Consider the following 144,179-nt stretch of genomic DNA (forward strand, 5'->3'; position numbering starts at 1 on the left):
AAACAAAATCCTATAAATATAACAGTGTCCAAAAAATTTTCTCCGGCATTGTGATACATTCACACATTTACACACATTTCATAACTCTTAAAGTACGATTCTTGGTTTCCAACATCCTTTTTCACAAGTCAGAGTCCCTAACCACTACTAATTATTCCTTACCTTATTACACATACACATATTCATCAACACGTCTTCAATATTTCATCATAATAAATACATAGCATAATCAGATTCCTCATATAGCATCATCTCATTGATAATAAACATACCTCAACAACATAATACACATCGTCATCGTAATAATATCATTAAACCTCAGTCAAATCTCAAAAACGTCGTAGCTTTCTGCAATAATGTCAAAACCTGAAAAAAATTCTCTGCTCATTTAAATAGTGTCATCTACCTCAAACGTACTACAAAAATCATGATCCCATATCAAATATATCATTCAAAGCTCTCATAGTATCACAATGGTTCTGAAAAAATATGAACAGTTCACAAAGTACAGACAAAATACAATTTCATAAGTATGAAATTATCCAAATGTGTAATTGAGTAAACATGTGTCAGTGATGTAGAAAAAATATGTTTGTTTCTCTGTTAAATAATCAGGTACCTGTGTAATTCTGTGTTGGAGAAATATGGTACCGATGTGTAAAGTTGTATAAGCAAATACCATATTAGCTAGGGCTCCTTGTGCTTGCCACACACATGGTACACAAAGTAAGCGTGTACCCCCCTGAGGATTAATGTAATTATACCCTCAGGTGTTACAGATTATTGCAATGGAATGAAATGTATCACGGAAAACTTTCTTTGTAATTCAAAAATCTTTAAAAATAAATGTTTTAAGTATAAAATTAATCACTCAAATACGTGTACTGTAGCGCTAAACTGTGCGTCTTGTTGTAAGATAATCTCTGTGGAAGTGTCGTAGTTATCGTCCTCTGAAAGCTAAATTCTGCAGAAGTCAATGTACTTACCTCATGATAAACAAAAGTGAAATGCTTTGCGTATACATATCTTAGTTATTACGCTTATTGCCATGATGAAGAAAGTACTGTGCTGTAACGTATTGTTGTGCTACGGAAAAGGCAGTCTCATTGTAGCTATACCACAAAAGTTACTACTAAAACATGTTTTACTTTCCAGAATAATACAGAAAAACTGTGCAGATATAAAACAGAAACACTGAAAAAGCAACATTGTAAATTGTCACTCATTAGTGGCGTCGTGATAAAATCATGTAGCTGTCACATGAACTAACCACTGTGTCATCTGGTATCTCACTGAAAGTACTTTAAATCCAGAATTTATTTTCAAGTAAACCAAAATGTTGCATTAAAATCTCATTAGCAGTACCGGTATATGTTCTAAGTATGTAAGCCTTATAGTCGTTACGTAATCGTGCAACTAACAAGCAAGAATGTACACACACAATAACACTGTGTCGTCTGTTCACAATGCATTCGTAATTATTGTCTAAATATGTTCCCTAGGTTCTAGACTGAATAGTTAATTTTAAAACATAGTTGCATGTGAAGTTTCTAAGTGTGACAAAGAGTACTAGTAACATGAAGTGAAAAAATTCTATAGCAAAGACTAAGTTAAAAAGCAGATTATCTCTCAATAAATGGTTTTACATGTGAAATGTGGTGTAAACCTTTACTCTTCCTATTACGCAGAGTTTTAGCTTCAACGGAATCATCGTGTGGTATATGTGGGTAAAGAATACTGGAATTTTTCTCGAGGTTAGCATCTATGTTATTTTTCTCTGAGCCAGCCGGCGCACGTGGCTGCCTGCAGTGCGAGTCATTGCCTGCTATCTCTTTGTTGGCGTGCGTCGTTATAGGGATTAGGAGACCTAACTTCTACAAATTTACCTTGCCCAGAGGGCCCAGCCCTGTTTAAATCCCGCCAGTTCTGATGAAATTCAGGTCTGTCGTTATGATTATATCGTCTGTCGTCATGTCGGTAGATTCCATAGTTACTTTCTTGTCGGTCACGTGGTGGAGAACTTCTCCCTGAATTGTAACTGCGCGCTGGTCCGTTGCGTCTAAAGTTATTCTGTCTCCCTTGATAATATTTGTTTTTGTTCCCATATTGTCTGTTTCTCTGATTGTCTCTGAGATAGTCATTACCGCGGAGAGGTGATCTTTCTCTGTAACTATTATTCTGCCAACGGTTGTCATACGGGTGGTGTCTGTTTTGGTCACGATTTACGTTGTAAGAATAGCCTTGTCATGTATTATTTCTGTCATCGCGGAATTGTAACAGATGTGACCTGTAATTGTTGTGCTCCTGTTTTCGCGTTCCGCGATTGTCAGTGTCAATTTCCAGTTCTTGTAACAGTCCCTGAAAAGCTTTAATGTCGTCTTTGCAACGTCCTGCTAAAATAATATGTCGTAAATGTTCAGGCAGTTTGATTAAGCAAATGCGGATGAGTTCTGAGCGGCTGTATGGGTTTGACAGGTACTGATTCTTGTGCAACATGTCTTCAAAATATTTCACAAGACTGGAGAATTCAGATTGTTCGTAATGTTTCATCATTATGATGCTATGTTTTACTCGGTCTTGTGTAGCTTGAGACCAATATGCTGAGAGGAAGGCATGATAAAATTCTCCTTCACTGTGACAATCGTGAATGACCGATCGCATTCTTACAGCTGGTTCATTCTCTAAGTAGCCACACATAAATTCTAATCTGTGTTCTAACGACCAGTCGGGAGGAAAACAATGAGAGAATTGATGGAGCCATGCTTGTGGATGAATGTCGTTGTCAGAATTCTTAAATGTTTTGAATTTACGTGTAGTAATGGTTCAAATGGCTCTGAGCACTATGGGACTCAACTGCTGAGGTCATTAGTCGCCTAGAACTTAGAACTAGTTAAACTTAACTAACCTAAGGACATCACAAACATCCATGCCCGAGGCAGGATTCGAACCTGCGACCGCTGCGGTCTTGCGGTTCCAGACTGCAGCGCCTTTAACCGCACGGCCACTTCGGCCGGCCCGTGTAGTAATGAACAGCTTATAGTCAAAATCATCATGTCGGCGAGTCGCACATCGCACATTGTTACTTCGTTTCGGCGGTTCCATCTCAAAATTCAATGCGCCTTGCCAATTTCTATCACAATTTCCGAAGTTTCCTGTGTTATTATTTTCTGGTTGCTCCGCATTTCTATGTCCCTCTTCCCGTACTGGAGCGCGAGTGTCCTCTGAAATATGTAATTCCTGTATTACTTGTGCCAACTGATCTTGTACTTCCCGGATTTCTCTTTTGTACTGTGTATTGATTTGATTTTGATTTTGTTTGAATTTTCTAATTTGTTCATACTCTTCAGGGTCAGTGAAGGCTACAGGTCTTGTGTCATTCAGATCATCATCTACCTTTGTAGATAAGTTAGTGAACTGATCTGAAAGTTCGGCTACTTTATCCGATAGTGAAATTATTTCCTCTGTGTGTTTTTCTGAACCAAGTTTCAGAGTGTCCATTTGTGTTGAAATCGTATCTACTGTGTCTTTTAAGTTTTCCTGAGTTTTTGCAAGTTGCGTAACCAAATTGGTAGATGCAACTGAGTCAGTTTTAGCTTGCAAGGTCTCACGATTTTCATGAACAACAGTTTGCAGTTCTTTTATGGCTGCTTCGTGATTCTGTAATGCATTTTCATGACGCGAAAAAAAGGTTGGAAATGCTCACAAATTTGTGTTTTTACGTCGTTACAGACTTTCTGACATTTCGATTCGATTTTATGTAACTCAGTAGTTAAATCTTCATGTGTTTGTTCAAGAGTTTGTTCCAATGAGTCTAACTTTTGAAGCTGTTGCTGTGTTTGTCTCTGGTGTTGTTCCATTGTGTCTAACTTTTGAAGATTTTGTTCCATTGTGTCTAACTGTTGCTGTGTTTGTCTCTGATTTTGTTTCATTTGCTGCATTAATTGCAATAATAATGTATTAGTGTCTGGAATGTGTTTCTCTATGCTTTTTGGCAGTGCATTTTCACCGGCAACATTCTCGTTTTGACAAGCAGAAAATGTGTCTTGACTCATTTGAGAAAACGGTGAGGACCCAAAACCTGAGTCTACAGTATTTGCAATATTGTGTTCTGTCATTTCGGATTCCTGAGACGAGCTGTAGCCGACCGATCGATCGATAATGCTTCCCTGTTCCCTAATTGTTTCACTGCCTACACCATTATTTGCAGTCCGCTCCATTTCCATATGCACAATTACCAAATTACTACTTCGAATGTCTGTTAATTCATTACACAGTGGTGCTGATAAGCTACGCTCGTCGTCACTATTATTTATCACTTTACTTTGGAGCCTAGTGTTACGTTTTTCACACGCCATTATTGTCACAATATTTCACACGATAACACAGAATAGCACAATTTGAAGAGCAAAAATAAGAGAACACATTAACATAGCACTGAAAAAAAAATATCTAGTTAATTACAACCGCAGCTGCGAAATACTTGGTGCAAATTTACATGCATGCCACAACTGTTTTACTGTACAACAATGAAAGACTGCAACTACAAAGGAGATTCTCTCTACAATTACGCGCTGGCAATAAACTAAAGCTACACTAATTACACAAACTACAAGAAAAAATCAGAAGATTCCAGTGAGGTATCCTCGGCTGAGGGTCGACATATAAAACGTCCCCTTTGAAAAATTATACGTGACTGTGCTTACACTGACACACAATATTTTTTAGCGCAACGCAACCTGACGTTCAAAAATCTCTACAAAAGAATGGCCCTGACTAACATTAACCTATACCTTTCACAAATCACTTACCTCACCAAAAATCTTCGTTACTCGAACTACTGCAATACAGCGAGCGCCACTACTGCCAGCTAAATAAAAGATTCAAATTACTGAAGGCACTAACTACTGATAGGCATAGTTAGCAAATGAAAGATTTTAATAGAGAACAAACAATGTATTTACCTTAATAGTCGTAATATATATAGCAGTTCATGACATCCACTGTTACAAATTTCAAAACTCCGCCATCTCTCTCCCCACATCCACCACTAGTGGCGGCTCACCTCCAACTGCGCAACGCTACGCGCTGTTAACATCCAGCTGCCCAACGCTACAATGGCGAGTATTACAACAATGCAAAGCAGCCACAGACTGCACACAGCACAGCCAGTGATTTTCATACAGAGCGCTACGTTTCGTTACCAATAAGAAAACCTAAACAGCCTACTTACACATACAATAAAATATCTTTACGAAGTCTTGGAACAAAAGAACTGGATAGTTACGCAGTGCATTTGCAATTATAGATAACGTGTCCATCTCTTTTTATAGATGAGTGACACTACTGCATATTTTCCAGTAAATAATACTTTACTTTTGAACTGATTGCAAAGACAGCTCAACAGTGGTGCTGACAAGGGAACCTCCCCATCGCACCCCCCTCAGATTTAGTTATAAGTTGGCACAGTGAATAGGCCTTGATAAACTGAACACAGATCAATTGAGAAAACACGAAGAAGTTATGTGGAACAGTGAAAAAATAAGCAAAATATACAAACTGAGTAGTCCATGGGCAACATAATGGACGATCTGAGCACAGGAGCGGTGTGGTCCCGTGGTAACGCGAACTGCTGCGGAACGAGAGGTCCTTGATTCAAGTCTTCCCTCGAGTGAAAATTTTACTTTCTTTATTTTTGCATAGTTATTATCTGTCCGTTAGTTCATTGACGTCTCTGTTCACTGTAATAAGTTTAGTGTCTGTGTTTTGCGACCGCATCTCAAAACCGTGCGATTAGTAGACGAAAGGACGTGCCTCTCCAATGGGAACCGAAAACATTTGATCGCAAGGTCATACGTCAACCGATTCCTCCACAGGAAAATAATCTGATATATTCTATACGACACTGGTGATGACATGTACGTCACATGACAGGAATATGTTGTCGACCCACCTACCTTGTACACTTGGCGAGTGGGTAAAAAGATTCTTCTACCTTGCCCGATTTAGGTTTTCTTGTGGATGTGATAATCACTCCCAAAAAGTGATGAAAACATAATAGTTTGTCACATAAACTGAAAATAAAAAATTAAACTTTCACTCGATGGAAGATTTGAGCCAAGGACCTTTCCTTGCGCAGCTGCTCGCGTTACCACGAGACCACGGCGCTCCTGCGATCCCAATATTCTTGATATTGCCTATCGTCCCATGAACTACTCAGTTTGTATATTTTACTTATTTTTTCACAGTTCCACACAACTTCTTCCTGTTTTCTCAATTGATCTGTGTTCAGTTTTTCAAGGCCTATCCACTGTGCCAACTTATAACTAAATCTGAAGGGGGTGCGATGGGGAGGTTCCCTTGTAAGAACCAACACGAGAATTTTTTACTTGCTTAGAAGCACCAATACAATAGGAGAACTTGCCATTTATTATGGGATAATAGTTTTTGTAACCCTGTTAACCCTTTGAGTACCAGTCATTTCTGTCTGAAATCACCATTTTACTTTTTTTTATTAGTACCATTACATTTCGCATGAAGACACTGATGCTACTGCAAAACGTAGACACGTTGTATTACAATGAGTTTCTTTTACGAATGTAGTGCATTGTAGCAGCCACTTACAACGTTCAAAGCACCAGTCGGCGTAGGGATAGTGCTACGTGATTGTTGGAGGTTGTGACACATGGTTTCTTTACAGTGACCATATTGAGTAGCTCATTGGCAATGAAAGCAAGTATATCTACAGTTATTCTGACGTAAACATGAGTCTGTACTAATATTTCTATGACAGGTTTATGTACTTTTGACATGAATAAACTAAATTTTAGGACTATTTTTGTCTATTATTCGGGGCTACAATTTGTTTTATGCTTTATTAGTTCATGGAAGTTTCGAGATGTGGGACTGTGTTCTAAACATTCTGCGTGGTGTCTGTTCTATGTCGTGTCTCCCTACCACTTTCGCGCAACGGCGCTCTGAGCGTGTTTTTTAGGGAATTGACTAGTTTGAACCTGGGACCTGTTGCTGGTAAGGAGACGTCAGACCACACATGACATGTAGAATTCAGAACAGTTCAGTGAGACTAGCGATGATATAACCAAATACTTAATGATTTCAGCGTCAGCTCCACTGCACTCCCTCTAAAAGAATCTTAATACTAACTAAATTTAGTGGAAGGGGTTCAAGGTTTTCCTATTTTTAGTTAGCTGGTAAAATAACGTCGAAAAAGCAAATAAGTTTACCACTGGAAATTTTATTCTACTCACAAAACATCGTTTATAAATTGCACTATTGATAAAAGGAAATGTTTTAATACAGGATGGTAAAAACCAACTGCGTTCAACAAAAACGTGAGCGAATATTCCCTGAATGGGTTTCCAAGTTCTACAATGGATCGAAGGATGACTTATGCCGTATCACATCTATAATCTAGGTTTAAATTAAGTTTCACAAAAGAGAAAACCATCAAAATGGTCTACAGTGACCCTCAATTATTTTTAATTACCTATCTAACTTGTCGTAAATTACAGTGGCTGATGTGGCTTCTCAATAATTATATAACAGAAAAATCATCGCGTTTCAGATTTTAACTAACGTAGCAAATGTGAATACCATGAGCTTCAATTGACGATCGACACTAGTATTACGTAAAAAGGGGATGTAACAGATGAGACGTCTGCAGTTCTGAGTGAAGCCTTATGCACTCAAAAATGCGGCATCGCGTGCGTTCATTACCTTGTCGTTGGTTAGGCAGTGTCAGGGGGCGTCGGGCGACGCAGCTCCTCCCGGCTCGCCGTCTCCAAAGCAACTCCTTCCTAACTTCTCGTTACTACAATTTACCGAAGTTGGTTTGAAAAAAAAAAACTATCTGGCTGTGTTTTCATCTGACCAATCAGGGTCTCAATGTTAACCTTAAGCTCCGCCTACAAAAATTCTGTCTATCCAATGGGAAACGTTATACTTTTCGTGGTGGGGCATATGTTTTTTAAAGTTTGCAACGTAACAGAGACGCGAAAAAGTCTCACGCTAAAACTTGCGGGTGGTGTCGTCCTAGAGGTTAGCTGGCGACGTGGGTGTCCGTCCGTCCCTTATCGTAGGGGCCTTCTCGCTTAACACGGTTCTGCTCTCGGCTTCTGTTCTCGTTTCTCCCCTCGGAACTGCGTCTGTCTCACGGTGGGAAGGTATGACATGCATTTAGGCATTCTTGTGTTAGTCTGTGGTATTCCATTTGCTCACTCGTTACTCGTATTACTTTGGTTAATTTAATGTCACGATTTATTCGGAGCTATGTGACATACTACTGGAATTGCTTCTCATTTCAGGGTTTTCATGGAAGGTGTTGGATTTGCCTGACACCTTACAGCGTCTAAGATAAATACGAAATTGCTTTCAAGTATATCTCATGAAATGATGGGTGGTAGGAAACTGTATGTTCCAGTATTTCCAAAGTGTAACCACCTCCTTAAAACAATTGAATGTAATTTTTGAAGGTAACGTCAGAAAGTGGTGAAAATGGTATGTGAAGACTAAATGTAATGTATTTTTATTTGTTTCTTCGTCAACAATGGCAGTGATTGCTACGACTGCAAGTAGTACTATTTCAATATGTACTCAAAAACGCTCCTGACTGTTGTTTTTTATTCATGAAGTGTTTCATTTTCCGAATGTAGTACGTTACTCTTCCATTGTACCTGCTTCCGTTTAACTTTACCCCGTTTGTTAAGCGAAAAAAGGAAACAAAAAGTTAAGAAATAGTGATTGAAACTATAAACTTTACAAGTCTCTTGTCAACATTCTTCCCTTATGTCATCCCTAAATATCATGACAATGATTTATTTATTTATTTATCCGGTTTCATGTGATTATGCGTACAAAAGTTACTTGGTCATATGCCGAATCAGTACATAGTTCATGCAATGCTGACTAGAACAGTTACAAAGAAAGAATTAAAGAATTAATAAAACACGAGAAACGAGTGTCTGTGTATGAAGAATACATTACATAAAACTAAAACTACAGTGAGGAACTGTTGTACAAATTCGATGGAATGAGCTGGAAGGAAACCTTTCAACTTGGACTTGAGTACTTCAGGTTTGTCTCTCACTTTTTTCACTTCTGCAGGAGGTCTACTGAGAATGAAACCTGTCGAATAGTGCACACAGCGCTTCCCCCAGGATACGGGAAAAGAGAGTACAAGTAAGCAATGTAGACAATCCTTCATTGGAAATCCATATGTTCACCTTTACTTTTATTTTACGCTTGGATCATAAATGCTTGGCATATTTTTCGTCCACATTTGGCCACCGTGGTCAGACATTTTTTGAGACTCTCCAGTCTTTTGACTGGTCTGACAAAGACCGCCAAGGTTTCCTCTTCGGTGCAAACCTCATCGCCTCAGAGTACCATTTACACCCGTCGTCCTTTTTCCGTTTATTACTTTCCTTTCTGATTCTACAAAGTGTGGAATATCAAAAAATATCCTTTGATATTTTGTCGAGTACGCGCACGCTGCGAGCCAGAGATAACTATTCGCATCCACTGCCTGCGAGCGTACGGTATGTCTTGAGTTCCGAGATCTGCGCCCATTCTTTTACGCCATCGCTCTTGCGTTAAAGAAAAGAATTTTATCTCGATTGTTAGCCGTCTTGTGAGAGAGAAGAAAAAGTGATGTTCTCTTTTGTAATATTAAGAAAAAGGAGTTGTGATCATTCTAAACTATTCGTATTGCGGACGACACTAATATTATCTACAATAATATTATCTACAATAGCACTAGGCGAGGGAATAGGTGTATTGTATTTTCTGTAAAATAAACCTCAAGTTTATATCTCTATTTCGAAGACTTCTTAGTACGCTTACTTTGACTCATCTTCACACGAATATGCGGTTTGACGGTCGTAGAGATCACAGGGAAGTGATGTGGTTTCCATTTCGCGGCCTGTATTGCTAACTCTGTGCTCAGAATGGACCCTACTGACAATTATCCATGCAACTACTGCCAAGTGTCCCGATAAAGAAAATAGTGTTTATCATGCGAACGAGTGGGACGCGTTGCGTTAGTAAAACCTATGTATGAACCTCCGCCTTTAGTCAAGGAATCCGTTAGCTACTACGTATTGTATATATCAATTAAACCAGGTTCTTTTAGTTTTAAGAGGTCAACGCTCGTATGTAAAAGTCAGGTTATAATGACGTGCTATGTAACAAAATGTAAGAATATTTGCGGAGCATTCATTCTTGAATGATCTTCAAAATAAAGAAATGTAAAGTATCGCAAATAAATATGGGATGAATTGTTAGTGTGCGACTACACGATCGACAAACAATCACTGAAAGCGGATCTATCCCTTAAAAAACTGAAAGTACGTGTAGGAATGATTAGAAGTGGACCGGTTACATTAAACTAATTCTAGGAAAGTCAGATACCAGACTAAGATTCAGAGGGAAGCACCCTCGGGCAGTGTTATCGATCTAGGAAATAGGTAGCCTAGAAAACGTACGAATGACCGAATGTCAAGAACTGTGTAGTATTCTGGGACTTTTACCAGACAGGATTGATAGATGAAGTAGAGAAGATCCAAGGAAAAGCAGCACATTTCGTCACAGGTTCGTGCATTGGCGTGTAAGCATCACGGAGGTGCTACCCAACTGCAGCGGCAGACGCTAAAAGAGAGGCGTTATGCATCATGGTATGATTTACTGTTAAAATTCCACGAAGGCAAAATTATATTGCAGGTCACGTGGAGGCTTAACAAAAATTTTTCTACATCAGTATTCGCGAAAGGCTCTGCACAAGGGGGAGAGGATGGGAGTGACAGTGGCAAATGAAGTACCCTCTGCCACACCCCACGTGGTGGCTAGTCGACTACAGATGTTGATGCAATAAATGTAATAATCAATTAGGAGTTTATTTTGCACCTAGTATGCTGCCCATTAAAAGTAATACATAAAAATTCAGTCGGAAGCAGTTTCAAGCATTCAGAGCGTCGAGTCCGCACAGAATACCACGGCCGGTAGATGCGCAGTCGGCAGGAAACGCGTGGGGTGAGCAGTAGTGATGGGGGTTACGGGCAGACGCTGCAGGGGAAAAGCCGAGAGCTGGAGGGCAAGTGCCATTCTAAACCGATGCCTACACTCACATTTTTTGTAAATATTGAGTGCAGCCCCTCCACGCCCACATTTTCATGGTGACCGTTCAACAAGATCTGTCACCTCTGCTGTAGTTAGTATCTAAAAAGAATTCCACTGAAAATGCAGCGATTTATTTTCACTTGGCTTGTTAACCATTTGGAACTTACAGAATAGCGTGATAAGTGGTGAATTTTGAGTAAAACCTACACATTTCTCTTGTTGCCACGTTAAAATTTGCTGCTTTTGCCAAAACACAGCGGAATTTATGCAGTGTCACCTCACTAACGTGTTGAGAAGAAGCAATTGCGACAGTAACTTGAAACAGTGGTTAATTAAGTCTATTAAGTGAGGAACTGAGGGAAAGTAGGGACAGTAGCTTCTGGAAAAGTACATCATTGGCACAAAATAAACGTTTAATGTCTTCAGTTATGTTGTTCTCAAACCTACAGCATTTCTCATTTCACCAGCTAACGATGGACCTTAAAAATTAAATTCATTCATTAGAAAGGTACTGAAATAACACGGCTGATAATGAAGTTTTGCATAATAAACACGTGGCAAAATACTGTACTTTTCATGTGCTAACATTCGCCAAAATCTCTTTTCATTATCTCAAATCGTTTACGAATTATGAGGAATGGTGTGGATGTTTCACTCTGGTTTTATCGCTGGTGCGGTGCGAAATTGTGTGTGCTACATTGGATCAATTTGCTCGAGGCTGGTGACAGATTGATACCGCCAGCCAAGTGTAAAGAAAAATCCGATATGTTAGCTAAATTTCATACGCAGCAATATTTTATGTAATATCCACCAAACGCAAAATAATCCCGACCCCTGTTTTTCATTGCAAATTTCTTCGAATTTCGTTCAGTGTCTGACGTCCATGCAAATATCACAACAACTATGACTGTTAACGAAATGATGGTCACATCATCACGAACCTGACACATAAAGGTATAGGTAGCGCAAAATCGATATTTTTGCCGAATATTTTCTGTAAACGGTCAACAGTAAATCACATCTTCAGTCTCCGGCAGCTCACTGAAAAACTGGGTGAATATGGTAAAGATTTGCATATTTTATTCGTTGATTTTAAGAAGGCCTATGATTGCATACATCGCAAGAGCCTGCTCAACTGTTTAAGGGAGTTTGGCATAGCAGAGAAACTCATAAATCTGATAAAGATCTGTCTGAACGAAACACGTGCAAAGGTGAAGATGGGAAATCGCGTATCTGAGGAGTTTGAAATTGTGACAGGACTCAGGCAAGGTGATGGGTTGTCCCCTAACCTGTTCAACTTTGCCCTCGAGAAGATCGTACGCGAGACCTTCCAAGAGAACGAAGGGATTGAAATTGAAGGAAAGAGGCTGGCATACTTAGCCTATGCAGACGACATGTTTACTCTCTAGGTCGGAAGAGAAGTTGGAGCAAATGACCAAAGCACTAAAGGAGGCTGCCAGCAAATTTGGGCTAAACATAACGAAGCCAAGACAGAGTACCTCGTTATGACGCGTGGTCATTGTCAGACTGCTGATCATCTACAATCACTGCAGGTTGGGGACCATTCCTGCAAGAGAGTAAAGAATTCAAATACCTAGGGGCACTTTTCACTGAGAACTCGTCATGTGAAGCAGAGATCAATGCCAGAATACAAGCAAGAAACCGATCTTACCACAGCCTAGCACAACTGCTTCGGTCCAGATATCTCTCCAGACAGTTCAAGATCCGACTGTACAAAACCCTGATCCAGCCTGTTGTTCTATATGGCTGTGAGACATGGAGTATCCGGAAACAGGACTTCCATAAGCCCCTTGTTTTTGATAGAAAAGTGCTTCGGAAGCTCTTCGGTCCGGTTCTGGATGCAGATACAGGGGAATGGAGGATTAGATACAACCAAGAGCTTGAGGAACTATACCAGCAGCCCAACATAGCAGGAACTGTCAAAGCCAAACGAATGCAGTGGGCCGACCATGTTGCCCGGATGGAGGATCACAGATGGCCTCGGAAGCTCCTGGATTTCACACCTACAGGAAAGAGACCGCCAGGGAGACCCAAGAAGCGTTGGAGGGATGGACTCCATGAAGATTTAAACCAAGTGTCAATAGATGGGAAAGGATAGCGGATAGCAGCAATGGACAGAATACAGTGGAGGAGGAAACTTGTAGATGCGTGCGGTCCACTGGGCCTGATCACGTAGTAGTAGTAGTAGTTTCTGTAAAATCGTTTGAGAAGTAATACAGGGCGTACGCCTCGATTCTGTCGTCGCCGGCCGACCGAACGTTGGCAAAACACTGTCAACCTCCCCTTCCGCACAAACGAATAAATCACACAGCGCTTTGGGCGAAAAGTGATCCTGCTCGGACTCTACTAGCAACAAAAGCTAAGGAAATACTTGAATACAGAGCTTAAAATCGGGTGCCTGTTTCCTGGAAGACTGCGCCCCGTGTACTTTGCATACAGACGCGGGGAGCTGCAGGTGTTTAAGGCTGCCGCCGCAGAGCAGTGCTGGGCGGTGTAGCGGGCGGGCTTAGTGCGCCTGCATCTCTGCTGTGTTCTGCGGCTGCTTTATGGCTCCCACAGGCCACATTAGGCCGGCGGTGGGACCTCGGATGCAGCGCCGGGTGCCGGCGGCGGCGGCGGGCGCAGTTACTCGTAGCCGCTGCCGCTTACACCGAGCAGTCGCCCGCTGACTCTTCAATCTCTGCTGTGGCATCGCTTTAGGGCTGCACTCCGAATTTAGCAGAGACGCCTTTGTCGATACATAGGGACATCTACAGCTCTGCCTGCAGACTGACATCGAGAAATACTGATTATCCACTATGACATGAGTGAGTGCGCCTGACAATGCTATCATCCTCATACATACACCGCAAGCGACTGCACAGTGCATGGCGGATGGACTATCGATTTTGTCTCCGATTGCAGTCATACGAGGTTTATAAATTTATCAATAAGTTTTCGCAAGATTTACTTCGTCTCCTTCCAAGGTATTAAATTCCTCGTTCATCTCCGTCACACTTCAGTATGGCCTATACCGACCTGTTACGACCGTGATAGTGCGTCTCTGAATTCGTAAGATGTCTGTTATCATGTCTACCTCGTAAGAATGCCAAATACTGGACCAATACTCGAGAAATGCTCACACTAGCGTTTTGTGTGCAACGTCTTTTACAGACACGTTCTTTTTTTTTTTACAGAAAACAGCAAATCTAAGCCATCCATTCGCCTACCCTAATAATTATTTTACACAATCCAAAAATCAGATTAGTTGGTTTCAGTTTTGTTACTGGTGTCCGTAACATCATGTGGGACATTACTATATGCCTTCTCTGGAAACTGCCTGGTGCAGATTATTCGGAACCCAATCATGATTAAAATATATTACAATTAATGCAATGAATGGACTTGACCTGTTTGAGAATGTCCGCATCGATGTCGTTATTCTTGACCATGAGCAGTTGTAGCAAGAGCAACGAAAACAAGCAGAAAGACATCTATGTTCTGTAAACTAGACAGAGAATCAGTAGTGTCATACCTCAATGAGGAACTAGAAAGTTTTTAACTCAGTACACAAGCCTCTAGAGGAACTACGACTCAAATTTGAAAGAATAATTGACTATCCACAGGATACATACGTTCGCAGTAGACCAGTTCATGACAGGAGGCACCCTCCTAAAAAAAGAGAGACTACTGCGTAATATCTGTAAAACAAAGCAGGGTTATAGATGGAGAGATGTTGAAGGAAACGCGTTTGGCTGTCAAGAGAGCATTACGAAAAGACTTCAGCGACGACCGTCATAGAGTATTGTCTAGAGATCTTTAACAAAACCCGAAGCAATTCTGGTATGACGTAAAAGCTGTCAGTAGCGCGAAAGTTAGCATCCAGACACCCATGAACGAGACAGAAACTGAAAGTGAGGGTAGCAAAGGATATGCAGAAATCCGTTACTCCGTTTTCAAATGTTCCTTTACAAAGGAAAACCGAGGAGTGTTGCTCCAATTTAATTCTCGTGCCACTGAACAGTGTTATTGTCAGTGGTGTTGAGAAACAGGTGAAATCATTAAAACTGAACAAAGGTCTAGGGCCCGATAAATTCCTATCAGATTCTATACTCATTTTGTAACTGAGCTAGACTGTATTTTAACTACACTCCTGGAAATGGAAAAAAGAACACATTGACACCGGTGTGTCAGACCCACCATACTTGCTCCGGACACTGCGAGAGGGCTGTACAAGCAATGATCACACGCACGGCACAGCGGACACACCAGGAACTGCGGTGTTGGCCGTCGAATGGCGCTAGCTGCGCAGCATTTGTGCACCGCCGCCGTCAGTGTCAGCCAGTTTGCAGTGGCATACGGAGCTCCATCGCAGTCTTTAACACTGGTAGCATGCCGCGACAGCGTGGACGTGAACCGTATGTGCAGTTGACGGACTTTGAGCGAGGGCGTATAGTGGGCATGCGGGAGGCCGGGTGGACGTACCGCCGAATTGCTCAACACGTGGGGCGTGAGGTCTCCACAGTACATCGATGTTGTCGCCAGTGGTCGGCGGAAGGTGCACGTGCCCGTCGACCTGGGACCGGACCGCAGCGACGCACGGATGCACGCCAAGACCGTAGGATCCTACGCAGTGCCGTAGGGGACCGCACCGCCACTTCCCAGCAAATTAGGGACACTGTTGCTCCTGGGGTATCGGCGAGGACCATTCGCAACCATGAAGCTGGGCTACGGTCCCGCACACCGTTAGGCCGTCTTCCGCTCACGCCCCAACATCGTGCAGCCCGCCTCCAGTGGTGTCGCGACAGGCGTGAATGGAGGGACGAATGGAGACGTGTCGTCTTCAGCGATGAGAGTCGCTTCTGCCTTGGTGCCAGTGATGGTCGTATGCGTGTTTGGCGCCGTGCAGGTGAGCGCCACAATCAGGACTGCATACGACCGAGGCACACAGGGCCAACACCCGGCATCATGGTGTGGGGAGCGATCTCCTACACTGGCCGTACACCACTGGTGATCGTCGAGGGGACACTGAATAGTGCACGGTACATCCAAACCGTCATCGAACCCATCGTTCTACCATTCCTAGACCGGCAAGGGAACTTGCTGTTCCAACAGGACAATGCACGTCCGCATGTATCCCGTGCCACCCAACGTGCTCTAGAAGGTGTAAGTCAACTACCCTGGCCAGCAAGATCCCCGGATCTGTCCCCCATTGAGCATGTTTGGGACTGGATGAAGCGTCGTCTCACGCGGTCTGCACGTCCAGCACGAACGCTGGTCCAACTGAGGCGCCAGGTGGAAATGGCATGGCAAGCCGTTCCACAGGACTACATCCAGCATCTCTACGATCGTCTCCATGGGAGAATAGCAGCCTGCATTGCTGCGAAAGGTGGATATACACTGTACTAGTGCCGACATTGTGCATGCTCTGTTGCCTGAGTCTATGTGCCTGTGGTTCTGTCAGTGTGATCATGTGATGTATCTGACCCCAGGAATGTGTCAATAAAGTTTCCCCTTCCTGGGACAATGAATTCACGGTGTTCTTATTTCAATTTCCAGGAGTGTATAATCTGCCGTAGATCCCTCAAACAAATTATCGTGCCCAGTAGGTGAAAGTAAGCACCGGTGACATCTGTCTACAAGAAGGATAGCAGGAATGATCCACAAAACTACCGTCCAATATTCTTGACATAAATATTTTGTAGAATCTTAAAAGATAGCCGTATCTCCAGAGTAATGAGCTGTTTTGAACAGAATACCGCTCTCCATGCCAACTAGCATGTACTTCGTAAACATGGATCATGTGAAACCCAACCCACAATTTAGTCAGATGATATACGGAAAGCCATGGATCAAGGCAGTGAGCCAAATGGTTCAAATGGCTCTGAGCACTATGGGACTTAACATCTGAGGTTATCAGACCCCTAGAACTTAGAACTACTTAAACCTAACTAACTAAGGACATCACACACATCCATGCCGGAGGCAGGATTCTAACCTGCGACCGTAGCGGTCGCGCGGTTTCAGACTGAAGCGCCTAGAACCGCTCGGCCACTCCGGCCAGCGGTATTATCAAAAGGACAGTCGTATGGGTTATCAAGCGAAACAGCAGAGTCGTCGACAGATGTAGAAGTAACTTCGGCTGTGCCCCAGGGAAGGGTGTCGTTACCTTTGCTGTTCATATTACATGCTCGTGTCACTGACGCAGCAGACAATATGAAGAGTAGCCTCAGGGTTTCCGCAGACGTCGTAGTTACCTATAATACCTATAAAGAAGTACTATCTGAAACTACTGTGCAAATATTCAGTCAACTATTGACAAGATTTCGACATGGTGGCCAAATTATGAACTTGCTTTAATAGTTCAGAAATGTAAAATTGTTCACTTTACAAACTGAAAAAAAACATTGCATCCGGTGACCATAATGTAAATGAGTCTCAGGTAGAATCTGTACATCAAAGAATACACTTTGAAGTTTCCGACCGTTTTTAGTATGCTAAAGCATCGTCACGTCGACAGGACGGTTGTTGTGTTCCAGACTGCTGGCTTACACCTGCATGGCGCGGGATCTGTTCCCATCCCTGCCAAAATTTTAAATAAAAGTGCATGTTTTATGAACATTTCCGTGAAGAGTAAAATACATAACGATGAAAAAGAATTTAATGTGTATCTTTTTATTGCTACAATTCTTTATGTACGACTATTAATCAAGAATTAAGTATTTCCATTGAAAACTAGATTTTTGTGTGCGTAGGTATTCGAACTACATGAAAAAGCGAAAAAAATAAGGACAGAAACGAGATTCGAACGAGCGACTGCCAGTCCTAACCGCTATTGTTGTTTTCATTTTCATGTATTTTAAACTTCATGGATTGACAGTAAAATATGTAGCTCTGTTTCAAATTTGCATCAGCCAGGAACTGAACCTAAAACCTCTACATGGTAGACGAACATTCTGGCACACGGCCTGTGAAAAATTACACTTCGCTTCAGCATATTAACGACTTCCGGAAAACTTAAAATCGACTTTGTCTATAATTTTTGAGAGTCGCATCGAAAAATTTTGGAAGATGTGTTCAAATGTGTGTGAATTCCTAAGGGACCAAACTGCTGAGGTCATCGGTCCCTAGACTTACAAACTACTTAAACTAACTTACGCTAAGAACAACACACACACCTATGCCCGAGGGAGGACTCGAACCTCTGGCGGGAGGAGCCGCGCAGTCCGTGACATGGTGCCTCAAACCACGTGACCACTCAGCGCGTCAATTTTGTAAGATTAATATTTGAGTTCTGAGCTTTACGTATCATAAATATAAAAAATTACCAAAAACCGAGTGACGTGTGCTCAGATCGTAAGCTTGTAATCAAATACTATCGGGTTTGTTCTGTTTGTTATATAGGCTTTGTCTTATATGTGTCCAAAACTATATAGGGCTGTCATTCAGTACACGAACAGGAAATTTTGTCCCAGCATTTCTACAACTCCTTGTGAATTTCAGAAGGCGATACTTTTCTGTGTACAATGCCCATCGTCAGCGAACAACCTGATAGCTATCGATAGTGATAAATCGCCGGCCGTTGTGGCCGAGTGGTTCTAGGCGCTTAAGTCTGGAACCGCGCGACCGCTACGGTCGCAGGTTCGAATCCTGCCTCGGGCATGGATGTGTGTGATGTCCTTAGGTTAGTTAGGTTTAAGTAGTTCTAAGTTCTATGGGGCTGATGACCTCCAATGTTAAGTCCCATGGTGCTCAGAGCCATTTGATAGTGATAAATCGATTATGTATACTGACACCACTAGAAGTCCATTTACTACTGCTGAGGGTACAGCCGATAATTATTTTATTTCTGGGGAACATTCGCCTGCCTGTGTAATTTAATGGATTCTGTCAGTGGAACATTCTTGGAGCCAAGAACGTATTTGCAGTGATACTCCGTACAGTCGCGTACTAAACAACGTCGTACACCCTTGCGATATTTAACAAAACAGAATCTACCTATTCACGAGCAAGATATAGTGTATGTATAAGACAACCTGTGTTTCACACGGCTGAGTTTTCCGTCATGTTTACTCCAGAGAAGGAAGCAGATCAGTGTTCAGACATATCCCTACAAGCGGCATGCTGTTACGTGCTACGGCTACATACTTACGACCTCGCTGTACCGCTGGGCCCTCTCGCCATCTTCTGGCATATGACGTAATGCGGACGCGACGCGATGGGGTATGGAGTCACCACGTAGTTCTGTACGTTCGACTGGGCATCGTCGGCTTTTCAGAGCTTCGAGCTGCTACATCAGTTGGTCTCACGGCTCTGTTTGTAACCCATTCCAGTCCTCACACCAAGGAAAAATCCTTGACAGTACCATAAAACTGAACACGGGTCCTCGACAAGGCAGTCACTCATGTACAACGCTTAGCTGTGGCAACTGACTGTAAGTATGAAAGCCCTTATAATTTACTATCTATTGGGAGTATGAATGGAAACGGTATGTAGACATATCATCCACGGCTGATCCCCAGCAGCAGCCAGAGAACCATGTTTTACGCGTGATGTCTCTATATTGTTCAACCCGTCGTCTGTTGTTTCATCGAGGAAGATGATTTCGCATCTGTGCTTCAACGCATGCGGGATGAAACTATACGCCCTCCGTCCAAAAATTCCGGAGTCTTATGTTATTCCTGGCTTATGAGCGACGTCAGAGCATTAACTACCGTAGCAGCTTAAGCTGACAACCATAAACAACAGATGTGCTTTGGACTTGTCTGCGGTGAGAAGACAGTAAGTGGACGTGTGGCCGTTGGATGACAACGTTGCTGAGTCACAATTCGCAATGGAACAACATCTCAAAATTAAGTGCATAATATATCTTCCAGAACGTTTTGAAGAAGAGAAAAGTATGTGCAAAGTTTGCCGGCTGCGGTGGTCTCGCGGTTCTAGGCGCGCAGTCCGGAACCGTGCGACTGCTACGGTCGCAGGTTCGAATCCTGCCTCGGGCATGGATGTGTGTGATGTCCTTAGGTTAGTTAGGTTTAAGTAGTTCTAAGTTCTAGGGGACTTACGACCACAGCAGTTGAGTCCCATAGTGCTCAGAGCCATTTGAACCATTTGTGTGCCAAGTTTTTCCAGCACATCTTGACTCCCGAATAAAAACAAAGCCTCTTTGAAGTCTGCTACAAATTCATAGAAATGCAAAACGCGGACAATACTTTAAAACTACAATAGAACGACAAAGTGCAGAAATTCACATAAAGCTTCAACGCTTTGACTACATGATCAACATGTAAGTCAGTGTGATTCGCCATTTAAATAACATCCCAAAGAAGGATTTTCCAAGAGTTTCACATGTTTGAACGAAGGTTCTGTGCGTTGTTCAAAATGGTTCAAATGGCTCTGACCACTATGGGACTTAACTGCCGAGGTCTACAGTCCCCTAGAACTACTTAAACCTAACTAACCTAAGGACATCACACACATCCATGCCCAAGGCAGGATACGAACCAGCGACCGTAGCGGTCCCGTGGTTCCAGACTGTAGCACCTAGAACCGCTCGGCCACTCTGGCCGTCTCTGTGCGTTGTAATCAAGCGGAAGGAAACAATGTAGAACATCTGGAGCATTAAAACCACGACGTTAGCTTTCACCTATTTTTTATTAATCCAGTCTTCAAACCTTTTGGACTGACGGGTTCTTTTAAATTTTCTCCTCCATCAACATATCTCTCCTCCACAACTCATAACATTTATTTTTATTTTTTTTATTTTTATTATTATTATTATTATTATTATTATTATTATTTTACTTGGCTTACGGCCTTTCTCTATTTGTGTAATATCAGATAGAGAGAACCGGCGCCACGGTTGGAGCAAAGGGCTAGCATCCGAGAGATTTAGTTCCTTCATGGTTTCCTCATATCGATTAAGGCTATTGTCAGGATATCTTATTTCAAAAAGACGTAGTCAATTTCTTTTCCTATCGTTATACAATACTAGCCTGCGTTCTTCCTTTAATGATCTTGACGTCAGCAGAACATGAACCTTTGTGTTCCTTCGTTTTACTTTCCTAAAATCGGAGAAACTAAATGTACCCTTTTTATCTTCCAGGAACAAATTGACTTTTACGACTGTGCATCTTAGTCCTTGCAAGACTTCAGATCAATTTCATTAAATTTTCGTATTCAGGGCTTTTGTATATCATATTCCAAAATTCATAACCCATTTTCGTTTTTAGCGTCGTCTCCTGTTAAATCCAGCCAGCTTATTGGGACGTATCAGGAGTTTTAGTTTTTCCATAGATTGGGGGATTAGTCAATTGCTGCAACCGCCTATTAAGAGGATCAGATAAATTTCCTTCAGAGTATTCTTCTTCTAGCTGTTGATGAACCTGTACCATGCACTGCAATCAGCATCGCTTCTTTTCTTCCTCGATGGCTGTTCAGTTTCGCCTTCCTCTTCCACTCAAAAAGCCTTTAGAGTTCGTCTTAGTCTCGGCACCCACACTGAAGAACAGACGCTGGTTTCTGCTTTGCACACTATTAATAGATTCCCCTCACCTCCATATAAATTATTAGCTAGGTATCTAATTAGAAATAACGGAACATGTGGTAAATGGATGAGTTAATCAGTACGTGATGTTTGGTTTTGGGACAGGTCTGTGGACACTCATAAATATTTGAGAGTCATTATTAGCAAACGTGGATCCATAAAAGCGAAATTAAAAACCACCCTGTCCAAGGTAGACAAGCAAGGAAACAGGTAAGTGAAGCTTTAAGGAGGACAGATATTAGATCATAAACGGACATTAGAATATTTAAAAGCGTTGTGGAATGTTTGGCGACATATGAAGCAGACTCACGGGTAATAACTGAAAGAATGAAGAAGAGTTTATTGTCAATGGAGGTGGATTTTTTTGGTGTTGTTGCTGTAGGTTGACTCTAACGGGTAGAATTAAAAATGAAGGCATACTTAAGAAAATGAACCTGGGCATTACTGTCAAGGACACAATTGAAGCAAAACGAATAAGATAGTATAAAGCTGTGTGTCATCCGGGTGAGGAAGGTGGCCTAAGACAATGATTGAGTGGATTCTAAATAACAGAAGATGAGAAGGGCGTCCGAAAATAACGATAGACGGGGGAGTCAGAAGATCTATGTCAGAGAGGAATTTACAGGCACAAGACTGTATTAAAATGGCTCTGAGCACTATGGGACTTAACAGCTGTGGTCATCAGTCCCCTAGAACTTAGAACTACATAAACCTAACTAAGGACATCACACACATCCATGGCCGAGGCAGGATTCGAACCTGCGACCGTAGCAGTCGCGCGGTTCCGGACTGAGCGCCTAGAACCGCGAGACCACCGCGGCCGGCCAAGACTGTATTATTCGCGCATGATTAAACTTTTAGTCTGGTTAACTATCAGACCAAATCTCTTAGATAAAACTATATTTTTTAGAATTTTCTTTCTATCTTCGAAGGTTTTCCTCATAGCGCTCATAATATTGCAGAAACTCCTGCCAAATGGTAGACTGATCCGTACTGTCAGCGAAATATTTTCTCTTAGCACTGTACTTCTACTTCTCTGCGGCAGATACTTCAATTCCTCTCGCCCTGCCACCTTATCTTTTCGTTCGATGGGCCTGTAATTCTTAGATCCAGTGCGCCCCAATCATTTTCAATTAGATTTAAGACCTCAGTAGAGATCTATTGTCAGCATGCTGCAGCTTCTCGACAGTGATGGAAACGACATGTGGTCAGCTATTACTAACCATCAGGTGCAGAGCTGGTCGATACATACAGTGGAAATCACATGTCATGTTGCAGTGTCTCACTCCTGTAGACAACAGCAACCATGGTAACCCTAACATGACGCTGACTCAGATATGTATGGAGTGGAGCCCATATTGATCCCTTCTCAGATATTGCTGGGGTCATAACGTATCCCACGGGAGCGCCAGATGTCTCCACGCTGAGCAGCGGCTCATCCGTAAACAGGACACATCCCCATTGTCGCTGGTACCAGACACGGTCGACCAGACACTACATTCGTTGACCGTTGACGCACTTAGAGACTTTGTGTGGCTGAACTGCATTAAGCGGATCGCAGCGCATATAGAGCAGATTTTCAGTGCCCTCTGTTTAAAAAAAGTTGTGGCGCTAGAAAATCCCATCTAGGTACAGTAGTTATCGGATGAATAGGCAAGATTATTATTTAAAAATTACCTTATCTATTATGCCTACTGAATGCCGACCACAAATTCAGATTCTTAATTTGTAATTTTCAATAAACGTGTGCGTCCGTTGAGCTGATAATTAGCGTTAATCCTCGTTCGAAACGGTAACAAACGGCGCTTGATATGGAAAGTGCCCAAAAGAGGGCCCGCAAATTGTTTTTGATGTTTTGAAAACTGAAAATAGCAAAAAAAATTATTTTAAAAGCGTGTGATATTTACTTTATAACGTTATGCACCGTTTACATTTTTCTCTTAGATAATGTCGTTAAAAAGTACTACCAGTAAATTATTTTGGAGGACCTTACACTTGCCAAGTTTGAGAAATAGTTGACAAAATAGGACCCTTTCTAAAAATAAACAAGATAGCGTTAACTAATATTGTACAAAGATTCTAAATTAGAGAAAATATAATCCGATTTCAACGTAGGTGTGGTATAACTTTTCTCAGAAGGTTATAGACTTCCTCTGCAATCAAGAGTCTTGCTATAAGACGTTTCTGTAGGCTTGCTTTCTGACAGTTTGGTCTTGTGACGTTTAAGAAAAAGACTAACCCTCTTCCTCCCCCCCCCCCCCTTCTCAATTTCGTCTTTGGAAGGGTGTCCAATACTTACTAGCCTTTTTCATTTTTCACGAGTCATTAAGAGCAAGCCCAAACAAGGAAGCGTCCACAGCAAGACAATACCAAACCAACTCTTCTTCAAGATCTTTAACCCAAACTTGTAGGTCGGACTACTTTTACTGCTTCCTCTGATGTACCGTACTTCCTATTAGACAACCTCATAAGTGTTGTTCTTGGAACATTAACCCGTTTACTAGCCTTTTTTCTAACGCATATTCCTTTTTTGAACTGCGTCAGTAACTTTACTCATTTCAGGAGGACTCCAATTTCTTTGATCAACCGTCCCCATTGCCCTTCTCGAATCTGAAATAAAACTGCGAGAGAATAAGAATTTGTACTAATACAGGCAGACATTAAACATGAAAAGTTAAGGGGAGCTGTTTAATCAACTGAAGGAGGACCAATTTAGGCAACTATAGCTCACATATAGCTAACCAAATAAATTTTGGCCATAAACAGTACCCTTGAACCTTGATATTCAAGAACATGCGTGGGTGGAAATGCGTGACAGTCATTATATGGGAGAAACAACTAAAAAGGAGCACAATGCAAAAAAATTCCATTGTCAGAACGTGCAAGGAGATGTGATGAATTACGAGAAAAATGAGCGACTTGAGCACCCCGATATCCAATGGTAGGAGCCTAAACGTCTCTTTACACATGGTTGGTTTCACTAGAGTTCAGGAGAATGCAGAGGCAAAAAGCAGGCGGTCCGCTTTGTGGTGAGGGAGGCGGAGAGATGATCCAGTTAAGGGCACTTCCACTACTATTCGACGGAAACAGTGATTGGTAATAGGAAGTTTCTTGTGTTACCCATTTTCAGAGCAGCTGTGTATAAATTACAGTATTTCAAAAGAAAAACGCCTTTTGCACGGTGCACATTAATTTTTTTTATTTATGTCGAACACCCAGACACGTTTCGTCTCAGTTATAAGGCATCTTCAGCTGTTGTCCTGAAATATTAAATGAATTTTTAGTTTGCTCACACAGGTTACCCTGTTCATATATACGTTATAGATTTAGAACAGTTCGTTGAGGCTTTTATAATAAAATGGAAAAGTATTTACAGATCAGCGACTAATTCTTTATTGTTAAACCGACCAGCTTTCTCTCAGGTGGGAAACTGTTGGAAGTTTGCACTATTTCTTTGGTCATTATTTTTAACGTATAGCCATCTAACTACCATTTCCTGTGAGGGGAGCGTCATTTGTCTCCATGAGTGTTCGAAACTATTTTAGGCTTTGCTTTCAAGTGCTTTTCTACGACTGTATGTGTTCTGATGTAAGTTCTGTGTGTGTGTACTTTTGTTTTATTTTCTTTTTCTTTCTTACATACATTTATATTCTTGGGACAGACAAGGGATTTGTACTCATCTATTGGGATTACTGTCTATTACGTTATCGGTCAATGCAAACAGCGCGCAACTTAACATATTGACTTGGTCATTCATTAGTATCTTCCCTTCTGCTTTAGTTTTGTATATGTGGTAATTTTCTTGTAAGGTTAGAAGGTGGCTTTCATTGTTTATCCTATTTTCATGTCTTTCTATCTTGTAGAAGGTTTGTGATTATTTTCTCTTAAATTTTATACGAATGTAGAGTGTCTTGTCCCATATTTCCATGCTCTGATATGTTCTTTGTACCGGGTGTCGAATGTTCTTCTGATTTGCCCTACATATCTTCTCTGTGCGGCTGGTCCCGGCGGAGGTTCGAGTCCTCCCTCGGGCATGGGTGTGTGTGTTTGTCCTTAGGATAGTTTAGGTTAAGTAGTGTGTAAGCGTAGGGACTGTTGACCTTAGCAGTTAAGTCCCATAAGATTTCACACATTTGAACATTTTTTCCTACATATCTTCCACCACATGTGTTGTATTGCAGTTGGTATATTCTTGCTTCCTGCAAGATGTCTGTGTCCTATGTTATTTTTGGGAACTACTTTTGCACTCGCTGATAAGACAAGATTTATGGAGAACTGTTGATGTCAGATTTGCTTAGAGTGCCGGATGGTGAGGAGAGTCCGATTTGAACTCTGGACTGCGGGTACTTGTTGCCGCCTTGCCCGCCGCGTGTCCAATCAAACAGAGCCGCAGCCGGCCTTTGTGGGCGGCCCGCCCAGTGGTGGTCACGACGCGTGCACCGGCTGCGGCTTTGACGGCGTCGCTTTCATCTCGCGCCGCCATTAATTAAGGAAATATGTTCAGGGCGGCGCCCGTTTAGAGGGCGTGCAGCTGAAAGGCAATTCGGCTGCCGCTGGCCCCTGCGCGTAAACTGTGCCGCGGAACTGTGCTGCGTGCGGCCTTCTATTAGGAGCTTCACTCGGAAAACCCCCGAGCCGCTCAGAGAATATGGGCTCTGACGCGTTCCTCGGACGTGGCCGTCTTCAGGTGCTGAGAAAGGGAAAATCATGCCGCAAGTGCGCTACTGGGTGTCTGATCAACATCTATTTCCTATTTCAGGAAGTCTGGAGAATCTATAAAGCTTCTCTCTCTCTCTCTCTCTCTCTCTCACTCCTCCTCCTCCTCCTCCTCCTCCTCCTCTCCCTCTCCCTCTCCCTCTTCCTCTCCCTCTCCATCTGCCTTTACTGACCAGTCCTCTTGTTGGTATGCTGCAGTACTTCGCTCTCCTTCTTCACTACACATGTTCGGCACAGACTAAACCTCTAGTAACATGCTGCCTGTATGGTGTCCTAGCACCTCTCCTGCAAATGCTTTGAGCTCCTTCACTTAGTTCTCAAATTTTGTTGTTCATTATCATAATTATAGTTACCATAGAGGATTCTTGTATACCAAGGGAGTTTTCCTTCATCCTTTTTTCAACGGCTGTTAATATTACCGAACCAACCGTTAGATGAACGACGTCTGAAAAATACTGTCTAATTATTTACAGAAGAATGGAAAAATTAGTAGATGCTGACCTCAGAGAAGCTCGGTTTCCGTTCAACAGAAATCTAGGAAACAACGAGGCAATACCAGATCTACATGATTATTCCGCAGTTCACAATTAAATGCCTGACAGAGGGTTCATCGAACCATCATCAAGCTGTTTCTCTACCGTTTCACTCACGAACAGGACGCGGGAAAAACGAATACTTAAATCTTTCCATTCGAGTTCTGATTTGTCTTATTTTATTATGATGATCATTTCTCCCAGTGTAGGTTGGCGCCAAAATATGTTGGTGAGTGAAATTTCATGATAAGCTCCTGCCCCAACGAAAAACTTCCTTGTTTTCATTTTAACGATTGCCACCCCAATCCGCCTATCATATCGGCGGCACCGTGTCCTATATTTCTCGATACTGCGAAACTAGTGTCCTCCTTTGAAATTTTTGATATCCTCCTTCAGCCCTACCTGATGCTGACCTCACACTGCATAGATATATTTCAGGAGAATCTGGACAAGTGCAGTGCAAGCAGTCTCCAATTTAAGTTATTCCTAATTCTAATTCTTACTGACCTAACACTTTTAGAAGATAAGTTGTAGAGTGGCAAACCTACTTTAATAGCAGAGCAAATTTAGAGAAAGCTTATGACACTGCTGACTGGAAGGCACTCTCTGAAATTACGAAGGTAGGAGGGAGAAAATACAGAGAGCGAATAGTCTACTACGATGTCATTATGAGATTCAGGAAGCACGAAATAGGAACATTAGCTGAGAAGCGAGTGGGAAGTGTGTTTTAGCCTATCCCCGATGTCAATGAATCCCTGCAATGAGCAAGCTGCGAAGGAAACTAAGGAAAATTCTGGAAAGGCGATTAATTTTCAGACAGAAGATACAGAAACTCTGTAGTTAGCTGATGACATTATATTTCTGTGAGATACGGCCAAGGACTTGAAAGACACGTTGAATCGGTAGTTTCATGAGAAGCTGCTGTAAAATGAATAACAAAAAATTAAATCAGGAGTAAAGGAAAAGGCATGAAAGCATACATGATTCCAATTGGCATTCAGAATTTTATAGCGGAATTATGAACCGTATTCAACGTGATAGCGTTATCTGGATAAATTGATCTATAGCGCCTTAGTTTACTGGCGTTTTTTTTTTTTCAGTTGAGTGACCACACTGCCTTTATCTCGTCTTTTGTTACGAAACATGAAATGAAGGACCTGCATTTTGTTACGGTTACAATGTGCTCGATGTTCTCAGTACACTGGTTGTTATTACAATTGTACCAATATGAAGGTGGCAGGCAACGAACGTAAAACTGTTACATAGAGTAGTACGTACTTGTATATTTGCCGATGATAAGCCTTTAGGCGCAGTCACACAAGATGGGTGGGAATAATGCCATTTAAATTCTGTATGTAAAAAGAGAAACGTATGCGCAGTGGATTTCTCATTCAGTAAAAGCATTTGAGAGAAGATCACGTTATCGATCGTGCGATAAGAAGAAACGATGTGTCTGAATTTGACAGCACAGGTTCGTGGCGTATTTATCGTTCCATGATACTGCCGCACGCGTTGGTCGGGATCCCACGATTCTTTTGCAAATATAGTATCTAGGGGCTCAGGAGCATCATACTCAGCGGCAAGCAGGATCGCAACGACTCGAGGCGACTAGGGCTCGAGAGGACAGATGTATTTTTCGCTCCGTTTTGCAGGTTAGTACGGCCACGTCACATACCTTGGGCCAGGAAATGTGTTTCTTACAGCGAGGTATGTATCCACGTAAACAACGTGATGACACGGTCTGTCAGCATGATTACTACGGTTGTGACTTCTCTCGATGATGATGATGATGTTTGATTTGTGGGGCGCTCAACTGCGCGGTCATCAGCTCCCGTACAAAGTTCCAGTTTTTGCACAGTCCAATGCTTTTACACTATCCAATCTACGCACTGTCACGAATGATGATGACGATGACGAAATGATGAGGACAACACAGACACCCAGTTGCCGGGCAGAGAAAATACCCAACCCAGCCGGGAATCGAACCCGGGACCCCGTGAACTTCCCTCGAGGAGGTAGCACAAGTAGTCTCGCAGACTGTGGTGCGCCCAGCCGCAACAATGGGCACAGAAATGACTATACGTCGTTTTTAGGATTCTGTAAAAATGGAACCGTTATAGCGTTCTTTTCTTGTCCATCCGTCAGTCTGTCTGTGCCAGTTAAGGCCCATTTTTCTCAAGAACTGATAGAGCTACCGAGATGAAACCTACGTCCTTTGGTGGTGTGGGAAATATTAGATCAAAAGTTACGTCACATATTTCGGTACTTGCACTCCTCAGAACCTAGAGGGTTTGATAAGAAGAAAGTAAAGCAAAAGTCCTGACATTTTTATTACGAGTATTATATCACTTTTAGTCCGTCTGTCTGTCGGTCTGCCCAACTGTTAAGAAGGTCGTTTTTAAGGAACGGGCAGAGATATCAAGTTGAAATTTATGTCAAATACGTTGGTCTATGGCCCCGAAACGGTTTGAAACCTTCTAGCTTATAAGTGAATGCAATCAAAAGATGTAGCCGTTTATGTCAGATATTCTGATATTGGCAAACACACTCACAAAACCTATAGATGAATCATTTATGTACACTGATCAGCCAGAACATTATGACCACCTACTAGAGAACCGGCATGACACCTGCACACACAAGTCATCTAATTCTCATAAATTCTGGTGAGAGGGGTAAAGAGCTCTGAAGCTACGTTCAATTACATCCCAGATGTGTTCGATCGGGTTCAGATTTGGCGAGTCGGGGAACCAGCACACCAACTTGAAAACGCCACTGTGTTTCTCCAATCACTCCATCACTCTCCTGGCCTTGTGACATGGTGTATTATCTTGTTGAAAAATGCCACTGCCGTCGGGAAACATAATCGTCATGAAGGAGTTTACATAGTCTGCAACCAGTGTATAATACTCCTTGGCTGTCATGGTAACCTGCACGATATCCACTGGACGCATGATGGATGCCTACGTGAATGTTCTCCAGAGCATAATGGAACCGCCCCCAGCTTGTTTGCGACCCACAGTACAGGTGTCAAGGTGCTGTTCCCCTGGAAAAAGACTGATTCGCGCCCTCCCATCGGCATGATGAACAAGGTATCGGGATTAATCAGACAATGGAACTCCCTGTCACTGTACTGTTGAGTGGTACTTAAGACAGGTAAATAAATTAGTGAAATCAATGTGAAGTGAGTAGAAATTAGAAAATAAATGAGAAACTTAGTTTAGTTTAAAAGAGTTACACACTGGCAAACAGTGGGCAGAGCAGCAGGGGCAACGGCCAGCACTTGCAAGTCAGCACGTTCAGAAGAAGCCATCGCCCTCCCCACATAAGCGGAAGCTGTCGATTCAGCCACCAGGGCATCGCCCGACTGGCTCATGTGTTTCTCAGTTGTCACATGTGATAAAAGGCCCTCGCCTGCATTCCAAGAGCCAATGACCGACGTTAAGAAGATTCTTCAAGAAGCTTTTCAACGTGACAGAAGAGGCAATGACCGTGAAGTCGTTCACCTTGAGTGAACTGAAGTAAATAAATACGCGAGACGCAGTGGGCCTGACAGTAGTTTTCAGTTCAGTTTTGGTTCAAGTTCAGTTCAGGAAGAAACTACATCGTACACAGAAGCACCAAGTCCGCCGCTGTAATGGAATAGCAAGCAGCAGCCTCGCCGCCAGAAGTTAGGAGGTATTAGAAGACTGATTTTTACGTACCCAGGTGCCTTGTAAGGATGGGAATGAGACGACCTCAAATCAGCAGTCACCTGTGAACTGGTGATGAAGATCTGACAGCCAAAAACTGACAAGCTGGAGTCCTTTATTCAAGTCACTGGCCTACCCACACCACGCCGCGCCGCTGGCCGACACACAACACTGACACACGTGGCCCCACAGAGAAGAGAAACACTGGGATGCCACATCCAAGATATCACCATCCGATTCACGGCTTCGTTCTCAATAATTAAACGGGCCACCTCACGATGTGCGTCTCCAGTCAACTGGGCGAAACAGCGATACGAGATACACACCGCCAGGCATAATCAGACGCTGCCGCTCATGCAGCAGAAGGCTTCGCAAACGACACAGCTGCCGCTCCCCAGCCAGAACAATCCAGTAAGGAAACCACTGTACAAATCTTTCAATAAAAGTTATCTTATGTAAAAATGCTGTTTCATTCTACCTCATACCCGAGCCAAAGAAGAACCCACCCTGCCCACATGGTGTTAAGAGAGAAAAAGTAATTTATTTAGTGTTTTTCACCCTGACATAATGCTTTAGAATCAAATTCCCTTTGCAGTAACGCTCATCCTGACAATTGACTAGCATCAAAGAGGTTACCCAATTACAGTGCCAATGGTCTAGTGCCCATTTCAGTCAGAGTTGCCAATGTCGTGGGTGTTAACATTGCCACGTGCATGGGTTGTCGGCTGTGGAGTCCCATCATTAGAATTGTTGGGTGCGCTCTGTGTTCAGACACACATGTACTCTGCCTAGCATTAAAGTCTAATGTTAGATCTGCCACAGTTCGCCGCCTGTCCTGTTTTACCAGCCTGTCCAGCCAACAACGTCCGACATCTGTAATGAGGGGTGGATGTCCTACCCCACGACGCCCGGACGTGCTTATTACATTGGTTTCTCCATGTGCTGAAGACACGGAATTGTTTAATCCTGCGTCGTTCCCAGTGTACAGCATATGCAAGATAAGAAAGAATGCGGTGTATGATAGCCTTCCCTCTTGGTGTTGACATTTTATTGTCGGGCAGTGTGTGTGTGTTTAGCTGGAGGTGATACTGGAGAGAGATGGAGGACTTGAAGACCTGGCCAGTCGGCAGAGACTGTCATAACTGTATCGGGGATGCAGGCGCGCGATGCGTCGTCAGCGGCGCGGTGTCCGGCCTCTGCCAATAAGGGGACCGTCTGCGGCGCCGGCAGGACACGAGAAGACAAATATCGGCGGCGCGGCCAGCATGCATAATGCAGCGGCGGCCTAACTGAAAAACGTGACCTGGTCGCAGAGGGGCAGCGCCGCAGCCTGCAGCGCACTGGCCATTTATAAGGCGGCCGCTGGCAACGCTGCTCCTCGCTGACACACTGCCACCTCCTGAACATGCGCGCCACGAAGTATCGGAAACGTATACACCTACCGCACGCCAGGCCGCACCGTGTCCAGCATTAAAAACACAGCGCAGGATGCACTATCGGTCGCCTCTGCGTCCGGCCAAAAGTCGATCGTGAGGGCTTCTCGTCCTTTCAGGTAGCATACGGAGAAAGAATACCAGATCGTCGCCGTCGCGGTCAAGATGTAGTTCCTCTAGTCCAGGGACTTAGCGCAAGCAGAAATAACAGACATCCTATTCGTTACTGAACGTGACGAGTGGCCAAAAGACTTCTTGACGCCATTACAGTACCAATGCAAGAAAACGCCAAACTGCGAAAAATTATAGACTATCATCTTGGGTATTAATAATCGCTTCAGCTGTTTTCTGGTCGTTTATTACTGTACCACTACCGGTTTCGTGGCGTTAATGCCACATCTTCAGGTGACATACACTGTGTGATCAAAAGTATCCGGACACCTGGTTGAAAATGCCTTACAAGTTCGTGGCGCCCTCAATCGGTAATGCTGGAATTCAGTATGGTGTTGGCCCACACTTAGCCTTGATGACGGCTTCCACTCTCGCAGGCATACTTTCAATCAAAGGCTGGAAGATTTCATGGGGAATGGCAGCCAATTCTTCACAGAGTGCTGCACTGAGGAGAGGAATCGATGTCGGTTGGTGAGGCCTGGTACAAAGTAGGCGTTCCAAAACATACCAAAGGTGTTGTATAGGTTTCAGGTTAGGACTCTGTTCAAGCCAGTCAATTACAGGAATTGATTGGCGACTCCATGTTGTCTTGTGCACAACGACCAGATAACAGATATACTTGAAAAAAGATACAGCATTGGTTGTATATTTTTTACTATTGCAAAATCGATTTTCTGTCACTGAGTGACCATCTTCAGTGCTATATTGTATAACTTAAATTGGGATGCACTGTTGTCACTATGCTTACGGCGATCACATATGTGATCGCCGTAAGACGTACCTCCAAAGACGTTACCTCCAAAATCTTATTTATTTTATATTTCTTTCGTCACCATTTTTCCAACGCCGTAATTACAAAACCACAGACGGACACAAAACTTCTAATTCAAAAAATAAAAATAAAAATAATACAAAAACACAATTCAAACGACCATAGCTGGATACTTATAAAATTAGCCTTTTCAGATGGCGGAAACTAACCCATGTGGAGTTAATCTCAGTTTGACAACTAGTGTTCACTGCATCCCTTACACAATAATATTTATACAAAACCTTCATTAATTATAGTATTAAATTCATTTTTCCTTAAATTTATTTTGTGATTTTTTAAGTATTACTTATGGCCAGTTTACTTTATGGCAATTAAGTACCCTCATATCTCATGCGACCTCTGTCATTTCGAGTATTACTTATGGCCAGTTTACTTTATGGCAATTAAGTACCCTCATATCTCATGCGACCTCTGTCATTTCCCGAAATTTGGCAGAAAGAACTGCAAGGTTACGTCATCACGTAAAAAGAAAGAAAACTTAATGCCTGCAAAAAATCAAGTGCTCTAATGAGATTGGAATGTTTTATAAAGAATTGTACACAATCGACGACCATTAAAAACAAAGTATCTCCATTTAAGGAAAAAAAAGATGTTACAGCACAGCATAGGAAAATACGGACTCCTTTGGCGTAGTATCTGTTGTTGAAGTACTTTGATATCGCGAACACTCTATAATGTATGGAAGGTAGGAGACGAGGTACTGGCAGAAGTAAAGTTGTGAGTACCGGGCGTGAGTCGTGCTTCGGTAGCTCAGTTGGTAGAGCACTTGCCCGCGAAAGGCAAAGGTCCCGAGTTCGAGTCTCGGTCGGGCACACAGTTTTAATCTGCCAGGAAGTTTCACTCTATAAGGTGTTAAGATATTAGAGAGGTACATTTCATATTGTACATACTGTTGTTTTGTATAACATCTACAGGATACAGTAGTTTAAGGTAGAAGATAACTTACAATGAATTACGTTCGTTGAACATACCGAGGTGATTATTAGAGATTTTCTGTCGACAGCCATTCGTAAGAAAGTCATTGATGTCAGAGAACACAGAACAACGATAATTAATTATTATCGAGCACCTCAAATTATTGGAAAGTAAAGCAATTGTTTTAAAGTTAGATAACCTATTTTAGACTATCTTTGTGGTGTAGGGCGGATGTTCATACGGGTACATCTTAATATTTTTACTAATTGAGCCATTTTTATGATGTGAGTTATGTGCGTTCGTTCACGATCCCCAAATAAATAGTTTCCTCCACTTACGTTACTTAAAACCCACAGTTATTGACTGTGATAGCGAATTCCCTGTAAAATTGTTTCAATGACATGTATGACTATTGTATAATAACTGGTGGACAAAAACGTATCTCTTATTGGTCGTTCCATAGCTTGTCTACCTTCAAGCATATTATGACGATGGCCTATCGTGAAATTACCGCGAAAATATATGCACGTTTCCGTACACAGTGAGTAAGACTTCCTCAGCGTTGCTGGCTTTGCCAACAACTAAACGCGGAACACGATTTCAGACGAAAATGAAGTCCCTTCCGGCAGATTTACAGTCGGCTGCGACCAACTCCGACCGCGGCCTTTAATCGATAGACTACGAGCGCCGTGTTAAACGCTGCCGCCTCGCCGAAATTAAACAGAAAGCAAACGGTGAGAGGGAAATAAGTTTCCAGTGGGCACGCTGTTTACGCGGAAGCTCACGGCAGTGGCGGCCATATTTTCTGCTTTGCGGAGAGGCGGCCGCCGGCACTGAAATATGAGGCTCGTAACTCAAAAAGTTTTTCAGCTTTGACTTTGCCGCGAACTTGGCAAATATACAAGTCTCGGCCACATGGCGCTCCAGAGTCGGGAACAGCCATTTGTTCGGCGGATCCCGCCGAAGCCCCCTGTCGGCGCGTCGGCTCGGCGCCACGATTAATACGGGCCGTCCGCGCAGCTGCGCCGCTGCCTACAGGTAGCTTAGGAAGAAACGCATCTCGTTAGCATCTGCACTGACGTGGATATTATCCACACAGTTATCTTTTCTTCGTGTTATACACACTAGAAACTCCCATTATCTTCCCTTACATGTCCTGCGACTGTTACGTTCTTGTAATGCAAGTAACATTTACGAACTGTTTCGTAATTACCTTTCCATCCTCTATGAGTACGGCCTATATTTGCGCTAGACGCGTGAAACCTAATTCAGAATCGTAGACTAGACCTTTAGTTGCCGAACTATTAAAGTTGTAAACTTGATGTGACAGATTGGTATCGAAATGACTTTGAAACCCACAATGGGAAAATGAGATAGGTACCCTTTACTGACAAAATCATTCCATGCCACATTTTGTTGCTTGATATCTGTATATTACCGTCCAAAAGATTTTTCTTGTTCTCCTCTTGTGTTCTAATCATAAAATATACTTTCAGTTTAACTATGTTTCTCGTTGTATAGGGAGCAATGTAGTTTAGTCTTTAGTCTCGTGGAGCAGCACTCTTCTTCTATTTCTTTCCCCCTGCAAGATGCTGGAGGAAGACAGTTTAACTATTATGTTGAAATACATACATTTAAAAATTGTGCTCAAAACAAAGCACATAGAAAGTTAAGACATGCAGAGATGATGCCCAGGGGACAGTCATATGAGAAAGATAAATTCTGCAGCTGCAAGTTGACCTGCTGTAACAGTATTCAGATACCAGAGAGATTTCAATACTTCTGCTACCACGAAGTCTAAGACTACTACTCCTCACTATTGCGTGAGTGATATATTCTCCTAATTATCAAATGAGAAAATTTTTGCTACTTTTGAAACCTTATATGTTATGGAATTTACAATAACAAAAAATTAATTTTTTCCGTCCTTTGTTGACTTTGAAAGGCGGAGAATGAATAAAATATATTTTGGTATTACCTCTTTTGCTCCTGGATATATTCATTGCACACTAGTTTCCAATTTGATTTCTATTTGTTCCAATACTCGTAACGTAGCTTAAGTATTTACAGTTATTCCCATGTATATGTACTAATAAAAATAAAGGAAAGCTTCAGCGAAAGATAGTGGCGTATCAATCATTATGTTAAATTATTGAAATAGTTCTTTTACAAAATTTAATCACTTGCCCCCTTTTTCCCCACTGGTCGTCATTTCTGTATGTAGAATGTCTCACATGTCAAAAAGTCGTTTAAAATAAAAGAGAAGTGTGAACTGCAAGATTAAACTGTAAACAGGCATATGCGGAACTCTTGAAACTCTGGGTTACACACCTACAAAAATGCCCAGTTTATATTTGATGTAAATGCTCAGCTGAGAACAAACAGAGTCAAGATTTTCCGTCATCTTCTGCATGAGTTTTCTGAGATATGAAAGAAGTAAAGCAAAGTGTAAGATCGAAATGTTAAATTATTTCATGAGAATAGTGGATTCTTCGCACCGAGTTTTTGTTCTTTAAAGCTGATAGATTTAGTCGTCCCAAAAAAATGATACTATATAAGGTTGTTTGGAGGAAAAGACCAAACAGCGAGGTCATCGGTCTCATCGGATTAGGGAAGGACGGGGAAGGAAGTCGGCCGTGCCCTTTCAAAGGAACCATCCCGGCATTTGCCTGGAGCGATTTAGGGAAATCACGGAAAACCTAAATCCGGATGGCCGGACTCGGGATTGAACCGTCGTCCTTCCGAGTGCGAGTCCAGTATGCTAACCACTGCGCCACCTCGCTCGGTAATACTATATAATTTTGGGTACAACTGTAGTAAATGTGACTGTAACTGTGAACACAATCCTGCTTAGATGTAATGTATAAGTTCAATTTCAGTAAATAATAGCTAACTTTTTTATCTTGATGTAGAAAATTCAGCGGTCTCGGAGTTTTCGTATCAACAGTGTGGTAGAACGACCGTTGATATCATGTTTGAATTTGCGATAGCGCTACAAAAACAGGCGGTGCAATGGTTAGCCGAGTGGACTCTAATTTGCGAGGATGTCGGTTCAAATCCCCGTCTGAACATCCAGATTTAGTTTTTCCGTGGTTTCCCTGTATCACTTAAGGCAAATTCCGGAATGGTTCCTTTCAAAGTGCACTGCCGATTTCCTTCAGCATCTACTACTATTACGAGCTTGTGCTCCTCATTTTAGACGGAACATTAAATTCTAATCTCCCTTCCTTCCTTTCAAGAAACCAGTTTACGCTGCTGTTACCAAATTGAAGTGCGTTCACCTTAATTATTGAATATCTTTAAGCTGAATAAAATACTTTTACCGCACAAACAGTTACCTGGGCATACTAGCAATGCTTTTTACTCGTACACTAATTTTCCCAGAGCTTGTATTGACACATAATGTATCTTCTGAATTACAGCAGTCGTTATCGAAAAATCTCATGCCATGTTTGACAGTTTATAAATACTCCTACGTTATTTGAGGAACACATATTTTCCATTTTATAAAATTTTATTTGGTGCTTTTCAGTTAGGAAATGTAGCAATTTAAATAACGGGCCGACTGAATATTAATAGTACAATGAAAACTTTATTGTCTGATTTGAGCACTCAAAACAAAAAGAAAGTCTTTCCACGTCGTAATCATTGCACATAGGAATCCGACTTACGTTGCTCCCTTCAAGTAAAAATTTTTATAACTTCATTAATTGACGCTTCGGTTATTACATTTCCAATGAACACAGTGTGCCCGTCTTGTGTGGCAAATAATTTACAGCTGGAATCTGATTTTAAATATAGCGTCATGAATTTATTGTAAATCTGGCGTGGAGTAAGAGAAATTATAGGATGACGAGTCTCAAAATTGCAACAAAACTCATGCAACTACGACTGACTGAAATTAAGATATTTGACGATGGTGTCAATTTCATAAATATTTTCCGATCCGATTCTACACATGATCATGGTTAGACATTTATTTCTTTGAGAAATTACGTAGTCTAACAACTCCTTTCTTTTTTACACCAATTCCTCGATAAAATAAACAGGCGAAAATTTAAATAAGTGTGATCATCAAATTGTCAGGCTGCAGTTGAAACTATGTGTTACATGTGTGATCCTTATTCTGTTTTTTTAAACGCGGTGCACACTTACTGATGTGGAAGAGTGAGCGATAGTAAAACTGCACTCCTGTTCAGGACAATCTGAGGTTCAGGTACACAAGCAGACACTCTGTTTTAGAATGTCGCGGTTCCACTGAATCACTTTAAGTGTACCTTCAGATGTTTCTCTCACTAAAAGTAGAGTTCATCCTTTGTGATCGCACTGTCTGCTAAAGTATTGTTTCGATAGTAGTGAACCAGTCCAAAAGAGGCAGAAGGTTTAATAAATCTAACAAACGTCGAATCTAAACCGTCTGCTATAGCTGTCGCCTATGGTACAATCAAAGAAAATTGGAAGTTGTGAAATTTTAACATAAATGTAAATTAAACTGTACTATTACTCACAAGCATACTTACTCAAATTTCGATTAAGCCATATATTGTACTTAAGGTTAAGAAACAAAGAAAACCGCGGTTTTGGTCTACTAATATTTGTTAATTTCAAAAATGGTTTACGGATAATACGGCACTGTTAAGAAACAACTGACTAGAGGCAGTGCTTCCTGACGATTGACTTATATAAAAAAAATAAAAAAAAAGGTTTGAGAAAAATGTTACGGAAAAATCCGTACGTATAATAAAATTTTTCCACATAAATTTTTGGATTTTCTTCCTCCAGAAGTCCATTTTCTCTTCCGTTCTCGTGTGCCTGAGACACTGTTTCTCACTCCGATGTTTACATACGAAAGAGAGGATCTTTCTTTGAGGATCCTCAAAGCGAAACTGATCTTTCTTACAGTACGTTGCTATGGACGCTACAGTCAAAGTAGACGTTCCGGTTTTCTCTCTATGTGGACTGTAATGGCTGGTCTCAGTACGCATTACGTTGGCCGCGCGCAGGCAAGGGATAGGGGATGGAAAAACGATATGGTCCACTAATTAAGCCTCGCTGCGGAAGTAGATAAGGCGATTATGTCCCGCACAGGAGTGACCAGGGAGAAAAGACTGGCGACGCCGAAGCCATATTTGTGCAAAATCCTCGCGTCAGGGGGACGCAGAAACAAAAGGCGCTAGCCAGAAAGCCATCCAAGCTGAGCGCGCACCGCATGTTGCCTACCCCACAGGGGCCTGCTGCTCCGCTGCGAGGAGTAAGAGGACGCAGCGGGTAGCTCGCCTCCGAGAACCCGCCTCGTCAATGCCACCCAGCGACAGCACAAAGCCGGAGCCCGCCAGAAAGAGAATACGTGAATGAGTCGGTGCGATACCGCCTCGTTAAAGCTGGCTTCACTAACCTGGCGGAGGAGCAACCCAACCACAGAGGATTCGTCTGCGTATCCTTCAAAAGGGATGCTGAGTGCTAGAAAGGCGAACTGAGCTGTATTTCGCCTCACTTTGCCTTTCCTGTAACCGAGGTTTCTCTAGCACAGAATGACTGAATACCGTCGGTGTCTTCAAGCACTTTGATTCCGTAGTATTGTATTTGTTCGGCGACTGTCTGAGGTCTGACAATTTAATAAGAGACTTCTTTTGCAAGCTTTGCATCTGATGAATGAATCCTTCGTAAGTGGCCTGATATGATATTCATCTTGATACCACAGCATCTTTTCATTATGAGGAGCGGATTGTCGTGTAGGCGTAGGTATGCGATTTGTTCTGATCGCTTTTGGACTGGGAGGACGTTTCTCGACGGCATTGGTACTAGTGATATTTTTATTTCTAATGTATGTAATAAATGTATAACGAAATTTTGGGGGAAACTTGATCACCAGCTTTTTTACGAACGTGAAGAAACCATTGAGTTTTGTTCAAATATACGAGGCATCTTTCTCACTTACCAAATAATAGTACAAAATATACAGTGATCTCATTTTTCAAATTATTCACCCTTTTTTGTAATATTCTTGGCCCTCAGCATAAAAGTGAGCCACGCATTCACCGCTTCCTTCACCTCTCGATCGGAGGTGAATTGACGGCCTCTTAATCAATCTTTAAGTGGACGAAACAAATGGAAAGCCGACGCGAAGACCAGATGTGTTTGTAGGCTGCTCGAAAACTTTGATATTCATACTATGAACAGTATGAGTGCTGCAATCTGTGATATGCGAATGCACTTTGTAATAGAAAGAGCGCCATTTGACAACAGATATTGGCATTTGTTTCCGACTGCAAGCTGTAACTCATTACAAAGTTCTGTAACGTTGAAGATTTAGTTTGACCTGTTTTAATTGGCCCTTTCACGTCCCAAAAGAACTGTGAGCATCGCTTTTCCTGTACAAGGTCGATTCTTGAATTTATTTTTGGCTGGAGATCTGGTTGTTATCATTCTGATCTCTGTGGTCTGCTCTGCGGTTCAAAGTGATGAATTCTATTTTATCTCCAATGATGACGCTTTTCCGAAACGTTTCATTAAGATGACGGTTCACTAGGTACTGGAAGATTCTCACACGATTGTGCCTAAACACTTCATTGACTTGTTTTCGGACGCCTCTTAACCGACTTTAAGAATCCTGTTCCGGGTGATTCCTTAGGCAGAACCATGACTGATGCACATTTGGACTGCCTCTTCACTGAACCAATGCCATCTCATTTATTACACAAAATCAGGTCACAGATATGATCAGTATTAGGTTCAGCTGTGAGTGGACCTCCTGCCCTTATCCCATTCTTCACACGTGATGGGCAGTTTTTGAATTGTTCAGTCATATGGTAAGCTATTCTTTGTGGTTACACATTGTCCCTGTATTGTGTTGAAGATCTTCTATGTATTGCATCTCCTAGTACATCTTCAGGCCACAACATACGGATTACAAAAGGCTGTTGTATACTGTTGCGAATCTACAGAGGCGCAGCGATTTCTGCTTTGCACGACCGTGAGGCACACTGATATGACAATGCTGAAATCTGGCACATGCGGAGGTAAATGTTCCATCTAGCAGCAGATCATTACAACGAACATGCCCTCGCATAGACTGGACTACAATGTAACCGTCAAATATATTCCTTTAGAGTGTTTTCACTTAATGTTTGTAATAGTTAGTACATGGACTGCGCTTTCATTTTCAAATGGTTCAAATGGCTCTGAGCACTATGGGACTCAACTGCTGAGGTCATTAGTCCCCTAGAACTTAGAACTAGTTAAACCTAACTAACCTAAGGACAACACAAACATCCATGCCGGAGGCAGGATTCGAACCTGCGACCGTAGCGGTCTTGCGGTTCCAGACTGCAGCGCCTTTAACCGCACGGCCACTTCGGCCGGCGCGCTTTCATTTTAAATATTTACAAAAAAGGACATTTTAAACGAAGCCACTCATCTCTTGTAGACGGTCCAAGTGGAGTACTTCTGAAAAAAGGGAGAAACGACAGAGTAAGGTATGGACAGTTGATGATAAAATGCTTATGGAATAGTGGACAGTGTAGAGAAATCTCGTGATATATTTTGTTCGTGAAACTGAATACTGGAAAGATGGGTGCCGAGTAGGTGACTGTTAACCAAATACAATTGCAGAAACAAAAATCTCGCAAGTATATGAACTATTTTAAAATAAGTCCAGTATAGATGAAGCACAATCCACAACTACACAGAAAAGAAACGAAACCGGAGAATACTGCACGAGAGGTAACAATTAACTAAATGAATGGATAAACTACGAAATAATTGCCGCCAACTTAAATCAGGACAAAGCACCTGCCTACTAACTTGACTTTGCAATGGGGAAATTGAAAGATCTGAGGTAAATACTGTAGGAGAATCCATGTCATCCACGTATTCACATATGTAAGTAAATTTGGGTCTGGAAGGAGTTATAACCGCATATGTGGACAGGTATATTCCATTCCTCCCAGAATCTGATACGACGAATGGAATCTACTAATGGAGAAACGTTGGTCAAAACGTAAAAGAAACTACACAAAAAAAGAAATTCAAATCTGATGTAATAAACTAAATTATAGCGAAAAGGCTTGAAATGTATTCCACTACCAATATTTTTGAACCGAAATCTGAAAGTGACCTATACCAATATTTTAGTAACCCTCTTCAAACTTGAAAACCTCCTGTAGTAATATATAATGTTAGTAAATCCTATGATTGTTATAACTTCAATAAGAAACTGTAATATAAATAAAATTACAAACATTATGCGGACTTAAGACGCTTTATTTTTAGCTAGTCAATAAATCTCTGTTACTCCCACTCTTTTCTCTCACACCTGCACAAAAAAAAGAAAAAAAGGCGATTCACGATGTTCATCAGATTAATCCTCGCTCGTGATAAATGTGGCTTTTGTCTCTGTTTACAGACGGACTTTTTCTTTCTGGACGCCACATCATCATCTTAATATAGAGGGTAGAATGTGTAGTAGGCCTTCTTTGATCCATTTAAACGGTATTGTGCAGGTACAGAACTGTGTAACAAATCAAACATCGAATCAGACACATGTCTACGAAAGGCAGAGGGCTGGAGTGAAGCATCACATACAGTTTAAACCTCTCACAGATCAATAATTTCATCTGCACCTTTTGACACACGTAAACAGAAATACTGCTTATTATACTTCACACCAAGGATAAGGGATGGGTAACATATGATATATTCAAATAAGAAGCCTTGTGGTCAGCAGTAATTGCTTTGAACCCGACTGTCCAGACTTGTTAAACACTGCGTTGCCTCTGTGGAACATAATAAAATAAAGCAAAATAAATACCTATACCTATAATAATCACTCAGAACACTCGAAGGTAACAGTGTACTTTCATGTTAAAAATTAATTGAGACATTGTAGCCTTTTATTACTATTAACAAAAATCAAACAGTTGTATAAATCATATGGTACTACCATACTATTCGTCGAAACACTAATTAGTTTCACTAAAATTCTCGTTGAATACCGAATTACGCAGTCTATAACGATACATGTACTTCATTACAGTGTGTTAATCACTTCGTTTAATGACAATCATCGTGGTCTAATATCCTAACAAAGATAAAAATGGAAAACACACCACCGAATGTCCTAACAAAGATAAAAATGGAATAATGGAATACACACGAAGTGCATGTATAGCCCTTCCTTTCTCAAGATGATGGTAATTAACAATACTGTTTCAGGCAACAGAAGTTGCCTCACTGAAAGATACTGATTCAGTAAAAAAAAAAAGAAAAGGAGCAAATTTATCTGATTTCTGTATAACATTAACCAGCGATATATTAATATACATTATTAACGTTGATTTCTATATTGTAAAGCAACCATCATTAGATGAATGCTTTCTGATAAATCCGTCAGTTTTACACAACTACTGGAGGTGACAGTATGGAGCTACCGAATAGTCTCAAGTGCTGTAGTTTCCCACAGAAGGTCGTAAATGAAACAATAGGTAATCATCAATTAAATGCTTTCTGTAAAATCTGTAGACCGCGATGTGCTTTACTGACTGTGAGGAAAATACTATTGTCTGTTATAAAGAATTACGGAAAAATCTCAAATGCTGTGGATCCACAAGTTGTTGTTTTAGTTGTGACTGTTGTTGCAATCTGTCTGAAGACAGTTTTTATGCACCTTCACATGACAGTCTATCCTAATAAGTCTTAGCTCCAAATAACTACAGGAAGCGACATCCATTTGAATCTAATTACGGTATTCATCCAGATATCTCTATACAGAATTTATGACCCGCTCCATCCTACGTTTCCTTCTATTACAGGACTGACTATTCCTTCACTCTTCAGCATGTGTAGCATCAACCGATTCCTTCTTTCAGTGATTTTGTGCCATAAATTACGTTATTTCCCAAATCGGTTCAGTACCTCTTAAGATTATTACTTATTCCTTTTACCCATGTAAACCAGTATTCTTCTATAATACCACATTTTAAAAGTGTTTATGCTATCCTTATCTTTCCTGCCTATTGTGCACGTTCGTTACACTCATTACAAATACGTTCAGAAAAACCTACAATGTAAACTTTCACGGCCGGTATTGACTTCACTTAAAACTTCCGGGCTGATAGGCCGTGGTCGAACTATAAAACTGTCTCCTAACGTTTCGTCTCCGACTGCGGGAGACATCATCGGAGGTAAAGCGGCGAACTGCGAAGAGGACTCGAGGAGGCGTTGATTATATAGGCAGTACAGAGGGCGCCACTGTCGATCACGTGGCGTCGGCTATGAGATTGTCTCTGGTAATGCCAACATTCACGATTGAAAGTAATCGATCGTCACGCTTGCGGTGCAACGCTGACATCCAAATTTTATCCAGTTTAACACCTTCGTCTTTCCTGTTAAAACAGGATAGACGAAGGTGTTAAACTGGATAAAATTTGGATGTCAGCGTTGCACCGCAAGCGTGACGATCGATTACTTTCAATCGTGAATGTTGGCATTACCAGAGTAAATCTCATAGCCGACGCCACGTGATCGACAGTGGCGCCCTCTGTACTGCCTATATAATCAACGCCTCCTCGAGTCCTCTTCGCAGTTCGCCGCTTTACCTCCGATGATGTCTCCCGCAGTCGGAGACGAAACGTTAGGAGACAGTTTTATAGTTCGACCACGGCCTATCAGCCCGGAAGTTTTAAGTGAAGACGTTCAGAAAAAGCTTACAAACAATTTCATTTATATTAAATGTTGAATAAAATTCAGATATAATTTTCTAGTCATATCCAGTACGTATTTTATATTCTCTCTGTTGCGAGCACTATCGGTTAATTTGTTACCAAAACTGTAAAACTCAGTGACTACTTTTAGTTGCTCATTTCCTAACATAATTCAGTCAGCATTGCCTGTTTCAATCTGACTATATTCCATTACCGTTGTTTTACTTGTGTCGATGTTCACCTTAAAACCTATTTTCAAAGCACTATTAATGCCGCTGAACTGCTCTTCCAAGTCCTTTGCTGTCTATGACAGCAATACGTCAGCCGAAAACCTTGACTTTTTTATTTATTCTCTCTCAACTTTTATTTCCTTTCTAAATTTCTGCTTGATTTCCTTTCTCCTTGCTCATTGTATAGATTGAATAACGCCGAAGACAGGCTGCAAACCTATCTCACATCCATCTAAACCAAATTTCACGTCTTTCGATTCTTATAACAGCATTCTGGTTTTGTACAAACTGGAAATAACCATTCGATTACTATTTTCCACCAAGCTACGTTCAGAATTTCCAAGGGTATATTCCAGTCATCATTGTTAGAACTTCCTCTAAATCAACATATGCTATAAACTTCCTCTAAGAAGTCGTAGGGTGGGTATTGATTATAGTTCCCTACATTTATTCAGAGCCAAACCAGTAGATAAGAAGTTACTCGTTTTTGCAGACCTATGTTGTTTCAGTTTAATTCAAATCTCAAACCAAAATATGGAATATCAACTGCGGAGGTATCAGCATTTTGAACCATTCCTAAAACGATTTTACACACTATAGTAGGAAGACAAGATACAGAAGTATACTGAACTTTTGGGAACAAAGCATAGAAGATGCGAAGGTAATGCACGTAAATACGATATGGCTCCAAGAAAAATTCGAAGTTTCGTTTACATTCCATGATTTCTCAACAGCATAGGTCCCAATAGACTCGCTAATAGAAAAAAAAAAAAAAAAAAAAAAAACATGTGCGTATTTTCTCGCATATATTGGAAATTGGGTTGGTCATATATGCATAATTAGATTATTCCATACACAGGAATGTGTCAAAACATTCTTTATTTAGCTATACATTACATAACTAAAAATGGAGGCAGACGCCGGATGATTGGGGACGAAGAAATTCATCGGTGTAATACAGATACCTTCAATGTGCATTATTTAATCTCATTTACATACTAGAGAGTTATTTTACGTTACACTGAATAATTTAATGGATCTCCATCCGGGCTTTAATACTGTCGCATCCGCCACGCTGCACAGCTCCACAGGGAGGGTACAGTCATATCTAGATCCCTGCGAAGGGCGTGGGCTGCCATTGCCCCTGTGCGTACCTGAAAGCACAAACATTTTGCGCGTTTCTTATTAATTTATTTTCTGAATAACGATCCTTTACTTCTAAGTATGTCTACTGCGTGTTTCTGACAGCGCATGAAGAAATGTCCTCAATATCATCATAGCCATCTACATTTATTTCGTTTTAAATTACTTATATTATTAATCGACAGTTACAACTACAATCCGTAGTATATAGTCATTACTTCTACGTCTACATCTATATTCGGGAAGCCACCTTGGTGTCCGGGAAGAAAGATTGTAGGCAATTCCCGGCGCCAGCTCGAATCTCTCTAATTTTGCCTTCATAGTCCTCTCACGAAATATACATAGAATGAGGCTCAATATTGGTTGATCCTTCTAAGAACGGAATTTTAACAGTACACCACACCATGAAGCACAACACCTCTCTTGCAGCGTCTGCCACTAGTGTTCGTAACGCTTTCGCGCTTGCTAAGTGAACCTGTCACAAAATTCGCTGCTCTTCTATGGATCATCTCCGTTTCATCTATCAGACCTTTCTGGTACGTGTCGAAATTAGCCAAGCAATATTTATAAATGCGGCGACCTAGGGCTATGTGAATTATTTTCCTCGTGAGTGTTCCACACTTCATCCAATGAATCTCAATCTTCTATTTGTCTTTCTTCTGATTTCTTTTATGTGATGGTTCCATTTTAAGTGTATCTGTATGCGTAATCCGAGAAATTTAGTGGGCTAGACTGCTTCCCGTGATCCTATGGTGACCGTTCTTTCCGTTTACTTACGCACAGTACATTACATTTGTTTACGTTCAGAGTAAACTGCCAGTACCTCCCCAAACTCAGACCCTCTACAGGTCCCTCTGAATTTCCCTACAATTTTCTAACGTTGTGATTTCTCCAAATAAAACAGTGTTACCCGTAAACCAGTTCAGGGGGCTTCCAACATTAGAGACATTAGACACACAGTTTTAAGTGGGAATGACTTGAGAGCCATGAGTTTGGTCAACAACGGGTCTAGTAAAGAAATAATTATAATCACAACAGTAACAGTTACACGTATTTGTGATGGCTGTGCCACTGCCCCGTGAGGTTGTCAGAAGCTGAGTTTCCAATTTTGTGCTAGATATTTCTTCAGGAGGTGCTGAGGGTGATGGTCTCATACAAGCTCGCTGCCTAGGCTGCAAACTGAGTATGTGATTTTGTTGGTAGTGCCGAATAAATCTTATAACACGCATTTGGTTTGTGATAACGCCCCTTTTCATTCATTATTTGATTCATGCTTTGTGTTCCAAAAATTCAGTAGTGAGGGGGAACATTCAGGTTTGTGGTATAAGCTGTATGCTAACTGGCAGAAGTAACCTTTGCCGGGACACTACAAATTTTGATTAGAGTTAATCTTCTCAAACTGATAATTGTGATGTTGACTTCGTATATGTATATTACAAAAAAGCCGCTAATTGTTTAAAAAATGGGTTTGATCCTCCTATATAACTCAGTGGCTGTTGTCATCTAATACTTCAAAGAAAGTTTCTATAAACCCTTTACTGGAAAGGTCAGTATCTCTCACCTACAACTACCAGAATTAGGCAGAATTTACGTTCTTGAGTGAAAGTGTTCTGATAAATTCTACAACGAGAGATTAATGAGATATTCTCTTACATCGTTTTCTGAGTATATGGTGACTTTCAATTTTCTATCTTCAGCACCATAATATAAAATTTCTTTCTGAGCTTAGAGAAATATACATGCCCTATGTGGAAATTATTTCTACTGTTAGTGATGTGGCTGTGAATTACTGAGCTCTTCTTAAATTCAGTTATGTTGTTTATCACAAGAAGGATGGAGGGGTGTACTTTTTGATGTGTAAGTTTAAGGATCCCCAGGTCAATGACGAGGTTTCCGTATAATGTTCGGTTATCAGATTCTAGCAACGTTATTATTAGACGCTTCCGTTAAATAAATACTTTCTCGCCTTGGAGGAAGGGCCTCTGGGAGGCTAGGCTATAGGACAGAACTGTGTGAAAGTTTACAAACTATGCTAACAGCCATATCCATAGGTCACCTCAAGGCGGAGGATATCTAAATGCACGGTATTTGTTTAGCCTAACAAGATGCCAGTGCCATCTCAGTCTTCGTTGTGTTTTCTGTGTTTTACATGTCTAGCCACATCCACGGGAAGAAAGGTTATAAATATGAAAATTTTTGCTATCTTACTTTTATTCGCCGGCCGTGATGGCCAAGCGGTTAAAGGCGCTACAGTCTGGAACCGCACGGCCGCTACGGTCGCAGGTTCGAATCCTGCCTCGGGCATGGATGTGTGTGATGTCCTTACGTTAGTTAGGTTTAAGTAGTTCTAAGTTCTAGGGGACTGATGACCTTAGAAGTTAAGTCCCATAGTGCTCAGAGCCATTTGAACCACTTTACTTTTATTCTGAATTTCACGTTATAACTATAACAAAGGATATAAGACGATTTCGGCTGCATGAAGAGCAACATGGCGCAACGGCTGAGAGCAGTTTCATATAATGAGAAGACAGTATGTTTAAAGACAATCGAGAGCACTCCCTTGAGCTTTCGCGTTTCTATTTTACATCATTTCACTTGACTGAAGATTAACCTACATGTTTCTAAGTTTTTCCTTCCGATAGACTTCTATCTCAAAGGGAGCGTCATCGTTGACTGCTAACATTGGTTAGTTCTTCGAGGCGAAGTACCTGAAGTAACGAACGTTCGTGGACTAGAGGAGGATATATGATACTTGTTCGCCCGTCCTGCATACGAAAAGCTGACGTCGGGAATCATTTAGACAATATATAAGCTCTGAGGTAGAAGGACAACATATGATGCGGCACTATATCTGATGATGATGTCGCTTTCATATTACAGTACGAATTCACAACAGACAAACAAATTAAATCGTGTATTAGTTATGATTTGCTTACGCTGACACTTACACGACCTTTCCTGTTAAACGTTGGGGGATGTTTGCTTCAGACGAAATTTTCCTTCATAGAGAAATAGACTCGCGATTTGTAAATTCAAAGCAAAGAGTGACCTCTACCGTAGAAGTGCAACGAGGAAAGTAGAGGAAGAAACAAAAAGCTCAAGATGCAGTATCTTAAAAATTGGTAATCTACTCTTAGTTAGTCGTTCCTTGCAGAAATAGTTGTTTGCTTGAAGGAACCCATTTTTCAGCGTAAGCTCCACTCTAATTTGGAAATCGCTACTGGTTCATTTTTCTTACTTCTGCTTATGAAATATGGAGTCAGAGTTCATATATCAGTGTGATAATCTGATTACAGCATTCTCTTTCCTGGGAAGTACATAATTACAATACACACGTTTAAAGGTCATGGATCGATGTAATAATTTCAACTCAAAATTCTGTTTACTGAATAATGCATAATTAAAAGCGATATTTATATACAGGGAATTTGTAAGACGAACTTCCGTCAGTCGTTTAATGTTGAAGTAGTCTGTAACTAACGAGCCGGCCGGAGTGGTCGAGCGGTTCTAAGCGCTACAATCTGGAACCGCGAGACCGCTACGGTCGCAGGTTCGAATCCTGCCTCGGGCATGGATGTGTGTGATGTCCTTAGGTTAGTTAGGTTTGAGTAGTTCTAAGTTCTAGGGGACTGATGACCATAGCAGTTAAGTTCCATAGTGCTCAGAGCCATTTGAACCACTTTTTGTAACTAATAAGATGTTCTTCCCTCATACAGTGTCAACAATATGACTATGGACCGTGTGAGAAGAAATATGGTTTTACTGTATGAATGGACAATACCGCTTTCCTGCTTAACAAATACCTCGTGTTGGTAGATGTCTCATTCATGATGTCTTCTGTGGAATACATGATTACAGTGCACTGTACTCTTACGAAGCAGGACTTTCTACACTTTCACTGTAGGACTGTATCGAAATGACGGTACTCATACCGAACTACATGGTATTTTACTGAGTCACGGTTGTGTGAAATTTTGCGTTCTGGACCTGCAAACAAAGCTGAGTACTACGTTGTACAGCAGACGTCCAGTAAACCTACCTCTTCTGCTCTATACATGAAACATATTGTACATCGGTTCCCTGTTTTTGGGACGTACTCCATTTACCACGCGAGTAATTAAATGCTGTGTCTGTGGTTCGATGAATTGCCTGGTTTCAATTATCGTTTTTATTTGTTTTGTTACTTTTTTTGTTAACTGCGTTTCCTTTTCCCACTAGCAGCCTGCAACATAGTCTATCTCCACGCAGTTCTCTAGCCCTCAAATTTTATTCCTATATGTATTTCGTTTGCTCTGAACTTGCTAGTCCTTATTTCTGATATGTTGTTTCTTTCCATAAACTACCTCAAGGCTTCACATGTGAGTCTCTGCTGACAACACAAAGACACGAAGCAGCATTTCTCATGTCACAACGGCTAGAATTTTAAAATTTATATTTCATTTGAAGTGTCTCAAACGGCTATGTGTGTCACCTGAAAACAGAAATAGCAGTGAGTTTGTTTACAGAGCGAAGTTTTACTGAACACGACATTCGAGCAAGATAGAATAGGACAGAGATTGGTCGTAATACAGTGTGTGGCAAATAAAAGTGGCCCGCAGAATAAAGTTCCAGGGAACAAAGGAACACATCAGAGGAAACAAAATACCGTACTAACTTGATTATAGCAGACGTTGGAAGTGACCACCATTCATCTCTTGACACTTTTGAGTTTTGGTCAGCGAGTTACTGAAGTCGAATCGATGCTGGACTGTTGGGATTGCTGCAATCTCGTCCTAAATATACTGCCATAGTTTTTGAAGACTATGAGGGTTGTTGCGATACAACTTAGACTTGAGGGCTGCCCACACTAAGTAATCGAAAACTGACAGATAAGGTAAGCTGGATGGCCAGCTAGGGCCACGGCCAGACTGACTCTGCTAACGGTTCAGTCACGCGTTAAGATTGTGTAAATGTGCTCCAGTGTTCACAGTATTCATCCAGCTGTATCGGCAGTTTCTCCACCATGTTGCAAGTAACTGCAGCTCATTCCCTCCTCCGTTAATGCTGCCATAAATTCACGTCCAGTAGTATTCACTGGTCCAGGCCACTTTCATTTGCTCCACACCCTACTAGGGAATTGTTTGGCTTTGTAGTATTTTTCTCGCTACAACAAGTTTAGAAACAGCGTTCAAGTTACACACACACACACACACACACACACACACACACACACACACCCGCCGCCAGAAATATCGCGTACAAAGTCTGCAAAACATAAACGACGATGACGCTGAAAATTACTCTCTGTGGCTGATTGGTGGAGTTCTCTAATAGTGGTCCAGAGTTCTCCGATTCGATTCTTGCTCAGTTCTCGGATTTTTACCCGTCACCTTTCATTCTATTTCTTTTGGCAATGTTTGTTGAACTGAAAATTGTCGAGTTGCGCCATCGTTCGGTGTCATAGAGCAGAACGGCTATGGAGTGAACGTAGCTAACTGCGCATTCGTCAACATCAAATTTAAATTGTCACATGACCAACGTAAAACACTGTTTCCATTTTGAAATAAGAGCGAAATTTAATATTATACCTATTTCCCCTGTTTCTTCAACTTTGTTCATTAGTAACAAGAAATGTGAATAATCGCTCTTGCTGCGGATGCGAACCGAAATGAGGAGTTCTTTCTAGTAGGTAAGTAGGGCAATAGAAAGGTCAAATTCTTATCATCATACTAGAATGAAACTGTTTTATGGTACTGTATGACCATCTCCTCCTCCTCCCCCCCCCCCCTTCCACAATCCCATGTACCATGACCTTTGCCGATGGTAATGGAGGCTTGCGTTCCTAATACAGATAGCTGCACCGTAGGCGCAACCACAACGGAGGGGTATCTGTTGAGAAGCCAGACAAACGTGTGGTTCCTGAAGAGGGGCAGCCTCCTATGCAGTAGTTGCAGGGGCAACAGTCTGGAAGATTGATTGAACTGGCGTTGTAACACCAACCAAAAGAGCATTGCTGTGTTGGTACCGCGGACGGCTGAATGCAAGGGGAAACTACAGCTGTAATTTTTCCCGAGAGCATGAAGCTTTATGGTTAAATGATGAAAGCGTCCTCTTGGGTAAAATATTCCGAAAATAAGATAGTCCACCATTGGGATCTCCGAGCGGGGACTACTCAGGACGACGTCATTATCAGGAGGAAAAAAAAAAAACATACTGGCGTTCTAGGGAATATCAAATCCCTCAATAGGGCACGTAGGTTAGATAATTTAAAAAGGGAAATGGGTACGTTAAAGTTAGATATAGTGGAATTAGTGAAGTTTGATGGCAGGAGGAACAGAACTTCTGGTCAGAGTCAAATAGGGGTAATGCAGTAGTAAGTTTAGTAATGAATAAAAAATAGGAACGCGCATAACCTAGTGCGAACAGCATATTGAACTCATTACTTTGGTCAATATTGACACGAAGCCCACGCCTACGACAGTAGTACGAGCTAGCTCCGCAGATGACGAAGAGATGGAAGAAATGTTGATGAGATAAAAGAAATTATTGAGATAGTTAAGGGAGACGAAAATTTAACTGTCGTGGGGGAATGGAATCAGGCAGCAGGAAAAGGAAGAGAACGAAAAGTAATAGGTGAATGTCGACTGGGTGTAAGGAATGAAAGAAGAAGCGGCCTGATTGAATTCTGCACAGAGCATAATTTAATCATAGCTAATACTTGGTTTCAGAATCATGATAGAAGTTTGTACACGTGGAAGAGTCATGGAGACACCGGAAGGTTTCAGATTGATTATATAATGGTAGGGAGAATTTTAGGAACCAGATTTTAAACCGTAATGCATTTCAGGGGTAGATGTGGACTCTGGCCAGAATTTATTGGTTATGAACTGTAGATTAACACTGAAGGAACTGCAAAAGGGTAAGAATTTAAGGAGATGGGACCTGGATAAACTGAAAGTACCCTAGGTTATAGAGAGTTTCAGGGGAAGCATTAGGGAACGATTGACAAGCACAGGGGAAAGGAATATAGTATAAAAAGAATGGGTAGCTTTAAGAGATGAGAGTGTCCCTCAGGGGACACCGCCTTAACGTAGCACTGTCCGTGCGGGCGAGGAGGTTTGCGTGCTCCGGATCCGGAGGCCTATGCCGGCGGTAGCGTAGCTACCAGCAGGGTCACCCATGCCGGACAGGCCAAAGGGGAGGAGCCAGACAAAGTGTGTCCCACAACGATCTATCGCTCCCCTTTCCTATCCCAAACGGAGCCAGACAAATTGTGTCCCACAACGATCTATCGCTCCCCTTTCCTATCCCAAACCTGTCCTCACCATTTCCTTTTCCTGTCATTCCCTGGTATATGTACATAAGGGCAGAAGGACCTCTATAGGCGTGGAGAAGCCAATATTTCTACGGGAGAAAACCCCGAATGAAAAATCCTGGTCCTCCAGGTTGGGGGTTGGCGACGGGCTACCAACCCGTCCTGGAAAAAAAATAATCACCGGTACTAACATCACAGAAGAGCCTCGGATAGGACTGATCTCTGTAAAACGACCTAAGCAAGAACAAGGACTACGGAAGGAAATACAACTAGGGACCTGGAATGTCAGAAGCCTATACCAACCTGGGGCAGCAAAATGTGTAGTAAGGGAGGCAGATAAGTATCAAATTGATCTATTGGCCCTGCAAGAAACAAGGTGGACAGAAACCGGAGCTACAGAAATGGAAAACTATGTCATATTCCATGGAGCCTCAGAAACAAACCACTCACTAGGAACTGGTTTTGCAGTGAAGAAATCACTCTGTACCACTCTCATAGATTTTATATCAATCAACCCCAGAATCTCACTCCTAACCATAGACACGGGAAAACACAAACTCACATATACAAATTGTCATGCCCCAACCTAAGAAAGCGATGACATCAAAAAAGATATTTTCTACGAGGAATTAGAAACGGTTTTAGACAATGTACCAGGTGAACATTACAAAATTATCCTTGGAGATTTTAATGCGAAAATAGGGAAAGAAGCAGCCTTCATGGGGACCATCGGAAAGCACAGTTTACATGATGTGAGCAGTGATAACGGCACTAGGCTGGTTAGCTTTGCGACTGCAAAAGGCTTGTTTATAAGTAGTACTGATTTCGACAGGAAGAGAATATATAAAGGAACCTGTGTGTCTCCAGATGGGAAAACAGTGAACCAAATCGACCACCTAATTGTACAGAAGAGAATAAAGAAGTGGATACAAAATGTTAAAACGGCAAGAGGTGCGGAATGTGGATCAGACCACTTCCTTGTCAGAGGAAGGATGAAAACAATATGGAGAGCCAGGAAGCACAAAAGAATGCAAAGAGTCACTCGATATGACCATGAGAGGCCGACTGAAGATAATATAAGAAGAACTTTCAAGATAGCACTAACAAACCGTTTTGAGGCTTTGAATGAAGAGGAAGGAGATACTGTGGTAGATCAGAACTGGAAGGCGATTGCAGAGACCATTAAAGAAACAGCCCAAGAAGTAATCCCAAAGCGAACTAGGGGAAAAAGAGTGTGGTTCAATGAGGAGTGTGAAGGAGCTATCAGGGAGAGACAACGGGCCAAAGTACTGTGGATACAAAGCAATATGCAAGAAGAAGAAAAATCGAAGTTTGAAGAAACACGACGGCAGACCGAAGCCACATTGAGGAAAGCAAAGAGAAAATATGTTAAAAGTATCATGGAGGAAGCTGAACAAGACTTTCATGGAAATAGGTATAAAGAACTTTATAGAAAAGTGAAAAGTTTTAAAGGAGGGACGTACCATCAACAAAGATTCATAAAAGATGCCAATGGAAGAATGTTAACAGAAGATCAAAAAATTGGAAGAAGATGGATGGAATACTTCAGAGAATTACTAAACTCTGATGAACCAACCGAACTACTTGAGTTTGATGAACCAGTAACAGTAGACCCAGAATATCCTCCACCCACCATTGAAGAGATAAGGAACCAGATTAAAAACCTTAAGGATGGTAAAAGTCCAGGTGAGGACGGTATTCCTGCTGAACTTCTCAAGGCTGGAGACGAAATCCTCTGTTTCAAAATCCACAAGCTAATCGAGCAAATTTGGGTAAAACATGAAATACCAGAGGAATGGAAGGTAGCTGTGATATGCCCCATAAATAAAAAGAAAGACAAATCCGTATGTGACAACTACAGGGGCATAGCGCTACTCAACACCTGTTATAAGATCTTCTCCAACTGCCTATTAGAACGAATAAAACCTATAGCAACAGACATAATTGGAGAATACCAAGAAGGTTTCCAGGCAGGGCGATCAACCACGGACCAGATTTTTGTCCTAAAACAGGTCTGTGAAAAAATGTACGAATACGGACGAGAGATACATCTCCTGTTTGTAGACTTCAAGAAGGCTTACGACAGTGTACATAGACCTAGCCTGATTAGAACTATGACAGAGTTTGGTATACCAAAGAAGTTGGTCAAACTGGTAGAGTTATGCCTAAATGACACAAAACTTAAGGTTAAGGTAGGCAATCAAATGACAGAAAGCTTCCAGGTTGTAACAGGATTACGCCAAGGAGATGGGCTATCACCTGTCCTCTTCAACCTGGCACTTGAGAAGGTAATGCGGGATTTCAACAAAGAAAACATCAAGGGCATTCAAATTGGTAATGAACACATTACATATCTGGCCTATGCAGACGACATTGCACTATTAGCATGCACACAAGAAGATCTGAAGAGAAGTATCCAGACCTTGGAGTTATTGGCAGCTAGGATCGGTCTACAAATTAGCTCTGAAAAGACAGAGTATATGACCATAGGAAGAAAGATCCAGAACTCTCAAGATTTAATTGTGAACAACACCAGGTATAAACATGTGAAAGAGTTCAAATACCTTGGATCGTTTTTTACAGAAGTAACATCAACTGAAGCAGAGATAAAAGCACGACTGAAGGCGGGAAACAGATACTATCACTCTCTAGACCCTATATTAAAATGTAGGTGTCTCGCAACAACTAAAGCTACGGTTGTATAAGACATTAATAATGCAAGTAGTACTTTATGGTACTCAAACCTGGAGCACTCGAAAACAAGACCTTAAGCAACTGCTAACATTTGAAAGGAAAGTCCTCAGGAAAATATTTGGACCAGTCAGAGATCAGACTACTGGAGAATGGAGAAGACGCCATAACACTGAATTAAAAGAGCTGTACAAGGAGCCTAACATCTTGGGAGTGATGAGAAGCAAAATACTGCAATGGGCTGGACATGTTGTTAGAATGGAGGCAACAAGATGGCCCAAAATCACAATGGACTGGATCCCGTCAGGCAGCAGACCAGTGGGAAGACCTAGAAAGAGGTGGATCGATGGAGTGAGAGAAGACCTGTTGCAGCTGGGAGTCACGGAAAACTGGAGACAGATAGCAGAAGACAGAGACGAATGGAGAGCTCTAACTGTGGTGGCGCGCGGTCCTCTGGGCCTGATCGCGTGAATGAATGATAGTGAAGGCAGCAGAGGATCAAGTAGGTAAAAAGACGAGGGCTAACAGAAATCCTTAAATAATACAAGAGATATTAAATTTAATTGATGAAAGAAGAAAATATAAAAATGCAGTCAATAAATCAGGCGAAAAGGAAGTGCAAGATGGCTAAGCAGGAATGGCTAGAGGACAACTGTCACTATGAGTAAGATAGATGCCGTCTACAGAAAAATTAAAGAGACCTTTGGAGAAAAAAAACCCACCTGTATGAATATCAAGAGCTCAGATGGAAAACCGAACCTAAGCGGAGAGGGGAAGCAGAACGGTGAAAGAAATATATAGAGTCTATACAAGGGCGACGTAATTGAGGGCAATATTCTGGAAACGGAAGAAGACGTAGATGAAGATGAGTTGGGAGATATGACGCTGCGGGAGGAATTTGACAGGGCACTGAAAGACCTAAGTCGAAACAAAGCCCCGGGAGTTCACAAAATATCGTTAGAACTAGTGACAGCCTTGGGAGAGCCAGCATTAACAAAACTCTTCCATCTGGTGAGTAGGATGTATGATTCAGGCGAAATATCCTTAGACTTCAAGAAGAATATAATAATTCCATCTCCAAAGATATGCTGCCAGGTGAAAAAATTACAGAAATATCAGTATAAGTAGTCACGGTTGCAAAATATTAACACGAATTCTTTGCAGATGAATGGAAAAATTTGTAGAAGCCGTCCTCGTGGAAGATCAGATTGGATTCCGTAAAAATGTTGGAACACGCGAGGCAATACTGACTCTACAACCTATCTTAGAAGATAGAGTAAGGAATAGCAAAACTGCGTTTACAGCATTTGCACACTTAGAGAAAGATTTTGACAATGTTGACGGGAATACTCTCTGAAATTCTGGTGGGAGTCAAACACAGGGAGTGAAAGATTACTTACAATTTATACAGAAATCAGATGGCAGTTATAAGAGTCAAGGGGGCACGAAAGGAAAGCAGTGGTTGAGAAGGGAGTGAGACATGGTTGTAGCCTATCCCCGAAGTTATTCAGCCTGTATATTGAGCAAGTATTAAAGGAAACAAAATAAAAACTTGGAATAGGAATTAAAATCCAGGGACAACAAATAATGACATTGTATTTCTGTCGGAGACAGCAAATGACCTGGAAGAGCAGTTGAACGGAATGGACAGTGTCTTGAAAAACCTATATAAGATGAACATCAACAAAAGAAAATCGGGGATAACGGAATGTAGTCGAATCAGGTGATGATGAGGAAATTAGATTAGGAAATGGCTCTGAGCACTATGGGACTTAACATCAATGGTCATCAGTCCCCTAGAAGTTAGAACTACTTAAGGGGCTCCGGAAAGGCTCAAAATCATGAAAAGTTCAATTTTTACTTTTTTGCGTTTTCTGAATCTGCAGACTATTACCTTTTAATAGATATATAATTTATTCAATTCCGAAGACTACAACTATTTTTAAATTTTTTTTGAAATGTGTTCTACATGAGCATGACCCACTGTGGCGCTGTTAAACTGCTGTCAAATGGTGTTATTATTAAAGTCCGTGTTCATCAGGTACATTTTAGTCATGTGAGATAAAGTATGTGTTGTGGCTAACCTGTGATGGTTCAATATATATCGCTGGTGTGATTGTCGATTGTTTCATGTTTATTTACTCTGTCGTTATCTCGAAAATATTCGTAATTAATTCTGTTTCTTGAGTCTCTGTTTTATTGAAGTATAGTAATGAGTAAAAGTAAAGTTATTAGAAATCCTCTGAAGGCTTTTAAGAAAAGGAGAAATGTTGGAAAGCCAAAGGTATGTGTTATTACTGTAAACAATAAAGACGATGAAAATCCCCAACATAGCTTGTGTCCAAAAGAAGAAGACAGTTGGTGTAAATATAACAAAGGATTGCTAACTGGTGAAGTGTACACTCATAAGCATAGTCTGCCTCATGCAATAATGGAGGTGATAAAACCTATTTTCAGAGACTTAGCAGCACCTGAACTGTTGAAAAAGTGTATTCACGGAAAAACTCAAAACCCCAATGAAAGTGTAAATAGTGTTATATGGTCGAGAATCCCCTAGACTGTATGATGCTGTTGCGACTTTCAATGATGGCAACATTGTAAGGTGCAAGGTATTTAGAAATATGGGAATGAAGATAGGTTCTAACATGGTACGAGCGACGCTTGCTTTAGACAAGGAACGCCTTCGGGCTGCAGACAGGGCTATAAAGAGTCTAGAAATAGAAGCAAGAGTAAACAGGAGGAGGAACAAGAGGAAGCTAGAGGAGGAGTTTGCAGAGGATGAAGATAATCCATCCTATGGACCTGGAATGCACTAAAAAGTTAATCCAATCTTTGTCGCTCGATTCCCAAAACTTTTATTTTCTCATACTAATTACATGTTTTCTAAGGATCTTCCAAACATATTTGTTTCAAACTTTCAGTAAATGTTACACAGTACCTTCTGCATAATTTAACACAACCTTTTTCCAAAAAAACTGTATATTTTTGAATATATAAATAAAAAATTGCAAAAAATGTTGTAAATTTTCATTACAATTGAAAAAAATCATTTTTAGTAACTGAACTAAAATTTTGTAAAATCCCTGTGTTAAGTTGTAGCCCATATTCCAATAAATAATCTGTAAAAAGTTCAACTTCCTACCTCAAATACTTTGTGAGGAAAGATGTAATTTATAAGCGTTATTTTAACATTGCAAGTATAGGGCGTTCCGGAGCCCCTTAAACCTAACTAACCTAAGGACGGCACACAACACCCAGCCATCACGAGGCAGAGAAAATCCCTGACCCCGCCAGGAATCGAACCCGGGAACCCGGGCGTGGGAAGCGAGAAGTATACCGCACGACCACGAGATGCGGGCGATTAGGAAATGAAACACTTAAAGTAGTAAATGAGTTTTGCTATTTGGGAAGCAAAATAACTGATAATGTTCGAAGTAGAGAGGATATAAAATGTAGACTGGCAACGGTAAGGAAAGAGTTTCTGAAGAAGAGGATGTTAACACTGAATATAGATTTATGTGTCAGGAAGTCTTTTCTGAAAGTATTTGTAAGGAGTGTTGCCTCGTATAGAAGTGAAACATGTTCGATAAATTGTTTAGACAAGAAGAAAATAGAAGCTTTCGAAATGTGGTGCTACAGAAGGATGCTGAAGACTAGGTGGGTAGATCATGTAACTAATGAGGAGGTACTGAACAGAACTGAGGAGAACAGGAATTTGTGGCACAACTTGACTAGAAGAACGGGTCCGTTGGTAGGACACGTTCCGAGGCATCAAGGGCCACCAATTTAGTATTGGAGGGCAGCGTGGAGGGTAAAAATCGTAGATGGAGACCAAGAGATGATTACACTACGCATATTCAGAAGGATGTAGGTTACAGTAGGTACATGGAAATGAAGCTTGCACGGGGTAGAGTGTTATGGAGATCTGCATCAAACCGGCCTCTGGACTGAAGAACACAACAACAACGAGGTTTTCTGAACCTCCAAAATGTGGAGTTCTACAGCAAAGCTACGCCACGTCAACAATCGTGGAGAAAATATGGTCCATTGAAGGGCGAATATGTAAAAAGACGTTTAACACAGTCGCCACGTTCCATACATTGCTAGCCGTTAAAATTGCTACACCACGAAGATGACGTGCTACAGACGCGAAATTTAACCGACAGGAAGAAGATGCTGTGATATGCAAATGATTACTTTCCAGAGCATTCACACAAGGTTGGCGCCGGGTGCGACACCTACAACGTGCTGGCATGAGGAAAGTTTCTAACCGATTTCTCATAAACAAACACCATTTGACGGGCGTTGCCTGTTAAAACGTAGTTGTCATGCCTCGTGTAAGGAGGAGAAATGCATACCATCACGTTTCCGACTTTGATAAAGGTCGGATTGTAGCCTATCGCGATTGCGGTTTATCGTACCGCGACATTGCTTGCCACATTGGTCGAGATCCAGTGACTGTTAGCAGAATATGGAATCAGTGGGTTCACGAGGGTAATAAGGAACGCCGTGCTGGATTCCAACGGCCTCGTACCGCTAGCAATCGAGATGACAGGCATCCGCATGGCTGTAACGGATCGTGCAGCCACGTCTCGATCCCTGAGTCAACAGATGGGGACGTTTGCAAGACAACAACCATCTGCACGAACAGTTCGACAACGTTTGCAGCAGCATGGACTATCAGCTCGGAGACCATGGCTGCGGTTACCCTTGACACTGCATCACAGACAGGAGCGCCTGCGATGGTGTACTCAACGACGAACCTGGGTGCACGAATGGCAAAACGTCATTTTTTCGGATGAATTGAGGTTCGGTTTACAGCATCATGATGGTCGCATCCGTGTTTGGCGACATCGCGGTGAACGCGCATTGGAAGCGTGTATTCCCCATCGCCATACAGGGGTACCAACTGGCGCGATGGTATGAGGTGCCATTGGTTACACGTCTCGGTCACCTCTTGACGACACATTGAACTGTGGACGTTACATTTCAGATGTGTTACGACTCGTGGCTCTACCCTTCATTCGATCCCAGCGATCCCTACATTTCAGCAGGATAATGCACGACCGCATGTTGCAGGTCCTGTACAGGCCTTTCAAGATACAGTAAATGCTCGACTACTGCCCTGGTCAGCACATTCTCCAGATCTCTCAAGAACTGAAAACGTCTGGTCAATGGTGGCCGAGCAAGTTGCTCGTCACACTACGCCCGTCACTAGTCATGATGAACTGTGGTATCGTGTTGAAGCTGAATGGGCAGCTGTACCTGTACACGTCATCCAAGCTCTGTTTGATTCAATGCCCAGGCGTATGTAGGCCGTTATTACGGCCAGAGGTGGTTGTTCTGGTGACTGATTTCTCAGGATCTATGCACCCAAATTGCGTGAAAATGTAATCACATGTCAGTTCTAGTATAACGTATTTGTCCAATGCATACCCGTTTATCATCTGCATTTCTTCTTCGTGTAGCAATTTTAATGGCCAGTAGTGTACATGGAGCTTGATTTTTTTCAACTTGATAACTGAACCTTTATGATGAGTCTTCGTGCTTCAGTTAAAGGCTGACAGCAGGACCCTTGTCGCCCGCCACTTACTCACTTTTACCTTTATTAGTATCTGAATTCGGAAAGGCGTCGATGGACTGCCTGTCTGCAAGTGCCTAGGACTACCTCACAGGTTGTTTCTGTACAGGTGCATTTTTAAAATTCTCAACAAAGACGGGCTTGTGCCACTGACGGTGTGACCGAATTGAGGACTGCCAGTCTTGCAGTCCCGCACTCCCCCCGTTTCCCCCGTGATCACACCACGGGAGTGCGCGAAAAAGGAGGGCTGAAAATGCGTAAGCACACTTAGCTGTTTTGTAACACGTTCAAATGGTTTTGAACGTTCCGTAGTGGTTTCGACATTTGCACGAGAGCAAAAATTGTGGTCGCGCTGCACTCCAATCGGGTGCGACTACGCTAAATGTGTAACATCCCAGCAATGTCCTTAGAGAAGGGTTCAAACGTCTAGGGTGCGACATGTCGAAGACTGTCAAGAGCGTCTTCCTGCTGCTCATCGCACTCCGAACTGTTGTTTTCGACCGCGATATGTGTGGGAGTCAATTTGTGTCCCCCCATGATGACTTTTTGTGTCGATTCTTAGCAACGGTATGTCTTACATGTTTTCCTGGGCCACCCATAAGGCAATCACATGATTTCAACGCTGGGCGTCACGGGTCTGTTGTCCGTCGTAGAGGTATCAAAAAAAGGGGTGAAATGTGGGTTACTGGTCGTGTTACGACCTTCCCAGCCGGCCGGAGTGGCCGTGCGGTTCTAGGCGCTACAGTCTGGAACCGTGCGACCGCTGCGGTCGCAGGTTCGAATCCTGCCTCTGGCTTGGATGTGTGATGTCCTTAGGTTAGGTTGAATTAGTTCTAAGTTCTAGGCGACTGATGACCTCAGAAGTCAAGTAGCATAGTGCTCAGAGCCATTTAGACGACCTTCTCAATGTGTCACATATCCAGAGTGCCGCTTGGCAGAATTGTGGGGAAATTTGGTTCGCATGTTACATGATTAATCCATCTTACACGTCACATGAACTTCTGAGCCGTGGCCTTCCTTTTCGCAGTTGTCGACATCTGAAGTGTCGTCGAGCCCGAGGGTGCGTTCTATGGCGCCACATTATTGCACCATTACCGAGGTAGAATGTAGATACTTTCGAACAAAATTTCAAACTTCTGCGCTAAAATGGGAGACAAGCACGGGGGTTTCGAAAAAGTAATCGTTTAATTGTGCTGCGCCTTGTATTAGGTTCCAAAATTTTGTACATGGCTGCACGTTCACAGACCGTGAATAGTTACAATTGAAAGAAGACAGCCCTCCGTCACTATTTTTAACTAATTAACCGGGCTTCAACACTGCTAGGAGTGTCTTCCTCAGAATTTAAAACAAAGAATGATCTATAACATGGTCACAAAATTATGACTAAAAACGTATGATACGGAGTGTAAGTACAGAATCATCGTGAAAGACTGGCATTACTTATATGTGATTTATAAAATAATAAATATGCCAAAAGGGCATTAGTCACAAAGATATTTAAGATAAAAAATTGTAATGGCGAGCCACTAAGGGCAGCTCGTTACTTACGGGGTTACAGGTTGCAAACGGACGCCCTTAGTGGCTCGCCATCACAATTTTGTATCTTAAATATCTTTGTGACTAATGCCCTTTTGGCATATTTATTATTTTATAAATGACATATAAGTACTGCCAGTCTTTCACGATGATTTTGTACTTATACTCCGTATCATACGTTTTTAGTCATAATTCTGTGACCATGTTATAGATCATTCTTCGATTTAAATTCTGAGAAAGACACTCCTAGCAGTGTTGAAACCAGGTTAATTCGTTACAAATAGTGACCGAGGGCTGTTTTCTTTCAACTGTATTAGGTTCCATTAAGCAATAGTGGAATTGATCTGTTAAAGAGCAAACAAGGTAATATGGACATCTGGCCAGAAATGCGTTATGTCTTCTTAAAGGTGGCGATAAAGATATTTGACAGTGTAGTCTTCAGTGACTGAAATCACACATGAGAACACACCAGTAATGTGGGAATCCCTGTGTTTTAGATCCACAGTCAAGAGGGCAGCATCAGCATGTAATTCTCACATTATCTTCTACCACCAAAGGCGCATTTTCGAGCGTGGGGGGGTGGGGTCACCGGCATGAAGTGCAGATATGCCTCACCTATGAGGCGTTGTGGAAAGATGAATGGTACCACCAGGTAATTTCCTGTTATACCGGCCCAGATATCGAGGCTAAACCGGTGCTGAAGGTTCGCCACCACGGAAGCCACACGTGGACGAGACGTTTCCTCGTAATAGCTTTTTGATCTGGGAATAAGAAGGATGGCAGAAATCCCAGCACCTTGGTGGCCTGTGTGACGAACCAGCGACAAAAACGTTGGCACAGAGACAAGTCCGTAGGTAACAAGGCCTGCACACGCTGTAACTGATACGGATACTATCAGCTGTCGTGGAGAATGTTCCACACAGTCGTCTGGCTTACGTTATAGTGATGGACCATCTTCCTGGTGCTGATTCCGGCTTCACTGTCAAAGAAGTTCTCCTTCTCAAGTCGGTGTACCTCCCACTGAACGCGTTTCTGCCACATCATCGTTTCTGCGATCCTTTACTGCACTTTGTACCCATTTAGCAAAACCACCCTGTAAAAGTGGTCTCATTCTAGAGCCACGCCACGCGGGCGACCTGCAGGCCAGATTGCGACACTCGACAGCAGCGTGTCCCTAGGGGGCTAGCCACTAGTGCTCTTTGGCGGGGGCACATAAAGAGGCGCTTCTGCCGTGGTATCGAGCGCCCGATCTGATCGGCCAGGCAGGCTGCCTTGGGGGCCATAATTCACGTCTGCGCCGCGACGTTATTGTTAGTGGGCGGTGCGGGCCGGCTCGGCCGCTGTGTTGTGATGCGTGGCGGTCGTTCAATGGGCGGCGGTAAATCAGGATTGCCAACTCACGTTGCTGCATCTACCTCCGGCGGCCGCATTTCCTTCGCCAATATTAATACCAAAAGGGGCGGACACCGGCCCGTGACTTTTTACCGTATTCTCTGTGAACTCTAACCCACAAAGTTCTTTACAAAGGAAGACCTTAACCCATTTTTGGAAAGTGAAAGCAGCATTTTAAAGGCATCCTTGTAATAGCACTATCTACTAGAGGCTATAGCAGAATGCCTCGATCACCTTCAATATCCTTTCCGTAAGCTCTGAAAATCCTCTTGGAGACTGAAGTAATACTGCAATCAGCGTTTACGATAGTAGTGATACAAATATCACTGGCAATGTACTGTCTATAACCCACTCTCGTGATAGGAATTACGACAAAAAAATTACAGCTTGAGCGTATCTTGAAGAACACTGTATAATATGTAGTCCAGTGACATCCCCCATGTTCGATGTCAACCTGTTATAACCACTCACAGACGGCAGGTGGCAGCACGAGGAGTGGAGGGTATATTGGGGGGGGGGGGGCGGGGGGAGAGTGTGGATGGGGTAGGGGGTGGACACGGAAACTGTGTTGTCGTCGCCATAACGCGAAAACGGAGCTAAGACAAGAAGAACATGATCATTGGATTTTGGGCCGAGGGTGGAAGCATTTCCGGAATGGCTAAGTCTGTAAATTATTAGCGCGCCGCAGAGGTTAAAGTATACCGTGCGTGGCAAAATGGCGCTATCCAAAATCGCCGCCGAGAGAGTTAGCGTGCATTACCACCCATAATTAACAGATGTCAACGAGAGCGGTGGAGATGAGTACGGGGGAATAGACGTGCGACTGTTCAGCAACTCACCGCCCAGATGAATCAAGGGGCTACTATCAGTTTCTCTTTAATGACCGTTCAGGAAACGTTACTGCGAACGGGCCTGCGCAGAAGGCGTCTTTTTCATGCACCTTTGCTCACTACAACGAAGGCTGGAAGGATGGTCTTTTCAGATGAATCACGTTTTATGCTCCATCGTATAGATGGATGTTGGCATGCACGGCTTGGAACATCTGAAAGCATGTAACCTGCAAGGATCGTCGGAAGGATCCAGGCATGAGGAAGGAGCTTTATGGTCTTGCGAACGTTTTCGTGGCATTCCAAAAATGGTTCAAATGGCTCTGAGCACTATGCGACTTAACATCTGTGGTCATTAATCTCCTAGAACTTAGAACTATTTAAACCTAACTAACCCTAAGGACATGACACACATCCATCCCCGAGGCAGAATTCGAACCTGCGACCGTAGCGGTCACGCAGTTCCAGACTGAAGTGCCTAGAACCGCATGGCCACACCGGCCGGCGTGGTATTCCCTGGATGATCTTGTAATTCTGGGAGGCACAATGAATCAAGACAAGTATGCATCTATTCTCGGGAACCACGTGCACCCCTAAACGCGAGGTGCTTTTCCTCGGCAGGATGGCATCCACCAGCAGGACAATGCAGCATGTCACAGAACTCTCAGTATATCATTCAAAGAGCGCCAGGATGAGTTTATTGTACTCCCCTGGCTACTAATTCTGTCGTATTTAAACCCAACTGAGAATCTGTGGCACCACATTGAGCGGGCTGTTCGTGCCATGGATCTTTAACCGAGAAGCCTAGAGTCGGCATGGCTCCACATGCGTGTCGGCACCTTCCAGAACATTACTGACTCTCTTCGTGCACGTCTCGCAGGCGGTTATTCAGGCTTCTGTCACGTGGTGATAGTAATGTGATTGGACAATCTATATCCGAGATTTAACAGCTACCAATATTTCGTTCGTTTACACAATTTACGGAAAAAACATAAATACATCCGTAGCTCAAGGAGCATCTAGCAACAGACGTAGAAACTGTGTATACGTCTTGCATCGTTCATTAATAGTATGCTACCGAAAGTATACCAATTGGTGCTGCTCAACAGCTACGATAATTCATTTAATCGTATGGCTAGCGCCTACCGTCGGGCAGACCGTTCGCCGGGTGCCGGTCTTTCAATTTGACGCCACTTCGCCTACCTGCAGTCGATGAGGATGATAGGAAGATGATAAGGACAGCACAACACCCAGTCCCTGGGCGGAGAAAATTCCCTGACCCGGCCAGGAATCGAACTCGGGCCCAGAGTGTTGACAATCCGTCACGCTGACCATTCAGCTAGCGGGGGCGGACAGCTATGATAATGATCTGGCTTCGAATAATCATAAACCAGCCCAATTACGATTGATGAAGTGAGGCAGATTGAAACTGAGTCAAACCTGACCCGGGGTAAACGACTGCGTATCTCTTTTTCATACAACAAGTTCTGCTTTCAGAAGTTTCAAGGAAGGATTAAGGCAGTCGGCCGATTCCTGCATTCTTATAAACTCCGAGATTGTGGTAATATCCAGTAGGGTTCGAGAAACATAGATGTGGTCGATATATATGTACTACTGCTACTCGATGAGCACCCACTCATCACTCATTTAACATTCCTCACATTTGTAGATTCCGGATATCTCCTGTATCCGAACTTAAGTTATTTGCCTCTTATTTATTAGTTTTTCAGATTCCGTCTGACTACATCTCCCAATGTAACTCGGTTCGCTATAAAAATTCTTAAACATAATTTAAAAAAACTGAACAAAACCTAAAAAGGAAAGTACTTGCAGTATTAATAATAACAATTTACACATTGCTTCGAAATACTTTTAATCACGACGTGGAACTCCTGTACGGAATCCAACGAGTGTTTTTTTATGATTCAGATGTTACTTTCTGCTGAAAGTCCACTGAAAATGGAACCTGCAGAATAATGCGGAGCTACCCGTACATTAGTAAGACAAGTGCTACGTAAGTGGAAGTTTTTGTATCTAGTGCCAGTTCCCTTGGAGCGAATCTCAGTTGGTATTTTGTTTATAAGTTCTGCAGTTTGGACAAAGCTCTCCACTTTCGATACAGATATTGGGCAGAGATGCTGAGTGCAACCGGTTAACTGGTGAGTGAGTCAGTGCTGCCAACTAACACGCTGCCTCCGTCCCTGGCAAACGAGCAAATCGAAGAGCGGCTGGGTCAAACGGAGCAGACAATTCGGTCACTTGACCGGAGCAGAGCCGCCTTGTGTATGCAGAGATACTGCGTAGTCCTACAGGCCTTTCTCTGATGCTCTCGTAGGTACCTGTAGCCAAAACGGAGGAGGCGCTCATTTCACGAAAAAGAACGGCCCATCTTCCACACTGTACGTTGTGGTTCATTTCCCGCTCTACACAGAGCAACCTTTTTTCTAAGAATATTACTGCGCTAGTATTCACGAAATATATTGTGTTTAGGTATACAAAAATGTTCTGAATAGGAGGCTCAGTGGGTAGTAGAAGAAAGGAAATATTTTGAAACAGCATGTACAAAATTTCTATGCTGCGGTATTCCAAATGGAGAATGAAGTAAAAGGAAGCAGGATACAGTGAGATGCTAGATGAAACTGCAGATTTTTATCTTATTTACTTTTTATTTTTGTTTAACTTCGTTTCCAAGGCAGAACTGTTCTAAATACAAAAGCAACTCAAAATAGGAAAAAAAGAAGGAAAGTATCATGTAGAAAAAAGGTTGGGAGTCCATGTCGTGCATATATTGGGAAGGCGACGCTAAAAGCTGTAGCAGATAAGAAAGGTCAGACTGAAGATTGCTTTTTCAGACTTTTACTGTTGCCAGAAGTTACTGTGATGAAAGGAAGAGATACATCGCGACGCAGAAGAAGGAAAACGAAATGCAGAAATGTCACCACTTAAGAGTGACAGTGAAGATGCCTTCCAATTACAAGAAGTTGGATTATATTTATTTTCATGCATAATTATCACAGATTATACACAAAGCAGTAAAACTCTGTTGCATAAAGAATCGAACTTGCAAGTATAAAACAGTCTGAATGCATGATTATTTACTAGGAAGTTAATGTGTTCAGTATTTGACGTTAAGAGTGTAAGAAAGAAACAGTTCAGAAAAGGTTGGGCATCATGTTTAAAGTATGTTGGCAATCGCTAAGTGCTTCCATTCTCAAATAATGGATGAATATAGGCTGAGTAATTAGCGCACCGCGGGTTACGCTCCCTGAACACATAGTGTACACTTTTTCTAATTGTAATACTTGTCTTACTGTGTTAAACCTGTAATGTATCATTATACCTCTTAATGAATAGATAATAACAGATCATTAAATCTCGATCAGTAATTATATAAAATATGAAAATTAAATTTTTGTTGCACTGGAAGCCGTTAGACAGGCAACGTGCAGCTCGGACCGTCAATCCTAAACGGGGTTAACCCTTTTATGATATGATTTCTTATTCTGTGAACGCTGCAATTACCACTGTTATCGTATAATTTAAAAACTTTATATGTGGTATTAACGTAATACTGTTTAAAGGGTTACTAATGAGAGCAGAAATAAAACAGTACAGGAAAAAAAATAGTACACCTGGAAAGACTGCGTTGACTTCGATCCAATCATGGCGTATGCCATCTGTTGGATAGTAGATGTACTGATACTTGTTTAAACGTCGTCCGCCAACACAGGGCTTAGTGGCATAGCTACCAGGGTGCCATCTGTGTCCACCCTGTAATAGATAATGCTCACAGTCTGAAAGCTCGCTGTTGTGCAAACGTGTGAAGCAGGCAGGCAACCACGTCACGGAAAACGCACTCGTGCTTCCTGTGTCCGAATGAGCAAGTTTGAAAGGGGTCAAATTGTGGCCTTTTGAGTGGCGGCATAGTCTTTTCTGATAATTGCCACACTAGTTGTGCGCACTACGTCAGTTGTGCAACGTAGTTGGTATCTGTGGTCACGTGGACATTCTCACACCTCTAGGCGTGGTTCCGGACGTTCATGCAGAACAGACAGTTGCCATGATCGTCATGTTACAAGGGCAGCAGTGGCAGATCGTACAGCTATCATAATAGAGATTAGAGGGCTTTTGAGCCCGGACGTGTCAGTACGAACTGTTGTGAACCGATTATTAGGAATGAGACGACACGCATTCCTGCCTCTAGCCCGTCTTCCACTCACGCCACATCGAGCGAGGTGGCGCAGTGGTTAGCACACTGAACTCGCATTCGGGAGGACGACGGTACAATCCCGCGTCCGGCCATCCTGATTTAGGCTTTCCATGATTTCGCTAAATCGCTCCAGGCAAATGCCGGGATGGTTCCTCTGAAAGGGCACGGCCGACTTCCTTCCCCGTCCTTCCCTAATCCGATGAGACCGATGACCTAGATGTTTGGTCTCTTCCTCCAAACAACCCATCCCACTCACGCCACAGCATCGACTTACGCCACTCGACTGATGAAGTCAGGGGATCACTTGGAACATGGAATGGCGCCCCGTGGTCTTCAGCAATGAAACCACATTGTGCATGCACGTAAGTTGGTTGGTCGGTTGATTTGGGAGAGGGGACCAAATGGAGAAGGACATCGGTTTCATTGGATTAGGCAAGGATGGGGAAGGAAGTCGGCCGGGCCCTTTCAAGCGATTTAGGAAAATCACGGGGAGTCTAAATCAGGGTGGTGGGAGGCAGGTTTGAACCGTCGTCCTCCCGAATGCGAGTCCAGTGTGCTAACCACAGCGCCACCTCGCTCGGTACGCTAAGTACTGCTCGTTTGTTGGTGCGACGTAGACCTGGTGAGCAGTATCTCGTAGAGTGCATTCGTCCAAGACACACTGGCTCCATCCCAGGCCTGGGGTGCGATAAGCTACAAATCTCGTTCACCTTTGGTATTTTTGGAGGGACGCTAACCAGCGCTCGATACGTGCAGAAAGCTGTTAGACCCGTTCTTTTTCCGTTCTTTCAGCAGGAAAGTGACGTGGTGTACCAATGGGATAATTCTCGCCCACTCACTGCCCATGATACTTAACGTGCTTTGCAAGGTGTGCAGCAACTTCCCTCAGCAGTACTATCTCCGCACTTGTCTCCAGTGCAGCACGTGTGGAATATAATGGTACGAGAAGTGACTTGAACGACTCGTCAGCCAACAACTCTTACAGAACTAGGTGAACAGGTCTAGCATGCACAGCATATTCCACAACAACATTCTCTACCTGTACAGGCGACAGGGTACCAGAGTTAGCCCTGCACTGCTGCCGGCGAAGGCGGGGTGTTTCAGCATGGGTCGATACCTGGTACCTCAAAACCGCTTGTGCTCTTGATCTGTAAGTGTATTCATTTCATGTACTCCATATGCACTGTTCTAACAACAAATACTGAGTGAAGTGGAAACCTCTAAAATTAATTTTTTCTGGCAACGTATATAAAACGTAACATTAGCAAGTTCGAAGACTAGAACAAATAAAGAATAATTTGAAGAAAATATGTGTGGAATTCGATCTCCAATCAGTCCTGGGATTCTTTCTTTTCTCACCTACTGCTTATTCACCTTTGGCATTCAACAACTAACGTGAAAAAATACAAATGCATTGTGGTTTGAAGCTCTCGATACTTTGTGTGTTCCTTTATAACTACCTGGCCAAGCCAGTTCTGTGGGCATACAACCTACAGGATGAAGTCTATTAAAGGACAGTGAATTTCAAACCAACCCTCAGTACAGCTTTATTTAATGTGGTGAAGAATATCACTTGTGTAACAGATTATTTTTTTTTTAAGTGGGCAACGAAAAAGTTTTTAAAATTATTTTACTATGTGAAAATAACGCAACCTGAATTCCAGTAAAATATTTTCTCTTAATATAATTCGCCATACAGACAATAATATATTTCTTGATATACAGAATATAGTATTTAATTTAGCTTAAAATAAATATCTCGCTTTTCACCTAAAAACTAACATACTCGTGTTATTTGACGTTCAGTCACGATAGCATTCTAACGTTTTCTCTCTTTATGAAAAAAAAGATCTGCTGATATATTGCTAAATACAAATCCAGTTCTGTACATACCTCAGTACTATCGTTGTCGACATTTTATTCCCATCTGATCAAAATATAGCAGTATTTCTTTTTATATTTTTAATTTCTCTGAACGACATATGAAAATTTCTGAGAATTTCTGCATCCAGATGAAGCAAAGCATCTGACGAAGAAGGAATGTCAATACCCTACTTGAAACTCTCTCAATTCCTGTACAGCCTCTTCAAGTCGTAGGGCCGCGCGGCATTAGCTGAGCGGGCTTGGGCGCTGCAGTCCTGGACTGTGCGGCTGGTCCCGGCGGAGGTTCGAGTCCTCCCCCGGGGATGGGTGTGTGTGTTTGTCCTTAGGATAATTTAGGTTAAGTAGTGTGTAAGCTTAGGGACTGATGACCTTAGCAGTTAAGTCCCATAAGATTCCCACACATTTTTTTTTTCAAGTCGTAGGCACGAAATGCAAGGCGTGGGACCTCCGCTGCGTGCAACTTCCGCCTCAAGAAAATCCGGTCGGTGATCAGCTCTACGTTTGTGTTCTCGCTATGTTTCCGTAAAGAAAATTATTGCCTACACACTACCGTATGAAGTCTACATCTACATATACAGCCTGCAAACGACTGTGAAGTGCATGGCAGAGGTTACATACGGAACAATGGGCAATGGCTTAGGGTTTCTTCCCTTTCCATTCTAGAGTGGAACATAGGAAGAACGACTGCTTTAAATGCAGTCCTGCACGCTTAAACTAGTCTAATGTCGTCTTTGTAGTCCCAGCGGGAAATATACAGGGTGTTACAGAAAGGTACGGCCAAACTTTCAGGAAACATTCCTCACACACAGAGAAAGAAAATATGATATGTGGACATGTGTCCGGAAACGCTTACTTTCCATGTTAGAGTTCATTTTATTACTTTTCTTAAAATCACATTAATCATGGAATGGAAACACACAGCAACAGAACGTATCAGCGTGACTTCAAACACTTTGTTACAGGAAATGTTCAAAATGTCCTCCCTTAGCGAGGATACATGCATCCACCCTCCGTCGCATTGAATCCCTGATGCAGCCCTGGAGAATGGCGTATTGTATCACAGCCGTCCACAATACGAGCACGAAGAGTCTCTACATTTGGTACCGGGGTTGCGTAGACAAAAGCTTTGAAATGCCCCCATAAATGAAAGTCAAGAGGGTTGAAGTCAGGAGAGGGTGGAGGCCATGGAATTGGTCCGCCTCTACTAATCCATCGGTCACCGAATCTGTTGTTGAGAAGTGTACGAAGACTTCGACTGAAATGTGTAGGAGCTCCATCGTGCATGAACCACATGTTGAGTCGTACATGTTCTAGCAGCACAGGTAGAGTATCCCGTATGAAATCATGATAACGTGCTCCATTGAGCGTAGGTGGAAGAACGAAACTAAAATGAGCTCTAACATGGAAATTAAGCGTTTCCGGACACATGTCCACATAACATCTTTTATTTATTTGTGTGTGAGGAATGTTTCCTGAAAGTTTGGCCGTACCTTTTTGTAACACCCTGTATGTAGGGTGCTCAAATACAAAGGACAGTCACAGGGAAACGAGAGAAATGGAGAAAAGGAAGTAAACTTTCCTCCATTTCAGAAGTAATCGCTATAATTGTCGATACATTTATCCTGCTGTGAGACAAGACTGTCAATACCTTCATGGAAAAATATTTTCTGTTGTCTACGGAATCATGATTGTACCCAGGCATGTACTCCTTCCTCCGAAGGAAATCGGCGACCACGAACATCCATCTACAAGGTCGAGTGACCATCATCAGTTTCATAAAAATATTCACAGCTTCACGTTTGGTGAAATGTAAAATCATTATCGTCAAATAAAAAAACCATTTATTACACATTGTTCTCATATCGTGATACAAAAATTAGATCGGCGGTCTGTAAAAACTGTTAGGTAGGTAGGCTGGGGATCCGTGTTCGACAGGCAGCAACGCGGAATAACAAACTTTTGTTGTCACTGCCCCTCTCCCCCCCCCCCCCCCCCCCCCGGATTGGATCTAATTGTATCGTCCACACGTTTAACGTGATGCTTGATGGTCATTTTGTGGTGCTTTAAGTAAACTCCGTTGCACTTTTGTCCCTACGTAATTTTTTACTGCTTAAAGGACTGAATATAAGGAGCCATCGGATAGCGGTATTGGAAAGACAAGTGGTCAGCACATTTGTATGTTCCCCATCAATTTAAGATTTTTAAACGGAGCCACTAATTTTGCTTTAAGCATCTCTTCTGATTATGTAGATTATTCGTCTTTCTCTGTAAATTACTGCCATTCGTCTCAGGATTTAGTACTTCTCGGTTGCCCTGTGCTGAGGTCCACAGTCTGTAGCCTCATAAATAGTAATAACATATTCAGATTTTTGGTCATTCTTCTTGCCATTACTAAGCTCGCAATCAGAACTGCTTCTCTGATTGTTGTACGTTGTTCCAATACACGAATATCGAAAGGCCGATACCGAATAACAGTCGATTTGTAGTAACATCCCGCTATTGACTGAACATGTCATTAAAAGTGCTTTAGCTCGCTAAGTAAACGAATATTTACCTTTTATAAAAACTTCACTGGCATGTTTCGGGCCTAGCTTATCATTAGGGTACCACACAGAAACCTGATACCAAGCATCATGCCACACGGTAAATCCACGCCAAGTGCCTCATGTGTCACATACGGATAGGTGAAAGCGCGGCCATTACCGCATGATTCGATACTTACCACTAAGTTTTTACAGATATTCTGATGATGGTTGTGACGGTCGGCTGCCATTGGCAGTCAGTCAATAGTTTTTAGTCCTACGGATGGTGGTATGACCAAGTCAGCTGTCACCGAGGTGTCATTTCGTCTAAGCCGAGATGTCTTAAAAAGTTGCGGTTTTACTCAGGAATCGTAATATTCAAGTTCGTCCTTGCTAATTTGTTTAGCTCAGCGATGTCAGATTCCGATCACAATTTATGGTCTTATTCACTTATAAACAGTGACCTTTCTTAGGGGATTTAATTCAAGGACTTTTTGTATGTGATCTTCCTGAAGTGATTTTTACATTGTGTAACTTCTTGAGTAGGTCCTTGGTTAGACAGAAGAACGTTCCCCCAGTGTACGAGAAAGCCTCTTGATAGATGTTTTCATAACAAGTCGATTGTTGTTATTTTGTGAGACGAAACAGTGTTACCGACATGTTCGGTTAATTGGAGAACGGCCGCAAGTCTCCTAACTGATTTCACACAATATCATCAGTTCAGATGTGAAGTTGGCGTCACCACTGGCTGTGTTAGCCGTCGGTCCCCACGTAGCGCTGTCGTATCAGGAAGCGTCTGGCCGTGTTTTCCCGACAAACTAATTATCGAACTGTCGCCACCGCGAGACGGCCGAGCTGTTCCCCTCCCCGCCTGCTGCCACGTGCGGCAGGCCCGCGCACAGTGGAGCTGCAACGCTCATCTGGCCCGGCTAATTAGCTAACAGCGCCGGCCGCAGTTTGGCCATCACCAGCAGCTTCCGATGGCGATGCGACGCGCCAGCGCGCTCACCCAGGAGACGTCGGCGGGTCTGCACACGTGAGTTTGCGCCGCGCGAGTTTACCCGTACAATCGTGATGTTTCCCTCTCTCATCAGAGTGGGCCAACGCTACACGAAGTTCGGGCTAACCACAAATTCGGTCCTCCCCAGGGAAGCTATGGAAATACTGGAGCGGCGCTGCTAAGCCCACAACATGACAGTTCGTTTTGTTTCTTTACCAGGCGACTATTTTTTTCCAAATAAAATGTCCCTATACAGAGAGGGACAGCACAACACTAAGTTCAAGCTAACAACACTACTGGCCATTAAAACTGCTACACCAACAAGAAATGCAGATGATAAACGGGTATTTATTGGACAAATATACACTCCTGGAAATGGAAAAAAGAACACATTGACACCGGTGTGTCAGACCCACCATACTTGCTCCGGACACTGCGAGAGGGCTGTACAAGCAATGATCACACGCACGGCACAGCGGACACACCAGGAACCGCGGTGTTGGCCGTCGAATGGCGCTAGCTGCGCAGCATTTGTGCACCGCCGCCGTCAGTGTCAGCCAGTTTGCCGTGGCATACGGAGTTCCATCGCAGTCTTTAACACTGGTAGCATGCCGCGACAGCGTGGACGTGAACCGTATGTGCAGTTGACGGACTTTGAGCGAGGGCGTATAGTGGGCATGCGGGAGGCCGGGTGGACGTACCGCCGAATTGCTCAACACGTGGGGCGTGAGGTCTCCACAGTACATCGATGTTGTCGCCAGTGGTCGGCGGAAGGTGCACGTGCCCGTCGACCTGGGACCGGACCGCAGCGACGCACGGATGCACGCCAAGACCGTAGGATCCTACGCAGTGCCGTAGGGGACCGCACCGCCACTTCCCAGCAAATTAGGGACACTGTTGCTCCTGGGGTATCGGCGAGGACCATTCGCAACCGTCTCCATGAAGCTGGGCTACGGTCCCGCACACCGTTAGGCCGTCTTCCGCTCACGCCCCAACATCGTGCAGCCCGCCTCCAGTGGTGTCGCGACAGGCGTGAATGGAGGGACGAATGGAGACGTGTCGTCTTCAGCGATGAGAGTCGCTTCTTCCTTGGTGCCAATGATGGTCGTATGCGTGTTTGGCGCCGTGCAGGTGAGCGCCACAATCAGGACTGCATACGACCGAGGCACACAGGGCCAACACCCGGCATCATGGTGTGGGGAGCGATCTCCTACACTGGCCGTACACCACTGGTGATCGTCGAGGGGACACTGAATAGTGCACGGTACATCCAAACCGTCATCGAACCCATCGTTCTACCATTCCTAGACCGGCAAGGGAACTTGCTGTTCCAACAGGACAATGCACGTCCGCATGTATCCCGTGCCATCCAACGTGCTCTAGAAGGTGTAAGTCAACTACCCTGGCCAGCAAGATCTCCGGATCTGTCCCCCATTGAGCATGTTTGGGACTGGATGAAGCGTCGTCTCACGCGGTCTGCACGTCCAGCACGAACGCTGGTCCAACTGAGGCGCCAAGTGGAAATGGCATGGCAAGCCGTTCCATAGGACTACATCCAGCATCTCTACGATCGTCTCCATGGGAGAATAGCAGCCTGCATTGCTGCGAAAGGTGGATATACACTGTACTAGTGCCGACATTGTGCATGCTCTGTTGCGTGTGTCTATGTGCCTGTGGTTCTGTCAGTGTGATCATGTGATGTATCTGACCCCAGGAATGTGTCAATAAAGTTTCCCCTTCCTGGGACAATGAATTCACGGTGTTCTTATTTCAATTTCCAGGAGTGTATTATACTAGAACTGACATGTGATTACATTTTCACGCAATTTGGGCGCACACTTCCTGAGAAATCAGTACCCAGAACTACTACCTCTGGCCGTAATGACGGCCATGATACGCCTGGACATTGAGTCAAATAGAGCTTGGATGGCGTGTACAGGTACAGCTGTCCATGCAGCTTCAACACGATACAACATTTCATCAAGAGTAGTGACTGGCGTATTGTGACGAGCCAGTTGTTCGGACACCATTGACCACACGTTTCTGTATCCAGAAAGGCCCGTACAGGACTTGCAACATGAGGTCGTACATTATCCTGCTGAAATGTAGGGTTTCGCCGGGATAGAATGAAGGGTAGATCCACGGGTCGTAACTCATCTGAAATGTAACGTCCACTGTTCAAACTGCCGTAAGTGCGAACAAGAGGTGACTGAGACGTGTAACCAATGGCACCCCATACCGTCACGCTGGGTAATACGCCAGTATGGCGATGACGAATACACGTTTCCAATGTCGGTTCACCGCGATGTCGCCAAATACGAATGCATAAAACAGAACCTGGATCGGAAAAAATGACGTTTTGCCATTCGTGCACCCACGTTCGTCGCTGAGTACACCATCGCAGGCTCTCCTGTCTGTGATGCAGTGTCAAGGGTAACCGCAGCTATGATTTCCGAGCTGATAGTCCATGCTGCTGCATACGTCGTCGAACTGTTCGTGCAGATGGTTGTTGTCTTGCAAACGTCCTCATCTGTTGACTCAGGGATCGAGACGTGGCTGCACGATCCGTTACAGCCATGCGGATAAGATGCCTGTTATCTCGACTGCTAGTGATACGAGGCCGTTGGGATCCAGCACGGCGTTCTGTATTACCCTCCTGAACCCACCGACTCCATATTCCGCTGACAGTCATTGGATCTCGACCAAGGCGAGTAGCAATGTCGCAATACGATAAACCGCAATCGCGGTAGGCTACAATCCGACATTTATCAAAGTCGGAACGTGTTGGTACGCATTTCTCCTCATTACACGAGGCATCACAACGACGTTTCACTAGGCAGCGCCGGTCAACTACTGTTTGTGTATGAGAAATCGGTTGGAAACTTCCCTCATGTCAGCACGTTGTAGGTATCGTTACCGGCGCCAACGTTGTGTGAATGCTGTGAAAAGCTAACCATTTGCATATCACAGCATCATCTTCCTGTCGGTTAAATTTCGCGTCTGTAGCACGTCATCTTCGTGGTGTAGCAATTTTAATGGCCAGTAGTGTACAAATCTGGTCCACCTAGGGAAGCTATGGAAATACTGGAGAGGCGTGGCTAAGCCCATATCACGATACTTCATTTGGTTTATTTATCTGACGAGAATTTTTTAAAAATAAAATGCTCCTACATAGGTGAAGGTGATCGATCTAACTGCAGGTGAAATAAGCCCTTCTATTCGTCACCGCAGTAGAAGAGGGAAGGGTGCCGTGTCCCTAGCCCCAGTCGCCTTTAACGCGTGGCAAAGAAGCGGAGTACTCATTTTGACGGCAGGATGAGTGGAACTGGATCGTTTGGGAAGGAGGAAAAATCCCCACCCTTATCCACGACTGAACCCGGGACATATAAGAACAAAAAACTAATCGAGTGTGTATGCAGTTACCACGAATCACCCCTTTACTTAGTCATCTAAATTTAGTTAATCACTTATTTACGATGTTGGGCGGTTTAGTATTAAACTAATCCGCCCAACATCGTAAATAAGTGAGTCACCACCACAAAATGTTGACCCCGTGAGACAAGGACAATCCACTAACTGTAATACATCAGGGCCTTCTGACTCCCCATTTTCCGAAGACCCAGTAGTTTAAGGGATCGGTGATCTACGGACATCCACTTCAGAAAAAGGCATAACAATATGTCGAAATAAATGAACATCTCCTCCGAACACACTGGAACGGAGCGATAATATAAGAGACCTGAAAATATTTTAATGAAATGCTTCACTAACTACCAATAAGGACACGTTTGTGTCCCATCATCCCTTATGCAGACCAAGACATCCTTTCCAACTTCCGTGCTCTGAAGATTGGACCTCCGCGGGAACCAACAGAAGATAGAAGCAATTCGGTGGCATTCCTACCTTTCGCGGGAGGAATATCTTCAAAAATATGAAGAATATGGAAGAAATTTGATATTAAAAGTGTATTCCGTCCGCCACCTAAGACCAGAGCTCTGTAAGGCTCACTGAAGCATGATTTGGATTTGAGAAAGAAGCCTGGGGTCTACAAGATTCCCTGCCATTGCGGGAAAGCCTATATTGGACAAACGATTCCTATGGCGTGGTGCATCATCGCCATATGCGTTTATTTCTGCCAGAAAAATCTGCAGTGTCGGAACATTGTCTTACTGAAGAACTTAAAATGTTGTACGATGAGATACAAGTGGTTACCCCCGCATCACTGTGTAGTGAAAGAAGCCATTGAAATCCGGCTATCCGACATATCATGAACAGAGACAAGGGGTATCCTCCAAGTAAGAGTTGGCACCCTGTTTTGTTTGAAACAACGGTCTTTGTTTCAGTCATAAAAAGCTGTCAGTAGTGTTTGATATCGATTTATCGTTTCTATGAGCTTTCCTCACCAGTGCGCTGTAGTGCGGTGTGCTAGAGGGCAGTTATGTACGTCAGTGTATAAAGGAGCAGCTGCGGCGTGTTTGATTTCAGTTGCGGTGAGTTAGTGCGGCGGCGTTCTCACCTGCAGACGGCGACCATGTGGATCACCGAAATATTGTGTCCAAGTGAAGATATGTTCCGACTAGAGATCCGACATGCATATCACAAATTATTACGCCGGGAAAGTTTACGGAGCCACAACTCTTGTAGCTAATTTGGGAAACATTGGGCACTGATAACCCAACAACTTAGTAAATAAGGCAGAAAAATTGAATACAATATTTTTTCCTTGCAGTACACAAACAAGAAATTTTGGTGTTTTAGTATATTCACGAAGTCTGTGGGGACTTTTCCCACAGTTTTACTAATCGTAACAGTCATACTAGTCTGGAATAATACAAAGAATCAGTTTCCACATTTCGCAATTATTCTTACGCTAGACCTTCGATATTCTACAACATAGCTCCAGCACATGGACATGTCTGAAGACAAATTGAAGCTATTTTTTTAATTTTTTTGTAATTATGATTCTATTTCTCATTCTACATGACCTGTGTCTTGTGTAAATAATTTGACAGCATCATCGTGAGGACAGCGCTCAATAGGTACCAAATTTATGTTGCCTATTTCTATAGTTAGTGTAAGTGTGCCTGCCCTTCGACTTAGCCGGTCGGGGTGGCCGAGCAGTTCTAGGCGCTACAGTCTGGAACCGCGCGACCGCTACGGTCGCAGGTTCGAATCCTGCCTCGGGCATGGGTGTGTGTGATGTCCTTAGGTTAGTTAGGTTTACGTAGTTCTAAGTTCTAGGTGACCGATGACCACAGAAGTTAAGTCCCATAGTGCTCAGAGCCATTTGAACCATTTTGAACCTTCGACTTACTTACAATAACTAGCAGTTTCCGGTGTTGGGTACAAAGAGAAAAGACAGTGTACGTAAAATTTGTTGATTTACGAAATTCGTCTAGTCCATGGGATGTACTTTGGAAAAATTACATACTTTAACGTTTGCTGGGGAAGTGAAGAAACTGATTTTATCTGGAAGCTGTTTGAGAGATTAGTGTACTATATTTTTCGCTGTTATACTGAGACGTTAATCACTTCAGCAGAAATTAAAACTTTTCAACATAAATTAATAATCGTCATTCTCCAAGACTATTTTCAGAAAACATTTCACCTTACCTCACAGCTGAAATGTCCTTAAGCAGCACGATGACCTGGATCAAGACATCAAAATACTTCAGTGCCTTGTTAATTCCTCGGATATTATTCAAACTGAACAACTGAGTATTTCAGCTGTTGCCCTCAATATGTGAAACTTTTCAAGCAGCATTCACATCCATAGGACGCTCTATAGTAATATTGTATCTGCAACCCAATATGACGTGTCAGAATATGACTGAATGATTTCAGAGTCATTCAGTTGCTGCGCGTGATATGTAATGGAAATTGCTGTTTAATATATTCGCGTAAGTTTACCTTTGCCCTTGCCCTCATCGCTCTCTCTCTCTCTCTCTCTCTCTCTCTCTCTCTATGCACACACATACAAACACACACACACACACACGTACAAGCCTCATATCAGCAAATTCGTGACCTAATAACGACTATCCAAACAGGGATTATCACACCAATGACTGGTAGAGCAAATGTATTTTAACTTGAGAAACCTATGAAAACTACTAGGATGTCATATCATCGAAACCTTTCGCAGTCTTTTTGGCGCCTTATGAGGCGCTATTACTATTGGTGCGTCTGTCACAGGGGACGCTACATTCGACCAATCGCACGGTGTCTTTCTAGATACCACAATTCACACATTCTTCGTTTGCTTCTTATTCAGATATTCACTAACGGAAACACACAATTACTGTGGACAAAAATCCTACATCTGAAGTATCTTCCGCAAGTCGGACATAATCGACTCTGTCTTACCTCCATCGTTGGAGAATTACGCGACTTCTCCTTTGCTATTACCGCACACGTGACCAGGTAGGGAGTGCTAGGTCTATTGCATAGACGTCGAAACGAGACACAGAGGATTGAGCAAGCTGGATAAATCATGCATATCACTTTTCTTTTGTACGGAAATCGTTCGTCAATAATGAGAGTAAACATGCCTGAAAGGTAAAATGGTCAGCAATGGCAATAATACTCAAGTATGTAAATGAATAACATGTAAAATATACAAGGCTTCGAGGGATGTTATGTATGTCATCAGGAATTACATAATCTCTATAAAATATTTTTACATCAAACTTACAAAAGAGAAAAATCATTTGATATACCGGTTCATCCTTTCCTGTTTGTTAGCGGAGTAGCAGTATTGTCTTGACTGTATACTGGAGGAGTTCAGGTTTCTTGCAGAGCTAAAGAGTAGAAAACGTACTGAACGATTTGGTGGAAATGATGTCGTTATTAGGGCTAGAGCAACTGGGCGACCGTCGAGAGAAGGCACCACTGAATGCGACGAAATGGTCTGCATACTGAAGAAAATTATGCATGTCGCAGAAGGTAGATATATGAAAACACGAACAAGCATGAACCAACAACCATTATGTATACGATTATGATGAGGTTTCTTTGAATTTATGTTTGTGTGTTTTGTATTGAATGTGGATAAATAAGGATACCCAGTCAAATTCAGAAAGGGACAGGAACTTTTTATTTTTAACAAATACGCCATTGTGCTGAGCGCATCAATGGAAATCGATTTTTGACTTACGTGATGCAGAAAAATATAAAAGAAAAAAGACATACGTATACTTAACTCTACCTTATCGGTATAGGTTCCGCCTTTTAAGCAAAAACATTGTTTTTCTTGTTGCCCAAACATATTTCGACCATCATCAGTGGGTCCCGTTTATTGAAAACTGTAAAACGTGAACAAGTTTTAGGTCCTAACTGATGTAACAGAATGAGGCCTAATGACGGATTTTGTTCGTTTTTATTCTTACCGTTATTTTACAATATATGATTTTGAAGGACCATCTGTCAGGAGTCCTGCACTGACAGCTTGTCATCCGCAAACCAAACAATATAAATACGAATTTTTTCAGCAAGTCAGCACATCCCTTGGTTTTTAAAAAAACTTGATTTTGGTGTGTCAAAATGCTTTGCGTATATATTTGTTATTACTCGTGTTTTTTGAGACTGATTACATGTTTGGGTAACAAGAAAAAAACAGTGTTTTTGTATAAAAGACGGAACTTATATCCAATAATTGTAACTGTAAAACGGGAAAAATACAAGAGCTGTAAACCCAAAAGATGAATATTAACTGAAGCTACAACATTAACGCAGTTTTATATGTGATGCCAAGGAACCTCCTTTAAACTTGATACAGTGTTAATCCGTGAACTGACGATGACTGATTGGCTAAAACTAGTTGCATGTGAATATATGTTCATCAGAACAGCTTTCGCTGGTTCCAAAGCGCCTTTCTTTAAATACAATGAAAATGTCCAACAATTCCTACAGAAAACTACTTTTTATTATTTAACTCCCTGTTGTCTTACAGAATTAGTTTCTACAGAATTGAAGTAAAAATAAGTATAGTTGTTATTCAGAAATAGTAATCAATGAAGTTGAAAGAAGTAGATAAAACAACATTTGGCATAGCATTCGTAGACCTTCAGATCTTGATGGTTAGGTTAGGTTAGATTTCCTTTCCAGTAGATATAGTCCTGTACGACTAGGTGTGAAAACAAAATCTGGATGAACTTCCGTTTTCGCATCCACAATACACGGTCGGAAAAAAAATCCTGAAGTATGGTCAGGTCAGTGTAGGATACGTCGAATGAAGAAAATGTGACCAGATAATCACAGGTTTGTAGCCAGTCAGATGCAAGTTTGCCAAAGTCTACGCCTGTAGATTGATCTCAAAAGTTTTCGAGACCGCGCCAGGAATCTTACGGAAAGAGCGGAAATAATTTTTTCAACGATGACAACTTTTTAACATTACTGTGAAAAAATGTTACTTCATAAAACAGATGTGTTTGAAATTTAATTTCCGTTTTCGTATTCGTCAGTACCTTGGTGTAAAACTACTGATCAAGTCTAACAGGTATCTCGTGTTCTGAGTACATCAGCAGAAATCAAAACGTGTTTGCTTTAGAGTTCATTATAAAATAGTTACACCGTATATTACATCATGTTGACAAGCTCATGGAGGTGCCATTTCAACAGTTCGAGATACTGTCTTAACAAATTAATGGCATTACGGTACTTCCAGACCAATTGCCTTAAGCCAAGCTTTACTCAGTAAACGTAACATAAAAATTTCGAGTCTTACAGAAGCATCCGTGGGTAGGACTTCGAAGTTGGCTAGCCTGGATGTTTCACCTTAAATTGTCTTTAGGTAATTTAACCAGTAACAGAGGTCCTTAGGAACAGTCATTAGCATGGATAAATTAGGCCAAAGGCACACATTTTCGTTGGTGATTAACTGCAGTTTTATTCCGGTAGCTTCACAAAGATGCATTTCCGATCAGTAGCTATGCTTCACATTTTACTAGGTCCAACGTCTCCTGTTCTGCTCTGATCTTACTATATGGTTACTTTTCTAATTCCTGTATGTACTCTCAGTCTACTTTTCTATGACTTATCTTATGCTTCAGTATTTTTGTGCAAAGGTCTTTAAGAAGCTGGGGGAAAATTGCCTCTCATCTACATCTGCATCTGTATAAGTTATATTACAATTAAAAAATATCGGGAACCTATTAGTGGAGCCTTTATGATGGCTTGAACTCTGTTGAGAACATTTTCATTGAGGTGTCTTAATGTTTGTGCAGAAACAGTAGCCCATTCTTCTTGAAGAACAGAAATCAGAAGAGGTAGTGAGGTTGGACGCTGAGGGCCTGCAGCTAGCCTGGCGCTCTAACTCATCCCAAAGGCGTTCCATTGTGTTCAGGTTGTAACTCTGGGCATCCCACTATATTTCGGAAATGCTATTGTCCACAAATCATTGTCTGGCAGAGGCTGCGTAGTGACAGGATGTATTGTTATGTTGATACAATCGTCGTCTCCGAGTTGTTCGTCTACTGTTAAGCTGTACGCAAAGTTGGAAATGTATTCATATCCTTCCGCCATTTAGCGCTTCCTTAACCGCAGTCGGGGAACCACACCCTAACGACGAAAACCGCCTCCATAACGCCACCTCCCAGATCCTCAGTACTTCACTGTTGGTACTGCACATGACGGTAGGTAACGTTCTCAAGGCTTTCGCCAAACTCCAACGCTTCCATAGAATTGCTACGTCACTCCAAATCACCTGTTTCCAGCAATCCACTGTCCAGTGGCGTCGATTTTTATACTACCTCAAGCGTCGCTTAGTAATTACCACAGAAGTGCGCGGCTTGTCATCAGATGCTCGACCACTGTACTCCATTATTTTAACTCCCTACAGTGCAACTTGAAGCTGTTTGGAACTCACTAGTGAATCAGTCCGCTGATTTAATGACAGTTTTTACAAATACCCTCCGCAGTGCTCGATTGTCCGTATCCGTCAGTAGCTACATGAGATATGCTGGTTGTTCGTTCACGTTTCCACTTCACAGACATATCATCAATAGTCCTCTTAGGCAGCTCTAGGGCTGAAGTGCCAAGAAGAAGGTGTCATCCAATGACTAGTCCACGTTCAGAGTTACAAAGCTCTCCTGATCAACTCATTCTGCTGATACTGCTTTTCTACTGACAACTCCTTTTATACTGGCGTGTCCTCCTCTCGTGACATCTAGGGGTCTATTCCGCATTGTATACGGTTGAACAGATGCTTTTAATCAGATTGTGCACATACTCCGCAACCCATCATAGCGAAGGGTCTCTTGTAACACTGCTGCTTATTCCCTTTGCTGTTCCACTCGCTAATGGTGCGAAGGAAAAATGACTATTCTTCGGGGCACTCACTGATTTCTCTTCTTTGTATTCTTGGTCCTTACGCGAGATGTACAGTATGTTGTTGGCTGTAGGATGGTTCTGCAGCCAGCCACAATTCCTCCATAATCTCCGAGTGTCTAGATTCAGGGTTAATGGATCATTCTAGCTGTGTGGCAGGTAACAGTGTACATTGCAAATAACCCCATAAGTTCTTGCGGCAGGTTTACAGATATTGGTCGTTGACAGTGTGTTTATGTGAACAGTAAACAACGGTGGTTGGTAGTGAATAGCTGCTCATGACTGAGAAGGGAGATTCTTTTCTTATAATGGCGGCTATTTTGCTACTTTGGTTATGCTCGGACTGTCTTGTGTAAGCGCAGGTTGTGTATGGTCGTTTCGTACTGTCTAAACGATATACAGCGTACAGAGATAGTTTCTGATTGGATCTTATTTTTATTAATATTTCCATTTCTGTGTTTCATATACCTGAATGTTGTTCTTACTGAGCATTTCTGTGGAGCACGATGAATGGATGTCTGAAGAATTTTTAATTTTATAACTGAATTCTCCACACGTCAGCGTCGTTAAAATGGAAACACATAATGTTCCGAAAATGTTCTATATCTTGCTTATTGTCGCTCTCTTTTCCTTTCAGGACCGTCACGTTGCCTGTTTCGATGCAGTAACAGCACCGAATGCTTCACATTCAATTTTTAACATGAAATTTTAGGCTGTTCTTTTAGTTATTTGGGACAGTGGTTTCGTACTCGACAGTGGTGCAGCAGGTCCAAGTATAAAACTGCATGGTGCATGGTGCACTGTGATGCAGCCTCACTGGGAATAGCCGTTTCTACCGTAGCCTTTGCCGCCGCAGTAAGTTTGGGTATCCCGTCCCGTGCCAACAGCGGAGACGACATTCCAGGATGTGACTGTTGACAATGGGTGCATCCTGATGCTTGGAACCCAGCGAGCATGCCGAGTCCTATAAACGATCACTTAGTGATGGTAAACTGGTGGGCTGGGTATTCCCACTGTAAATGAGAGGACAGTCAGAGGATCCTTTTTCGGATTCTCTGCAGCGTTTCCCCACAGAGCCGTCGTGTGAGGCTAATATAGACGGCGAGGCCAGTCACTGGCGGTAATGTCGACCCTATGTTTTATTTTCTCTGGCGTATATTGTAGCCGATTCCCTAGACTGCTTTGCACTAGAGGATTTGTGCAGCGCAGCCAAAGTCTGCTTGTAGGCCATACTTCCCAGCTACTTGAGAGGTTCTGGTCGTAACGATATCCTCATCCGACGGAAAATGAAACATCTCTGCATCTTCATCGGTCGTGGATGAAGATATAACAAGGAAAATATGTAACTCATCAACGAAAGCTTTCACGACCGGGTCTCGTAGTTGCTGATGAGCCTTACGGGCTGTATGGTTGTTGTCTAAGAAACTTTTCGGTTCCTGACGGTTCGTTCAGAGCTGCACTGGTCATCTTCGGAAGCGGCGCTGGCGACGCTGCGTCTTGCCAACTGACAAGGTGGACTTCGGAGAGCGGCATAAATACTGTATATACTGAGCGTGGTCAAGTTAACATGTGATCAGCAGAGATAATCTCTGTCAGAGACAGACAGCTGAAAGATTGAAACACAAGGTTTTCCGGAAAGTCACACATACGGATACACAACTACATAAGAAATCCAACCATCATCGGAAAAAAAACAGAGGTGACATTAAAAGTTTTGTTGAGAGAGCCAACAGGATTTGCACGCCAAAACACTTGGACGCCGAATTAAAGCATCTGAAGCACGCTATCGAGAAGAATGGCTGTTCAGGAAAAGAAGTAAATAGGGCTCTGAGACCGAATAACAGCAGGAAAAAGGAGAACGATAAAACACAGCGATGGAAGAACATGGTTTTTCTCCCTCTTTTATCAAAAACGTAACTGATCAGGTCGGCAAGGTTTTACACAAAATGACATCAGACCGGAAATGGGAACTGTTGTTGATGCGCGGTTTTCACGGAATGGATTGGTAGGCAGGGGCCTGTATTCTTAGCCAATAAACAGATTGTAATAACATTCAGAAATCGAACTTTTTATACAAATATGCACTTTAAAATGGAACAATGCCTATTGACATTAACAACGTAGAAGTAGGGTAAATTAGAATGTCAGTGGTGTTTCTTGCAGGATTCTAGTACGAATCGTTTGCGAGATACTATATTTTAGAAAGTTCCCACACCGACACTTGTTCGTGTCATTCAACGTGCGTAGTTGCTAGGTATGAGGTTGTTATATTTGCTTACAATGTCCTTGTGTGTTCCTTGAGTGCATTGTGACTTGCTAGTCAGCTACTGTGTGACAGTACAAGCACCAGGTCATGAGTGGACGATGGAATCTACCAACGTAGAAAAAGCCGACATGCTCATGGTGTACGGAGAGCATAGGAATAAAGCAGTTCGTTCGTGTACGGTGTATGCGGCAAGCCACCCAAATAGACGCCATCCATCATGGCAATTGTTTATCAGTTTCTCCAACCAGTTACTTGAAAGTGGTAACAGAAGGAAATACGTGATGACAGAAGAGGTGGAATGTAATAAGCTTGGTGCTGTTGTAGTTGGTCCGCAAGTTGGATCCGGCGCAGTCGCACGAGGAAATGGGGAGTGTGAGGCAAGTGTCCCACACATTCTCCATTGACAAAGGTTCCTTCCTTACGACATCTCTCTATATCAAAAGCTGCATGTAAACGATTATGAGAATCTTGAGAACTTCTGTACAGTGGCATTAAGACAGGGTACTTTTGACGTGTCATGTATACTGTTTAGTGATGAAACCACATTTATCAATCACGGTCAGGTAAAACGCCGAAGCATGTCCTGTTGGTCAGTTCACAGCTTCCGCAAGGATATGCCAGTTACACGACGTATTACCGCAGCGTGCTTGGACATCTCCGTTGAAATGCTAGCATATATGCAGCATTCGTTCTATACCAGACTGTAAGTGTGTATTCCAGCTTCCTGTTGTCATTTTGGATACAACCTGTGATGAGCAGTCGTCTTGTTAGTGGTCCGAATACACATAACTAGTGTCTGCACTTGCATCGTTCTTTAGTGTGTGTTACCACTGGTTATGTAAAAGTGTAGGTGTGTGACCTTTTCAAAATGCGATATCTCGTAAACGACTTGCACAATTATCCTACAACAACCACCACTGACATTCTAATTATCCTACTTTTAGTTTTCTAATTTCAAAAGACATTGTTCCATTAAAAACTGTATCTTTGCACAAAAAATACACTCTGTAATTATTATTACTATCTGTTGAATGGTTAACAACACGACCTCTGGTTACCAGTATATTCTGTGAAAACTGGATACCAATAGCACTGTCATTTCAGCAGTATTTGCCGAGTAAGTTTTAGCTGATGAACCCCGTCTAATCATAGTGATAATTTTAACAAAAAGGATGAAGCGTTTAAATTCAGCAGCAATGGGAGCAAAACTCAAATGTGGGGAAACCAAAAAGCAGAAGGAAAGCTTAGAAAATCACTACATAAGGGGGGATGATTATCCCCAAAAAGACCGATGTCATATCACTGACACTAATAACCTCGAGGACTCGATCGGCTGAGCGCGTATCATCTGCTAAAATGGAAGATATATCAGGCGACAGCTGCAGACGGGCGCGTGGCGGAGTAAAATAAGGGCACTCAAGTAAAAGGTGTTTCACCGTCCACAGTTGAGAGCAGTGGGGACAAAACGGGAGAGGATCGCCACAGTGGCACCGCAGAATAGGTGGATATGATTTTATCTTAACGGCCGACAATCGATTTATCTCTGACGAAGGGTATCTCTGCTGGTCACGTGTAAACTCAACTTCGCCAACTTTACACAATATTTCTCTCGCTTTCCGACGTCCGACTGGACAGTCGCCATGAGCACCTCCACAGACATCCAGCGCAGCTCTGGACGAAACGTCAGGAACAGAAAAGTTTCGTCGGCCACGGCCATACAGCCCGCAAGACTCATCAGCAACTGATTATTTTACTGCTGCGTTTAACCGCCTATGACGTCGTTAAGTTGATCTGTGGTTCGCCCGAAACTGCCACGGGCAGAGTGGTGTACGGTGTCTGCTCATCTGCTGTTTCCAGCCGCGAGACGCGGCCGTATCCGTATCGAGTCCGTCACGTGGCCGCTCGTCGTAAACATGGCAGGCAGTATCGATGACGGACGGCCGCCAGCGGGCACGAGCCGCGCCGCGCTGCCGTTATTAGCCCGCGCGCTGCGCCGCTCTCCGCCGTCGTAATTATCATTGTGCGCCGGCCGCCGACCGCCACGGGGTAGCGGCTAGGCCGGCTCCCGCCCCGCCGACTGGCGTCGATCGCGTCTGTCGGACGCCGCCGACCGGCGCTCGAGTGACGTTGCTTAATCGCCGAATTAATACATCGGATCCGCCGTAATTAGGATGCGAGGCGTGGGGTGGGAGTTGCTTCACACGCACCCACCCCCTTCTCCCGCGCCCCGCCTCTGTCATAACTTGCGCTCGCTCTGCTGCCACCGGATGCGAGCGCTGCGTTGCCGGCGCAGTACTTGCCAACTGCCGCGTCGACTGTGCACGCCGAGAACAATCGCGCGTCGCTACCTGCTCGCCCGCCGGGCCAGCCATTTCTGGCGTGAGTGTGGTGGGATCTAGAACGAGCGCTCCTCGCTGATGACAGCGCTATCCTTCAGGCTGATTACTTCGACAGTACATCGCTTATCTCTTACTCCATCCGTTCATTTGTTTCTCAGGATCAGAATACCACCCTCCCTTCCACTCTCATTCTTTCCTCCATTTCTCTGTCTGCCCCTCTCTCTCTCTCATTCTCTTTCTCTCTCGCTGTGTGTGTGTGTGTGTGTGTATGTGTAGATTTTACACTGTGTGTAGGCACCTGCCCGCTCGTAAGGTTTAATGAAGCTATGTGTGCTACTGCCGTGCTGCAAGTCGTACGAATATGAAGTGGAATAAGCACAAAAGCACCTGACGCGGAAGGGCTGTTCCATTGCCTGGTGCAGTTATCTGTCACTCCTATTACAGAGCACGCCAGTTTTAATTGCGAAATCTGTCTCTAAACGATCTCGCACTACCATCATCTGTTCGGCAACAGGAATAGTTGGAGTATCCAGATATACAGGGTGGTTCATTGATCGTGACCGTGTCAAATATCTCACGAAATTAGCGTCAAACGAATAAACTACAAAGAACGAAACTTGTCTAGCTTGGAGAGGGAAACCAGATGGCGCTATGGTTGGCCCGCTAGATGGCGCTGCCATTGGTCAAACGGATATCAACTGCGTTTTTTTTTAAATAGAAAACCCCATTTTTATTACATATAGTACGTAAAGAAATATGAATGTTTTAGTTGGACCACTTTTGTCGCTTTGTGACAGATGGCGCTGTAATAGTCACAAACATATGGCTCACAATTTTAGACGAACAGTTGGTAACAGGTAGGTTTTTTAAATTAAAATACAGAACGTAGGTACGTTTGAACATTTTATTTCGGTTGTTCCCATGTGATACATGTACCTTTGTGAACTTATCATTTCAGAGAAGGCATACTGTTACAGCGTGATTACCTGTAAATATCACATTAATGCATTAAATGCTCAAAATGATGTCCGTCATTTGGCAATACGTGTAACGACATTCCTCTCAACAGCGAATACTTCGCCTTCCGTAATGTGCATTGACAATGCGCTGACCCATGTTGTCACCCGTTGTCGGTGGACCACGATAGCAAATATCCTTCAACTTTCCTCACAGAAAGAAATCTGGGGACGTCAGATCCGGTGAACGTGCGGGCCGTGGTATGGCGTTCCGACGACCAATCCACCTGTTATGAAATATGCTATTCAATACCTCTTCAACCGCACGCGAGCTATGTGCCGGACTTCCATCATGTTGGAAGTACATCGCCATTCTGTCATGCAGTGAAACATCTTGTGTAACATCAGTAGAACATTACGTAGGAAATCAGCATACATTGCACCATTTAGATTGCCATCGATAAAATGGGGAACAATTATCCTTCCTCCTTTAATGCCGCACCATACATTAACCCGCCAAGGTCGCTGATGTTGCCGGCCGGAGTGGCCGAGCGGTTCTAGGCGCTACAGTCTGGAACCGCGCGACCGCTGCGGTCGCAGGTTCGAATCCTGCATCGGGCATGGATGTGTGTGATGTCCTTAGGTTAGTTAGGTTTAATGAGTTCTAAGTTCTAGGGGACTGATGACCTCAGAAGTTAAGTCCCATAGTGCTCAGAGCCATTTGAACCATTTTTCGCTGATGTTCCACTTGTCGCAGCCATCGTGAATTTTCCGTTGCCCAATAGTGTATATTATGCTGGTTTACGTTACCGCTGTTGATGAATGACGCTTCTTCGCTAAATAGAACGCGTGCAAAAAATCTGTCATCGTCCCGTAATTTCTCTTGTACCCAGTGGCAGAACTGTACACGACGTTCAGAGTCGTCGCCATGCAATTCCTGGTGCATAGAAATATGGTACGGGTGCAATCGATGTTGATGTAGCATTCTCAACACCGACGTTTTTTAGATTCCCGATTCTCGCGCAATTTGTCTGCTACTGATGTGCGGATTAGCCGCGACAGCAGCTAAAACACCTACCTGGACATCATCATTTATTGCAGGTCGTGGTTGACGTTTCACGTGTGGCAGAACACTTCCTGTTTCCTTAAATAAAATAACTATCCGGCGAATGGTCCGGAAACTTGGATGATGTCGTCGAGGATACCGAGTAGCATACATAGCACACGCCCGTTGGGCATTTTGATCACAATAGCCATACATCAACACGAAATCGACCTTTTCTGCTATTGGTAAACGGTCCATTTTAACACGGGTAATGTATCACGAAGCAAATACCGTCCGCACTGACGGAATGTTACGTGATACCACGTACTTGTGACTACTACAGCGCCATCTATCACAAAGCGTAGAAAGTGGTCCAACTAAAACATTCATATTTCTTTACGTACTACACGAACGTGTAATAAAAATTGGGGGTTCCTATTTAAAAAAAAACGCAGTTGATATCCGTTTGACCTATGGCAGCGCCATCTAGCGGGCCAATCATAGCGCCATCTGGTTTTCCCCTTCAAGCTATACAAGTTTCGTTCTTTGTAGTTTTTTCGTTTGACGCTTATTTCATGAGGTATTTGGCCCGGTCACGACCAATGGACCACCCTGTATAACCATACAATCGGTTCCAGTAACGACCACAATGCAAAAATTTCTGCTTAGTTGGAACGGATTCCGCAAATGACTAAATAGTCTTCCTGCGTGTGCTCTAAAACAAGGTAATCGCATTTACAGTAATTCACGGCAACACTCTATCAGTTTAAAGAAACAGTTTTCATTCTGCTACGGAGTGTGCTCTATTTCGATCAACTTCGGAGCTTAAAACTGTTTCCCGGACGGCGACTCGAACTGGCAATGTTCGCAGGCTAGATTCCTGATCCGGCACACAGCTTTACTCTGCCACGAAGTTTCAGATCAGCGCACATTTCGCTGCAGAGTGGAAATTCATTCCAACAACAATCCATCAGACTTCGGCTACATGTATTCGCAATATCCTTTCTTCCAGAAGTGCTAATGTCACATGCAGGAGGACTTCTGTGAAGAATGGAAGGCAGGAGATGAGATATTGTAGGAAGCAAAGCTGTGAATATGTGCTTGGAGAATTCAGACCGAAGAGCATTTCCCCGCGATAGACAAAGGCCCCAGGTTCGAGTCCCGCTCCGGCACACAGTTTTAGCCTGCCAGGAAGTTTCGAGTCCATCAGTTTTTCCCTTCCACCCTGGCATAGCAAAGTTCCAAGAAACGACAGCAGTTTGCCTTCGAAACGAACATTTGCTTAATCGAAAGCACTCACTACCAGAGCTCTTAGCGGCATGCAGGACGGTGTGCGCCGGTTGGCAGCAATTGGGTGAATGTCCCTAAGTAGTTTTGCCAAGTACCACCACCGTGAATCAAATCGTCTGTGTCGCCTGGCCACCAAGAGCTGTTGCAGGACGATTTGATTCACGGATCCAGTTATATGGCTCCTTCCGTGTATAGCGATTTTACGAATACGACGAGTGGGGCCTGAAGATGGCATCAATGTAATGCCGAAACTGATAGCGCATAGAAGTTCATAAATAAAATAAATTTCTACAATACATATGGCTGTTGGTAAATTATTGCATCAAGATTTTCTACAATGATCCACAACAAATTCCGCATTTTTTCAACCAATACTGGCAGTAAAAATTGTGTTCCATTATTTATAGAACATCCCTCATAGATACAAAAAAATGGTTCAGATGGCTCTGAGCACTATGGGACTTAACTGCTGAGGTCATCAGTCCCCTAGAACTTAGAATTACTTGAACCTAACTAACCTAAGGTCATCACACACATCCATGCCCGAGGCAGGATTCGAACCTGCGACCGTAGCCATCGCGCGGTTCCAGACTGTAGCGCCTAGAACCGCTCGGCCACCTTGGCCGGCCTCATATATACAGTATTAACGGAAGTTTCCACAAAATGTCAAGTAATTTGAACATTTAATTTGTTCGCCATATTTTGATTCTGGAATTTTGCTCGCCCTGTTCTACCATCAAAGTTCAGTTTGACAGTGTGCTCAGCCGTAGAGGAGCCATTGGTGCTACTAGAGTTGGTAGCTTTGATTATTAAATTTTACACATTGTAAACCCCAAAATCGTCTGCAAGTTGAATAATGTACTTTCGTACTGTAATGTATACCCACAATAAGCATAATTTCGTTGTTTTCTATCCTTCCTGGTGCTCCATTTTAAGGGCCTGCACTGTTCTTCTGTTCTCAACAGCCGAGTTTGCTGTCGACTGGACATTTCAAATTTTTGTGTTGTATTAGGTATCTAACTTCGCCAACTTACAGCTGTAAAAATGGAAGTGTGGCAGAACTGTGCGGATTTTTTAAAAAAAAGAAGGACATACGGAGACCGATATATTACTAATGAGATGTGGGTGATGCGGGTTGAGGAGTCAAAAAATAGAAGAGCAAGCAGGCTTTTGTTAGTAATGAAACTTGCTATTTGTTTTCGCAGCGCAAGTTCCAGTGAGATACATAGTTCAAATCAAAGTGTCCGGGTGAAATATAGTAACGTTATCAAACCATTCTGCAAAGGGTGGAAGTGGAACGTGGTGCTTCTATTGCTTAACGAAATGTGCGGCACTTGAGCCTATTGGGAGGCGTGACGTGTGGAGGGCGGCACTCAGTAGATGAGCCGAGTGGCGGTGCGTGTGCGTAAACGGCTGCGTGTGGAGTCGGCTGTCCCTGCCCGTGGCGGGGAGGGAGAGCGCGGTGTCCACGCACTCCTCACTCCATAATAGGACTCGTGCTGTTAATTGCTTCTTTCATTAGCGAAATAGCCACGCCGCCTGTGCGCTGACCCCAGGCTTCATTAATACTTGTCAGCCCGCAGATATCGATCTCGTATCTCTCCCTTTTGTCATTTCCATTACCCGGCGCTACCGATAAGTGCGCTTTACAAGTACTCGAGCACAACGATTACGTTCTTATCGCACCGGACACAAGGAAAGAAGCGAAGTCAAGCGAGCCAGTAATGCGATTTACTACCAAAGTATGTGAGGCATATCGACGCACTGGGCTGTTGCAAGACACGAAAACTTACGATTTGGGACTATAGATCAGTTAATAACATTACGTATTTCCGTTCGGTTAATTTCTAAAGCGTATTATGAATATGCTGCACTTTTTCTACCAAGAAATAGACTCAAAGCTTTCGAACTATTATACAATAAGCGCAATTGCTTGCAACGTTATAACTTATTAGAATTTTTTACCGCTGTATATTGCATTTCATTACTCGCTTTCTCCAGGAAGCAAAAATGGTTCAAATGGCTCTGAGCACTATGGGACTTAACTGCTGCGGTCATCAGTCCCTTAGAACTGAGAACTACTTAAACCTAACTAACCTAAGGACATCACACACATCCGTGCCCGAGGCAGGATTCGAACCTGCGACCGTAGCTGTCGCGCGGTTCCAGACTGTAGGGCCTAGAACCGCTCGGCCACCCGGCCGGCTTTGAGCAAGCAGTAAAAATTTACGAAATAGTATACTTGTAGTACCCTTAGTAGTATGCCTACTATACAGGGTGCTCCATTGATCGAGACGGGGCCAAATATCTCACGACCAATCCACCTGTCATGAAATATGCAATTCAATACCGCTTCAACCGCACGCGAGCTATGTGCCGGACATCCATCATGTTGGAAGTACATCGCCATTCTGTGATGCAGTGAAACATCTTGTAGTAACATCGGTAGAACATTACGTAGGAAATCAGCACACATTGCACCATTTAGACTGCCATCGATAAAATGGAGGCCTATTATCCTTCCTCCCATAATACCCCACCATACATTAACCGACCAACGTCGCTGATGTTCCACTTGTCGCAGCCATCGTGGATTTTGCGTTGCCCAATAGAGCACATTATGCCTGTTTACGTTACCGCTGCTGGTGAATGACGCTTTGTCGCTAAATAGAACGCGTGTAAAAAATCTCTAATCGTCCCGTAATTTCTCTTATGCCCAGTGGCAGAACTGTACACGACGTCCAGAGTCGTCGCCATGCAATTCCTGGTGCATGGAAATATGGTACGGGTGCAATTCCTATTTAAATTGTTCACGACGTTGAAAGTCGTCGCCTTGCAATTCCTGGTGCAAAGAAATATGGTACGGGTGCAATCCCTATTTTAAAAAACGCAGTTGATATCCGTTTGACCTATGGCAGCGCCATCTACCGGGCCAACCACAGCACTATCTGGTTTCCCCTTCAAGGTAGACGAGTATCGTTCTTTTTCATTTGGTGTTTGTTTCTTGAGATATTTGGCCCGGTCACTATCAATGGACCACCCTGTATATCCAACATGCATCAATGCGGATAAAACATTAAAGTTCTTTTATATACCTAACGAGGCGACAAAAGTGGTGGGAAAGGGATAGGCACATATACAGACGGCGATAGTATCGTGTACACAATGAATGAAGGGGCAGTACGTTTATGGAGCGGTCGTTTGTACTCGGGTGATTCACGTGAAAGAGTTTTTCACGTGATTATGGCGGCAAGGCGGGAATTAACAGACTTTGAATGCGGAATGGTAGTTGGAGCTAGACGCATGGGCCATTGCATTTCAGAATATTACCAGATACACAGTGTCAAGAGCGCAACAAGAATAACAAATTTCAAGCATCACCGTTCGCCACGGACAACGCAGTGGCCTACGGCCTTCACTTAACGATCGAGAGCAGCGGCATTTGCGTAGAGTTGCCAGAGCTAACAGACAAGCAACACTGCTAGAAATAAATGCAGAAATAGGTGTGGGACGTACGACGATGGTATCCGTTTGGACAGTGTGGCGGGAGATATTTTGCGTTAAGAGGATATGGTAACAGACGACCGAAGCGAATGTCTTTCGTAACAACACGACATCGCTGGCAGCGCCTCTTCTTGGCTCGTGATCATGTCTCCTGGACCCTACACGACTGGGAAATGGTGGTGTGGTCAGCTGAGTCCCAGTTTCGGCTGGTAATAACTGACGGTAAGGTACGAGTGGGTACAGCTCCCGCAAAGCTATGGACCCAAATTGCCAACAAGACACTGTGTAAGCTAGCTAGTGGATGCTACATAATGTTGTGGGCAGCATTTACTTGCGATGGAACCAATCATTAAAGGCAAATGGTTATATTCGACTACTTGGAGACTATATACAGCCATTCAGGGACTTCACGTGTCCAAACAACGCTTGAATTTTATTGATGACAGCGCGCTATGTCACTTGGCCACATTTGTTGACGGTTTGTTTGAAGAACATTCTGGACAATTCGAGCAAATGGTTGGGCCACCCAGATCGCTTGACATGTTTCCCATCGAACATTTATGGAAGATAATTGACAGTTGAGTTTGTGCACAAAATCCTGCGCAGGCAACAGTTCCACAATCATGGACAGCTGTAGAGGCAGCATGGCTCAATATTTCTGATTCCAAGGACTTGTAGAGTTCATGCGACGTCGAGCTGCTGCATTACTCCAGGCTAAAGGGGGTCCGCCACGGTACTAGGAGGTATCCCACGACTTTTGTTCAAAAAAAAAAATGGTTCAAATGGCTCTGAGCACTATGAGACTTAACATCTGTGGTCATCAGTCCCCTAGAACTTAGAACTACTTAAACCTAACTAACCTAAGGACATCACACACATCCATGCCCGAGGCAGGATTCGAACCTGCGACCGTAGCAGTCGCGCGGTTCCGGACTGAGCGCCTGAACCGCTAGACCACCGCGGCCGGCCACGACTTTTGTCACCTCAGTACTCTCAGTAGCACGCCTACTACACGCAGGGTGTTCGAGTATAGGTTCCGATATTTTTATCATTAGTACCTTAATATCCAACCACTTCTGTGTGCTGGACGTTTTTTCTTTGTGTCTCAGTCATTCCGCAAACGTGTCACACAATTTGTTACTTGATCCTTTTGCTCAGTCGTTACTGAACCACGAGTGCACTACACTGTGAATGCGAAAGGGGTGTACGGGCGTCACGTCGGATAGTTTTGTGAAAACTGCAGTGTTTCAACGAGACAGCTGCTCGTCATATTCAGATGCTTACCGATGTCCTTTCTGATGTATTGCTGCGCTTGCTCGCCAATATATGCGCTGGCATTAGAAAAGCGCAGGCGCCAAGGGAAGGGGCTATAACATCATCCAGAGCCTCCTGCCGGAGAAACGGGCCACAGGCTTCGCAAGCGCGAAGCAGGAAAAGCGTGCGAGTGTTGGCATCCAGTTTGTGTCCTGACTTCGATTCCCCGTGTGTGTTGGATCGTTGGATTCGTTCATTTGCGGCCGACGGTGCCTTGGTCCCGCCAATGTTGGTTCCCGTGCGTCGCTATGTTGAAATTCCGTGTCTCTATTAATCAGGTCGCTGGTTACACGTATTTCGACTGTTTCTTTGTCTCTCCGTAGTTCGTGATATGTCCCCTCTCAAGAAGGTATTCAGCAACAGCTGGCTTCTCCGGCTGACGTAATCTGCAGTGAAGTCTATGTTCATTGTATGTATCTTGATCAGTGCGACACGTCTGACCAATGTATGCTTTGCCACACTGGCACGGGATTTTATATATTCCTGGTCTCCTTAGACCTAGGCAGTTGCTAACGGAACCCGGTGCGTCTGCACTCGCGCTTGTGGGCGGTAGATACATTTTTTTTACTGATATTTCTTGAACAGCCAACCGATCTTAAGGAACACACCACGAACATAACTTAGAAAACCGTTTTTGTGGGGTTCCCCGTTTCTTCTGGTTGTCCTTGCGGTTTAGTGAGTGATGTTTGAAATGGAAGTATGAGATTAGGTCACGTAAAAAGGTCTGTTGTAGCCGAAGAATGGCTTTTAATGGGATAGAACATGAACTACATAGAGGCAAATGTCTTTTCGTCCGACTGGGACTCAATCATTAAACAAGCAGCCGAAATATGTGTAACTAACGAGGTGATTAATAGAGACACGGGATTTAAACTTAGCATTGCATGGGGTCAACATTGGCGGTTCTAAGACGCAAGCGAGCGGACCCAACGAGTCAGCACACAAGGGGAATCGAAGTCAGGACACTTAAACAGGGAGCCAATATTTTGTCCGCGCTCCCGCCGGGCCGCGATTTCGGACGGCGCTTTGCCCACGTCGCGCTTGCGAAGATCGTGGCCCTTTTTTCCAGCACCAGGCTCTGGATGTCGCAATAGTACTTCTTAACAACACAGGTTCTGCAATGTTGTGTTTATTCACGAATAGCAGGCAGCAGCTTTCAATTAATTCACTGTGAGGCAATTACATAATGTGTACGAGTGCAGGTTGTGGCGCATGAACGACGACGTATGGCATTTTGGGTCTGTCAGTGAGTAGCGCACGGATAGCCGAAGCGGTTGTGGTGACCTTTCACGTTGAGTAGGAAATAAGGGTTCGAGTTCCGGTCGGGCATAGATTTTCATTGTCGTCATTCCCTTATACAGCTTACTGTCGTTCGTATTTGCATGCATGCATGCATGGATTTGTGGGGTGTTTGGATGTGACACTGGCCCCATGTTGGACTGCGTGGGAACATGAGGGCAGGTATATTAGACGTCGAGGTTCCGGTCGATTGCCTAATGTACACCAAGCGCGTCGTAACCTCTTGACATATCTGCCTGCTTTCTGGGGACAAGCAGAGTTCTCCCTGCAACATTCTGTGTTATCCCGCTTTACTGACCGGAGCTTAACAGCAGCTGGACTAGGAAATTACCGTCCGATGCGTGTGCTGTCGCTAACACAGCAACGCAAACATCTGCGTTTAGAGCGATACTGTGACCAGGAAACATCGTCTTCTGATGAATGACGCCGCGTTGTGTTCAACGACTTCTCGCGGTTCTGCTTTAGGCCGTATGAGCCTCGCAGGAGAGTATGGCGACAACCCTGGGAGAACTCCAATTCTTAAAATGATTTGTTGAGGTACTGCAACGTTTCTCCTGGAGTAATGGTGTCGTAATCAGCGGATTAAGATTTCAGATCACAGATGGTGGTGGTTGAGGAAGCTCTGGCGGCACAGGGGTACGTCATGGACATCCTGCGACCTCATGCGTTACGACTCATGACACACAATCGAGGAGCCATTTTTGAGCAGAACAATTCTCGTCCACTTATGTATCTCTATGAAATGTCTGTGTCATGTAGAGGCACTCCCGTCGTCGGCAAAATATCTATGTACCAGATAGAACATGTATTGGGCAGCCCCAACTTTCTCCCATTGCCAGTATCCAAGATATCAAAGACCAACTACAACAGTCGTGGGAGACGATACAAAGTCTGTATGACACCCTTCCTAACCGAGCCAGAGTAATACTGATAAATGTGTCCACACTGTCAAGTTCTTTGTAAATTTTAATCGGTATTGCAGTCACTGAATTAAGGCCACATACCCTCTGTTTCAAATTCTAAAGGTGGCAGGGGTAAAATACAGGGAGCGAAAGGCTATTTACAATTTGTACAGTAAGCAGATGACAGTTATAAGGGTCGAGGGACATGAAAGGGAAGAAGTGGTTGGGAAGGGAGTGAGACAGGGTTGTAGCCTCTCCCCGATGTTATTCAATCTGTATATTGAGCAAGCAGTAAAGGAAACAAAAGAAAAATTTGGAGTAGATATTAAAATCCATGGAGAAGAAATAAAAACTCTGAGGTTCGCCGATGACATTGTAATTCTGTTAGAGACAGCAAAGGACTTGGAAGAGCAGTTGAACGGAATGGACAGTGTCTTGAAAGGAGGATATAAGATGAACATCAACAAAAGCAAAACGAGGATAATGGAATGTAGTCGAATTAAGTCGGGTGATGCTGAGGGAATTAGATTAGGAAATGAGACACTTGAAGTAGTAAAGGAGTTTTGCTATGCGGTCGATGGTCGATGTAGAGAGGATACAAAATGTAGACTGGCAATGGCATGGAAAGCGTTTCTGAAAAAGAGAAATTTGTTAACATCGAGTATAGATTTAAATGTCAGGAAGTCGTTTCTGAAAGTATTTGTATGGAGTGTAGCCATGTATGGAAATGAAACATGGACGATAAATAGTTTGGACAAGAAGAGAATAGAAGCTTTCGAAATGTGGTGCTACAGAAGAATGCTGAAGATTAGATGGGTAGATCACATAACTAACGAGGAGGTATTGAATAGAATTGGGGAGGAGTTTGTGGCACAACTTGACTAGATCGGTTGGTAGGGCATATTCTGAGGCACCAAGGGATCGCCAATTTAGCATAGGAGGGCAGCGTGGAGGGTAAAAATCGTAGAGGGAGACCAAGAGATGAATACACTAAGCAGATTCAGGAGGATGTAGGTTTCAGTAAGTATTGGGAGATGAAGAAGTTTGCACAGGATAGAGTAGCATGGAGAGCTGCATCAAACCATTCTCAGGACTGAAGACCACAACAACAACAACAACAACAACGACCCTCTCTACCTGTGGAGATTCATTTTATGTCTTCCTCCCCTTCTGGGTAACTCACGTTTTTTGTCAGACAGTGTGTTTCAATTCCATATAGCCATGAGCAGTTTAGAAATGCGTCCAAGACAACACCCGGGTTATTCTTTTGGCGGAGTAAAAAATAAATAAATAAATTTGGTTTACTTATATTTATTAGTTATAATTTGTTTTCTGTGGGACTCAGTTGAGTATAAAAATCACGTCCGATTCATTCAAATAAAAGTGTTGACTATCATAATTATTCTGCGAGTAATTAAATTAATACGTGTTAGTTTCCAAAACAGCTTCGCTGCATTTAGTCCGATTACGAAGGTAATTAATAAAATTGGCTTCTAAATTAAGTAGCAGAGTTATTTTATATAAACGTCAGTGGATGAATAAAGCAAAAGTTAGAAAGTATTGCAACCAGATGAGCTCACTGCAACAGTAAATACCTGTAGCGTGCCGGTAACTGATGAAAATGTTTTGCAAATATTAAAACAAAGTAGCAGTCGTGTGCGTTAACATTTACTGCACAAATTTTTTTATGGATCATGGTATTCAAGTACTCAACTGACCGTTGCAACGGTAGAAGCAGTCTCGCAACGCGTTCAGTTATTTCTACCAAGGCGTTACGCCATGTGCAGTGGAGAAAAATTATGAAGGTATTTTCAGCTGATTATACAGATTTATTTGGTTTCTTAACGCGAAAAAGGAAAAATCATTAATTTTATGAAAACAAATTGCACTTAATGTATCTGTGTGAAATTAAAATTTTGCAAATCAGTGGCGTACGAGTCACAACCGTGCTGCCACAAATGTAATATTTAGGTCTTGTGGGGTGTGTGGAGTTTCATTCACCTACTGTAAAACTAATATTAGGGCTAATATTTTGAAAAGCAATGAAATGTAACACACAATCATAAACTATACCATAGAAATAAAGGTTTCTGATTTCACAGCGGTCGGCCGATATGGCCGAGCGGTTCTAGACGCTTCAGTCCAGAACCGCGCTGCTGCTACGGTCGCAGGTTCGAATCCTACCTCTGGCATGGAAGTGTGTGATGTCCTTAGATTAGTTACTTTTAAGTAGTTCTAAGTCTAGGGGACTGATGACCTCAGATGTTAAGTCCCATAGTGCTTGAAGCCTTTTTTTTTTTCCCACAGCAGGTCGGAGGGATCAAAAGGTATATCATATCTACTAGAATCTTGTACCGGATAATAATGTGGGATTCTGGACCTACGTCCCGTGCTGATTGGGGGATTCACTTTAATTTGTTATCAGCGTGTAGGGATAGCTATGTATTTCACACAGGCAATACCCAGACAGATAGATGACGGCTGCTTAAAGCAGCTTTAAAACTTCACGACGCTCGTATCAGAAAGAGTAAGTGTTTATCTAGTCAATAATCGTTTATGTATAATCAAAGCGTTTGTACCAGTTAATAGAGATGAAAATTGTCGTTCATTGTAGCACCAAACCAATTACAGCGATAATTCATTCGTCAATAACTATTCTTTGTGTTACAAATTCGTTTTCTAGTTGATAACACTTAATGAGAAAATGGTTACGACCTGTAATGCAGAAAAAAATGTTCTTTTTGGACGTAATGAATAAACAAGATCAGGAAAGCATCGCACAGTGAGAAGCGGCTGCGCTATAAGGAAAACTGGGAGAAATGTTTTCAGTAATCTGACAACTTCATAATAATACACATTCCACTGCACAGTGACGGAGTCATTCAGTAAAAGACCGTTAGTTTGCTGCTAATTCATCGTCCAATGAACACCTGTTATAAATGATGTCAGGAGAAACTCTGTTTAGTGTGGAATGTGGGCAGAAGAAACTACTAGACTAGAATTGTGTCGTTTCTCATTACACCGTGTAACGCTGGATTAGCGTTCACTAGGCGACAATGACTCAAGGTTGTTTCAGGATTCCTCATAAAATTTAATATAAAAGTTTTGACACAAAATATTTATTTTAAGAACACCAGGTGGGTGCCGATATTTGGGCTGAAGATCAACCAAGTTAACCACAGTGGCACCATCCATAAAAGTTGAGGAAGCAAAATATGTTCGGCTTTTTCGTAGTAGTTATCGTTGACACCCATGTTTTTAATTCTTTATTTTTAATATTACAAATCTCAAAGTAATTGTACTCTCGTAATTTCTCTGTTCTTTTCTCTCAGTATTTTATTACGTACTCACGTGAGCATCAGAGGCATCCAATTGGGCCCGTGGCAGAGAGATTCGCAAGTAGGAATTCTTGAGACCGGATTCTGGCTCTCAGCATTCGCTAGATAATGAAAGGGATTTCCAGTGCCAGCATTGATCAAATAATTACGGAAGGCTTTCTAAAAATCTTCGTCGTAACTGTGAGTTTGAACCTGTTTAATATCTGTGATAATTCTTTTCTTAGGAAGGGAATGTGGCCAATTTCTAGGTACGAACAAACAACGATTTATGTGTTTTGTATTTAACGTGCAGCAAAGAGACTTTGTATCCATAAGCGCGTCAGTGTTGAGGTGGTCACATCTCAAAATTGTACTTAGTATGTTATTAGCACGTAGGAGGGAGGAATTTATCACTTAGAGTAGGCTATACAAATTCACCCAATACAGCCGACAAGACACAGTCAGATGACTGTTTTGATGCAATAAATCCATAAATAATATTAAATAATAACGTTCATTTAAAAGTAGTGCTATTATCTTCACCATAGCTCTGCATAAGACCATCGTTTGCTATTTGTTTTCACCATTGTCCGGCAAGTACATCGCGCTTTCGCGAGTTATTTGCACAATCATCATAGACCTGGCAGAGGTACAATAGCCGAGTGTAATTTTCTCGCTTCTGTTATAATGGATTCGAACGTTAACTCAGGACAGCTTGAAAAGGAGACTGGCATTCTTAAAACTAATGTACATCACATCCTAAATCGTCACCAGTTGTATCCTTATCATGTGCACTTACACGAGGAATTGCATGGGATTTACTTCCGGGATCGTTTACTGTTCTGTCTGTGGGCAGGGCGGTAAGTCGTCGGCAACCAGAATTCCTTTTCTGATGTTCTTTCAACTAATGAACTCTCCTTTTCAAACAAAAGACAAATAAATATAAAGGATATGTATTATTTCTCCAGCGAAAAGCCACTATGGTTTAGACATACATCAGCGTCAATAGGGAGTTGCCGTCTGTTGTGGGATGCTTGGTACTACAATTGTTGGCGCATATTTCATGAACGTTGCCCTAAATGGCCGGACATACCTTATCTTGCTCAGATGAATTCCTCCTCGTGTTCTGGATGAATTACCACTGAAAATCACAAAACCTATGTGGAACTAGAATGGAGAATGTGCAGCAGATAATGCTTTGCGTGCACGTCGTGTGCTCCCAGATAGATTGGTCATGGAGGAACAGTGGATTGGTTTGCTATGTCTCCTGACTTCTCTGGACTTTTTCCTTTGGAGATGCATAGAAGACGTTGACGATCGCGATACTAAACGGACTATGCAAGAACGTACCGTGCTTGCTTGTTACTCACTTTCGCAGGCAACACAGGAATCACCGATGATTGCAATGTGTATACTGGTATCACGGTGCACAGTAACCACTTTGGATACTTTTCAACGTTACACCCAGTTTTATTCCGATAATGGATTACAGAAGTACAAAAAAGTGTTAATGATCCATGTTTCGTGTTTATTATTAACTTGAAAGTTGTGCTCATGTGAAAATGTGATACCCTTTTGCACAAGAACTTGGGGAAAGGAAACTGGGTAACAAATAAAAAATATGGTGTGCTATTCAAGAAAGATGTGACGTTAATATCTTCATAACGAACAAATACACAAGAAAGACGATCGTCCTGGTTAATGTACTTCTGATAGCTGACCAACCTTTGCTTTATACATTTTTAATTTGCATCTGGACAAGAAATTATTTGAGGACGGTAAGGCCCCGTTCTGAGTCGATCAACAAGTTCATTTAGCAGCAATTTTCCAGACATCTCAGGCAGCCTTTTGTGATCGAACAGCATAAACCTAATCATGAGGTGTTCTGACGTAACAAATCCAACTTTGAGTCATCAGTGATGTAATTCAATGGTAATTTTAGATGGCCTCTCGGCCAGTCTGTTATGATAGACCACCTTAGGTGAAGTCTAATTATTTTTACGTAATAAATGCAATGTTCTGCCGATCAACTATTTAAGTAACCAGTAATTTTTAACTGTCGCCACGGACTGCTCTTTACTGTATGACAGTCCGCGCTCTGCTTTTGAAGACCGTAGTACCTGCAGCAAGTATTAGGTACGTTCGATAAGTAATGCAACACTTTTTTTTATTACTCAAACAATTTCGTTAGAAAAAACGCGGGAATTTGTTGCGCGACATTTTGAAATAATCCCGCTTCATTTTCACTATTTTCATGAAGTTCCGATATGTGGCGACACTACGCGTCGCAGCCTTCAAAACAGCGTCCGTAATGGAGGTGCGTCCAAGCAGAAATCTGTCTTCGAGGTTAATTTCGTGAGAAATCAGAGCACCTCATAAACCCACAGGCGCTTGCAGAGTGTCTACAGAGACCTGGCAACCAGCAAAAGGACGTAAGTTGTTTGGCGAGGTGTCCGTCAACATCGTAACAAGATCGTGCAGACATATCCGATCTCCCACGTACCGGCCGGCCGCATACAACTATGACAACTGCCATGTGTGGACTCTTATTCGAGGTGATAGACAGATCAAAATCAAATACCTCATTGCCCAACTGGACGTCACACAATTCTGCGCACTCGATGGGAGCTCACAAAACGTCATTGGATCGTTCTTTCTCATCCACGCTACAGCACGGAATTCACACCTTCCGGTTTCCATCTGTTTGGCCCAATGAAGGATGCACTCCACGGAAGAAGTACCTGGATGCTGTGGGGGTTCCTGACGTAGCAAGATGTTGGTTCCGACGTCGACCAGTAGAGCGGTACCATGTGGGCATATAGGCCCTGCCGGTAAGATGGCGTAAGGCTGTCGCATTGAACAGAGATGATGTTGTAATATAGGATTTTGGAGTCAGAAGAGTGATGAATAATATGTTGTATTGGAATCCTGAATAAAACTAACCTGCTTTCAGAAAAAAATGTGTTGTATTACTTATTGAACGCCCCCCGTACATCGTCACCTAATGATGAGCCATGAAGATTAGGACGTATTCTCTATGTAAATTTCTTGAACTACGGGTATAATCATGCACTACGCCAGAGATCGAACAAGTGTTACATAGTGGTTATTTTAGAACAGGCCTCCTCCGATCCAAATCAATGAGTTAGCTTCAACAAGGAGGCTTGGGAAAGCCTATCCGCGCACCACCCTCACAGTAAATATGTAAGAAAAAATATGTGGAAAGTAAATATTCGCCGCCACAGAAACTGAAGTGGATCGCTCACGCTAACTTTGATTTGTGCCGTCTGCGTTGCTGACTGTAGGTCCGCGGGTAATCAAGTAAGCCGCTGGAAGGCTAGGCGAGTGCAGCACGGGACCGCCGCTCGTATGGATTCCTCCTTGCTCCTCTCCCCCATCCCGCATCAAAGAGAAAAATAAATGAGTTTTCCATCTGGAACTAAACAGAAAGGAAACTCTTAATTAGGAATCGCAACATTGGCACACGCGGGCGCGGTTACACGGTCTTCCTTTGTGCCGCAATAAAGCGAGGAGTGCAGTCCTTTGGCGTGGAATATGGCGCAGGCTTCATCAGCGAGACGAAAGCGCGCCCACTTGTGAACTGCGGGGAATCTGTCTTTATTAGCATCGCGGCGCGGCGTGCAGCCCGCGCAGTTTCTTCTTGACGAACAGCGCAGCGTGGCGAGCTAAACGCACCGCCATTACCTTCGGCGTAGCCCTCCGTGCGGCCATAGCGCGCTATTTGTTTTCATCAGTGCCCGGCAGGAAGACCGCCCTTTTCCAGAGTCGTTTGTACAACGCCGTTTGTCAAAACTGCAACGCCCAGAGATATTGGAGCGGCGAAAGGAAATATATCGTACGGATTACTCATGGCAAAGTATATTTACTTTTACATTCCTAGAAAAAAAAAATAAAAAAAAACGTTAAAAAGAACAGGACGCACCATGAAGGAATTATCTGAATGTGACTGAAATCGGTAGTTCGGTAGTTGTGATGTACATGTATAGATAAGTAAATGGTTACAATTTCAGAAAAATTAGATGAATTATTAAAGAGAAAGAGCTTCAAAAACTGAGCAAGTCAGTATTGCGTTGGTCAACTTCTGGCCCTTTGGCTTGGCATTTATTGACAGAGTTTTTTCGAATCTTCCTGAGGGATATCGTGTCAAATTCTATCCAACTTGCCCGTGGATCCGTCAAATTCCCGAGGGGGTGAAGGGCTCTGCCCCTAATGCATCAATCCTTCTCAATTGGGCAGAAATCTGGTGACTTTGACACCAAAGTAGTGTCTGACAAACAGAAAGAGAAGCATTAGAAGCTGTTGCCATGTGCAGGCGACCATTATCTTGCTTATATGTAAGCCCAGGATGGCTTGCCATGAAGGGAACACAGTCGACGTACAGCTGTGCTGTAAGAGTGCCGGAGATAACAACGTGAGGAGTCTGCTATGAAAAGAAATGGCATTCCGGACCATCACTCCTGGTTGTCGGGCCGTATGGTGGGCGGTAGTCCATTTGGTATCCCACTGCTGTCCGGTGCGTCTCCAGACAATCCTCGGCTGGTCTTCGGGGTTCAATTCGAAGAAAGACTCATGCCAACGAGGTGTCCGGAGACCCCAGACAGTGGTGCGATACCAATCTGGCCGTCACCCATCATACAGCCCAACAACCAGGAGTGATGGATTAGAGTCCCATTTCTTTTCATAGCAGGACTTCTTTGGCTGCCATCTGCGGCACCCTTACAGCACAGCCGTACGTCGACGGCGTTCTACGCACCTTCATGGCAAGCCATCCTGGGCTTATATTTCAGCAAGTTTCTTCTTGTGCTTGTCAAACCTACCTTGGCAGCAAGATTGCCAGATCTCTCCCCAATTGAGATGGTTTAGAGCATTATGGGCAGAGCCCTCCAGCCGGCTAGGGAGGTTGACGAATCCAGCGTGCCAGTTGGACAGAATTTTGCACGATATGCCTTAGGAGGATATAGGGCAACTCTGTCAATCAATGCCAAGCCAAATAACTGCTTGCATAGCGGCCAGAAGTGCACCAACGCAATATTAACTTGCTCAACTGGTAAAACTCTTTCTCTTGAATAATTCACCTAATTTTTCTGAAATTGTCATTTACTTATATGTATATGTACATCTCATGTAATGATTTCTGCCCTGTTAGGTTAATTCCTTCGTTGTGTGTCATTATTTTGTTCTCTTATAGTGTATTTCCAACAGAAACCAAAACCATGCGTAGATTAAAAGATAGCTGGATGAAGTCCAGAGGTAAATAAGAACACACTAGGACTGCGAAAAACGTTTTTCTTCTCTTCGTGTGTCATATCAAACACTGTTCCTCCATTTACTTTCTCGTTTCGTTTGTCTTTTCGGCTGTTTCAAAGTTGGCTCGTGATAATAGATAACTGAAAATAGTGCAGACTGCTTGTGTTGTGTGGCACTAGCGGTAGGATTTGGATTGCCATGCTTCACCAATGCAAGCATACCAGTTAACCTCGATTGTGTAATTTGATATTGTGAACTACCGCTATAAAGTGCCGGCCGGTGTGGCCGAGTGGTTCTAGGCGCGACCGCTACGGTCGCAGGTTCGAATCCTGCCTCGGGCATGGATGTGTGTGATGTCCTTAGGTTAGATAGGTTTAAGTAGTTCTAGGTTCTAGGTGCTCGTTATAAAGTATTTATCAGTGTAAATGATTGTAAATGAAACTATATTACTCATGTCTTCAATAAATTTCTACGCTTAATGTAGGACTAGGGAGAAAATGTATTCATGGCACAACTCGACTAACTTGATAGGTTTGTCGGACGCAAGTGGATGTGCATTGCAGTAGACCTTTTCACGGATAGATTAGTGTGGAGAGATGCATCAAACCAATATTCCCTCTGAAAATAGCAACAATAATTAAGTGCGCACAGAGCGCGTGGAAAGGTCTGTGCGTTGTTGGTAAGGAATGCAAGTTGGTAACCGTCAAACTTATTTTAGGAACCAAATAACCTTATTCAGTCAGTAAACAGTGGTGCGTTTATTGTGTAGTCTACAGCACCACTGAAGAGGACTGTGCCTGAAAAAAACCAATATGAACAAAAATCAGTTGAACTGAAGTACACGTAAGTACGAGTATATTCGTGGCTACGGGGTTCGAGATGATGGTTATATGATCAGACGAATGATAAACATTACACATAAATAAGATAAATCAGTAATCAATCCGAAGACTGTTTTAAACAGCGCTTTACTAGGCGTACTTGCATACTATTTTCTTCCTCCGACCTTTGACTTACCTACCACGACAGTTGTAGGGACACATATGGTTTAATGTGGATTGCGGACCACGGTCAACTCAGCATTTTTTACATCAACTACACTGTCAGATGTGAAAGAAGTGATAAGTGACAGATAAAAAGCCTTTGGATTTGTTGTCTCTTACTCCAAGAGTTAGCCACCAAATAACAAAATATCTTTCGTTAACTGTAGATTATTATTGTACAACAATTTATCGCAAGTAGAATAGATAACCAAGTTTCAACATTTTAATCGAAAACTTTATAATGTTTCTAAGAACAAAGTGTTAGAGAGATTTCTGGCCTTTGAGGTGTCCATACAATAGACATGTCAGTTTTGATAACGCAGGCCTTTTTTACTTCCAGATTAGATACAGTACTGCGCCATAAACACTTAATGAAAGAGCTCTTTTATCTGAAAGAAGCCGAAATCCCCCTAACAAAAGTGCGAACATGTAAAGGTACATCATAACATCTACGTTTTTAGTTCACATACTTTCGGTGAAATTACTTTTTCTGACATTAAAGCATTTATGGAACTTACGAATCCGCATATTTAGTAATTTCTACGTTGTCACTTGTTTATACAGAACCTCGTTTAATTTCTACACCGTACCCAACAACAACAGACAACAAGACTTACTGTTAGCTTCCTTACACATTACGATCACAAAATGCCTCTCGAAATCCTAAACATGTGGTTAGTAAATTCGCTTCATGTTGCGGAATTAATTAGATGTCTACGCTTACATTATTAGTGCCTCTTTCTCCCGGAAGGCGTGTATGTAGTGCTTGGGGGTTATATTAAAGATACTTGCGTTTGAAGACCGGAAAACGACTGAGTATTGGAAGCAGTTGTCGGATGAAGATTTATTAGTCTCTGTAACAGCGAAGTTGCTAAACCGAATTCGTCTAGAAACATCGGAGGAAGTAAACTTAGGAGTAAATGCCGAACACGTAATTTGTAGCAGGTATGTGGAGATAAAGTGTTCTTCGTGGAATAAAGATAAAGAGAGAGCCACATCGAACAATTCGGAATGCTGACTAAGAAAGGAAGAGAAACTTACCGTGCGCTGTCTCAGAGCTCAATTCTGCCGTTCACGGCAGTATTTGTGTCGCCGTGCAGCCTAAACAACGCCTGTAAGAATAACCAGAGTTGCCGGGGAACACTTTACAGTCCAAAAAGTTGCAGCTGCGATTCTAGTCACGTCCCGTCAGCTTTTCTCGGCCGGCAGCTTAGCCCACAAAGTTCCCGGTACGATATTTCAGAGGATTGTGCTGATCCCCGGCAGACGCTGCCCGAAGTAGAAAATGTGCAGAAGTTGTTTCAGGAGAGAGACAAAGACAGAGCGAGAGAGAGACTGTGCTTTGTGTTGCTGGACAGTAGATGCGAATTGTATCAGACTGCCTCTAACCATCTAAAGCAAAACATTTCCAATTTTAAACTGTTTAAAGCTAATCCCAAAACGAGAGAAACACGTTACGTCTGCACTTACTGCATTGCTTATTACACATTTCTTTGAAATCTAAGAGGCAGACTGGTAGAAACGCTTCACTTTTAATTTCTTTTATTAACTTCCAGAAATCTGTAGTTAGTTTAATAGTGAATGATACACAAATCGAATTTTTTTAATCGAATCCTATCTTTGCCTTCTTCATCTGTTTGCTTATAACAATATGTTACATATGTGATTCGTCCTATTTCTGTTGAACGCAGCCCATCGATGTTTACGCATCTCCTTCTCCTTCTTCTGCGTCACCAGCATTAGACCTTCGCCTAGTTTCGTCCGCAAATCCAGAAAGCAGTAGATGCTTGCGGCCAAGTTGATGCCGTGTTCCTTGGCTTCCAGAAATACTTAAATACAGTTCGACACCACTGAATGAGCAAAATAAGAGATGTGGAGTACCAGACTGGCTGTGTGATTGGATTAAAGAATATCTAGGAAACAGAACACGTAATGTCATTCCCGACGGAGCGAAAACTTCAAGCGAAAAAATCGGTTGTGTGCCGATGGAGTGTTCTACGACCATTATTTTTCACGCTGCATTGGGTGATTCAAAAGGAAAGAAGAGACTACAGTTGTTTACTGCAAACAAACTATAAAAGATAGAAACACACTGTGCGTGTCACTGGATAAATGGATCATGAAAGTTTTGACACAGTTGCACTTTCTTTGTTTGTAGCAACATAGTGTCTACGCCACCAGAGAAACCATTTTGTATGTTGGAATTTGCGCGAAGTCAGTCCACTGTTCAACTGAATCGTGCAACCCGCCGTCGATTCAGCATGAAGCCCCACAAGCAGATTTATGACTGACATACAAACTTCTTGAAAGTTGGTTGTCTATGGACGCGGAAGAGCACTGGTCGGCCACGCACGTCTGATGAAATTTCGAGCGTAACCGAGATGCGTTCACGCGGAACCTCGGAAGTCCACTAGAAGGGCAGGCCAGGAACTTAAACTTCCTCAAAGAATAGTGTGGGGTGTTCTGAAACAACGCCTGTATATGAAGCCTTACAAGATGCAGTTACCACAGCAACTGTCCCCCAGTGACCATAACAGAAGATACAAATTTTTCATTTCAGCTCTCTGGGATATAGTAGAAGATATTTTCTTCCGAACGACTCATCTATTCGGACGAATCGACGTTTCATCTATTGAGTAAAGTAAGACACCATAATGTAAGAATGTGGGAGTAGCAAAAACCCGGCGTCACCGTCGAACATTAGGGAATCACCGAAACAGAATGTGTTTTGTACCGTTTCTGTTCAAAAAGGTTAATGGGCCTTTCTTTGTTGCGGAGGAAACTGTGACAGAAATGTCATATCTGGACGGGCTGCAAAACTGGTTGTTTCCTCAAGTTCACGGAGATTCCAAAGCTCCGATTTGTACGGATGACGGCTTTTTGCCCCTCTTTTACCTGGAGGTGCGGCGATATTTTAAGAATACAACCAAACACCGTTATACTACAAGAGGTGGACAAGATCTTGTTCTCTGCTTTTGGTCTTCCAATCATCAGATCTCACACCTTCCGTTTTTTTTTTTTGTGCTCGTACATAAAACACAGTCTTTGTCCCGCCAATGGCAGCTACTCTTCAAGAGCTCAGAAATCTGAATGGTTGAAGCTGTCAGTTCAGTAAACAGGGACCTGTTGACTCGTGTGTGGAATGAAATCGACTACAGTTTCGGTGTTTCTCGAGCAAAATATGGTGCTCGTGTTGATTGTATGGTATAGTGTCTGTGCGAACATGATACTTTGAATACTCCTCTATCCAGTGACCTGCGCAAAGTGTTTTTACCTTTCATAGTCTGTAATAAACAACTGAAATCCGTTCTTTCTTTTAAATGACTCTGTATATAACTGACCTAGCAGATAACGTCGGAAGCGGCAAGAAAGTTTCCGCAGGTGATGCTGTTGTATTCAGGGAAGTCAAAACGCTGAAAAATTGTATCAAAATGCGTGGAAACTTGCAGAGGAACAAGGCTTGTTCCAGGGATTGGCAGATGATTCTCAACAGACACAAATGTAACACATTGCGCACAGACAAGTACAAATAGCTATTATTGTCTGATAACATCCAAAAAATACACTCTTAAGACAAAAAAAGACATACCACGAAGGAGTTATGCAATTTGCCGACGAATCTATTTTCATCCAGGTGTCGGCAGAAAATGCAAAACGGTGGACTTAGGCGGCCGCTGGGTGAATGTGTGACGCTGCAGTTCAATTTTACAGCTCAGCTGGCAAGGATAGTAAACAGGGGACATGACGATACCAGGGCATAAAGTCTTTGCGAATTTCATTCCGTGTATTCAGTTGGACAGCAGCTATGCTCCGCAGACGAGCGCGTCAACAATGTACGCAAATATCAGCATTTGGCAGATAACGTGTAATGGGGCTCAGAGAAGGCGGTTGGGGTAACCAGTGAATCGCTCGGCATTTGAAAAGGCGCAATGCCTCTATTCGAGCTGTTGGTAGGAATGGGTGAACCATGGCCGAACACAGCGTCAAGAAGTAAGTGGTCGACCTAGAGAGACGACAGAACGTGAGGACAGAGCAATCGTCAGACAGGCACTCAGAGCTCCGGGTTCATCGTCGATCCGACGTGCGAATGGTGCTTCAGCGACCAAACGGACCATTGACTGGCAGTTGACATACACGGGCTGAGCTCACGGCGCCCCTTTGCCAAGGACCATTGACCTCTTCTCATCAACAAACCTATTTGCAGTGGAGTCTGCCCAATTCGGCCTGGTGTAACATTGTCTTCATTGGTGAGTGCTGCTTAGAACTGAACTCCGATGATCGCCGAAGTCATGACTGGAGACGCTCCGTAGAGCGGTGGATTCGTAGCATGGCAGCTTTGATTCTTATGCGCGCCATCCTTACAGCACAGCGACGATATTCTATGCCTCGCTTTGTTTACCTTCATGACAAGCCGTCCTGAGCATACATTTTACTAAGAAAATGCCCGCCCATACACGGCGAGTGTTTCTACTACTTGTTTGGTTTTTATCAAACCTTAGCTTGGCCAGGAAGGTCACCTTATCTCCTTGAGAACGTTTGGAGCTTTGTGGGCAGGTGCCTCCAAAGACGTCGGGATTTTGACGATCTAACACGCCAACTGGACAGAATTTGGCACGATACCCCTCAGGAGGACATCCAACACCTCTGTCAATAAATGGCAAGCAGAGTAACTGCTTGCGTAAGGGCCAGAAGTGTACCAACGCGTTATTGACTTGCTCTGTTTATGAAACTCTCTTGAATACATCATCCAATTTTCTTTGAAATTGCAATCATTTGTTTGCCTGCAGATGTACATCACATCTACCGATTCCCACCATATTAGGTAATTTTTTCTCCTTTGTGCCTGTGTGTGTGTGTGTGTGTGTGTGTGTGTGTGTGTGTGAGTGAGTGTGTGTGTGTGTGTCTGTTAGTTTGTATCTAGCAGTATGAGAACGGAACGATTTAATTTAATGACTACAAAAAACAATCGCAGGTAGGGCAGATGCTAGACTCCAATTGTTGAAGGAATCCTCACCAGTTATATTAAGTTAAAATGCTTAGTTAACATGAAAGCGTCATGGAGATTCTCACTCAAGTCCAGTGACAGACAAAGAGAGACGCTCTGTGTCATGGAGCAGTTAACTGTTGATATTCCGAAAGCTTACATTGCTAAAAGAATCAACCAATACATTACTTCCAGCGGCGTATACCTCGCGAAAAGCCTACTGACATAAAGTTAGTGGTATCTGAGCTGACATGGAGTCTTGCTGACAATCTTTCTTTCTGTGAATCAGTCGCGGCTGGAAGAGGAAAGGCAGAAGTGCTACGCGCCGTGAGCAATACTGTCAGTATGTGTATTTAGAAGTGCTAGAAGTGTGACATCTTTGATAAGAGTGGCTGCTGGTAAAAGATACGAAGTCTTACTCTCACTAGTTTCGCCGTATAAGCTCCATGAAGATATCATCTAGGGCTAATCAGTATAATTCTGGGTGCTGGGTATTGGTAGACAATCTGAAGCATTGACAAGGGAAGTAAAAAGGCGCCTAAGAATAGTTGCGATCTTTCGATAAGCATCGTGCTAATTTTAATTAGTAATATAATGACTTAAACAGTATTTACTTTATTGTACTTGAGGTGGAGCTCGTGGTTCTTTTTTGCTTGCATCGAACTCATTAATTAAAAGTGAAGAAATAACTGTCCATAGTAGTTATTCATCCAATATCAGTCTGAACTTATTATATTACTACTTGGGAATCTTAATTCGAGGTACTCTATAACCCTAGAGCGATATTAAGCCACCTTCTGTTATGAATAATGGAAAGAAAGGAAAGTTAAGGTTAACATATTTCAGGCGAGATGTCTTTCTGAGGGAATATATCAATCCTTTAATGATTGAAACATACTTCGGTATACCTTAATCAGGTTTAGAGTACAGCAATTTCAGTCCTGATCCCTGGGAATACAAGTCGTTATTCAGTTTAGAGACAAGAACAGGAAACCGGAAATCATGATGTCTGACACTGATAAAAAATACCTGATAACTGCGTGTAATACACGGGATCTGAGGCTCCGTACACATTTAATTATGTATATAGATAGCTCATCAATAGGTTTTCATGAATAAGCTTGCGGGTATCAAAATATGTGACATGAATGGCCTTATATTCTGACTGCATTGACTTAGAAGCTTAAGTTTAAAGAAGAGCCCGGAGACGGTTTATGATACAAATTTCAATTTGATACCCGTGCCCGCTCATGAGGAAAAAGAGGTCATTATAGACAGACGAACAGCAAAGTGATCCTGTAAGGTTCCAGTTGTTACCGACTGAGGTACGGATCGCTAAAAATGGACATAATTTCAAGATGTCGTGCATATTACGCTGGTACTATTGAGCATAGCTCAAGTGGAAATAAATGGTGCAGCTATGAAGTTTTAGAGTCGATCGAAGTGTGAATGGTAAAATGCACCTGCATGTGCATTCACATGAAAAAGATACCACAAGCGCCAAGTAACTTCAAAGTGCCATTATCAAGTGTTTTAAGTGTCATACAGTGCCTAAGATATGCCATCTTAGGCACTGTATAACACTTAAAACACTTGCTAATGGCACTTTGAAGCCTAAATCATGATCGTGTAAGTGTAAATGTAACACTGCAAATAAACAACAGCCTAATGGCGGTACTGACTTAAAATAAATTTACATTACAATTACAATCAATTATAAACAGAAACAGATACACTATTACAACCACTACAAATTAACTATACTTCCAGTAATAAAGCTTACATATTCAGAATCAGACGCACAGAACAAGATGTCAATGGATATTAAACGGCGAAAAATGTTTGGTGATGCAGAACGTATTTTATCTGCTGTTTCGGTGTTACAAACCCGCTGAACCTATTTCGATGAAATTTAGTATGCAGATTGCTTGAATCCTGAGGAAGAACACCAGCTACTTTAGAAACTATGTAGTACTGAAGACACACCGTCGTGACGGTGCCTTGTACGAACTGCACTGGATCCATGGATGCCCGCATGAATGCTCCCCAGAGCATAATGGAGCCGTCGTCAGTTTGTCTCTGTCCCGCAGTACAGATGTGAAGGAGCTGTTCATCCCATCGGCATGATGAAGGTATTGGGATTTATTAGACTATGTGATGCTCTGACACTGCGCCAACGTCCAGTGCTGCTGTACAGGAGCCCATTTCACTCGCAGATGCCGATGTCGTGGTGTTGACATTGCCACATGCATGGGTCGTCTCCTGTGGAGGCCCATCGATAGAAGCGTTCGGCGCTCTCCGCGTTCAGACGCACTTTTTCTCTGCCCAGCATTACTGTCTGACGTTAGTTACGCCACAGTTCGCTGCCTGTCCTGTTTCATATGTCTGCCCAGCCTACGATGTCCGACATCTGTGCATCAAAATCAGCCATTGGTCAAACTCAGACAGCTCGCGCGCCTTCCTCGTTCTACACACGAGCTACATGCTCACTGATACTACATACAGCATGCATGTGTCTGACCAGCAGTCATTCCTCGCTAGGTGACGGTGCTGTCGCCTTGACGGGTTCATGTCGATAGTAGGTCGGTGGTAATAATTCTTTGGGTGTTCAGTGTATTCTCGTAGATTTTAAAGATGCATCGCAGAAAGCTGACATTGTTCTAAGAAAAAGCAGTGCATTTTCATTTGAAAAATTAATGAATTACTGTTCTGATAAAACCCTTACGTTATTTGATTTTGAAACAGCTGAGCAAAACTGAACGTACTCAGACATTTCTCTCTTTACTTATTCTGATTATCACTAAACTGACAAACAATATTTTTTTAGAGCAACGCAGTCTGAATTTCAATAATCCCTACAAAAGAATGGCCCTGACTAACAATAATCTATACCTTTCATGAATCACTTACCTCACAAAAATCTTCGTTACTCAAACTACTGCAATACAGCTTTACACATCGGTGCCATATTTCTCTAACAAAATTACACACCTATCTGATCATTTAATTGAGCGTCCGCAGCTCGCGGTATTGCGGTAGCGTTCTCCCTTCCCGTGCACGGGGTCCCGGGTTCGATTCCCGACGAGGTCAGGGATTTTCTCTGCCTCGAGATAACTGGGTGATGTGTGTCTGTCATCATCATTGACTCGCAAGTCGCCGAAGTGGCCTCAACTAAAAGCGAGTCGCCGAAGTGACGTCAACTAAAAAGGACTTGCAATACGGCGGCCGAGCAACCCCGCATGGGGTCTCCCGGCCAACAATGCCGTACGATCATTTCATTTCATTTAACTGAGAGAGACAAACATTTTTTTACTACGTCAGTGACACAAGTTTACGCAATTACAAAGTTGGATGTGAAGAGCGCGTAACGCTGCGCAGTTGGAGGTGAGCTGCCAGCAGTGGTGGATGTGGGGAGAGAGATGGCAGAATTTTGAGAGTGGACGATCTGGACGTGTGTCTATCAGAAAGAGTAAATTTGTAATACTAGATATCATGAACTGATATATAAATATGATGACTTTTGAACATTATTAAGGTAAATACATTGTTTGTTCTCTATCAAAATCTTTCATTTGCTAACTATGCGAATCAGTAGTTAGTGCCTTCAGTAGTTAGAATCTTATATTTAGCTGGCAGTATTGGCGCACGCTGTATTGCAATAGTTTGAGTAAAGAAGATTTTTGTGAGGTAAGTGATTCATTAAAGGTATAGGTTATTGTTAGTCACGGCCATTCTTTTGTGGGGATTATTGAAAGTAAGATTGCGTTGCGCTAAAAAAATATTGTGTGTCAGTTTAGTGGTGATCAGAATAAGTAAAGAGAGAAATGTCTGAGTACGTTCAGTTTTGCTCAACTGTTTGAAAATCAAATAACGTAAGGGGTTTTCCAGCATAGTAATTCATTAATTTTTCTAAGGGGAGGTTTCACATTTAAAATCTGAAGGACCTGCAGTGGGAGAAAAGGAATTGGGTACGAGAGTGTGCTCTATACAATTGAGCTGTGTGGGTAGAAAAAAATACAGAGGTCCATTAGGTAGGAAACGATGGAGATGAGGGTAAGTGTTGGGGTAGAAAGTGGGAAAATAAATTGTGAGGAGGAGTTTGGTGTGCAGGGAACAGCAATGTTAGCAAGAGGATTGGGTTGGGTAGCGACGAAGAGGGGAAAGGGCAGGAGAGCCCTGGTGTAGTGTGGGATAGGCGGGAAACAGTTAGTGTTGACAGGAAAGATAAAAATCAGGGAAGAACTCATTATCCGGGAGAGGGAGTCGGTTGAAGTAGCATTGGAATAGGATATGAACGGGTGTAGGTGTAGGAAACTTGGCATGGCAGCATAATGGTATTGGTGATGACGAAGGATGGTGCAAGATATGTGGAGGCGTTCGATGTGGGCGGGGAAGGGTTAGACATTGATGAAGTGGTAGGAGATCCAAATGTGGGAAGGTAAACGGATGAGTAAATCGAGGCAGAGTTCAGGACGTTGAAGGGTTCGGAGGGATATGGTGCCTTGTGCAACGCTTCTACCATACCAATTGCTCTATAAATGTCATTAACTGTTTAATGCTGCTAATGAAAGTTAATTTGGGGGGGATTAAAAATGTTTGTCTGTATTTTGCGTTTCCTTCGTGAAGGCTTATAGTGGTCACCAAATTGTGGGTGTGTCGAACGTGGCCACGAAGTGGTCGTACCTGCTGGCTGCCAGACGTATATTTCTCCCCGGTGCTGCGTATGCTTGAGGCGGCGCTGCCGTCGCGTCGGCTAGCAGGTGGCGACTGCGGCGTGGCTGTGGCGGCGGAAGGCGGCGCCATCAGAATCCATTAAGCTGTCACGGAATGTTACATTTCCCTAGCGCGGCCCAGAAGGCGCACTCTGCCTGCTGAAATCGCCGGCCTCCCTCAATGGCCGGAACCCGAGCTACGGCGCAAAAAGGACACCCACACTGACTCACTCGAGGATGCCGGTATAGTGCTTTAGAAAATCGCAGCTTTTCATGCATTTAAATGAAAATGTGTGTTCGTGCCAACTGCTCTTTCACTGTCACGTCTATTTTGCTTGCGAATGAAGTCCAGAGGTACACGATTTTCCATTCTTTCCTTTTTCTCTGCATCTGACGTCGAATATTTCCTTGTACTAAAAGTCGTGATCGACTTTTGTTCTCAACTCATATGCCACACCCTACCATGTAACCTGTGGTATCATCTGTTGGAGACATAATGAACCCACAGTTTGGTGATAAGGTCATCAGAAATTCCCAGAAAATTTTCCGCTGTGTCACACTCTTCCAACAGCGCAACGAGAATGGGTATAGCGTTGTACATACTTATTGCATATCTGGTATGTTTAAAGCAGTTCATTGTTGGCAATTTTGACACTGGAGATGAAACTCGCACAGACAGTAAATGGACTGAGGCCAATCGTTGGGAGGTTAATTGGACGTTTCCTCCATGCTGGATATTGAAAGGTTCTAGTCACTGTCACAGAAGCTGAAGCCGGCCGGGGTGGCCGAGCGGTTCTAGGCGCTACAGTCTGGAACCGCGCGGCCGCTGCGGTCGCAGGTTCGAATTCTGCCCCGGGCATGGATGTGTGTGATGTCCTTAGGTTAGTTAGGTTTAAGTCGTTCTAAGTTCTAAGGGACTGATGACCTCAGAAGTTAAGTCCCATAGTGCTCAGAGCCATTTGAACCATTTTTGAACAGAAACTGAAAGCAACTGATATCTGCATGTTCATCTTTCCAGAGACGTTGCAGCTGTTCAGTACAGAATGTCAAATCAGTGTTTATCTAACAGTCGGCAGACAATGTTTGGAGTGAGCGCTGTAACAAAAAACTACAGATGCCAATCTTTGAATGCTGGTCCCTGTTCTGATCGGAACCGAGGTTGGAATCTTTCCACATGTCGGTGAATAGGCGTGAAGATGGCGTAATATATCGCCGAAATTGATGTCCCAATGAAACGACAGTTTGGAAATTTAGATGGCTAAAAGGTGTTTGATTTGACAAACTGAAAGCAATTGTGTCGCCTTTAGGTACAAAAGTTGTTAACCGTGGATAAATCGCCAAATATGGCTGGGTAGCACCCATGTATCTGTGCATCCTGACCCAGTGCGTTACAGTTATCACTTGTTTGGTTTTGCCAGAGGTTTCACGTTACAAGAACAGCGAAGTCTCTGAAACGTGCTGGTCCTCGGGGTTCGGCGTATAACCCTTGCAGGCCTTTTCAACAGAAGAAATGTTGAAAAACCTAGTCTTTCGCAGTAAATAGTGAATTTGCTCAATGCTAATAAAATTCTGGTCTTTCAGTGTCGTGTACCTGCAAAATATCGCCAGCCGATGTGGCCGAGCGGTTGTAGGCGCTTCAGCCGGGAACCGCGCTGCTGCTTCGGTCGCAGGTTCGAATAGTGCCTCGGGCATGGATGTGTGTGGTGTCCTTAGGTTAGTTAGATTTAATTTGTTCTAAGCCTAGGGGACTGATGACCTTAGATGTTAAGTTCCATAGTGCTTACAGCCATTTGAACAATTTTTGCAAAATATCTGTGTTGTTGCTGGCATTATTGCTTTAAAAATTACTTCGATTACAGATCTTTTGTGAAGTGGATTAGAGTACAATAATAGGATGCTATCTAATAAAAATCTGCATCTGAGGGGCATGTTTAACAGAATGACTTTCGCTTCGTTGACAATAAAGATTTATTCAATCTATGGCCGGTTTGGTACGTTATGTTAAAATCCCATCTTCAGGCTTATGTCTCTGCTGGCGTGTGGCTGCTCGACGGCGGACAATACTTGCCCAGGATGCAGTGACTTGGAGCCTTTACACTGACTGTACCGACAGATTGTGACGCATGTCCAAGTGCAATAATTTTTTATACACCAGAAGATGAGATTTTAAAATCTAGAAATCCTTCGTGGATTGAGTAAATATTTTTTGATGCAGAAGCAGATACAATTCCATTAAATAAATAATATTTTCATGATTTTTTTTATTTTACCTGAGAACAAAGCGTTTTTTGCGGTGGTCAAGATAAAGGGAATACACTTTATACCGAGAGCGATGTGTACTTCTGTTTGAAAAGTGATTATTTAACTAAGAATATTTATCATGTCTAGAGGTCTCAAAACTGTGGAGAATTCTATTGTACTCGTAAACAGCTTGATTATTCACATGAAATTCTTATTTAATCCTTTTTGTATTGCCCTGTATGCATCGCATGTAATACGGGAATCTAAGCTTGGCATTCGAACCAGGATTCGAATATGTGTGTGTGTCTGCTATTTTTTGAAAGTCGCTTATCTAGATGAAACATGCGAGGAGCCATCACCGTTCGGAGCAGACCTTTAGTAGTACAGTACCTTTTTCAGTAGCTTCCTAATGTCCTGTTTTTTTTTTGCTTCCTGCAGCGCAATAGCGCTTCAAAGAGGAAGGATGTCTATCCGAATTGTTTGGCCATGTTCTGGGAACTGTTGCTGTAACGAAAAACTCCTGAGAAATCAAAAGCTTTGTTTCGGTTACTCTTTTAGGAGCTGTAAAGTGTCATATTGTAAATAATAAATTAATAACAGTACAATCTATGTCGTAAATGTCATAGTTAGTATGTAGTAAAACAAAAACTCTGTTCTGGTGCACTGAAAACCAAGTTCAATTGCGTCGTTCTTTGGTTTTGATTTATGTGGCAAGTTCTTCGTCTATCCTTTGATTTATTGGAACAATGACAATTCCCTTTCGTGTAAGTCCACATGTTGTGCAATAGGAACTAATTTTTTAAACGTAAAACCTTCAAAGTTAGATTGTAACACCTTTCCTAATTATTTGAATAAAAATATTTTAAATGCTGGACTCACTCTCATTAAGTGTTTTAAGTAAAACAAAAATCCTGTCACTTTTCCTACAGCTCATGAGTTGGTTTCATGGTATTCATGTAGCATGAAAAATGTTGCACAATTTTTTCAAAAGATTTCGTGATGCCTTCAACTGCCATTCACTTTATTTCATGTACAATTCTACAACTTCGGCCTTAGACTATTTTGAAGTATTTTATGGATGGTTTTTGGTAGTAAATTATGCCTTGTATGTCGTTGTTCCTATGACCCCCACTGCTCGAAAGTGCATGAAACATCTCGGATTTATTTTATGAGCATAACATGGAGTCATACGAGCAACGACATACATGGCGTAATTTACTATTAAAAAGCCATGCATAAAATACTTGAAAATGGCCTAAGGCGGAAATTGTACAATCGAACATGAAATGAAGAGAATGTTAGCTGAAGGCACTATGAAATCTTTAAAAAAATTCATTGCAGATGCAGAGCCTATCGCATTGAAAATACGTTACATAATTGTCAAAATACACTAACTTAAATGTGCTGCTGAATGAACGAGCACGTGAGATAGTAAAATAAGCGAACTATTTTGTGACATGTACGCCACTTCGTAGTGTGTATTCTAGGCGTTCAAGGAAGAAATTGTCTGTACATGTTCATAATCACTTTCCTTGTCAAAACATCTGCAGGGTGGCTAATGTTTTAGAGAACGCATATTTTGGTGTGGCTACGTTTGTCATTTATTTTGAAATTCCAAAGTATCAATGAAGAGTGAATTGAACAGAGACAGCACGTAGCATAGGAGGCAAAGAAGTGAACACTAGAATATCGATAATCATAGAAGCCTGAGAAGAAACATGCAGTAAGTGAGCAAAAAAATAAATAATATTTATGTTTTAACTAAATGTGGATGTACCTGTCTGTACATACGCCGATCAGAAGAATCCGGACACCTTCTAGTAGACAGTAACCTGTGGTGTGTCCGCCCTTCGCACTTTACTGACTGAACTCTGCTGGGTACACTTTCAACGAGTGTCAGAAAATTTGTCGAAGACTGACAGCTCATTTTTCGTCAAGAGCTGAGACCAGAAAAATTAGTGAAACAGACACTGGGATATGCGGCGAAGTCGGCGTTACAAATTGGGTTCCTGTCTGTACTCTGGGCAGGGAAGTCGAATTCAGTAACGTTAATGTCCGCAAACCACCGGCTTACAGATGCTGCTTTATGACAGGATGCATTAACTCACTGATACAATCATCGTCTCTTAACTGTTCCCTTCTTGTACGTAGGAAGCACTGCTGTAAAATGTGCTTGTATCCTTCTGCATTTAGTGCTTTGTTAAATGCAAGAAGGGCGCCACAAACTAACGACGGAAAACGCCTCCGCTCCGTAACACCAGCTCCTCAGCACCTCACTGCTCGCTCTTAATAAAAGGAAACGTTATCCACGTATTCGCCAAACCCAAACCCTCCCATTGCATTGCAACAGGATACTGCATGATTCATCACACCAAATCACTAGTTTACAGTCATCCACTGCCGAGTTGCGTCGCTCCATTCTCAAGCTTCGCTTAGCGCAGACTACACAAAGGTTTGGATGATGAGGAGCTTCTCGATCGTTTTAGTTCCCTACGCCCAATCATTGTCCCTGAAGGATTTGTTACTCGGGAGACATCGAACGACTAGTCCATGTTCGAAGTCACTAGACCTCCTGACCGAACCATTCCTCTGCTTCTCTGCTGACAACACAACACTCTGTATACTGGCGGTCCGCCCTCTCGTCACATCTAGTGGTCAATTCCGTGGGTGTCCGGATACTTTTGATCAGGTAGCGTATGCAAAGCAAGCCACCGAGTAGAGTACTGCTGGTATTACTGTCATCCTCCCCCCACGTCCCTGTTATACTCGTGGCAACAACGATTCTCGGTAATGCTCGTATGAACTCTGATTTTCTCGCCGTGGTCCTCCTCTAGCATTACTTTCCCTCAACAGTAGTTGTCGATACCACTTTGATTTTTTGAATTGTGGACAGGTCAATATTATCTCAGTTGTTTTACTGAAAACTTACACATAAAATTTTATACACATTATATTATACTTCAAGCCAAAATTTATGAAACGGAACGGCTTTATAAAATATTTTAGTTTCGACGTCATAGTCAATAAGTGCTAGTTCTGAATCTACAGTTAATTTTTTTAGAAACATTTGAAATTACAAATTATTGGCACACTTAAAATTTCTAATATTAATTACGCAATCATGTGCTGTTTACAATGTTTACTTCTGGAACCATTTATGAAATAATAATCGAAATTAACAACGTAAATAAAACTAGTATGAATTCATTTGTTAAAAAAAACCCTTTGGAATTAGCGCAGAATGTGGGAGTCGTAAGCATGTCTCTGATATGGTCGGACGGATTTTTGTATTTTTGTGCGAACAATGTAATTTCGGCTTTGTTAATGTGAAAAATCGAAATACTGTATGATATACTACACATATGAGGAAATATATTTACGTAAGAAAATACTGCAACCACAATCTTCACATTTATTTAGTTCAAACCAACCGTGAGGAGCAGATCTGATATTTTCAGCTTAAAGAATCAGACCACTAGACAAGAAGAACTGGAGGCAACTCAACATGACAAGCTAAGTAAACTAGAAAGTTGATTGTAACCTTCGCTCCTCTCAAATCTCCATAAAAGACTATGGTTATTAATTACTTGAACTGGACATTGTTTAATATGGACAGTAGATCGAATCAGGAAGGACGGGGGAGATTTCACTAACCTTCGCTCCTCTCAAATCTCCATAAAAGACTATGGTTATTAATTACTTGAACTGGACATTGTTTAATGTGGACAGTAGATCGAATCAGGAAGGACGGGGGAGATTTCACTATATATATATATATATATATATATATATATATATATATATATATATATATATATGATGAGGTCCCATACTCCGACGAGCGTAGGGGACGATGCGGGAGACCCGCAACGCTGACTAGGCAAGGTCCTAGCGGAGGTGGTTTGCCATTGCCTTCCTCCGACCTTAATGGGGATGATATGATGATGAAGACGACACAACACCCAGTTATCTCGAGGCAGGGAAAATCCCTGACCTCGCCGGGAATAGAACCCGGGTCCCCGAGCGCAGGAAGCAAGAACCCAACAACAAGACCATATATACATATATATGAGAGGATGGAAAGTTTTATATTTTGGCAGACGTTTCCTGGAACGCACAGTCTCTGAATTTTGCCAGTGAATTTCTATATGATACAAAATAACAACTTTCCCGTAGTGTCTGTCACTGGATTGCTCCCTAATATCTTAGCACTTGTCCCACCAAACAGTCCATTCCTTCGATAAATATTTTTCATATAAATCTTTTATTTCGCTCTTTGTCAGTACCCTTGTAGCATCACGCTGCAAATGTATACAGTTTCTTCTTCTCCGTTTATCTTTTTTTACCTGTCTCGTGTCCCACATTTTAAGATAACTGCCAAACTGTGAAACAATTCCAATTTTTAGTCGGTCGATCCACTTTTCACTTTTCATGCAATATAGCTGATTACAGAAATCAAAATATACATTTCACTAATTACCGGTACGTATTTATGGTGAGTTCCATGAAAGATGAAATTCTATGACCGTAACGACGTCATTGCCATAATAGCGTGTTACGAAACACGGCTATAAACTCTAAGTGCAGAGCACTTGGAGCGCTGTGCCGTAACGAGCGTTGCTATCAGCCTCACGACCGCAACACACCGCTTTCTCAGCCACCCCTCCTATTGGCAGTTGGGAGCGAGGGCCGTCTAGTTCACGATACAGCCAGCAACTGCTGATATTTTACACTAGGCAGGACGGCCTGTTATGCGAACATTACACTGGGCTACCGACGGAGCGTCGTAGGGCCCACTGTGTGCCGCTGTTCCATAACCATTAGGCCATACTGCAGCGGCAACCCATTCAGGCGCAATCACTGCTGTTGTCAATTATTACGGAACATGCCTGCTGTGGGTACGTGAAAATTTCACTGTGATCTCTGAGACCGCGAAGCCACAGATGTTCATACGCTGTATACCACTCTACAACGGGAGGCATCACTCCTTTTCCATGTCTAAACTTATGAAAATAATGTAAGTAATCTATTGGTACTCATCTTACTACAAGGCTAATAGCAATCTCTGCTGTAGAGGTACACTCATTTTCTACTGCTTAATTTGACCGGAAGTATCAATACTTTCACATTCTGTCATTTTGACATACGGTGCACGTCTTTAGAGGGTCGTATGGCGTCGGCACGACCAGAGTTCGGCTATTCGCTTACCCCATCGTGCACAATAATCTCAAGTCCATAAAATATCAGAGTACTAGCTGTGCTCTAAATGAAAGAGACGTAGACGATAAGGTTTTGATTCAAGTGGGCAATTAGAAACTACAAGGCTGACAGATTGCATATTTAATTCTTGAATGTCAAAGTAAGAGCGCAGCTCATGGTCTCGCTGTAGCGTTCTCGTTTCCCGAGTACGGGGTCCCGCATTCGATTTCCGGCGGGATCAGGTATTTTCACCTGCCCCGAGATGACTAGTTGTTGTTGTGTCGACTTCATCATCATCATTCGTTCCCATTACGGTCGGAGGACTGCAACGGAAAACCATTAGTACCTTGTCTACTACGGCGGTGCGGGTCTCCAAAATCGTTCCCCTACCCTCTGTCAAGTAGCATGGGACTTGGCAAAGTAAGATGCACATTTTACAAATTACGAACTTTACAAAGAAAAGAAAAATTAAAACAGAATTTCTGTGAAATAGTGTCACTTTGAGGCAGCATTCCACATTGAAAAATCGAATATTAGGTATTCATTTTTCGATGTATGTTCTCTTCAAATAGCGCTGGATCATCTGGTCTGACTCACTGTTCCGGGGTCACATTCAGTGCCATTGACTATATGCCACGTCATGCTGATTTTTTTGCATTCAGTAACAGTTTCTTACCAAAACAGGGGCCGGCCGGTGTGGCCGAGCGGTTCTAGGCTCTTCAGTCTGGAACCGCGCTACCGCTACGGTTGCAGGTTCGAATCCTGCCTCGGGCATGAATGTGTGTGATGTCCTTAGGTTAGTTAGGTTTAAGTAGTTCTAAGTTCTAGGGGACTGATGACCTCAGATGTTAAGTCGCATAGTGCTCAGAGCCATTTTTTTTACCCAAAGAGGACGCGTTGAACTTTTATCCGCCGTTACGAGAGTGACAATAACTTTCATTATAAAAATGGTTCAAATGTCTCTGAGCGCTATGGGACTTAACATCTGAGGTCATCAGTCCCCTAGAACTTACAACTACTTACACCTAACTAACCGCAGCGGTCGCGCAGTTCCAGACTGAAGCGCCTAGAACCGCTCGGCCACCCCGGCCGGCTAACTTTCCCGGTCAAAACATACAGCACTTCCTAGGGAGACAGTATTTCTGCATCAATGGAAATTGACTGGTTGAGCGCGGTTCTAGGCGCTTCAGTCCGGATCCGCGCTGCTGCTACGGCCGCAGGTTCGAATCCTGCCTCGGGCATGGATGCGTGTGATGTCCTTAGGTTAGTTAGGTTTAAGTAGATCTAAGTCTAGGGGACTGATGACCACAGAAGTTGCCCAATAGTGCTCAGAGCCGTTTCACTATTTGAACTGGTTCAGCCTCCAGTAAGAAACAACGACGTAAAAGCATTAGAGAGGAATGTAGTTGCTGTTGTTCCAGTCGGATAAAACTCAGCATCCATAATATGTACATCGGAGGTAAGAGTGATTCAATGAAAGAAAAAGACTCATAGCTGTTTTCAGTTACCTTCGAAAGCGGCATAATTTCTTCAGGCAATCGAATTGTTACGCAGAAACTTTCAAACACCAATCTGCTCACAAATTCAAAATTTCTAATTCGATGTTACACAACACATAAGCAAATGGGAACTTCTACAACCCAGAAATAAGAACACGTCCCAAATTTTGCTGATCAGATGTCTCATGCGCTGTATCAACATATACTACACGGACAGTGTGTCCAGGTGATGAGGAGGTGACTGATACAGTCTCTTCCTCCTCATTTCCTCTCAAAAATATCTTGCCTCCAACCCAACTTAAAACATGTCACACAGATGTGTGTAGGATTTTAATAATAATAACATTTCATTTATTAAATGTTTTCATACAGTCATCATCATCATCATCATCATCATCATCATCATCATCATCGTCTTAACATGTGTAGATCGAAGTTCATCGTCTCAGCGTAACTACCAAGAAAAGCGATTAAGTGAAATACATCATGATTTGATAACTACTCATCAGAAAATTTTAGTACATCCCCGATGAAGTTGATTTAAGGACTATAAATGTTACAAACTCACACCGTTTTGACAAACTCACAATTACGCTATGCAAAGTCAAAGTGTGTACTCACCATAGTCAGTGTTTCACCTATCACTACGATTGTGGAAACGGGTGTGAAAACTATGACTATAGGAGCATATAAATGGAGGGATTGCTGTTTGCTTCAGGTTTTTACAAATATGTTCAGGAATCTTAGTCCTTCTGTCACACTTTTCTTAGTGGAGTAAATTTCCGTTCAAACGTCTTCCTATGAACATGTGTATCAGCGTACGTACAACGACAACAAATCATCCCGGAACAGTACAGAGCTGCATCACATCCACGTCATAACAGATGTTCGAAGTTGCCACAATGGGATTGCAGGCGATGGTATAGTAGCAGTTGTCATGCAGGATATACATAATCGTACTTTGACTTACACCATGTTGGCGGACCACTTGCTTGTACTAGGGTTCGTTTCAATATCCTGCAGGCCCCTACGCACTAGACCCGCTGGTGAACACTCAGTCCGCAGCCTCGCTGGACGTTCGTCTGTCTGAAAGGTCTGAACGGACCTAAGATCACACACACGCCCAGAAAGGTCTTGAAATGTTGTGTTATGTTGTTGGCGTCTGTTAGGGTACTTGTTTTGGTATAAACCGTGCTTCCTCTCGACCATTTCGGCTTGTTCCCGACATGAATATCTGAGCATTCTGCTCCTTACGGTACGATGCGTGAATCACACAGTTTACAACACAGAAGAAACATAAGGTATGCGTCCAGAATGAGATTTTCACTCTGCAGCGGAGTGTGCGTTGATATGAAACTTCCTGGAACGTTAAAACTATGTGCCGGACCGAGACTCAAACTCGGGACCCTTGCCTTTCGCGGGCAAGTGCTCTACCATCTGAGCTACCGAAGCACGAATCACGGCCCGTCCTCTCTTCGCACTTCCCCGCGAAAGGCAAAGGTGCCGATTTCGAGTCTCTGTCTGGCAGCACACAGTTTTAATCTGCCAGGAAGTTTCATAAGGCATGTTGTCAGAGCAACTGTCATTTGTTAAAGCCATCTACCTTGGCAACGATGCAATTTCTGACACATGTTCATAGGACCTCTTTTCTACATTTCCGTTCCTGCAGTTTGTCGGTTTTATTAATGTTCACCTGGTATAGTTTTGAAGTGAGCTGTTCTTAGCGAAGACGGCGAAAACCAGACAATCCTTACTACATTATAAAAAGAAAAAAAATGTGTACTAGACTCTAAAATCAAATTCCTCCGTATAGCCTAACGCAAAATAGAAATCGAGAAGGAAAGGAAATTGGTAAAATTCATATTGCGACAGGCCTACTGGTTTTGCTTGCAATTAACTTTAGGCTTCGTAACAAAAAATGCGACAGGAGTTCCTAAGTGAAACGCCCATGTAATTTAGAATCCACTGTCAGCGTATCAACGGGATAAGAATTATTAGATTATCTGCGGGAGTTACATCTGAGACGACGTTGTGATGTCGAGTCTCTTTCATGGAAGCGGCACGTAAAGATACGGCAGGCGACCTGGGTACAGATTTGTGTGAAAGCGGCGCCCGCGGCCCGAGGGCGTCGTCTGCGGACGCGCTGGTAATTGGTGTCCGCATTGAAGATCCGCGGGGCGGCACGGCACGGCAGAGCCCTCCCTGTAAACGGCGCGGCGCGGCGCGGTAACGAGGCAGGCGCGGCCGACCCTGGGGACTCCAGCCAGCCGGGCGCCAGGCCCTGGGGCGCCCTACACCGCCCCACCCACTGCCTCCGCTGTGTCAGCGGCACAGTCTCCCTTCATTCTGCGCAGGGACGTTCCAACTGTCCTCTGTCTTGTGCAACAGCAACAGTTCCCTCTTCTTTTTTTCTTTATTGTTATTTCATCCCACTCGCCGCATATGGGAGCTGGGTGGGCTGTCAGCAGTACAGTTCTCCGCTCTTCAGTCAAGCGAAGTAATATATATATATATATATATATATATATATATATATATATATATATAATGAGAAACAAAGAAAGAATTTGGGGCTGTTTTTTATTTTAAACTGTAAATTAACGCTGAACATTAAAAAAAATATATACACTACTGGCCATTAAAATTGCTACACTAAGAAGAAATGCAGATGATAAACGGGTATTCATTGGACAAATAGATTATACTAGAACTGACATGTGATTACATTTTTACGCAATTTGGGTGCATAGATCACAAGAAATCAGTGCCCAGAACAACCACCTCTGGCCGTAATAACGGCCTTGATACGCCTTGAGTCAAAAAGAGCTTGGATGGCGTGTACAGGTACAGCTGCCCATGCAGCTTCAACACGATACCGCAAATCATCAGGAGTAGTGACTGGCGTATTGTGATGAGCCAGTTGCTCGGCCACCGTTGACCAGACGTTTTCAATTGGTGAAAGATCTGGAGAATCTGCTAGCCAGGGCAGCAGTCGAACATTTTCTGTACCCTGAAAGGCCCGTACAGGATCTGCACATGCGGTCGTGCATTGTCCTGCTGAAATGTAGGGCTTCGCCGGGATCGAATGAAGGGTAGAGCCACGGGTCGTACCACATCTGAAATGTAACGTCCACTGTTCAAAGTGCCGTCAATACGAACAAGAGGTCACCGTGTAACCAATGGCACCCCATACCATCACTCCAGGTGATACGCCAGTATGGCGATGACGAATACACCCTTCCAATGTGCGTTCATCGCGATGTCGTCAAACACGGGTGTGACCATCATGATGCTGTAAACAGAACCTGGATTCGTCCGAAAAAATGACGTTTTGCCATTCGAGCACACCGGTTCGTCGTTGAGTACACCATCGCAGGCGCTCCTCTCTGTAATGCAGCGTCAAGGGTAACCGCAGCCATGGTCTCCGAGCTGATAGTTCATGCTCCTGGAAACGTCGTCGAACTGTTCGTGCAGATGGTTGTTGTCTCGAAAACGTCCCCATCTGTTGACTCATGGATGGAGACACGGCTGCACGATCCGTTACAGCCATGCGGATAAGATGCCTGTCATCTCGACTGCTAGTGATACGAGGCCGTTGGGATCCAGCACGGCGTTCTGTATTACCCTGCTGAACCCACCGATTCCATATTCTTGTAACAGTCATTGGATCTCGAACAAAGCGAGCAGAAATGTCGTGATACGTAAACCGCAATCGCGATAGGCTACAATCCGACCTTTATCAAAGTCGGAAACATGAAGGTACGCAATTCTCCTCCTTACACGAGGCATTACAACAACGTTTCATCAGGCAACGCCGGTCAACTGCTGTTTGTGTATGAGAAATCGATTGGAAACTTTCCTCATGTCAGCACGTTATAGGTGACGCCACAGGTGTCAACCTTGTGTGAACGCTCTGAAAAGCTAATCATTTGCATATCACAGCATCTTCTTCCTGTCGCTTAAGTTTCGCGTCTTCGTGGTGTAGCAATTTTAATGGCCAGTAGCGTATTTTCATTTTAAGAACAGTTTTCGTGAAGGTGAAATTCTTATGATAGGAACACTGAAGCATGGCACTTTCACTTAAAATCTGGAGGACATGCATTAGGATAAGAAGTATTACCAGAGGATAAACTGTGTTCTGTATAGTTGACTGGTGTGGGTGGAAAGATAGGCGTCTATTACTGAAGAAAACTATGGAGATCATAGGTAGGAGTTGAGGTGGATAGTTGGAAATACAGACGGTGGAGAAGACAGAGGGTGAGCAGTAGTGTAGTGACAGAGCAGTCCTTACAAGAGGAAGGCGATTCGTATCGTTGGAAAGGGAGAAGGAGAGAGGATTTGTGATGAGAAGTGTGACACTGGGGAACAGTTAATGTTATTAGGAGGGATAGATATGGAGTGTGTGTAGGTATTGGGATGGAGGGAGGTGTTTTTGAAGGTATGGCAGCATAGCAGAGTTGGTGATCGGAGGGCAGAACATGGCGTGATTGGAATCTAGTTTTCAGATAGTGTAGGAGATGCGGAGGTGTTCGATGTGGGTGAGAAGGGGTGGGAATTTGAAGAGATGGTAGGATCCAGATGGTGGAAAGTAAATGGAAGTGGAAAGCTAGACAGAGTGGATAGCATTTGAGGATTTCGAGGGAATTATAGAACTTTGGTTGGGAGGAGATCCATTAAACATTTGCATAGCAGCGAATGAGTTGGATCAGGTTTTCTAGGTGTGAAGGATAGTCGAGACGTGTAGTCCCTCAGTTTGGCTTGGTAGTAGTTTTAGCCTATTGTGTGCTTTGTGTTGGATGATTGGTAGACGAGATGGGATGAAGAGACAGACAGAGGTAGGAGGATTACATGGGTACTCAGAAGGAGAAAGGGTGGACACAGAGAGGGGGAGATGACATTATATGCGTCGTACGCATTTGCGGGCAGAGTTGCAGGGAAATGTCTAGTTTTCAATAAACAGTACAGCCAAGAGCAAAATATAATGTACTGAAAAGTTGTGTACAGGATCATGTTTTTTCAAATGGCTCTGAGCACTATGGGACTTAACATCTATGGTCATCAGTCCCCTAGAACTTAGAACTACTTAAACCTAACTAACCTAAGGACAGCACACAACACCCAGCCATCACGAGGCAGAGAAAATCCCTGACCCCGCCGGGAATCGAACCCGGGAACCTGGGCGTGGGAAGCGAGAACGCTACCGCACGACCACGAGATGCGGGCAGGATCATGTTGCAGATCCCACATTTAGCGTTATCCTATATCATCATATTTTAAAACTGACAAGTAATTAAAAACAAGATTGGAGAGAAAAGAGATCTATCGCCCAAGCTGACTAAAAGAGGAGATAAGCTGACAGGACACCTACTGAGTCATCAAGGAATAGTTCATTTATTAATTAAGTATGAGGAGAAAAACTGTAAGGGTACTTGACTACACTAACGAGATCGAAATGGATGTAGGGTGAAGTAGCTACGCAGCTTTGAAAAGCGTGAAGAGTTCCAAACCATTCTTGGGACGTTAACAAGAACATTAAGGAGGGTGTTCGATGAACTAGGAATGCTGGGATGAAGGAATTTAAGAATGGGTCACAGAGACAGAGCAACTATCGAAAGTATGGTAATAAAAAGAGGGAGATACAGCCGAGAACGTTTCACTTATTTAAAAACTTTGTTTATCAGTAGTCCACGTGCGCTCTCAAATCCAGTAAATTGCAGCACGTCATGAGCTTTCCCCTCTGAAAACATGCCTGCGAGCTCTCGGCGGTCGTCGACTGCTTGCGTGTTGTGCAGGCTACTGCTCGCCTCTGCCATGCAGCGCACTGCAGCTGACCAGCCGGAATTACTGAGTAGGTGGCCAGAACACTGGAGACATGTCGACGTCCACGTCCACTTCCCCTGGCAAGCTATGCTGCCCCCAGGAGACGGAGCCGTGTTTTATAGATCACTGCCACCTGTCCTCATTAGGCTGCACAAAGCGAGGCAGCGCACTTAGCTGTCAGACTGGTTTTTCGAAGGAGCGCTTGCACCGAGGAGCATATTACGTCTCGGGATCTTTTTTCCGCACTCCATGTAGGAAGTGAATGGGATACTTAAAACTAAACCCAGTAAGCAGTAAATCTAAGTTAGATAATGTAGCTTTTACAGAAGGATTAAGGCCCTTCAGAAGCAGAAAACAGGATGGATGAATTTGTCTTGGACGTCGAAGAGAGATAAAGGATGAATTTTCTTGGTTACATTCACTGCATTGCAGACCACGAACCATGCATATTGGCACCATAATCAAATGGTTCAAATGGCTCTGAGCACTATGGGACTTAACTGCTGAGGTCATCAGTCCCCTAGAACTTAGAACTACTTAAACCTAACTAACCTAAGGACACCACACACATCCATGCCCGAGGCAGGATTCGAACCTGCGACCGTAGCTTCCAGACTGAAGCGCTTAGAACCGCTCGGACATTTCGGCTGGCGTCACCATAATCATCATTATCATCATCTTCACTGTGTGACATGCAGTCAATTTTGAGGTCGTTCTCCCATGTCTTTCACATGTGACTAACATGTCTCTAAATAGCCGGTTTGTAAGAGCAATACATTTTTCGAAGGTCTTTTGTCTTATAGTGGTACACTGTGCTACTGTCACTTGCTGTTTTGGAAAGTACGACATTTCCGTCGAGCTGGAGACTACAGTGAGTGATTGCTTAAAAGTAATTTACTGTCCGACATACACACACACATACACACACACACATTTCAAACTAAATTATCGGTTCTGGTGGACTTTGCACGAATCCACACTTTTCATTTCATGCTTGTGATATTTTTTCCATTCTATCTTCCTCACACAACGCGCTCTATTCTCGAATTAATTTACGTGATGACTTCTCTGCAGACTCTCCAAAACACTTCCTTCTTTTGCATGGTTTGCTCGTCAGCTCACAAGCTCCTTGGCTAAACGTTATACTTTTGCTCCAGGCTTTCATTATTGCCTTTTCGCCGGGCGATGTAACTTGGATGGGCACATTCAGCCCAGCTTTTGCCTGACACGCCTTTGTCTGTATCGAAAAACCCGCCTCGTACTGCAATGTTTAACGCAAGTTTTCTTATGTCTGACGTGCTTAAACAGAACAGTATCCCTCAAAAGAAATAATATGCTATTTCTTCGTTGGAAAACACCTCACTATGGCCACAAAGTTATCGACTGAAGAGACAAAGAAACTGCTACACATGCCTAATATTGTGTAGTCGTCGTTGGTCCCGTTCTTGCAGAATCTTTCTCGGAGATTTTATGTTTTAGCAGATTCCTGATATTCACGGTACACTCGTGAAATCATCATACGGGAAAATCCCCACTTCATCGCTACCTCAGAGATGCTGTGTCCCATTGCTCATACGCCGACATAACATTACGTTCAAACTCACTTAAATCTTGATAACCTGCCATTATAGCAGCAGTATCCGATCTAACAACTGTGCCAGACACTTGTTGTCTTATATAGGCGTTGCCGATCGCTGCGCCATATTCTGCCTGTTTGCATATCTCTATATTTGAATAGGCATGCCTACACCAGTTTATTTGGCGCTTCAGTATATATCCTGATTTGAATTTTTATTTTTTTTTCAGCATGCCTCTTAATCGTTAGCGTTGACGTGTATATACTTGCAAATACATTAACCCATGATCCCCATGTAAATATACTTTTTGCCTGAATGCAGTTCACCTGTGTTCTGTTTTCCATACCGCCTTTCTATTGCCATTTTGTAAGACAAATAATTATTTAATTAACCAACTGAGAAATCGAGCATTGCCCATGTATTTATTTACAGCTGTGACTGAGACTCCATATGAATGGAATTTATTTTTGAATTATAAAGTTCATTTATATACAACGTCTGAAGTAGTATGATTGGGGACATGAACGAAGAGCTTGTCTGGTTCACTAACATGGCACACAGTGACGTAGAGTTGGTCATGTAAAAAGCACCTGACACTAAGGTCCACATCTGCAACACACAGCATCTCGCCTTGTGTTTTTTTATGGTCATACCATAACATAAGCCCACTGGCAACCGTACACATTTAAAGTGCGATGGCAAGTGATTATTAGGTATAATCAATATTCGGTGTGTAAAACTCACTTGCCTGTGCCACTTCCCGTCAAAATTTCGACTACTATAATGCTGCGTTGGAAAGAACTAACTTTAAACCTCTGCGAATGAAGTGTTCTTTGAAGCAAGATAACGCATGACGCTCTCAGTCAGAGAAGTCGTGTCCCCCTTTTGGAAGGAGTTCCTAAAGACGTTGTCGAGCCACAACACGTTCCCGCTCATGATCTTCATTGGATTCTTCCGACCACATAGGCCTCAGCCATTTAGCCATTCTCGAGTATTCAGAAAGATTCTTCCGTTTTTTGGGCATTTTATTTATAAACAAAACGAAATAAAAATGTAATGAGTACGCACCCAAGTAACAAAGCAAACCTAATACAATTGTTTTCCCTAGCAAAGAATGTAAATTAAACTCATAGAAAGAAGGAAAGCAATGCGTTAAGTTTTTGATAGACAAAGCAAAATCAATAAATCCGTATATCCTAGTCAAGCAAATCTGCTGTTAGCATGCAGACAAACAGACATGACAGTTTTAAATAAAATTTTAAATCACCATAATTTTTCTTCCGTAATCCTATTTTCATGAAATAAAGCCTGTACGTCACGCCAAGTTACGCTGAAATTACCTGTGAAAAACCCATGGAAATTCGTATAGTAGTTTTGAAGATTAGCATGTTCAGACAAATAGAGAGAGGGTATGGTTTTACAGTTGTATGATTAGCACAGAAAGTAACTTAGGATGAAGGCCATATTAGATAATTCATCACATCTATCTCAAGTGCAGATAGTGTTGAGGATCAGTGGACAAAGTTCAAAACCATGGTACAATATGCATTAGATGAGTATGTGCCAAGCAAGATGGTAAGAGACGGAAAAGGGCCACCGTGGTACAACAACCGTGTTAGAAAACTGCTATGGAAGCAAAGGGAACGTCACAGCAAACATAAACATAGCCAAAGCCTTGCAGACAAACAATAATTACAAAAAGCAAAATGTAGTGTAAGAAGGGCTATGCGAGAGGCGTTCAACGAATTCGAAAGTAAAGTTCTATGTACTGACTTAAGAAATTTTGGTCTAATGTCAAAGCGGTAGGTGGATCAAAATAAAATGTCCAGACACTCTGTGACCAAAATGGTACTGAAACAGAAGATGACAGACTAAAGACCGAAATACTAAACGTCTTTTTCCAAAGCTGTTTCAGAGAGGAAGACTGCACTGTAGTTCCTTCTCTAGGTTGTCGCACAGATGACAAAACGGTAGATATCGAAATAGATGACAGAGGGATAGAAAAACAATTAAAATCGCTCAAAAGAGGAAAGGCCGCTGGATCTGATGGGATACTAGTTCGATTTTACACAGAGTACCCGTAGGAACTTGCCCCCCCCCCCCCCCCTCTTGCAGCGGTGTACCGTAGGTCTCTAGAAGAGCGTAGAGTTCCAAAGGATTGGAAAAGGGCACAGGTCATCCCCGTTCTCAAAATGGGACGTCGAACAGATGTGTAGAACTATAGATCTATATCTCTTACGTCGATCAGCTGTAGAATTTTGGAACACGAATTATGTTCGAGTATAATGACTTTTCTGGAGACTAGAAATCTACTCTGTAGGAATCAGCATGGGTTTCGAAAAAGACTACCGTGTGAAACCCAGCTCGCGCTATTCGTCCAAGAGACTCAGAGGGCCATAGATAGGGGTTCCCAGGTACATGCCGTGTTTCCTGACTTCCGCACAGTCGCTTAATGAGCAAAGTAAGAGCACATGGACTATCAGACCAATTGTGTGATTGGATTGAAGAGTTCCTAGATAACGGAACGCAGCATATCTTTCTCAATGGAGAGAAGTCTTCCAAAGTTAGACTGATTTCAGGTGTGCCGCAGGGGAGTGTCGTAGGACCGTTGCTATTCACAATACATATAAAAGACCTTGTGGATAACATCGGAAGTTCACTGAGGTTTTTTACGGATGATGCTGTACTATATCGAGAGGTTGTAACAATGGAAAATTGTACTGAAATGCAGGAGCATCTGCAACAAATCGACGCATGGTGCAGGGAATGGCAATTGGATCTCAATGTAGACAGGTGTAATGTGCTGCGAATACATAGAAAGAAAGATCCTTTATCATTTAGCTACAATATAGCAGCTCAGCAACTGGAAGCAGTTAATTCCGTAAATTATCTGGGAGTAGGCATTAGGAATTTAAAATGGAATGACCATATAAAATTAATCGTCTGTAAAGCAGATGCCAGACTGAGAATCACTGGAAGAATCCTAAGGAAATGCAGTCCGAAAACAAAGGAAGTAGATTACAGTACACTTGTTCGCCCACTACTTGAATACTGTTCACCGGTGTGGGATCCGTACCAGATAGAGTTGATAGAAGACATACAGAAGATCCAACGGAGAGCAGCACGATTCACTACAGGAGATAATAGATAAACTCCAGTGCTAGACTCTGCAAGAGAGACGCTCAGTAACTTGGTACGGGATTCTGTTGAAGTTACGAGAACATACCTTCAGCGGGGAGTCAAGCATTATATTGCTCCCACCTACTTATATATCGCGAAGAGACCATGAGGATAAAATCAGAGGGATTAGAGTCCACACAGAGGCATACCGACAACCTTTCTTTCCACGGACAATACGAGACTGAAATAGAAGGGAGAACCGATAGAGGTACTCAAGGTACCCTCTGCCACTCACCGCCAGGTGGCTTGCGGAGTATGGAGGCAGATGTAGATTTCTACGCATTATGTTGCAGTAATAACGCTAAACGCATTTTTAAGGTTGACAGGACGAGTAAGTTATTTAAACTCTACTGATATAATAGCGGAAACTTAAAGCTGAACGTTACCGATAGCGTCGCCATTTTATCTTTGTCATGTCTTACAGGCGACCCAGAACGAGTACAGTTTCATGATTGTATGAAAACTATGATTTTAAATGTATATTTACTCATAGACAAAACAAAATTTTACTACCTACTTTAAAGAAGTAGTTCTCGTCGTCACGTACACAAAACGTTTCATGAAAACTAGAACAGAATCACCGCTGTCTTCAACGATCTGTTCTTTAACAATCAGAGCACATAGCTGACAATTTCTTTGCAAGAGGTACGTAGTTCACGCTGACCTCTATAAATGTCGGATAGTACAAGAGGTACTGATTTTATAGTAGTGGTATAAATTAGGAGTCAGTACAATATAGTCATATTTCCCCTACTACTTATTAGGGCATCTTCACATTCCATTCACGTATAGACCATGGAGAGAATGACAGCTTAAAAAGATCCGTAATTTTGGTACTCTTGGCTTCATAATACTATGAGGGCAGTGTCTATAGTAAACTCCTACCACCTGACTTAATGCAGGTCCTTTAACCTTTGTAAACAGACTTTCACAGAATTGATGGCTTCGACTTTTAGCGCCTGCCACTCCACGTATATTCAGTCTCTCCACTGCGCTCTTTTGTCGACTAGAAACATGGGACCAAACGTGCTACCCTTCTTTGGATAGGTTAAATATCCCCTTTTAGTCCCATTTCTTGAGAGCTCCACATACTTCATCAATATCCTCCGTCGAAACATCGGAGCTTTGTCGTTTGTATGTTGACTTTGTCCTATGAGAATTTTTGGCCAGGCTCTAATGACATAGTGATGACCAACCAAATCCATTCTTCCTTCCTTTGTCGTCTTTAGTTGCTGAGGGCGGGGTTCGCTCGCACTGGACAACTAATCGGAGCCTCTGAAGAAGACGTCCAAGACAATCGAAATATTGTGCGCAAAATTTAGTAGTCTGCCGGGATGTTGTTGTTGTGGTCTTCAGTCCTGAGACTGGTTTGATGCAGCTCTCCACGCTACTCTATCCTGTGCAAGCTTCTTCATTTCCCAGTACGTACTGCAGCCTACATCCTTCTGAATCTGCTTAGTGTATTCATCTTTTGGTCTCCCTCTACGATCTTTACCCTCCATGCTGCCCTCCAATACTAAATTTGTGATCCCTTGATGCCTCAGAACATGTTCTACCAACCGATCCCTTCTACTAGTCAAGTTGTGCCACAAACTCCTCTCTCCCCTATTCTCTTCAATACCTCCTCATTAGTTATGCGATCTACCCATCTAATCTTCAGCATTCTTCTGTAGCACCACATTTCGAAAGCTTCTACTCTCTTCTTATCCAAACTAGTTATCGTCCATGTTTCACTTCCATACATGGCTACACTCCATACATATACTTTCAGAAACGACTTCCTGACACTTAAATCTATACTCGATGTTAACAAATTTCTCTTCTTCAGAAACGCTTTCCTTGCCATTGCCAGTCTACATTTTATATCTTCTCTACTTCGACCATCATCAGTTATTTTGCTCCCCAAGTAGCAAAACTCCTTTACTACTTTAAGTGTCTCATTTCCTAATCTAAATCCTTCAGCATCACCCGACGTAATTAGACTACATTCCATTATCCTCGTTTTGCTTTTGTTGATGTTCATCTTATATCCTCCTTTTAAGACACTGTCCATTCCGTTCAACTGCTCTTCCAAGTCCTTTGCTGTCTGTGACGGAATTACAATGTCATCGGCGAACCTTAAATTTTTTATTTCTTCTCCATGGTTTTTAATACCTACTCCGAAATTTTCTTTTGTTTCCTTTACTGCTTGCTCAATATACAGATTGAACAACATCGGGGAGAGGCTACAACCCTGTCTCACTCCCTTCCCAACCACTGCCTCCCTTTCATGCCCCTCGACTTTTATAACTGCCATCTGGTTTCTGTACAAATTGTAAATAGCCTTTCGCCCCCTGTATTTTACCCCTGCCACCTTCAAACTTTGAAAGAGAGTATTCCTCTGCTTGGATAGAAACCTTAAAACATAACATCTACGTCGCATTAAACACACGATTTCCGATATGACCAGGTAAGGGTCGAAACACACATTAGTGATAGCGATGAGAAGAGCACCATATTGATAATAAAGATAGCTGGTAGTCCTGCTGTGTACAGTCTACAATATCTAATCATCGGGAGTGCTCCAGGGAAGTGTGGTAGGTCTACTGTTGTTTTCTATCTACATAAATGACCTTTGGATAGGGTGGATAGCAATGTGCGGCTGTTGGCTGATGATGCTGTGGTATACGGGAAGGTGACGTCGTTGAGTGACTGTAGGAGGTTACCAGATGACTTGGACAGGATTTGTGATTGGTGTAAAGAATGGCAGCTAACTTTCAATATAGATAAATGTAAATTAATGCAGATGTATAGGAAAAAGAATCCGGTAATGTTTGAATACTCCATAAGAAGTGTAGCGCTTGACACAGTCACGTCGATTAAATATTTGGGCGTAACATTGCAGAACGATATGAAGTGGGATAAGCAAGTAATGGCAGTTGTGGGGAAGGCGGATAGTCGTCTTCGGTTCATTGGAAGAATTTTGGGAAGATGATCTGTAAAGGAGACCGCTTATAAAACACTAATGCGACCTATTCTTGAGTACTGCTCGAGCGTTTGGGATCCATATCAGGTCGGATTGAGAGAGGACATAGAAGTAATTCAGAGGTGGGCTGCTAGATTTGTTACTGGTAGGTTTGATCATCAGGCGAGTGTTACGGAAATGCTTCACGGACGTGGGTGGGAGTCCCTAGAGAAAAGGAGGCGTTCCTTTCGTGAATCGCTACTAAGGAAATTTAGAAAACCGGCATTTGAGGCTGATTGCAGTACAATTTTACTGCCGCTAACTTACATTTTGCAGAAAGACCACAAAGATAAGATAAGAGAGATTAGGGCTCGTACAGAGGCATATAGGCAGTCACTTTTCCCTCGTTCTGTTTGGGAGTGGAACAGGGAGAGAAGATGCTAGTTGTGGTACGAGGTACCCTCCGCCACGCACCGTATGGTGGATTGCGGAGTATGTATGTAGATGTAGATGTAGATAATTAGAAACTAGGCAGAACTCATCCACTGACGGATAGGGACAGTGAAGCGCTGATGAGAGTGGTAGCAAAAAACCGCGCGGAATGAGCGAGAAGAATCACCCATGAGTTCTATGGCGGTACCATCGGTCCAGCTAGCACAGTGAGTTTGCGTAGGCAGCTGCAAAGTGTAGGGTACAACAGTCGAGCAGCTTCTCATAAACCACACATTTCTGTACTCAATGCTAAGCTACGCTTGATGTGTTGTAAACAGCGACACCACTGGACGGTGGATGACTGGGAACGAGTTATTTGAATGAATCACGCTATACCCTGTGATGATCCAATGGAAGAGTTTAGTTTTCGGGTTACCTACCTCATGTGTAGTGCCAACATTGAAGTACAGAGAAAGTAATGTTACGGTATGAGAGTGTTCTTCGTGATGAAGATGTGGTCCCCTTATTGCGGTTAACGAAACGCTAAATGCAGAAGGATTTTACATCAGTGTGTACCGCATACAGTAGAGGAACAGTTCGGAATTAATGACTGCATCAGCATGAGAGTGAGCCTTTCATTAAGCAGCATCTGTGAAGCAATCGTCTGTGGACAGTGACATTCCTGAAATGCACGGTCCTGTCCAGAGTCCTGACCTAAACCTAATTGAAAGGCTTGGGGCTGAGTTAGAACGTCTGCTTCGCTTCAGATTCCAGCAGCGCCCAACATGAGTACCTTCCCCAGTTTCGGTTCCTGAGGAAATATCGACTGCTTCATCTCCACAGACATTCAGACACCTCACTGAATATGTCTGCTGCAGAGTTCACGCCGCCACATCCCATAATAACGACCACTACAGTATGAAAGAGAATTTTCACTCTGCAGTGGAGTGTGCGCTGATATGAAACTTCCTGGCAGATTAAAACTTTGTGCCGAACCGAGACTCGAACTCGGGACCCTTGCCTTTCGTGGGCAAGTGCTCTACCACCTGAGGTACCCGAGCACGACTCATGCCCCGTCCTCACAGCTTTACTTCCGCCAGTACCACGTCTCCTACTTTCCAAACGTCACAGAAGCTCTCCCGCGAACCATGCAGAACTAGCACTCGTGGAAGAAAGGATATTGCGGAGACATGGCTTAGCCACAGCCTGGGGGATGTTTCCAGAATGAGAATTTTCACTCTGCAAAGGAGTGTGCGCTGATATGAAACTTCCTGGCAGATTAAAACTGTGTGCCGGACCGAGACTCGAACTCGGGACCTTTGCCTTTCGCGGGCAAGTGCTCTTGCCCGCGAAAGGCAAAGGTCCCGAGTTCGAGTCTCGGTCCGCCACACAGTTTTTATCTGCCAGGAAGTTTCAGACCACTACAATATGTTCGAATATTTTTGATTAGATGGCTTTTATGCATTCACCATTCGAAAACATTTTAAAATTGCAGTCTATTCTCAGGCGTTAGAAGGCCACCTGTACCGTGGTCGTAGTGTTAGTTTTTGCCGTAGCCCTACTGGCGTCCGTCCATCACCTTAGCGCGTTGAGAAATGGGTGCGAGATAGGGGGTATCTGATGGTGGGCGACGTTTGGAGTTACGTGTTTGCGTGGAAGGATCGTTTATTAGCGCGCGTTCCTCGCATGACGGGAGATAGCCGCCTGTGCTACAGTGGCGGTATCG

This window comes from Schistocerca nitens, chromosome 2 (assembly GCF_023898315.1).
Source record: "Schistocerca nitens isolate TAMUIC-IGC-003100 chromosome 2, iqSchNite1.1, whole genome shotgun sequence".
NCBI lineage: Eukaryota > Metazoa > Arthropoda > Insecta > Orthoptera > Acrididae > Schistocerca > Schistocerca nitens.